This window comes from Bos taurus, chromosome 3, assembly GCF_002263795.3.
Source record: "Bos taurus isolate L1 Dominette 01449 registration number 42190680 breed Hereford chromosome 3, ARS-UCD2.0, whole genome shotgun sequence".
In the NCBI taxonomy this organism is placed as follows: domain Eukaryota; kingdom Metazoa; phylum Chordata; class Mammalia; order Artiodactyla; family Bovidae; genus Bos; species Bos taurus.
Genome location: NC_037330.1, coordinates 23,521,335 through 23,658,074, shown reverse-complemented (window position 1 = coordinate 23,658,074; position 136,740 = coordinate 23,521,335). Strand labels below are relative to the sequence as shown.

The window sequence follows — 136,740 nt, the reverse complement described above, 5'->3', positions numbered from 1 at the left end:
CAGGAGTGGCCAGAAGAGGGAATGGGAGACAAGAAAATGCAGATAGTACATTGGGATGCTTAGTGTGTGAAATGTAGTTTTGTAGGGGGTGTGGGGAGCTGGGAAGGAAGTAGGATCCAAGGAGGATTCTCTGCTTGTAAGAGTTTTATTTGGTTTTTAAGATGAGAGCTCCTTGGGGATGTTTAAATGCTGATGGGAAAGGACTAGGAGACAGAGAGGGTGAAGACAGAGAAGAGAGAAAGGGTAAGGGATTAGGCATTCAACAAATACTTGTTGAATTAACTAATTTCTGTTACGGATCATTGCTGAAGATATTGAGGTTGCAATTAATAAACTGCACATTCCCAGCAAAAATATGCAGAGTCTGAGACCAGACAGAAATGACATTCCTTTCTCCCTCGTCATCAGCCCTCACCCACACTCCTTGTCCTCAGGGGAAGGTAATAGATAATCCGATAAAGGGGGGGAAAGAAGGGCTCCCCAGCTGTTAGAGGATGGATGTCAAGTTCTCCAATTCAATGACAAGTTCCAAAAGCACTCAGCAACTTGAGAAAAGTCTAAGCTTTTAAGACTGTGGGTTTGGATATTATTTTATTAGTAAAGTAAGCAAATATTTTACCCTTGCTTTTTTTTTTTTTTGACTTTACTTTGACATAGACTAGATAACTGTTTTCATCCTCACCTTTCAAAATGGGAAATTGCACCTACATTTTTTAAGCTTTCAAGTATAAGGTGGACCACTATTGTTTTTCTTACCCTTGAGAGGATCCATCTCCCTTTTTTGATAACAGCAACTTTGGGAAAATAATTCCCTTCCCAACCCTTAGTCATTGTGGTTTAGAGAGTGGCAGATCATGGTGGATACAAGATCAACATGTACCAACAGGATAGATTCTGTTGCTGTGCAAGGGATAAGCTAACGGAAGAAGCAGAACTGAGAAAAGATGTGTGGGGGGGGCGGAATACTATCACAAGCAAATCCTTATGCTATTGTTGATTATGCCTGAAGCCAAAATACTCCTAGACTTTTTAGTTATGTGAGCCAAAACATTCTCTTTGGCCTTACGTTATTTTGAATTAAGTCCTGTCTCTTACGGCCAAGAGAGTTCTATAGAGCTAGCTGGTCATGGGGGTATTGTGATGCAGATTCTTAAATGTGCAATTGGCTAAGTTGAGGAAGGGTGACAGTAGAAAGGACCCCTCTGTACAGGGCTGGAGAATTGGAAGTACTTGTGATATGGTAATCAAAAAATTGAGTGAAAGGTGTCAGACCCCAGCATTGCAAGGGTGGAGTTTTAGAGGTCTTGATTGACATATGTCAGGGTTTGCAAAGGTTTGGGCTCCCTGTAGTTTTTATAAATGTTCTAAAGAAACAGACATGCTGATACTGAACCTGAGCCTATGTAGAAGCAATGAGGAAGGAATTACAGTCTGGCTAAAAGATGCTCTTTCTGCTTCTAGCCAGGAAACTTAAATGGTCAAGAATCAGATGTATTGAGCCATGCCAGATTGGAAAAATGAAATTCTCTGTTCCTTCCGAGAGTGACAGCAAAGGCTTGAAGATTACAAAGCAAAAACAAACCTCTGATAATGCAAAGACTGTTTGCAGAGTCTATATCAGACTCCTCCTACTATGCCATTCCTGTCTAAGAAAGGGAAGAAATAATAATAACCCCATTTTAAGTAGGGTGACTATATAATTTATCATCCAAATGGAACAATTTTGAGTGTGAGTAGGGGTGCTATTAATAATTACACTGGAGTGACAGCTCTAAAACAGGTCACCCTAATTAAAGGAGCTATACACTAGAACACAGCCTCGGTTCAAGAGGCCAATCTTTAGTCTTCTTTACCCCCCAGTTCATTGATTCAAATTGCCCCTAGGCAGAGGTCAAGATGGCAGTCATTAAATCTTTAGGCAGCCCTAAAATCTTTCCTTAAAGACTGAGCCCCTCAGGTCAATGTTTAGAGTGCAGCAGAACTCCACACCACTGAACTACATTAGCAAGTGGGAGCTTAAAGTAATGTAGTCCCAAAATGGGGAACTCTCCCAAATTCCCATTGCAGTTGTGGTCACATAGGAAAACAGTCAATAAGAATCTTTCTTGAGAGTTAAAGTGAAAATAGCTAAACTGATCAAAGAACTGTAGATTTGTCTGTAAGAGGCTGTCACCCTTCCCCCACCCCTGTCTCTGCATCCTCAGTTCCAGGGCTGGGTCTGTAACCTAAGCCCGCCAGTCAGCACCTCCCACATCCCAGACCAGCAATGGGGTCAGACTTGGGCATGTGACAGGGAAGCGAAGGTTAAAGACGCCCTCATTCCCTGTTGAAATTGCTAATTGAAAAGACAACACAAACTGGAGATGCTGGAGGGTGTGGCCTGAAAGTGGAGTCAAAACAAAGCAAAGCAGAAAGAGAGAGGAAACAGTGTTTATATGAGGCCTTCAATTCAGTCTTTCCTAATCTATCCCTGTTCTCCTCAGTTACATGAATGACTAAATCCATCCCCCGACACAACATAATGTGATCGAGTTGGATTTCTGCCTGTTTCAAGAGAAGTAATTCTGACTAAACGCGGAGATTCTGACTGCTTCTCAGTGTTTCTCATGGTGGAAATTCTCCGGAAAGAGGCGAGAATGGGACGGGGGAGACTCACAGGGCAACACTATCAATGAAGTGCTCTCAGCAGACCCCCTGATGTTGACAGTACCAGCTCTCTAATCCGATCATCCAGGCTGTATGATAAACCGACTTCCTTCTAGGATGGAAATGACCCAGACACATGGATCAGTCGGTGCCTGACTGTTGGGAGAACTCAGTCATGTTTTCCTCATTCTACTGGCTCTTTTGTTAAAATATATATATATATATATATATATATATATATTTTTTTTTTTTTTTTCAATTCTTACAGTTATTGTTTAGCCTGATTGACTTGTTAGTAGGTTTTTGCCTAGAGTCAGCCCCAACTCCTGTCCTAACCTTTCTGAGGGGAGCTCTCTCTCATCTTAAACCTAAATGTCGCTTCATTATAGAGACCTTCTCTGACCACTCTATCTAAAACCATCTCCCCCTCTTCTTTGTTAGTCTTTTATTCTCCATATTTGAAACATTTTTTCCCTTGTTTTCCCTGTTTCCTTTCTCTCCTGCAAGTAGCCTAAAACTCCATGACAGTAAGCTCTATATCTGTCTTATTCATAGTTTTGTCCCAAGAATCTAGCACAGTACTCAGCTTTTATAGCAGAAAAGATATCTGTGGAGCGCATTTAATAAAGAAATATGTTTTAAGCAACTGAGAAGGAGTATCAGTGTTCACTTGTGGGCAACCTCTCTTGGATACACCTTTTTAAAATGGAAATATAGTTGCTGTTCAATGTTATATGACTTGTAGGTATTCAAGGTAGTGATTTTTAAAGGTTATACTCCATTATAGTCATCACAAAATATTGGTTATATTCCCTGTGTTGTATAATATATCCTTGTAGGCTTATTGTATACATAATAGTTTTCATTTCTTAACCCTGTCTCTATCTTGCCCCTGCCCCCTTTTCCCTCCCTACTGGGTACCACTAGTTCTCTATATCTGTCAGTCAGCTTCTTGTTTGTTGTATTCGCTAATTTGTTATATTTTTGTTTGTTCTTGTTTAATCGAAATATAGTTAATTTACAATCTTGTGCTAATTTCAAGTATACAGCAAAGTGATTCAGTCATATATTTATATGACTGTATCTATATATTCTTTTTCAGATTCTTTTCTAAGTTAATACAAGATACTGAGTATAATTCCCTGTGCCTCACAGTAGGTCCTTGTCGTTTGCCTATTTTATGTGTAGTAGTGTGTAAGTTTGTTGAATTTTAAAATTCCACCTATAAGTGATATCATACAGTTTTTGTCTTTTTCTGACTTATTTCACTAGCGTAATGCCTTAGAAGTCCATCGGATGCACTTCTCTCTCTCTCTTTTTCTGAAATTTATTTTTGGCTGCACAGATGCTTAGTTGTGACACTCAAGCTTAGTGGCTCCGTGGCATGTGGGATATAGTGGCACATGGGATTAGTTTCTCCATGGCTTGCGGGATACAGTTCCACGACCAGGGATGGAACCTGTGTCTCCTGCATTGGAAGGCGAATTCTAAACAACTGGACCACCCAGGAAGTCCCCGTTGAATACACTTTTTTAAAGTAAACTTTTTATTAAACTATTTTGTATAAAAATGACATCAGACTTTTATTAAAGTCTGATGTGTTCAGATATTGAATATCTTAATCCCTGGAAGAGAATTTGGGGGAGGGGAAAGTGGGAATATTTCCCACCTGATCAAAAGCAGTGGAGGGAAGAGCACATTTTACCAGGATTAGCTGGGCCAGGGGCTGGCTTTCAAATAATCTGCCTCCTACACGTGACTCCCCTGTCCCCCAGAGCATGAGCAGAAGACTGTGTTTGTTGTCATTGCTTTGCTGAGCTCCATACAGCCTGGAACCCCTTATCCCTGAAGGATGGGGAGAGAAGTAAAACAAATTCTGAGCCACAGGAAAATAAATAGTAACACAGACTAAGGTATAGTTTTCCATCACCTATGTATGCCAAAAATTAGAAAGATATTTGGTCCACTAATCTTCTAAAATAAGTCTGTATTTGACTGAATGGAGAAAGATATCCTCTCTCTAAGGTTAGAAGCAAAATAAGGACCCCCAATATCACTACTATTCTTCCACTTGGTACTGGAAATCTATGGCAACCCAACAAGAGGAGAAAAATCAAAGGTATAAATATTAAAAACAGAAACAAAACTGTTATTTACAGATATGTGACCATCTACGTGGAACTTGTTGTAAACAATGAATCATCTATTTGCTTAGATTCACAAATTGTCTCTGTTTCACAAATAAGGAAAATGAGTCTCTGAGATAAACTACATTTATCCAAGTTTGCTCAAAAGTACACCTCAGAGACTGAATTTAAGGCCTCATGAGGCGAGAAGGAAGAACAAGAACACTGACAGTGAGACTGTGAAGGGGAGAGCAGTGCCGTTCCATCCATCCATCCATCCGCTCACTCAGTGGTTGGACACTTATTGCGTTAGCGTATATTTTCTCCCTTCTGTGCACACTGCTCGGTTCCAGTAATGCCAAAATGAAAGCTGTGTGTCCTGATAGCAGTCTGGTGGGAAAATGACACCGCATGAGAAGATGGCTGTGCCTGAGCTCACATAGCAAACTGGGGCACAGGAGAAGCTGGGATTCTCAGAGATTGCTTTCCCAGTGCTGACACCAGAACTGAGTCTTAAAGAATACAGGTGGGTGTTCTTTTTTTATTGGAGTACATATATATATGTATATCCCTCATTTTTGGATTTCCCTCCCATTGAGGTCACCTCAGAGCACTGACTAGAGTTCCCTGTGCTCTACAGTAGGTTATACATTAGTATATAGTAGGTTCTCATTGTGATGATTTAGTCACCAAGTTGTGTCTGACTCTTGTACCCTATGGATTTTCCAGACAAGAATACTGGGGTGGGTTGCCATTTCATTCTCCAGGGGAATCTTCCCGACTCCAGGATGGAACCTGGGTCTCCTGTATTGCAGGCGGATTCCTTACTGACTGAGCCACCAGAGAAGCCCTTATTAGTTATCTATTTTATACATAGTATCGATAGTGTATATATGGCAATCCCAGTCTCCCAATCTATTCCACCTTCAGTTCAGTTCAGTTCAGTCGCTCAGTCGTGTCCGACTCTTTGCGACCCCATGAATCGCAGCACGCCAGACCTCCCTGTCCATCACCAACTCCCGGAGTTCACTCAGACTCACGTCTGAGTAATGCCATCCAGCCATCTCATCCTCTGTCGTCCCCTTCTCCTCCTGCCCCCAATCCCTCCCAGCATCAGAGTCTTTTCCAATGAGTCAACTCTTCCCATGAGGTGGCCAAAGTATTGGAGTTTCAGCTTTCGCATCATTCCTTCCAAAGAAATCCCAGGGCTGATCTCCTTCAGAATGGACTGGTTGGATCTCCTTGCAGTCCAAGGGACTCTCAAGAGTCTTCTCCAACACCACAGTTCAAAAGCATCAATTCTTCGGCGCTCAGCCTTCTTCACAGTCCAACTCTCACATCCATACCCTCCCCACTTAATATCCATACCCTTGTCCTCTATGCCTTTTTCTCTATTTCTGCTTTTCAGATAAGTTCCTCTATACCATCTTTCCAGGTTACACATATATGTGTTAGTATACGATATTTATTTTTCTCTGACTTATTTCACTCTGTGTGATAGTCTCTAGGCCCATCCATGTCACTGCAAATGGCACAATTTCATTCTTTTTATGGCCAAGTATTATTCCATTGGATCTTTCACTGGAGATCAAACTAATCAATCCTAAAGGAAATCAACCCTGAATATTCATTGAAAGGATGGATGCTGAAGCTGAAGCTCCAATACTTTGGCCACCTGATGCAAAGAGCCAACTCATTGGAAAAGACCCTGATGCTGGGAGAGATTGAAGGCAGGAGGAGAAGAGGGCTGCAGAGGATGAGGTGCTTAGAGAGTTTCACCAACTCAACGGACACGAACTTGAGCAAACTCCGGGAGACAGTGGAGGACAGGCAAGTCAGGCTTGCTGCAGTTCATGGGATCACAAAAAGTTGGACACCACTTGGCGACTGAACAACAAGTATTCCACTGATGTATGTACACATCTTCAACAGAGGAATGGATATAGAAGTAGCTTTTGTGAGTGAGGAGCTGGACATCAGGTGAGGGAGATGCTGTAGAGTAGGGGATGGGGCAGACGGTCCTGCAGGATGGTGATGACTGAGGCTCAAGAAGTAGGCATAAACCAGGACCTGTATGACACTGTGTGTATGGTAGTCGCTCAGTCATGTCCAACTCTTTGTGACCCCTTGGTCTGTAGCCCACAAGGCTCCTCTGTCCGGGGGATTCTTCAGGCAAGAATACTGGAGTGGGTTGCCATTTCCTTCTCCAGGGGATCTTCCCAACCCAGGGATTGAACCCAGGTCTCCCACATTGCGGGTGGATTCTTTACCATCTGAGCCACTGGGGAAGCCCAAACATGAGCATGATGCATTGGCTGGGAATCAAACCAGGGCTCCTGCATGGGAGGCAAGAATTCTACCACTGAATGATTCTGTAAACTTTGCTAACTAAAGAGTGTGGGCTGTGGATGCAGTACTGAAGTAATGAGACAGATTGAAAAGAAAATGGCTCAGTCCTTATAGGTTGAAGGAGGAAGTGGAGTCACACTGTTTTTTCTTTTACTGTGTCTACACGCAACAGCAGCAGTTATCACCTCCATTGGCATGCCAATTTTCCTATAGTTTACCACTAGTCACAGCTTTTTAAATGATGTGACCAAAAACTTTATCCTAATTTGAATAGTGTTGCTTTAGCATCAGCAGGCTTGAAAGGTACCTCCACCCATTGGGCCTCTCTTTTCTTTGAAGCATTGCGGCTTCATCATTAGGTTTATCAGGTAAGAGGGTCCCCCAGTGTAGTTCCAGTGAAGCAGAAAAGATAATTCCATTTATTAAAAAATTATTTATGAAACATTTGCAGTGCTAGGGTACAGCAGTGAATAAAACATGCTCCCTACTCTTGAGGAGTCTTGTAGGCTCAAGTTGACTGAGCAGATAATAACATTTAACACCAGAATCAGCAAACATTATATGATACTATGCACCAAATCTTGTTCTATATGCTTCCATACATGATTCCTTCAGTCATTTAATATGCTCAACGATGCTATGACAGAGGCTGTTTAAGAGGCAATCCCTGCCCAGCTCAGCCTGCTAGTGGGCTAGGAACCCCAGCAGTAAAGCTCCAGGGTCTGTGTTCTGATCCCCTTTACCTTAATGGCCTGATGACAATCTAGTGTGATAAATAGCCTGATGCAGACATGCTGCATCAGAGCAGCATCCGAAGTGCTACCAAACCAGTCTTAGGGGTCAGAAAACATTTTCTGGTAAAGTTTCAAGATGAGCCTGAAAGGAGGAGTAGGAGTTAGATAAGGTGACAGAGGAAGGGAGAGTTGAAGAAATCTTATATGCAGAAACTCTGAGCTTAGAAACGACTTGGCATTTACTGCAGAGCATCCTGGAAAGTAAAAATGAGGATGAGGGGGTGGGCATGAAGGTAGGGAGGAATAGAAGTAAAATCGGCGTTACCTCACACATTAGGGCTAGAAGAAATCGCATAGACAAGTTTCAGAAAATCTTGAAATTGAATATTATATCCTGGTTAAGGCAGGATGACCACTGTTTATTCAAACCGAAATCAGAGTCATTCTTTGGATTCATGGATTCATTTAGGTAATGTCTTAGACAAGTATTTCTTATTAATTACCTTATTAATTATATGGAGTTTTATATCTAAACATTCATCTTTGTTGAAGTGAATAAAATTACACTAAAATAAGTATAAAATCTGTTACTACTGTCATTGAATGGTCATTCTTATAGTCAGCATTTACTTATTGAGCATCTACTGTGTCGGGCCTAGTGTATGATACCAGAGGACACCACAGTGAGAACGACAGGTCCTTGAACTTTCGCTATGCATATTTCAGCAAATCCTAACAGAGAAACCTGGTGGGCTACAGTCCATGGAATCACAAAACAGTTGGACACGACTCAGTGACACAACAAATATCTTAGAAAGTCTGAAAGCGCGGTTTTCATATTTATAGAACGTATAAGGCTTTTTTGCCCAAACATCTACTTTTAGATAAAGAAACAAGGAAGATTAAGTGATTTACCCAAATTCATATATCTCAGTGTAGTGAGGTGATGAAACTTGACCCTGTACTTCCAAGCCATTACTCTTTTCAGCGATACCTCACCACCTTATATATTCTGAGCCATGCGTTCAAGAGAAGTGGTGCCAAGAAGTTGAGGGGTGCTATAAGTCAGGATTCCCATTGGAGCCCTTCTTTGCCAATCTAACATTTCCCCCTCTCACAAGGTAACAGCCTACCTATAACCAACTTTGTCCAGTTTACAAAAATGTTTTCACATTTTTTATCTCAGGTGAGCTTCAGGGGACCCAATGAGGTAGATTCTGTAGATACAAAAACCCCCATAGAGATGAGGAAATGAGTTTTAGAGTTTTAGCGGCATGAGCACAATCACAAATGAAGAGCCAGAAAGGCAGGGTCAGCTCAAATCCACAGAGGCACTCAAATATCCTGGGAATAAACTTGAGATTCTGTTCCATTTCACTCATGTTTCTACCAACACTCTCCAAACTAGTGATGAAATGTAAACTGGTTCTATTCCCATTCAAGAAGGAAGCTTCCTTGGATAGAAATGTAAAAACATTCTCAGGGCTGCAGATGTATCTTAGCTGAGATTTTCTGTGATCTACACAGGCCTGTTTCTTGGTGTAATCAGAGTCCTGACCTAGTTCCAAGAGGACCTGAAATTGGCAGCTGAATTCTGAAACCAAAAGTATGTGACATTGTGCAGGGAAACAGATTTATATATATATGTTTTAATTCTTTTAATATACTTCACATAAAACTCATCTGGTTGGAAAGGAAAAATGAAGAGAGAACAAAAGCTGTAGAAATGTGGTAAATGTTTTATTGGTGTGAAGCCAATAAATAAGTATTGGAAAGAAAAGCACTTACACACACACACACACACATATATATATATATTCACATTATAGATTATACAAGTGATGCGTGAGTACATTCTTGCTAATGTCTGGAATGCTAATGGAGTTAATTAAATATTTAGATTAAAAATAACAGTCACTTTTCACATACTATGCGACCCTTCCAGTGATTTAAGAAAAATATTTTCTTAGAACCATATCTTGAACAAGTCTGTGTAACTAGACCTGAGTAAGTTTTCTCTGCTCATGGCTAAGTGTGAGTGACTAATGCTTTCCAGTTCTGAATGCTGGAAAAACTGAAACAAAAGACAATTCCAAATAAGTAAAATATTCTGTTATACTTGGTGCAAATAATAAATCCTTCATTTGAGCCTAAAAAGAGAGTTCATTTTCACTGATGGAAATGGGCATCATCTTTTGTCACCCCTCTATTAAATAATATTGATTTAAAGGGACACCACATTACCCAGGCTCTGGATCTGCCCCCTTGAGGCCTCAATTAATTGGCTGAGGCTCTGTTCTTTTATTCTGCAGATGTTTCTTTTTTTTTACTCTAAATTCTTTGCTCCTTCCACTATCATATTTCCAACCTTGTGAATGCTTGTTCTGATAGACTGTACCACGAAAGACTTGTGTTTTATTTTATACTGTTTTCATTGGTTCATGAGATGTTTTGCGCAAATCATTGGTCTGTCTTTGTAGCTAAACTCAAAGCTTCTTGCAGGAGGAATCTCGCTCCACGTCTGTCCTCTCCCTGCCTTCCCACTGAGTGCCCTTGCAGCAGTGTGCACTGGGCTGGTTCACAATCTCCGGAGGGATGTAGAACCTACCTACCTACCTCTTTCTCTTCGACATGACGGAGTGAGACAGGCTTGGACCTGGAACACTTTGCTGCAGAGCTTACACCTGGACAAGTGTCTCCTTGGGAAACAAAATACAAGGAAACTATAAAAGCTAAGTACACACATGTATAACCAGGGCAAATTATCCCAGGTGGATCAGCCGTAAAGAACCCGTCTGCCAATGCAGGAGATGCAAGAGTTGCAGGTTCGATCCCGGGGTGGGGAAGATCCCCTGGAGGAGGGCATGGAAACCCACTCCAGTATTCTTGCCTGAGAATTTCATGGACTGAGGAGCCTGGCGGGCTACAGTCCACAGGGTCGCAAAGAGTGGGATATGACTGATCGACTAAACTTCACGCTTCCATGCTTTCCCGGTGCAGAGCTACATGTTGGCCGGCCTTGGGTGCCTGGGCGCCGAGGGCAGTCCCCCTCCACAGACTCACTAAGCCTCTTCCTGGACCTGATGCCCCAAGTCAACTCTTTTTGGACCTATAGTCAGCACTCCAGCTGCACCAAGTTCCTGGCTTAATTCCTGACTGCTCTCAGCCAGAAATCCTTTCTGGTCCTGGACTTCACCTACATTCTCTTCTTTTGCTAACTTTGTTCCTGTCTCCTGCACTGTATAAGCTTGTTTCTTCTGGCTGCTTCCAAAAACACTTCATCCATTGCCAAAGGGCTTGGTAGTAGTTCTTTTAATCATTAACACCGATAGTTATTTATAGAGATTACTGACACCAGTCCATGAGATGTTTGACTCCAGTCAGGTCCATGCAAATGGAAATTCTATCCAGGATGGTTGTGTCTTGTGTGTTTGGATGGTACCAGCATGTTCTTCTGCCTACAACACGGTCTGTCCAAAGTTTAAGTGATTTCACTTTGAAGAGAAAATAATGCACTTTTTTTTTTCCTGTGAGATTTTATTCATGATCATTTGTTTTGGCCATTGATAAAAAGAAACCAGTTTAACAGCTTCAAAAGGTCAACTGAAAAAGGAACTAGTCAACCTGTGTACTCATTAAAAAATAAAAGGAAGAGTTATGGAGAGTTATTATTACACCTTATATCAAGATTGGTGGGGGCGGGAGGGGTACTTTCTTGGTGGTTCACTGGTTGAGATTCTGCCTTGCAATGCAGGGGGCGTGGGTTTGATCCCTGGTCAGGGATCTAAGATCCCACATGCTGTGGAGCAATGTAAGCCTGCACATTGTAACTACTGAGCCCGTGTGCCACAGCCAGAGAGGCCATGCCATGTACCACAACAAAAGATCCCAGATGATGCAAGTAAGATTCCATGTGCCACAATAAGACCTGGCACAGCTAAATAAATAACTGAATTTTTTTTTAAAGACTGCTAATTTTTTTTTTTTTTTTTGGAGGGGGAGTGGAATGCTGACCAGGTGGTAAATTGGGATTATGCCCTTAGCTACATCTCTGTGACATTTGGGTTTATACATGTGAAAACCAGAATAAGCATTTATCCCAGGCTGGGGTCTCAGGAGATAAATATTATGTGTAGGACTTTAAAAGCAAAGAATCCAGGGGAATGGAATAACTATTCTAAGAATTCAGATGGTTCCAAAGAATGCAGTTTTAACTAGAAACAGAAATAAAACCCCAGGCTCACCAGAAAACACCAGGTGTTTTCAAGGACCTTGTTGAAAAGTTGGCTGACCAAGTAGAAAAGCAAAGAGCCTGGAGCTGTAAAGCCCAAGCTCAGTGACTCAGACCAGATTCAGTGCCCATGCTTAATACCAGGAACTTATCTATCTGTTCACTGCTTACATCAACCCCAAATCCTCATCCTGCAGGAGAGTCTGTTTTTAAATCTGAAAACGCAAGTGTGTCCTGGAACTGATAAACAGCTGAGAAAGTGTAGAGAAGAAAGGAACAGGTGGGCAGGGCTAAGCCGGAGCCCCAGGTTAACACCAAAGTAAAAATGAGTAAGTGGATTCTCCTGGAGGTGGTGGATAAAGGGAACCTGTTGTTAACAGAGAGTTCCCTACGCAAGAGACCTGGAGGCACTATATTAGCAGACCAGCTCAGGCGACTCTTTCCCAACTGTCTCCAGTTTGGAACCACATGCCTGCTATAAATGGTGTTTGGAGAGTGGGGAGGAGATGACAGGTCTGCGTTTCTGCTTCCTATGGCTCTATTAAAATGTAGCTGCTGTGGGTAGGGCATTCATCATCTCCTTTCTTGGTGACCCCGCAAACTGCAGAGGGCTAAAATGACAAATAGATTCAAGGGACTAGATGTGATAGACAGAGTGCCTGAAGAACTATGGATGGAGGTTTGTGACATTGTACAGGAGGCAGGGATCAAGACCATCCCCAAGGAAAAGAAATGCAAAAAGGCAAAATGGTTGTCTGAGGAGGGCTAACAAATAGCTGTGAATAGAAGAGAAGCAAAAGGCAAATGAGAAAAGAAAAGATATACTCATTTGAATGCAGAGTTCCAAAGAATAGCAAGGAGAGATAAGAAAGCCTTCTTTGGTGATCAATGCAAAAAATAGTGAAAAACAATAGAATGGGAAAGTCTAGAGACCTCTTCAAGAAAATCAGAGATACCAAGGGAACATTTCATGCAAAGATGGGCACAATAAAGGGCAGAAATGGTATGGACCTAACAGAAGCAGAAGATATTAAGAAGCTGTGAAAAGAATACACAGAAGAACTATACAAAAAAGATCATCACAACCCAGATAATCACGATGGTATGATCACTGACCTAGAGCCAGACATCCTGGAATGTGAAGTCAAGTGGGCCTTAGGAAGCATCACTATGAACAAAGCTGGTGGACATGATGGAATTCCAGTTGAGCTATTTCAAATCCTAACAGATGATGCTGTGAAAGTGCTGCACTCAATATGCCAGCAAATTTGGAAAACTCAGCAGTGGCCACAGGACTGGAAAAGGTCAGTTTTCATTCTAACCCCAAAGAAAGGCAATGCCAAAGAATCCTCAAACTACCACACAATTGCACTCATCTCACATTCTAGTAAAGTAATGCTCAAAATTCTCCAAGCCAGGCTTCAACAATATGTGAACCATGAACTTTCAGATGTTCAAGCTGGATTTAGAACAGGCAGAGGAACCAGAGATCAAATTGCCAACATCTGTCGGATCATCAACAAAGCAAGTTGCTGCTGCTAAGTCGCTTCAGTCATGTCTGACTCTGTGCGACCCCATAGACGGCAGCCCACCAGACTCCCCCATCTCTGGGATTCTCCAGGCAAGAACACTGAAGTGGGTTGCCATTTCCTCCTCCAATGCATGAAAAGTGAAAGTGAAGTCACTCACTCGTGCCCAACTCTTAGCTACCCCACGGACTGCAGCCTTCCAGGCTCCTCCATCCATGGGAGTTTCCAGGCAAAAGAACTGGAGTGGGGTGCCATTGCCTTCTCCAGAAAAAGCAAGAGAGTTCCAGAAAAACATTGACTTCCGCTTTATTGACTATGCCAAAGCCTTTGACTGTGTGGATCACAACAAACTCTGGAAATTCTTCGAGACATGGGAATACCAGACCACCTGACCTGCCTCTTGAGAAATCGGTATGCAGATCAGGAAGCAACAGTTAGAACTGGACATGGAACAACAGACTGGTTCCAAATCAGGAAAGGAGTACATCAAGGCTGTATATTGTTACCCTGCTTATTTAACTTATATGCATAGTACATCATGCAAAATGCCAGGCTGGATGAAGCACAAGCTGGAATCAAGATTGCCAGGAGAAATATCAATAACCTCAGATATGCAGATGACACCACCCTTATGGAAAAAAGCATAGAAGAACTGAAGAGCCTCTTGATGAAAGTGAAAGAAGAGAGTGAAAAAGTTGGCTTAAAACTCAATATTCAGAAAACTAAGATCATGGCATCTGGTTCCATCACTTTATGGCAAATAGTTGGGGAAAAAGTGGAAACAGTGAGAGACTTTATGTTTTTTGGGCCCCAAAATCACTGCAGATGGTGAGTGCAGCCATGAAGTTAAAAGACACTTGCTCCTTGGAAGAAAAGTTATGACCAACCTAGATAGCATGTTAAAAAGCAGAGACATTACTTTGCTAACAAAGGTCCATCTAGTCAAAGCCATGGTTTTTTCAGTAGTCATGTATCGATGTGAGAGTTGGACTATCAAGAAAGCTGAGCACCAAAGAATTGATGATTTTGAACTATGGTGTTGGAGAAGACTCTTGAGAGTCCCTTGAACTGCAAGGAGATCCAATCAGTCCATCCTAAAGGAAATTAGTCCTGAATATTCATTGGAAGGACTGATGCTGGAGCTGAAACTCCAATACTTTGGCCACACGATGTGATGAACTGACTCATTTGAAGAGACCCTGATGCTGGGAAAGATTGAAGAAGGCAAGAGGAGAAGGGGACAACAGAGAATGAGATGGTTGAATGGCATCACCGACTCAATGAACATGAGTTTGAGTAAACTCTGGGAATTGGTGATGGACAAAGAAGCCTGGCATGCTGCTATCTATGGGGTCGCAAAGAGTTGGACACAATTCAGCGACTGGACTGAACTAAACTGAATTCTGTAGTGTTGTTTGTTGACCTGGTCAGGATGGATGGCTAATGCACAGCAGTAGGGTGAACGGGACCCAGTCAGTCCTAAATGCCGAGATCTGGTGCCCATTTAAGGACAGAGCTTTTGAAAAATAATGGCTGGGAATAATTAAAGAGCTTCATTCATGCAGAGACTCTGCAAAGAGCTTTAAGTGCATCTCGCTTTTCAACTATGGACTGTACCCTGCCAGTGGTCTCCTGCATTGGCAGGCAGACTCTCCCACTAATACCACCTGGGAAACCCCCCTTCATTCCTCACAGCAAACCAATTAGTCATTACTGCTTTCTCTATTGTAAATGTGAGGACACTGAAACTCAGAGGGCTCGGTAATTTGCCCAAGGTCACACAGCCAACAACAAGTAACAGGGTCAGATTTCAAATCCAGGGTCTGATTCCAGACCTCATGCTGCTATTTCCCATATTGTCTTAGGAAAGGCACCAGAAGGGAAACCTAGTCCTGTGATCCTAGATGAAAAAGTAAGGGTTGGCTGCTTATTTCCTTTCCCTAGTTTTCTTCACTTTATCACATTCACACCTCATATTCAGATTCCAATACTGCATTTTAGTGATGTGCTGAGTTGAGTGGAAGAGTGAACAGAATTTATCTCTGTGGAAGAATGTTCATGGATCAATGGGCTTGCCATTACATGTCCCCATGTGAACGATACAGTCTCCCAGGGCGTGGGGTGCATACAGTTCTCACTCTCAGGAGATTTATAACCTCCTTTAGAAGACAAGACAGGCCTATCAAAGCATATCCAAGGGAGCCGATCATATGGGCTAAATCAACAGGACGGAGGACTGCTGTTCACGTTGGAAGAGAGATCACTTTAGAATAGACGGTCAAGGCAGGATTCCTGAAGGATGAGGCAGGATCTCAAGAGGCAGAGAGAGTATTCATTTGGAGTAGTGAAATCATGAAATGGAAATATGGAACGAAGAAGCAAAAGATGTGTTTGGAAACAGTGGAGGCACCAGGTCACTTGAGCGAGGCTGACTGGGAGAGAGGTAGGAGATGAAGCAGGAAAGGCAAGCTGAAATCAGATGGTGCAGATCCTGGAAAACAATGCAAAGTAGTTTGAAATCATGATAATAAATGAGATCCACGGTGGGAAATACCAGGCCTGGGTAGGCACTTGATCACCCACTGGGGTTGCTGTGCAGTAAAAGCAGAAAGAGCAAGTGCATTGGACAGAAGGTCAACTTTGAGTCAAAGTCGAACTCGGTAATTTTCTAACTGTGAATTTGACTAGTGACTGAATTTTTCTGAGTTGCTGTTTATTCATCAGAAATTCCCATCTCACCTGGTTATAAAGCAGGAGTCAGCAAACCTTTTCTGTAATGAACGAGATTGTAAATATTTCAGACTCGGTGGGCCATATGGTCACTGCCATTCTGCAGTGAAGGCACACCGATAACTGGTAAACAAATGAGCATGGCCATGTTCCAGAAGCATTTCATTTACAAAACCAGTCATCCAGACGAATATGACCTTGGGATCATGGTTTTCTCACCCATGTTATAGAGGATTAAGTGAAATAATATCTGTACAACACCTAACATAAGATCAACTTTAAACAACCACTCCTGTCTCTGCCAAAGTGGCTTTTGCCCCTCCCCACCCCGCAAGTGGCTTGCACCCCATTACCACACTCTACTGTAGTTGATACATATGAATATGTTGTTTATCTATCATTCATTTTTCTGCAGTTCTGGCAATAATATTATCCCATTAAAAATAGGCTTCAAAATCAATAGATTTCCTAAGGTATTGTTTGCTAAAGAAAAGCGACTCTTTCTGGTCATAAAATTAAGAGAACTGCGTCCAATTTCTAGACTGAGGAGGCATAAGATGTACCCTCCATTTCCTTGCCACTTAAAGCTAAGAAAAAAGCCTTGGCATTCAACCTGCTGAATTTAGAACAGCTGAGGGAATTTGGAATGAAAGGGGGCCCCCTAATGGAGATTTACAGAACTCAGTTCAATTCTCTGTTTCATCCTCCAGGAAGAACTGACCAAGATGAACATACTTTAGAGCAATACACGTTTTTACAAGCCACCCGCATGTGACCTCTTCTGATCAACACCTGTGTGGTGGGATGATGTTGCTTCCGAGGAAACTGAATAAGAAATGGTTAAGGACTTCACCAAGATCACCCTTCATGTTGTAAACCAATAGAGAAAGAGAACGGACTGGATATTGGGGGTGGACAAAGAGGATACGGCTTAACCAGGGCAAATAGTGGGGCATTTTGCCCACCCTCTGAGTTTTGCCTGTTGCCAACACCAGAGCAAATGGATCTACAGTAGGAAACCATCAACCCATTTCCCTGAAACCTTTCCTGCAGCAAAAGGGTTGTAACTGAGCTTGATAGGCTCTAGGCAAAGGAGTTTTCTAGATGGTAAGCCAAGCTACCCAGCAGGGAAGAACTAATGGTTCTTTCCAAAGCCACTATTTGGAGTCATAGGACGCTTATTTGCAACAGCTTTGCTATCCCCCTCCCCCCTTGCCAATAATTCACTTCCCTAGTTGCTGAGTGAGGTTTGTTGACTATGGGACTAAGTCCATGCATTGCAGAGAGTATACACAACCACTCTGGATCCCTCTGGGAGCCACCTGGGAAAGAAACTGGAAGCCTAGGGTAATAAGTAAACATAATCATTCTTAAAGGAGAAACCGGCTCTCATTCCATACAGTACATGCTCAATAAATTGGACATCTTTTTTTTTTGTTTGTTTTAAAAACTTTATTGTAAAAACAATAAACAACACAAATTCAAAGCAAAATTTGCTTACAAGTCTGTCATTTAATTAAATCAATGTTTTAATTTATGTTACCTTCTAACTCTCATTTATAAACATATCAACTTTAACCTATTTTTGTAAATTTTTATATTACAATAAATGTATATTCCACATTTTATATTTTCATAATTTAAAATTATGTCAAGTACATTTTTCCAATTAGCTACAATTTCACTACTTCCTTATACCTTCCTGCTTTAACACTGTTAAGTCCTGCCACATCTTTGCCCACGATCATACAATATATAGGCACCTATAAACATATAGGTGAATTTTAACAGATATTTTCTGCTTTGCACTACCCAAGTCTCTATCAGATTATGAGGCTGACAGCAAGGAAAATAAGACTACTGTAATTAATATACACTGGAAAATATGGTATTATCTCTGCAAAATACTCTTAGCATCATGAAAGACTTTACATATTAGCATGTAAATTATAACTAGGCTGCTAGGCCTATTTCATTTTGGCATTAATGCTGCCAAAAGCTGATAAAGGGCTCAGTTGGTACCATCTGGAAGCTTGATTTGTGATGTCACAGCTGACACTAGAAGTTAGTTTGAGAAAACTAATTAATTTCTCACATTTCAGATATTAAATTGGACATCTTTGAGCTGTCTGAATAACAGGATTTCCAAGGTAAACGAATAGCAAAGCAAAGATCACGATGGTAGGAAATGTTTAACTTAAGAAACCACATCTAAAACAAGCCAAAGCACAAATCCTAATGAGTTTTACTTGTTCCTTAGAACAGTGGTTCTCAAGTTCACCTCCTACTTATCCCATAAACAAGAAGGCTTCCTGAACTGATGTTGAGCCAAGTCATGAAATTTCCCAGAAAAAAAGGAAGTCATGGGAAATAATGTTCTCGGTCCCATTCAAAATTATTTCTCTCACTTATTCTAAAATCTAGGATCAGAAGAGACGTATTCGTTTAGTAAACATTTAGTATAGTAGTATTTGGGGTGGGGGGAGGACTTTTTTTTGTTTGTTTTGGGAGTTTTTTGCTTGTTTTTTTTTTTTTTGCTGCAATACTTTGACTTCAGACTGTTCTTCATCTTACTGTGTTTAAGGACCACTACCTAAAATCACTACCTAAAGTCAGTTCTGTTCACTGTGTCACCTGAGAATAATGGGCTAGTTAGTATTTAATTATTTGACAGCTTTCATTCTAATGCTGAAGAACCTCCCAACTGAAGGCACTTCAGCCAATCCAACCTGTTTACTTCAAGCTTCAGGGCATTACAGTGAAAATTTTCTCTCCTTGGTTGACACTCATTCTAAAGAACTGAGCCGGAATTCCAGGATCACTTGTGCTGGGTCACCAGGATGTCCAGGCTGTCTGTTGCCAACGTCTTTGGTAATGATCTGTGATTGTTCTCCTCATCTGGCTCACTTCCCTGGGAGTCTTGCTTTTGTGCAAATGATTGGCCTGGAAATGGAAGATTCTTCAGGTCCAGGCTAAGAACTGGATAGACGTGTTTCATGTTGGCCAAGAAGAACTGTTTCCTTCAGATTTAGGTCAGACTCTTCAATGGACTGTGGGTCCAAGGTTTTTGTGTTTTGTAATTCTCAATTTCTCGACTTTATTCTCAAGGTCTAGCCAGTAGATGCCATGTAAACACAAGCAGTGGGCTGGCTCAGTGGTAAAGAATCTGCTTGCCAATGAAGGAGATATGAGTTCTATCCCTGGGTTGGGAAGATCTCCTGGAGAATGAAATGGCAACCCACTGCAGTATTCTTGCCTGGGAAATCCCATGGACAGAGGAGCCTGGTGGACTGTAGTTCATAAGGTCCGCAAAGAGTTGGACATGACTAAATAACAATAACAACAATAAAGATAAGCAACACTGTCCCGTTAATGGTCCCGTGTGTGCACTGAGTGTGTTAGCTTCTCAGCTACCATAGAAGATTTGGGGGAAATTAAACGATGTTCAGCTACTCTAGTGGGGTCAACCGGAGCCAGGTTGGTGGGGTGACCAATCACCTTGGTTTGCCTGGGACTGACTGGGGAGGCCCTGGGGATATGGGCTTTTCAGTGCTAAAACTGGGAAAATCCTAAGCAAACTGGAATGAATTGGCCACCCTACTAGTTAGAAAGAACTTCAACCTTGTTTGTGATTGGAGTTCAGAAATATATAGGATATCTTGTGAACTAGAGAACCCTGAGGGAGGCAGGACAGTAAGGACTTCCAGACTGCCCCCTAGAGAGCAAATGGCCAGGAATGAAGAAGTGTGTCTAGAATGGGACCACCTGAGTTAGCAGGAGCAGCTGTTCTAGGCATCACGTAGAGTAGTTATCTCTACTCTTCCAACCAGTCCTCATCATTCCAAGAGTATCTGTGAGCCCTGAATAGGGTAGGACTGTGGTAGAAATGCTAGAATCATATCTCTAAGGGTTCATAAAGCACAGACGAACTGGACACGTTGATATACTGGCCAGAGAAAAGCAAGCACAGGAGACTGGGAGAGACTCAGATGTCCAGAGAAGGACAGCAGTGGCAAGACCAGGTCTCAGAGATGATCAAATTGATGGCAGACAACAGAGTGGAGGCTCAGAAGGGGCTCTGGTTATATGTGAAGTGGTGGTCTATTTCCCTAATGACTAATGATGTTGAGCATATTTTTATGCACTTATTGGCCACCTGTATATCTTCCTTGGAAGAATGTCTATTCAGATCCTTTGCTCTTTTATGAAAATTGGGTTGTTTTCATTATTGAGTTCTAAGAGTTTCTTTTTTTATATTCTGGATAAATCTCTAGTAAGCTTTATAATTTGCAAATATTATCTTACATTATGTGAACTATCTTTCCATTTTCCTTATGGTATTCTTTGAAGTACAGAAGTGTTTAATTTAAAGAAATATAATTTATCTATGATATGATATTATTATATTAACCATAGTCAAAGCTATAGTTTTGCCAGTAGTCATGTATGGATGTGAGAGTTGGACTATAAAGAAAACTGAGCGCCAGAGAATTGATGCTTTTGAACTGTGGTGTTGGAGAAGACTCTTGAGAGTCCTTTGGACTGCAAGGAAATCCAACCAGTCCATCTTAAAGGAAATCAATCCTGAATACTCAATGGAAAGACTGATGCTGAAGCTGAAGCTCCAATACTTTGGCCACCTGATACAAAGAACTGACTCATTGGAAAAGACTCTGATGGAGGCAAAGATAGAAGGCAGGAGGAGAAGGGGATGACAGAGAATGAGATGGTTGGATGGCATTACCAACTCAATGGACATGAGCTTGAGTAAGTTCTGGGAGTTAGTGAAGGACAGGGAAGCCTGGTGTGCTGCCATCCATGGGGTCACAAAGACTCGAATATGACTGAGTGACTGAACTGACTGAGCTGAATTTATCTATTTTTCTTTCATTGCTTGTGTTTTGAATATTGCATTTAAGAAGGCTTTGCCTTAACCGAGGTCACAAAAATTATATCCATGTTTTTTCCCTAAGAGTTTTATAGACTTTGTTCTTAAATTTACATCCATGGCCGATTTTTTAGTTAATTTTATGAATGAATTGAGGAAGAGTCCAACTTTAGTCTTTTACATGTTGATATCTAGTTGTCCCAAGGCTTCCCTGATAGCTCAGTGGTAAAGAATCTGTCTGCAATGCAGAAGATGTGGGTTCAATCTCTGGGTTGGGAAGATCCCCTGAAGAAAGAAATGGCAGCCCACTCCAGTATGCTTAGCTGGGAAATCCCATGGACAGAGGAGCCTGTCAGGCTGCAGTCCATGGGGTCACAAGAGTCAAACATGACTGGCTAAACAACAACAGTCTAGTCACCCCAGCATCACTTTCTTGAAAAGACTGTTCTTTCCCCCATTGAATTGTCTTGGTTACTGTGGCTTCTACTAAGTTTTGAAATCAGGACGTATAAATCTTTCCATTTTTTTTTCTCCTTTTTCAAGGTTGTTTGGGCTATTTTGGGTGTCTTGCATGTACATATGAATTCTGGAATTCATTTGTCAATTTCTGTTCAATTTTTAGGTATATTGAATAAGTATATCAATGTATGGAGTATTGACATCTTAACAATATCAAGTTCTCTTATCCATGAACATGGGAAATCTTACCATTTATTAGGTCTTAAGTTATGCAGATGACACCACCCTTATGGCAGAAAGTGAAGAGGAACTAAAGAGCCTCTTGATAAAAGTGAAAGAGGAGAGTGAAAAAGTTGGCTTAAAGCTCAGCATTCAGAAAACGAAGATCATGGCATCTGGTCCCATCACTTCATGGCAAATAGCTGGGGAAACAGTGGAAACAGTGTCAGACTTTATTTTTTTGGGCTCCAAAATCACTGCAGATGGTTATTGCAGCCATGAAATTAAAAGACGCTTACTCCTTGGAAGGAAAGTTATGACCAACCTAGATAGCATATTGAAAAGCAAAGACATTACTTTGCCAACAAAGGTCCGTCTAGTCAAGGCTATGGTTTTTCCAGTGTCATGTATGGATTTGGAAGCTGGACTGTGAAGAAAGCTGAGCTCCGAAGAATTGATGCTTTTGAACTGTGGTGTTGGAGAAGACTCTTGAGAGTCCCTTGGACTGCAAGGAGATCCAACCAGTCCATTCTGAAGGAGATCAGCCCTGGGATTTCTTTGGAAGGAATGATGCGAAAGCTGAAACTCCAATACTTTGGCCACCTCATGGGAAGAGTTGACTCATTGGAAAAGACTCTGATGCTGGGAGGGATTGGGGGCAGGAGGAGAAGGGGACGACAGAGATGAGATGGCTGGATGGCATCACCGACTCGATGGACATGAGTTTGAGTGAACTCTGGGAGTTGATGATGGACAGGGAGGCCTGGCATGCTGCAATTCATGGGGTCGCAAAGAGTCGGACACAACTGAGCGACTGAACTGACTGAAGTTCATTCAAAAATATTCTGCAGTTTTCAGAGAACAAAATTTATATGTCTTTTGCTAAATTTATTCCTAGTATTAATTTATAATCTTGCTTTATTAATCTTGGTGCTGTTTTAAATAAACTGTTTTCTTTTTTTTTAGATTTTTCATAAAGTGTATTGAAGGGCAATTTTTATGTAATTCTCAAATCCTGCAATTTGGCATTAATTCCAATAGTTTATTGTTTTTTTTTTTTTTTTTTTAGTAAAGCCCTACTATTTCCTTTATGCAATATCATATCATCTACAGATAGAAATAGTTTTACTTCTTTCTTTTAATTTTGGGTGTATTTCATTTCATTTCTGCCAGATTTCCCTAGCTAGCACCTGCAATACTCATGATCTTAGGAAGAGCTCAGTCAGTCTTCACCATTAAGTGAATGTTAACATTAATGATGTTACCTCTGGGTCTTCCATAGATTCCTTTATCAGGTTGAGGAAGTGCCCTAGCTGTTGAGCCTTTCCATCATGAAAGGGTACTGGATTCTATGAAATCTTCTTTCTGCATCTATTAAAATGACCATATGGATTTTGTACTTTAGTCTATTGATTGTAGTGTAATATATTAATTTTTACATGCTAAATCAGTCATGTATTCCAGGGATAAAAGTCACTTGGTCAAGGTGTATAATTCTTTTCACATGTTGCTGGATTCAACTTGCTAGTATTTTGTTGAGGAATTTGGTGTCAGTGCTCATTAAGGATGCCATCACTTCATGGCAAATGGGGAAAAAATGGAAAGTGACAGATTTTATTTTCTTGGGCTCCAAAATCACTGCGGACTGCCATGAAATTAAAACACATTTGCTCCTTGGAAAGAAAGCTATGACAAAGCATATTAAAAAGCAGAGACATCAGAAAGCCCATGTGGTCAAAGTTATGGTTCTTCCAGTAGTCATGTATGGATGTGAGAGTTGGGCCGTAAAGAAGGCTGAGCACTGAAGAGTTGATGCTTTCAACCGTGGTGCTGGAGAAGACATTTGAGAGTCCCTTGGACTGCAAGGAGCTCAAACCAGTCAATCCTAAAGGAAATCAACCCTGAATATTCATCGGAAGGACTGATGCTGAAGCTGCAGCTGCAGTACTTTTGCCACCTGATGCGAAGAGCCGACTCTTTGGAAAAGACCCTGATGCTGAGAAAGAGTGAAGGCAAAAGGAGAAGGGGGCGACAGAGGATGAGATGGTTAGATATCATCACTGACTAAATGAACATGAATTTGAGCGAACTCCAGGAGGTAGGGGAGGATAGAGGAGCCTGGCATGCTGCAGTCTACGGGGTTGCAAAGAGTCAGATATGACTCAGTGACTGAACAACGACAACTCATAAAGGATACTGGTCTGTAGTTTTATTATGATGTCTTTGCTTTGGGGACCAGGGTAATACTAACCTCAGAGAATGACTTGGAAAGTATTCCCTCCTTTTTTGTTTTTCGGAAGAATTTGGAAGCAATTGGTGTCAATTCTTAGAGAGTATATTATTTGCAGACTGAAAGGAGCAAAATGATTATAAAAAACAAATTTTTTAAAAATAAAAAGAAGATTAAATTGAGGGGAGAATGGCTAAGAGGGTTTGGAAGGCCTTTGCTAGGTCTGACAAAGATCACACTAGCAATCACAGTTCAACCTATTTATGAGCATGAATATGATAATTTTGACCAAAAGTACCAATGAGTCAAATGTGAAAGTACCAATAATCAAGAAATCATGACGAGAGTGCAGTTTTATATCAAGGATGCAAGGACAAAGCACTATTAAAAAGTCTATCAATATCAGCAACAGCTCAAAAAAGAAAACCATACCAATTCAGTTGATGGTAAAATGTCCTTTGATAAAATATCTATTTCTGATAAAGGCTTTTAAAAACTAGTCATTCCACGTGTACTTCAATGTTCATAGCAGCACTGTTTACAATAACCAAGGCATAGAAGCAACCTAGATATCCACTGACAGATGAACAGATAAACAAGTTGTAATACACATATACAATGGAATATTACTTAGCCATAAAATGGAACGAGTTTGAGTCAGTTCTAGTGAAGTGAATGAACCTAGAGCCTGTTATACAGAGTGAAATAAGTCAGAAAGAGAAAAACAAATATCATATATTAGCCCATATATATGGAATCTAGAAAAAAAAAATGGTACTGATAAACCTATTTGCAGAGCAGGAATAGAGGCACAGATGTGAAAAAAGGACTTGTGGACACAATGCGGGGAGGAGAGGGGGCAAATTGAGACGGTAGCACTGACACATATGCACTACCGTGTGTAAAATAGTGAGCAAGAAGCTTCTGTATAGCCCAGGACACTCGGTTTGGTGCTCTGTCATGACCTAGGTGGGTGGCATGCAGGGAGTATGAGGGAGGCTGAACAAGGAGGGGATATGAGTATACTTCTACCCAATTCACATTACTGTACAACAGAAACCAGTGTAACATCGTACAGCAATTATCCTCCAATTAAAAATAAATTAAAAGCAAAACAAAAACCCCTAGTCATTCATAGTTGGTACAACACCAAGAATTAACCTAATGTAAACTATGGACTCTGGATGACAACGATGTACCAGCGTTGGCCTATCCATTGTAACAAACATAACACGCTGGTGTGGGGTGTCCACGTGGGGCAGGGGAGGTGAGCGGGGGAGGCTGTGCATGGGGGGGTAGGGAGTGTATGGGAACTTTCTGTATGTTCTGCTCCATTCTGCTGCGAATTTAACACTCCTTTTAAAAAATTAAGTCTGTTTTTTTAAAAACTGCTCATACAAGAATGCTTCCTTAAAAATGATAAAGAATATGCTTCAGAGCAAGAGAAACAGTATTTAATATGAATCATTGAAAGTCATCTCACTATCTCTAATATTGTTATCATTTGAAAGGTCCTGGTTAATACATTGATATGTCACAAAAATGAGATTGTTATGAAAGAGAACATGAATAATTATGATTTTACAAATGATAACATCTACTAGAACATTTAAAGAAATAAACTGAAAAAAAAATAGTTAAAATTAATAAGAACAGAAAGTACAATGACCAAACCCAAGGTCCATATAATTCAATATCTTCTTTTGATAACAGTAAAGATAATATTCATATTAAATGAGCACATGTTGCAAGGTAGACATCGTACTGACTGCTTTTCATTCACAATGTAATTTAATCTTTTAAAACACCTTTAGTCATTAATTAATAAAGCTTCATAGCAACACTTATGAGCTATGTACTATCATTATCTCTATTCTACAGAAGAGGGAACTGGGGTTTAGGGAAGCAGATTAACTTGCCCAAGGTCACAAAGCTAGTATGAAATGGAACTAGAATTAACTAAGCCTCATTTTATTGTCATTATCATTATTATAGCTATTCTTATCATTGTTGGATTATCATTGCTTGAAAGTGTTGGGAAACAATTTTTCATAGTCTCTCCCATTTCTGCACATCTTGTGGGCAGTGGTACTGGCAGTCTTTGTTTCTGTCTTTTCCAGGCTGTTTGCACAGTGAAGGGCCGTGAGAGCTAGTCTCCATCCAGAGCAAAGGACAGATTTGCTACTGTCCAGTATAATAGAGAGAATATCTCCCTTCAGGAAAAGTGTCCTTTGTAAAAATCTGATTTCCCTAAGCTCCAGATTCTTCTGTGATGCAACTCTCTGCAGATGCAGGGGATCCCTTGCCTTCCTTACCTCACCCAATGGGAATCAGGCCCAGGTAGCTGATAACAAATGCTGCTACTCTGATGATTGCTAATGCTGTGAGAAATAAAGTCCTTTGTCTCTGACCTGGGAATCTCATGTGTTCTGCCAACACCCATAAAACTGCAGTTTAACTTGTTAGTTTGCAAGTAGAGTACAACTGTAGACCCTTCCTGCTTCTGAAGAGACATGCCAGAATGGGCAGACTGATTACTGTAAGATTTTTAAACTTCCCCAATTCCTAGCTTCAAATGAAAGAATAAATAGCTAAGAATCACTAAGAATTTTCAAAACAAAAAAAAGAGAGTAAAGAGGTAGTACTTGCCTCCCCAGAGATTAAGTTACTCATAAAGCTACAATAATGAAAACAACAATTGTGGTTCTGACATAAGAAAAGATAGCCAAATCAGTGAAACAGAAGGAATAGTTCGGAAACAGACTCTATAATGAGGGAGGGACTTCCCTGATGGTCCCGTGGCTACGCTTCCAATACAGGGTGCTGGGGTTCAACCCCTTGTCAGAGAACTAAATCCCACATGCTGCAACCAAGACCTAGGGCAGCTAAATAAATAAATGAATAAAAACAAACAATAGAAAAAATTACCACAATGGAAACATCATAAATCAATCGTGGAAGTTTGAACTACTGAAAAAATTATGGCTCTAAAAAACTGGTTGGACATTTGAGAGGGAAAATCAATTTAGAGATTCACATGATGCATTGGTATACACTTTTGACAGATATGATTTAAGAATGAGGAAACATACTAAGCCATTAGCAAATATAAATGAAGCCTTGGAGGAATCCCATTTCTGGATGGGAAATAACATTTTGAAATATCTTTCAGAATTTTGAAATTGTCATGTCCTTTGACACAGCAATTTTTAACTAAGAGAATGCAAACTTCATCGTTAAGGATCTAAGACCATTGACTATTGGTTATTACTCTGTCCAGAGAAGAGTTGCTAAGTCTAAGTCATTTCAGTTGGAAGAGTGGGAATTCAATAAATGTTTGTGGAATAAGCAAAAGAAAAAATGTTGCAAAAAACTTAAAGGTGTATAAACAAGGATGTCATTGCAGTCCTGGTTGTATAAGTCAGTTGCCAGTAGGCTATTTATACCTTGAGGTTTAAGTGAAATTGACAAGAGAAACTAATCAAACTGTTCACTGCCCACCTCATGATTTCTGTGAGTTTTGGCTGTTTTGTTTTCTCACAGTTACTTCTGTCTCACTGGGAGATCTGGTTCTGTCTGAATCCTTGGTTCCACCTGGGTCTCACCTCTCACAGCTAGTCTCATCTTTTTTATCTGAACAAACTTACACATGGCCGTCAGTCCCCTTTCCCTGATTTTCCAGCTTCTTAAAACAAGATGAAGCTCAACAGCAAAAACACCTCCCAAGGCATTTGAATCTATAGCAACTTTTACAGGGTTCAGATGACAAAAGGGATTTTTATAGCCACACAAATGGACTCATTCAAAACTTAATGTTAGACATTCTTATACATAAAAATCCTTTGGCTACGCTCTCATGAGAAATTTCTCTCTGGCTATATTTCCCCATGGACTCCTGTCCTGATGGTCATTTGGCCTCCTCTCTTCAACTTTGGACTTTGCTCACATCTTATCAGGCTGTATTTCCAGGGCTTGCCTCTCACTTGGGCTGCTCAGGGACAGGAAAAATGCCTCCTTCTGTTTTTCAAAGCAGCTTTTCTTTCTACACCTTCCCCAGCCCCCAGCCTACCTAAAGCTTCAGTAATCAGCCAGACTACTCAAAGGCTTATTAATTTGGCCTCAATCTCTAGTAACAGAAAGGTATGGAGATTTTCATATTTTAGACTTTCTCTCTCTCTTATAAAGAAAAAGGAAGCAGTATATAGATTGTTCAGGCAGTCCAAGCATGGGTTGGAAAAGAATTTCCAGACACAGAGCATTTCAGAAGGAAGTGAGTTTATTAGTAAGAACAAAGAGCAGAGATAAATTGGGCACTGCAAGCCCAATGGGCTGATCTCCTGACAGAACAGGGAAAGCTGACAGGTTTCGTGAGTTAATAGTTTTTTAGCCTCAAGAGAAAGAAAATTCCTGCTGGACAGTCGGCATGAGGTGATTGGTTCGGGCTATAGGGTGTTTACTGGAGCGGGCATCTTTGCTTAGCTGGGAGTCAGGAAGCTTGTTGCCGACTATCAGATGGCTTTTGGCAAGGTTCCAAAGGGGCTCAGTCAGCTTTGGAGGTGACCTTGATTCTGGGCTCCACTTCTGTGGCCTTGGTGCAAGGTCTCACACCTGTGGCCTTGGGGGCAGGACTCAACAGAGATGTTTGCTTGCCTTTTGATATGAATATAACTATCCCATTCCCTTAAAAGGCACAAGTGGGGAATAGCCTGGTGGTCCAGTGCTTAGGATCCTGTACTTCCACTGCAGGGGGCACAGGTTCAACCCCTGGTGGAGTAACCAAGATCCCACAGACTATGAAGCACCACAGAGAAAAAAAAAAGTGGCTACAGACAGTTTTGGTTTCAAATAATTTTTTTTAATCCAACTACATTTGTAATAGTAGGGAAAGTAAAGATGATTCAAATGATCATTAGTAGAAGATACCAGGTTGAATAAATCATGATACAATAAAGAAAGTAATGGATCCAGGTGTTCTGGTTCTGAAACGGAAAAGATGGCCAAGAGGGGTTATTAAGTTAAAGAAGAAAAAACAAGTTGCTTCAGCACTGAGTGCATTTTTGGTTGTCACAACTAGGTGGCTAGGTTACTACTGATGCTGAACACCTGACACTGCCCAGGGCAGTTTTCCAAAGAATTTTCTGGCCCCAAATACCAGCAGTGTCGAGGTTAAGAAATTCTCTTCTAGATGAATATAAGCCACACTTTTATCAGTGGGTATTTCCAAGAGTTGAATTATGTTGGAATTACATCCTTTCTAAATCATTAATTTCTCTGTTTGCATTACTTTTGATAAGCTTATTATAGTCCGAGAAGAGATTTTGAAAAGCTATAAATAGTTGGAAAGGATGGGTACATTTTGAAAAATCAATACATTTGATCAAATTAGGGAGCAGATGAGCAGACTGGGAGAAGGCACGCCCAGCAAGGAGAGGCGTGGCTTGTTCCCAGAGGAAGCCGCCCAGTTGGGTAATGAACTCTGGTAAATTCTCCATCCAGGCCTCCATCCAACTAGGAATTTCCTTGCCAGAGCACACCTCAAGGATGTCCTGTTCTTTCCCGCTGCCTCTCAAGCGCTCTGCCTTCAGGAGATTAGGGTTGGTAGGGCAGGGGACAGTGTGGAACTGGAGTGCTTCTATGTCCAAACGCCACGCCCAGAGTCCTGGGGGTGGGGAAACGGACCAGTTAGAGGCGTGGCAGAACATCAAAGTACATGGGATATGAAAGGCGTAGTGCTATTTGTCTGCCAAGGAGTAAATTTTGGTTTTGTTTTCTGCCACCCCATCCCCTGTAGCTCAGACGGTAAAGAAGCCGCCTGCAATGCAGGAGACCTGGGTTTGATCCCTGGTTCGGGAAGATCTTCTGGTGAAGGGAATGGCAACCCACTCCAGTATTCTTGCCCGGAGAGTCCCATGGACAGAGGGGCCTGGCGGGCTACAATCCATGGGGTCGCAAAGAGTCGGACCTGACTGAGCGACTAACACTACTACTACTACCCCATCTCCATCACATGCTTTACCAGCGTCATTTTGTGAAACTGAAATGTCTTGGGCGCCATCTGGTGGACAGATTTTTATTACCAAGTCACATGTGTCTGCCTTGGCATGAACCTTTTAGTCACAGTATATCAGTGTCTACCGGAGAAGGCAATGGCACCCCACTCCAGTACTTTTGCCTGGAAAATCCCATGGACGTAGGAGCCTGGTAGGCTGCAGGCCATGGGGTCGCTAAGAGTCGGGCACGACTGAGCGACTTCACTTTGACTTTTCACTTTCATGCATTGGAGAAGGAAATGGCAACCCACTCCAGTATTCTTGCCTGGAGAATCCCAGGGACAGAGGAGCCTAGTGGGCTGCCGTCTATGTGGTCGCACAGAGTCGGACACAACTGAAGCGACTTAGCAGCAGCATCAGTGTCTACATTTTAATGTCTTTGGCCTGGGCTGTGGCTTGTTGTCACTGCTTCAGCATCTTGTGCAATTGACAGATTATAAGCCACCAGGAATTGTTGAAAGAGTAAATATTGATCCACTATAAGCTGGGAATGGATATTGATGTCCAACCTGAAGGGATGTTGGGAGGAGCCAGGAATAAGTTTTCCTGGTTGCCAAGGGTGAGAGCAGTGTCTGCGACTGAAAAATAAAACCAACTCTAGGCCAGAGAACTTCTGAAATCCCAAACAGGTTCCCCAGGAACCCATAAGATTCCCCTGGAGCCTGGGCAGTGTTTGAGGGTGGTGGACCCAGGCCTTCTATGGGATGAAACTCCATGAGGTGCACAAGTGCTCTGGTGTGTAACTTAACTAGTCCCCGCACTTTCAGCTCTGCCCTGCTCAATTCCCCAATAACACAGTTCCCTGCCTCCAGAGTGGGCCCCAGGGGGGGCAGACACTTCCTTCCTAATGAGGACTGCTGCTGCTGAGTGGGTCCTGGGTGTACATTGCAGTGTTCTCAGATTTTTTGAAAGAAGTGGAAATCTTAAAGAGCTGGGGAAATAGTAACACCTTAATTTTCCAATATTGGCACACATTTCTTTTAAAACATTCAGTGGGACAAAAAGCACTTGTGTGTCATCAACTAGAGGCTCTCTAGGCTTCTTTCCATTCTTCTGACCCACTAAGCCTCTGACCTCTGCCTACATCAGTGCAGTAGGTGTGGGCTAGTTCTGAAATGAGGTCAACTGATAACCCTGCTGCTGCTGCTGCTAAGTCACTTCAGTCATGTCCCACTCTGTGCGACCCCACAGACGGCAGCCCACCAGGCTCCCCCGTCCCTGGGATTCTCCAGGCAAGAACACTGGAGTGGGTTGCCATTTCCTTCTCCAATGCATGAAAGTGAAAAGTGAAAGTGAAGTCGCTCAGTTGTGTCCGACCCTCAGCGACCCCATGGACTGCAGCCTTCCAGGCTCCTCCTGCAACTCTTTCCAGGCAAGAGTACTGGAGTGGGGTGCCATTGCCTTCTCCGCAGCTGATAACCCTAGCTCACGTGAATCACAGGGTCAGGAATGCACTTTCTTTGAAGTTTCAGGACAGTGAGCTACAGTTTAGGGAAAAGACCAAAGTGCTTCTCTTCAGCTAAAATATCTTCCAGAGCAGCCCCTACAGTCTCCCCCATCCCGTTCCACTAAAATACAGCTGTCTCCTGCACTTCTCTCTGCTAAACATCTCTGCAGCATGTTGCATGTGAACCAGATCAAGCCTCTGCATTCTGATCTTTTCCTCAGGGTGCGGTCTTTCTCCAACTTTCTGTTTTCATTTACTCAGAAGCCTATTATGCTATCAAATTAATTAAACTAATTCAATCAAGCACCATGTGTTAAAGCTAGTGGATGACTTTGCTAGTTGGTCTTTTTTTTTTTTTTAACTTATTTTTTGACACCAGAAACATTTTGTATTGGGCTGTAGCCAATTACCAACGTTGTGATAGTTTCAGGTGAACAGTGAAGGAACTCAGCCATAGCTATACATGTATCCATTCCCCGCAAACCCCACTCCCATCCAGGCTGCCACATAACATTGAGCAGAGTTCCATGCGCCCTACGGTAGGTCCTGGTTGGTTACCCATTTTAAAGACAGCAGTGTGTACATGACCTTCCCAAAGTCCCTAACTATCCCTTCCCCCTGGCAACTGTAAGTTCATTTTCTAAGTCTGTGAGTATCTTTCTGTTTTGTAAGTAAGTTCATTTGTATCATTTCTTTTTAGATTCTGCATATAAAGGATGCCATATGGTATTTTTCCTTCTCTGTCTGACTTCACTCAGTAAGACACTCTCTAGGTCTATCCACATTGTCACAAATGGCATTATTTCATTCTTTTTTAATGGCTGAGTAATATTCCATTGTATATATGTACCACATCTTCTTTATCCATTCTGATGGACATCTAGGTTGCTTCCATGTCTTGGCTACTGTAAGCAGTGCTGCAATGAACATTGAGGGCATATATCTTTTGGGGCCATATTTTTCTCTGGATGTATGCCTAGGAGTTGGATTGCAAGGTCATATGGTAGCTCTATTTTTAGAACTACTTTAAAAGGAACAGGGTTGAATGTAGACCCTGAGACACATAATGCAAATATAATTATAAAGAGATCCAACCAGTCCATTCTGAAGGAGATCAGCCCTGGGATTTCTTTGGAAGGAACGATGTTAAAGCTGAAACTCCAGTACTTTGGCCACCTCATGGGAAGAGTTGACTCATTGGAAAAGACTCTGATGCTGGGAGGGATTGGGGGCAGGAGGAGAAGGGGATGACAGAGATGAGATGGCTGGATGGCATCACTGACTCGATGGACGTGAGTCTGAGTGAACTCCGGGAGTTGGTGATGGACAGGGAGGCCTGGCGTGCTGCGATTCTTGGGGTTGCAAAGAGTCAGACACGACTGAGCGACTGATCTAATCTGATGTAATTATGAGTTTCTATTAAAACAATAATAACAGGAACAGAATCGAAAGTAAAAATTATGTATAAACCTACTGTTTTGCTATGTTTTAATGTATATGTTCTGTTTCATACTTTATTCATACATTTGCCTATTTTTTTTTACAAAGATCATGAAAAACACACAGACACACAAACACAAGCCCACACAGACGAATCATAGGTGATTGTGATGATACACTACAGGTGAGATCACCCCAGGGGTGAACATCAGTCACACAAACAATAATTGGACAATATTTCTCTGATTCCACCCCTACTCAATCTGCAGAAATTCCAGTCCTCAAATCCTTCCTGACTAGTTCTTGAGTCTTTGGGAGCTAATCCTCCCAGCTGTGGTGTGCAATTTCCCCTACTTTTTAGCGTCTCTGTTTGGAAACATCTCCTGTTGCTAATGCTGCCATAGAAATCTGAGAAACCTCAGAAACTGCCGCATCCTCTTCTCATCCTTCTCCCATCAGCCAACTAAGACCAGTTCAGCTCCTTGGTTAGCTTGCTTCTATGCTATTGCCAAGCCCGCTGCGACAGAATCAGATCAGATCAGATTAGATCAGTCGATCAGTCATGTCTGACTCTTTGCAACCCCATGAATTGCAGCATGCCAGGCCTCCCTGTCCATCACCAACTCCTGGAGTTCACTCAGACTCACATCCATCGAGTCAGTGATGCCATCCAGCCATCTCATCTCTGTCGTCCCCTTCTCCTCCTGCCCCCAATCCCTCCCAGCATCAGAGTCTTTTCCAATGAGTCAACTCTTCCCATGAGGTGGCCAAAGTATTGGAGTTTCAGCTTTCGCATCATTCCTTCCAAAGAAATCCCAGGGCTGATCTCCTTCAGAATGGACTGGTTGGATCTCCTTGCAGTCCAAGGGACTCTCAAGAGTCTTCTCCAACACCACAGTTCAAAAGCATCAATTCTTCAACACTCAGCCTTCTTCACAGTCCAACACTCACATCCATACATGACCACAGGAAAAACCATAGCCTTGACTAGACGGGCCTTTGTTGGCAAAGTAATGTCTCTGCTTTTGAATATGCTATCTAGGTTGGTCATAACTTTCCTTCCAAGGAGTAAGTGTCTTTTAATTTCATGGCTGCAGTCACCATCTGTAGTGATTTTGGAGCCCAGAAAAATAAAGTCTGACACTGTTTCCACTGTTTCCCCATCTATTTCCCATGAAGTGGTGGAACCGGATGCCATGATCTTCCTTTTCTGAATGTTGAGCTTTAAGCCAACTTTTTCACTCTCCTCTTTCACTTTCATTAAGAGGCTTTTGAGTTCCTCTTCACTTTCTGCCATAAGAGTGGTGTCATCTGCATATCTGAGGTTATTGATATTTCTCCCGGCGATCTTGATTCCAGCTTGTGTTTCTTCCAGTCCAGCGTTTCTCATAATGTACTCTGCATATCAGAGACACGGGCTAAAAAGCAGCACAAACATGGAAATGTTAGTGCAACTGCCTTGTGGTTTCTACAAGCTTTTCCTTGCAGTCCATTCTTCCTTGAGCACCCATGAGTCTGGAGTTTGAAGGATGGCCAACTAAATGACAGACAGTTCTCTCATCATCGCCTTTTCTATTTTGCTGACTCTGTTCCTGGGCTGAGCGTCTGTGACTTGATTTTCTTCTCTTTATTATGAGGTTTTACTTGATAGGTTCCTACTTAAGAAAATTGTAGTTTCTATAAATCCCCAAACTTCAAGGACCTAACATTGTAATAACTTCTCACTCATATAACCATCCAGTGTGAGGTTCCTAGTTGGCAACATTGATGAGACTCCTTCCCGGGTATTCACTTCGGGGCCAGGGTGATGGGGGCTCTACCATTGTCAACACAGAACTTCCAAGACTTTTCTGGGTACCACCATCAGCAGGCAAAGGAGCAGGAGAGAGACGCTCAAATTACAGTTTCATAAAATAAAATTCACCCACTTTAATGGCATTGTTGGATGAACTTTTGGTAACTGTCCACTGCATGTCCACTGTGGCAATCACCATACAGACATTTTCCACATAAGTTCTCAGTAAGTTCCTGATGCCTCTTTACATCTGATCCCTTCTCCTGACCCTTAGCCCCAGGCAACTTTCTGTCAATATAGATAAATTTTGCCTGTTTTTAAGTTCCTTGTACTTAGTGAAATGGGCTTCCCAGGCAGCTTAGTGGTAAAGAATCCACCTGACAATGCAGGAGATGCAGGTTCAATCCCTGGGTCGGCAAGATCCCCTGGAGAAGGAAATGACAACCCACTCTACTCTTCTTGCCTGGGAAATCCCGTGGAAGAAGGCTGGCGGGCTACAGTGTCACAAAAAGTCAGATATAACTAAGTGATTGAGCATGTACCCACACACTTAATGAAGTATGGTATGTCTTCTTTTGTGTCATACTTCTTTTTCTTGGTATAATTCATGTTGATAATTATATTAGTAGTTCGTTTCTTTCTATTGCTGAGTAAGATTTCATTGTGTGGATATATTACAATTTGATAATCCATTCACTGGTTGATAGACAACTGGATGAGTTCCAGATTTGAGTTATTATGAATAGTTCTTCTGTGACTCGTAGATATCTATCTTGTGTGTATACAGTAAGTCCCCTGCATATGAACCTGCAAGCAGCAAACTTTCAAAGATGTGAACACTTGTGCCCAGCCCCTGTAGGCTAGCTGTTGTATTGGACTTCTGTAATTTTCAAGGTACTGTACTGTAAGATTAAAAATGGTTTCTTTATTTTTTGTGTTTGTTTTTTATGCATGTATTATATGTGTGAAAATATTATGAACCTATTGCAGTACAATACTATAGAATCGATTGTGTTAGTTGGGTACCTAGGTTAACTTTACTGGACTTGCAAATTTGACTTAGGAATATGCTCACAGAATAGAACTTATTCATATGTAGGGACTTGTACATATATTTTCATTCCTCTCATGTAAATATCTAGGAGTTTGATTCCTGGGTCATATAGTAAGTATATGCTTAATTGATACTAAAATGGCTGTACCATCTTGCATTCTCACCAGAAATGGATGAAAGTTCTAGTTGATGCAGGTCCTCCTCAATACTTGGAACTGTTAATATCTTTAATTCCAGCCATTCTAGTGGATATGTAATATAATTTTGGTTTTCACTTACACAATCCTAACAATTACTGATGTTGAGCATATTTTCATGTGTTTATTGGCTGTTTGCATATTTTATTTTGTGAAGTATCTGTTCAGATCTTTTGCTCGTTAAAAAAATCAAGTTGTCTTCTTATTGAGTTATGAGGTCTTTATATATTATGGACCAAGCAAAGAGTATACTAATCATTAGCTAGTACTTTCTAACACCATTAGACAGTTGCTTTTTTGCATTATGTTCAGATTTGATAGTTGTTTCTTTAGGGAGATTGGTCCTGTAGCATCTTACTCTCTTGTTATGGGAAGCAGAAACTATGAAGGAGATTTTAAGGGCCAGAGCCGGAGTTGGCTTTCATCAATTTTGCTTACATTGCTAGAAGTCAATCACGTGATAACAGTCAACTCTAAGAAGGCTGGAAATATGGTTTTTGTGTGTGCCCATAAGGTAGTGTGCCTTGGACAAGAACAGACTTGATAGTTAGCTGTCCGTGTCTGCTGGGGTGGACTTAGAAGAACATGTGAGAGCTGAAGTTCTGGCCCAGGAGCATGGTAAGTCTGTTTCTAGATCCCTTCCACAGTAAATAAGTGTGCAGTACTTACTGTGTGATAGACGAGGAGGCCAATGTTTATTGAGCACATACTATGTGCCAGGCAAATACACTCTCTGTAACTATTTCTTCACCATTGAATGGGCCTAACTTCCTGTGGTGGCCAAAGGAAGACTATCTGTACCTTTCGTTACTTCTGGGGTACCAACCACAGTGTGTTTAATGATGCGTCCCAATCTTGCCAGTCACAGCAGGAACAACATTATGGGTAATGAGGATGCATGCCAAGCCCTCCCTGGTTCCCCTGAGGGAAAGGATCACTGGATAAATAAGGTGTTATTAATATCTCAACAAGCCAGTTTTTCCACTTTCTGGATAATTATTCATGGATGTCTGTTGACCCTCAGGGGTTGGGATAAGATTCCAATTACAGGCTGTTCCTTTGCTCCCCGCTGTGTTTCTGCACCAAAATCATCACTCTCTGCAGCATTTCATGCCAGAGCAGTTTGCAGAACCATTTCTGATCTTTCAGTGAATCTCCTGCCTCCATACATGGTTTTGCCAGATTTACTTGTAATTGTGACTCATGCAAATGGGTTGGAGATATTGCCTATGTTATCATCATCTCTCTGTCTAAAGCATCTAGACACAAAATATATATTCTTTAAAAAAAAAATCTCTTATTATTTTTGACTGTGCTTGATCTTTGTTGCTGCGTGGGCTTTTCTCCAGTTGTGGCAAGCAGGGGCTGTTCTCCAGTTGCAGGGTTCTCATTGCTGTGGCCTCTCTTGTTCTCCTGTTGTAGAGCATGGGCTCAAGGTCTTGCAGGCTTTGGCAGTTGTAGATCCCAGGCTCTAGAGCACAGGGTCAATAGTTGCGATGCACAGGCTTAGTTACTCTGATGCATGCAGGATCCTCCTGGATCAGGGATTGAACTTGTGTCTCCTGCATTGGAGGGTGGATTCTTTACCACTGAGCCTCCAGGGAAGCTCTATATATTCTAATGATAATAGCGAGCAGTTGGTGGTCACTGTAGCTCACAAACTGCTTCTATATAAATAGGATAACTAATAACTATGGAGTCATTATTCATCACTACTCCCTCACATTCTACACTCTGATACTACTGATCTCTTTGCAGTTTCCCTCTACACAAGGTGTGATTTATTTACTAGATAGATTGCTCTAGGAATCTTCCAATGTTTAGCTCAGTGTCCCTGGTATTGGGAGCTGCTTCTGCCCAGCCCCCCAGCTCAGACAACCTAGCTGATTTCTTAGAGGATATGAGAACACCTGCATTAGCACTTTCCACACTGCTCAGTAATAGTGCCACTGATTTACCTGACTGGGTGGCCCACACATTGTGAGCTCTTCAAGGATATAGCATCTTTTTAATTTGCATAGTTCCTGTCATACTTTAATTGAAGCATGAATAAATACATACATAAATGAATAAATCAATATTTGTATTATTTGCATCAACTGTTTTGTTTGTTTGAATTGTATTTGAGGTACTTTTCATAACCTTGTGCAGACAGGCAAAGCAAGAAGAAACTGGAGTGAAAAAAAGATTAGTACATTTAGAGGCTTCAAGGAAAACAGGTTTAAGGAAATGGTTATAGAATAGTAGAAAGACAGAAAATGGTTATCTTTGTACACATTTGCCTTTTTAAAAATCAAACATATTCAAAACAGTAGTGACTAATTTCTTATCTCTAAATAGTAATAACAAGTAACAGTTGTTTAGAATGTATATTTTCAAAACATTTACACAATTATTTTTTCCAGGACACATTCACAATTCTATTTTTCATATGAGCTACATAGGGAAATGATTAATCAAAGTTCCTATAGCTACTATACGACCAAACTGAATGTCTATTAGCTCAGGTCTTTAACTCAATATGAGGTCACTGGGACAGCTTCTGATTATTGGACTGAAAATTTTTACTTTATCTGCCTGTCTAATTTCCCAAGAGTTTGCCTTCTGGGGAATACAGACACATGCTGTTTATCTGCATATACTGTACATTGCCTAATAACTGGTTATACAGATTGTTTAGCAAATTCCTAAAGAAGATAAAATCATGGGCTTGATTCTAGAATTCACAGTTAACTTGTCTTTCTTCGCCCCTCTCTTAAGAGCCTGAGTCCTGTGTCAATCACTAAATTTAAAACCTCTGGATGAAAAAATAGCCTTTTGTTGCAGTGAAAAGGAAAAAAGAAGAATGAGTTTTTTTCTTTCCCTTTCCTGAAAACAAAGCAGATAAAGAGAACTGTGAGCAGATCTGAACATTCCTAGCTTTTTTTTTTTTTTTAACTTTAACTGGTCCTAACACTACTGCTGCTGCTAAGTCGCTTCAGTCGTGTCTGACTCTGTGCGACCCCATAGATGGCAGCCCACCAGGCTGCCCCGTCCCTGGGATTCTCCAGGCAATAACACTGGAGTGGGTTGCCATTTCCTTCTCCAATGCATGAAAGTGAAAAGTGAAAGTGAAGTCGCTCAGTTGTATCTGACTCTTAGCGACCCCATGGACTGCAGCCTACCAGGCTCCTCCATCCATGGGATTTTCCAGGCAAGAGTACTGGAGTGGGGTGCCATTGCCTTCTCCGGGTCCTAACACCACATGTCTGTAACTAAGTTTGCTTTTCTGTCCCCTAACTCTGCAGGAGCTACATTTTACACCTAGTCTCCTTTGACTCTTTGCATGCTAAGTTGCTTTAGTCGTGTCCAACTCTGCAATCCTGTGGACTGTAGCCTGCCAGGCTCCCCTGTCCATGGGATTCTCCAGGCAAGAATACTGGAGTGGGTCCATGGTCTTGCAAAGAGTGGGACACAACTGAGCAACTACCGCACGCACACACATCTTTTGACTCTATGCTAAACACTTCCTGCCCCTTGGTAGTTCTTTTACAGATCAGAAAGATAGTTTTTTACAGATAGAAAGGTAGTTTTTTTATAGATCAGAAAGAGGGCTGCAGAGCCACTGAACTGCCAGACTCAATTACTGGATATTATACTAATGCCAGCTTATGACTGTTTTTGACAAGATCCTAACACCTTTGTTCCTCATCACCGACTCCTGGCTGCAAGCCCTCGTCTTATGTAAGCCCCTAGACTCCTCACCGAGCACAGCTATCTAACGCAGGGTCAATAGCTGTGGCGCACAGGCTTAGTTGTTTTGCAGTATCTTTCCAGACCTGGGAAGTGGGATCTTTCCAGACCAGGGATTGAACCCATGTCTCCTACATTGGCAGGCAGATTCTTTACCACTGAGCCACCAGGGAAGCCCCCTTTGTCTTCGTTTTGAAAGATGTTTTTGCTGGTCTTAGAATTCTAGGTGGATAGATTTTTTTTTTTTTTCCTCTTCAGTACTTTAAAGAGATTGTTTTAAATAATTTCTTCTGTCTTGCATTAATGAAAGATCTGCCATAATTCTTACCTTTGTTTCTCTATATTTAACATTATGTGTTCCCCCCCCCCGCCTGCTTTTAAGATTTTTTTTCAACTTTTTGTGATAGTTGGTATAATTTTCTTCCTACATCTTGTGCTTGGAATTCAATGAGCTTCTGAATGTGTTGATTTATAATTTTCATCAAACTGAGAAAATTTTTTGCCCATTGTTACTTCAAATATCTTTTCTCTCCACCCCCGACCCCTTCCGTCTCCTTTGGGACTCCCATAACATTTATATTAGGCCGCTTGAAGTTTTCCAACTTTTCATTGCTAATTTTTTCCTAGCCCTATTATTCTATGTAGTATTTAATTCTGGGAAGTTTATATTGAAAAGTCTTCAAATTTACCCTTTTCTTTTTCTTCTATAATGTCTAATCTGCAGTTAATTCCATCCTGTGACTTTCCATCATGCACACTGTAGCTTCCATCTTGAGAACTTGAATTTGACTCTTTTTTATACTATCCATGTCTATACTTCACATGTTCAATCCTTCCTTTAGTTGTTTGAATATATGGAACAAATTTATCACACTGACTTTTCTATTCTTGTCTATTCATACCATCATCTGCGCTAAGTTCTGGGTTGCTGCCGTTGGCTGGCTTTTCTCCTTGTTAAGAGTCACATGTTCTTGTTTCTTTGCTTGGTCACTTTTATTGAATTCTGAACATGGCAAATTTTACCTTCTTGCATGCTGGCTATTATTGTCCGTCTACATATATTCTTAAGTTGTTCTGGGACGTGGTTAACTGGGAACAGTTTGCTCCTTTCAGGTATTTCTCTTAAGCTTTGTCAGGCAAGACCAAAACAATACTTAGTCTAAGGGCTAATTTTTTCCTACTATTGAAGCAAGAAATAGGGAGCTTGCCCTCTGGAAGAAGAATAAAATTAGGAAAAGAAAGAACGATTAATGCCTTGTTGACTGTCAGTGTCTACTGCGTAAATGGAGACTGAATTTGTAACACGTCTTTGTTGTTGCTCAGTCGCTCAGTCACGTCCGACTCTTTGTGACCCCATGGACTGCAGCACACCGGGCTTCCCGGTCGCTCACCAGCTCCTGGAGCTTGCTCAAACTCAGTCCAATGAGTTGGTGATGCCATCCAGCCATCTCATCCTCTGTCGTCCCCTTCTCCTCCTGCCTTCAATCCTTCCCAGCATCAGGGTCTCTTCTAATGAGTTGGCTCTTCACATCAGGTGGCCAAAGTACTGAAGGTTCAGTTTCACCATCAGTCCTTCCTGTGAGTATTCAGGATTGATTTCCTTTAGGATGGACTGGATGGACCTCCTTGCAGTCCAAGGGACTCTCAAGAGTCTTCTCCAACACCACAGTTCGAAAGCATCAATTCTTGTCTTATCCATATGTATTTGATTCTGAAATCTCCTGTGCTCTGAGCTGTAACAGTAAGGACTGTTGCACTTGAGGTATATGTTGAGGAAGACTGACACTGGAGCCCCAGTTTGGGAGTGGGAGAAATGCTTAAGTTTTGGAGGGTGCTATGGACTAAATGCTTATGTCCCCACAAGATTTGTGTGGTAATTAGATCAATGCTTGTCACTTCTACCAGAAGTAACTTCCATGAAAGCTAGGACCCTACAACTGCCTGATTTGTTGTAGTGACTCACTTAAACAGTGTGTGGAAAGAATGAATGAGGACGGGGGCAGTGCACCCCTCCTGCCTCCCACCTCTGTCACCTGAGTGCACTGGAGCTGCATGCATTCCCCTGTGACTCAGGATCACCTCCCTTAAATACCTTTTTCAGAATTTGCCTATAGAGCCACACTCCATTGGTTCAAAATCCATATTTTTGAACTGGTTGGGGGATAGTCAGCCTTTTGCCCTTCATTTCCTGTCTCTTTTATCTCTGGCTTCAGGCACCCTTAATCAGCTAACCACTCCAGGAAATAGATGCTTGAGGAAGGGAAAAACAGGAGAGTTTTCCTGTCCTATCCATCCTGTCTCATTTTAGGCTTAAAGAGGACTACCCAATGTCTATGTTTGTTGATTTTATGTAAATTCTCTTATTAATTAGAAGTGGGGCTATGGGAGGAGTTCATTAATCTTCCATCTACCCTTCCTTAGTGGTTCAGACAGTAAAGAAACTGCTTGTAATGCAAGAGACCTGAGTTCAATTCCTGAGTTGAGAAGATCCCCTGCAGAAGGATGGCAACCCACTGCAGTATTCTTGCCTGAAAAATTCCATGGACTAAGGACTGGGGCATGCTACAAGGCCATGGGGTTGAAAAAAGCTGAATACAACTGAGTGACAAACACTTTCACTTTTTCCCACTACCCTTCCTAGCTTCTAAAATTTATTTTTGTTTCAGTGCTACTTAATCTCTCCGTTCAGTTCAGTTCAGTCACTCAGTCGTGTCCGACTCTTTGTGACCCTGTGGATTGCTGCGCGCCAGGCCTCTCTGCCCATCACCAACTCCCAGAGCTTACTCAAACTCATGTCCATCGAGTCAGTATTGCCATCCAACCATCTCATCCTCTGTTGTCCCCTTCTCCTGCTGTCTTCAATCTGTCCCAGCATCAGGGTCTTTTCCAATGAGTCAGTTCTTCCCATCAGGTGGCCAAAGTATTGGAGCCTCAGCTTCAGCATCAATTCTTCCAATGAATATTCTGGACTGATTTCCTTTAGGATGGACTGGTTGGATCTCCTTGCAGTCCAAGGGACTCTCAAGAATCTTCTCCAACACCACAATTCAAAAGCATCAATTCTTTGGTGCTCAGCTTTCTTTATAGTCCAACTCTCACATCCATACTTGACTATTGGAAAAACCATAGCTTTGACTAGACAAACCTTTGTTGGCAAAGTAATGTTTCTGCTTTTTAGTATGCTGTCTAGATTGGTCATAACTTTTCTTCCAAGGAGCAAGCCTCTTTTAATTTCATTGCTGCATTACCATCTGCAGTGATTTTGGAGCCCCCCAAAATAAAGTCTCTTACTGTTTCCATTGTTTCCCCATCTATTTGCCATGAAGTGATGGGACAAGATGCCATGATCTTAGTTTTCTGAATGTTGAATTTTAAGCCAGCTTTTTCACTCTCTTCTTTCACTTTCATCAAGAGGCTTTTTAGTTCTTCTTTGCTTTCTGCCATAAGGGTGGTATCATCTGCATATCTGAGGTTATTGATATTTCTCCCAGCAATCTTGATTCCAGCTTATGCTTCATCCAGCCCAGAGTTTCTCACGATGTACTCTGCATATAAGTTAAATAAACAGGGTGACAATATACAGCCTTGACTTACTCCTTACCCTATTTGGAACCAGTCTGTTGTTCCATGTCCAGTTCTAACTGTTGCTTCTTGACCTGCATACAGATTTCTCAGGAGGCAGATAAGGTGGTCTGATTTTTCCATTTCTTTAAGAATTTTCCACAGGTTGTTGTGATCCACACAGTCAAAGGCTTTGGCATAGTCAATAAAGCAGAAATAGATGTTTTTCTGGAACTCTCTTGCTTATTCAGTGATCCAGTGGATTTGGCAATTTGATCTCTGGTTCCTCTGCCTTGTCTAAAACCAGCTTGAACATCTGGAAGTTCATGGTTCACATATTGTTGAAACCTGGCTTGGAGAATTTTGAGCATTACTTTATAAGCCTGTGAGATGAGTGCAATTGTGTGGTAGTTTGAGCATTCTTTTGCATTGCCTTTCTTAAGGATTGGAATGAAAACTGACCTTTTCCAGTCCTGTGGCTACTGCTGAGTTTTCCAAATTTGCTGGCATATTGAGTGCAGGACTTTCACAGCATCATCTTTCAGGATTTGAAAGAGCTCAACTGGAATTCCATCACCTCCACTAGCTTTGTTTGTAGTGATGCTTTCTAAGGCCCACTTGACTTCACATTCCAGGATGTCTGGCTCTAGGTGAGTGATCACACCATCATGATTATCTGGGTCATGTAGATCTTTTTTGTATAGTTCTTCTGTGTATTGTTGCTAGCTTTTAAAAATATCTTCTGCTTCTGTTAGGTCCATACCATTTCTGTCCTTTATTGAGCCCATCTTTACATGAAATGTTCTCTTGGTATCTCTAATTTTCTTGAAGAGATCACTAGTCTTTCCCATTCTGTTGTTTTCCTCTTTTTTTGCATTGATCACTGAGGAAGGCCTTCTTATCTCTCCTCACTATTCTTTGCATTCAAATGGGTATATCTTTCCTTTTCTTCTTTGCCTTTCACTTTTCTTTTCTCAGCTATTTGTAAGTCCTCCTCAGACAACGATTTTGACTTTTTGCATTTCTTTTTCTTGGGGATGGTCTTGATCACTGCCTCCTGTACAATGTCACGAACCCCTGTCCATAGTTATTCAGACACTCTGTCTATCAGATCTAATCCCTTGAATCTATTTGTCACTTCCACAGTATAATCATAAGGGATTTGATTTAGGTCATACCTGAATGGACTAGTGTTTTCCCCTACTTTCTTCAATTTAAGTCTGACTTTGGCAATAAGGAGTTCATGATCTGAGCCACAGTCAGCTCCCAGTCTTGTTTTTGCTGACTGTATAGAGCTTCTCCATCTTTGGCTGCAAAGAATATAATCAGTCTGATTTTGGTGTTGACCATCTGGTGATGTCCATGTGTAGAATCTTCTCTTGTGCTGTTGGAAGAGGGTGTTTGCTATGACCCGTGCATTCTCTTGTCAAAAGTCTGTTAGCCTTTGCCCTGCTTCATTCTGTACTCCAAGGCCAAATTTGCCTGTTACTCCAGGCCTGTTACTACTTTTGCATTCCAGTTCCCTAAACTGAAAAGGACATCATTTTGGGGTGTTAGTTCTAGAAGGTCTTGTAGGTCTTCATAGAACTGTTCCACTTCAGCATCTTCAGCATTACTAGTTGTGGCATAGACTTGGATTACTCTGATATTGAATGGTTTGCCTTGGAAATGAACAAAGATCATGCTGTCATTTTTGAGATTGCACCCAAGTACTGCATTTTGGACTCTTTTGTTGACTGTGGGTGCTACTCCATTTCTTCTAAGGAATTCTTGCTCACAGTAGTAGATATAATGCTCATCTGAGTTAAATTCATCCATTCCTATCCATTTTAGTTCGCTGATTCCTAAAATGTCGATGTTCACTCTTGCCATCTCCTGTTTGACCACTTCCAATTTACCCTGAGTCATGGATCTAACATTCCAGGTTCCTATGCAATATTGTTCTTTACAGCATCGGGCTTTACTTCCATCACCCGTCACATCCACAACTGAGTGTTTTTGCTCTGGCACCATCTCTTCATTCATTCTGGAGTTATTTCTCCATTGATCTCCAGTAGCACATTGGGCACCTACCTACCTGGGGAGTTCATCTTTCAGTGTCCTATCTTTTTGCCTTTTTATACTGTTCATGGGGTTCTCAAGGCAAGAATACTGAAGTGGTTTGCCATTTCCTTCTCTGGTGGACCACGTCTTGTCAGAACTCTCCACCATGACATGTCCGTCTTGAGTGGCATGGCTCATAGTTTCATTGAGTAAGGCAAAGCTGTGATCCATGTGATCAGTCTGATCAGTTTTCTGTGACTGTAGTTTTCATTCTGTTTGCCCTCTGATGTATAAGGATAAGAGACTTATTGAAGCTTTCTGATGGGAGAGACTGACTGAGGGGGAAACTGGGTCTTGTTATGATGGGCCGGGCCACGCTCAGTAAATCTTTAATCGGCTTTTCTGTTGATGGGTGGGGCTGTGTTCCCTTCCAGTTGTTTGACCTGAAGCCAAACTATGGTGGAGATAATGAACGTAATGGCGACCTTCTTCAAAAGTTCTTGTGCATGCACTGCCCCACTCAATGCCGCTGACCCTGCAGCAGGTCTCTGCCGGAGACTCCTAGACACTCAGGGGCACGTCTGGGTCAGTCTCTTGTGGGTTCGCTGCTCCTTTCTCCTGAGTCCTGTGTTGCAGCCTGGTGGAACAGAGACCAGAACCTGCCCCATGACTTGGGGGTGTGGCAAACTGTGCCCTCGTGATTGTCCTAGTAAGCATGCTGAACGGGACATTCTTGTGTCAGGATGTGCTCTCCGCTCCGCTTCACTGCCTACCTTTGGGTCCTCTCCATGGAAACAAAGCAAGATATTCCTGACCAACAGCAGAGCCTGTGCTAATCAAACTCCCCAGTATGGCTATTCCCTAATGATCTCATGTGACTTCTGCCAATAAAAGTGCAGGCTGAAAGGGGCCATTTTGTCTTCCTGCCATGGAGAGCAGGAGGGCTCCCTGACTCCTCACTTGCCAAATTATATGTGTTTGTCTTTTCATTACGCGCTCGCCCCCGTTTCAGGTCTTTCTCACCCGCTTGTGCTGGACGCGGCAGTCCTGGTGTGCACAAGGTTTTGTTTGTGCCCTCCAAGAGCCCTTTACTTTTACCCAATTAACTGGTTTCTTTTTCCACATCTAACCTACCCCAGAACCCTCCCCAAATGTATGCACAACTCTTTTCCAAGATGGATACCAGCCCAGAGGCCTATGGCATCACATATTAGCATTACATGTTACCGGGTGGTGCCTAGCAACTAAGCAACAACATCATGCCAAGTCACTTCAGTCATGTCCAACTCTTTGCAACCCCATGGACTATAGCCTGCCAGGCTCCTCAGTCCATGGGATTCTCCAGGCAAGAATACTATAGTGGGTTGCCATGTCCTCCTCCAGGACATCTTCCCGATCCAGGGATCAAACTCCTGTCTCTTGCATCTCCTGCATTGGCAACTGGGTTTTTTACCACTAGTGCCACCTAGGAAGCCCCCAAACAGCAACAACCACCTTTCCTTTTTGACCTCCAAGTAGCCTTTCTGCACGTGTGAAATGTCTCCCTTGCCTCAAGGATGAGAGATACATGACCTCCTGATCGTTTATGCAAACAAGGTTTAGTCCCTTTTTGTTTCTGCCATGATTGCTATCTTAAGGTGTTCACAGGACACAAGGCCAGGATATTTACCATTTCAGGAGGCCAGTTGTAAATGTCTAGCCTAGGGTCCTTCTATCTCCTGTCTCACATCCACCCCTCAGATAACCCAGGGTCATCTCCCCACCTCAAACGCCTTAACCTAATCACATCTGCAAAGTTCCTTGTGCCATATAGGGTGACATATTCACAGGTTCTGGTCATTAGGATGTGGACATCTTGTGTGTGTGTGTGTGTGTGTGTGTGTGTGTGTGTTTGTGTTAGTCTCTCAGTCGCGTCCAATTCTTTGGGACCTCATGGACTGTAACCCGCCAGGCTCTTCTGTCCATGGAATTCTCCAGGCAAGAATACTGGAGTAGGTTGCCATTCCCTTCTCCAGGGGATCTTCCTGACCCAAGAATCAAATCCAGGTCATTGTAGGGAAACCCTGGTGGGGGAACATCTTGGAGGACCATTATTCTGCAACCACTCTCATTTCTTAGTAGATACAAATATGTTGGACAACTTTTCAGGCAGCACAGAATCCCTGATTTCTCGCTGTTGTCAATAGCTATAACATTCAAGCCTTTTGTGCTGTTGTTTCTAAATTGAATATAGTATTCTAGAAATGGAAGGACCTTTAATTTCACTTTGAAAGATTTAAGGACAGCACAATTAGAAATTTAACTAGCGATTTAAAGAAAAGTTATAATTTTGACTTTATTATCTATTGTCTTGTGACTTTCAGCAAGTCATCTTTACTTCTCTAAATTATAAAGTTGGGGTAAAAATAGCAATGTGTCTCAGATTTATCATTTATTTGTAAAATGAGAATAGTGAATGCCTACTCTGTAGAGTTGCTGTGAGGACTTACTGAATTATACATATCTAGCACTTTCATGCTTTGGAGAAGGAAATGGCAACCCACTTCAGTGTTCTTGCCTGGAGAATCCCAGGGACGGGGAAGCCTGGTGGGCTGCCGTCTATGGGGTTGCACAGAGTCGGACACGACTGAAGCGACTTAGCAGCAGCAGCACTTAAAAATGATCAGTAAATATTTGTATCATTATTATGACCATTTTACATTTTATTGTCATATCTAATCTATGTAAAATATGGGTTTCTAATGTTAAAGAGAAAACCACAGGCCCAAAATGGCATCGCTTGTGCTAAAGGCCATGATTCCAAACCTAGACTTGATATGTGACTTAATAGCAGTTTCGACCTTCCCCAGAACTGTAATCTTAATCAGCCAGTTTGGGACCAGTTTCTGGTCAGCACTGATGAGGTAATGTGTCCTGTAGGCCCTCTCCGTCTCCCTCTCCCACCCCAAGAAGAGACAATTCATGTGATACAGATTAATACTGGTCCCCAAAAGATGTCCTGGCCTAAAATCTTTCTTTTCTTCTGCTAATGACTTCCTTGCTGCTCTCTTTTCTCTTTTCCTTCTGCAACCCTCAGGAAAGTCTTTTTAGTTGTTAGACGGGATACTGCTCATTCTTGAATCCTTGAAGCCACTTAGATCTTCAATTTTACTTGGTTGAATATTTTTTTAACATTAACAAAAGGCTCATGGGATCCTGTAAGGCCCATTAATAAGCTTCAAGAGCTCACGAGTCCTCAAAACCATCTACACAATTTAGAAGGTGAGAGGGTTTGTGGCTTTCATTGGATTCTTACAGCGTTCAGTGACTTAAATAAATTTCAAGACACTGAGGCTGAAGGTAAGGAAGGGAGAGCCTGAGATGGCACGAGGAAGCCTTCTGATGACTAGACTCCCAAAGTAGTAGCTCAGGGTCCATTCTTGGGTCAAAAGTTTTAAAAATTTGATTTTCTCAGAGCCCCTCGTATTGATCAGTTTCAGAGACTCTCACTCGCCTAACTCATAAGAGACCAGAGAACAAATCGGAAAGTTCCCGTGTTGGTAAACAGGAGGATTGCTTGTCTAGTGACTGCCACAAGAGAACACACTGTTCCCCTGCTCCTGTCACTCAGAGCGTTCCCCTGGTGACAGACACCCCTCACAAAACAGGTGTTTAAGTTTCTGCCTGTTTCTCCTTCTGCCACAGGACTCAAAGATGATGGGATCTGGTGAGAAAGAGATCCCACCCTGTGGTCGCTTACTGGCATCTGGGTATCTGGAATATAAAATACTCTGAAGAGTGGTAAGAAAAAGAGGTCTTCACTGGTCACTAAGAAGGTAAAGAAGAATGCTAAGAAAAAGAGTCGTGTAATCAGCAGGGTATTTTTATATAGACTGTGATTCTATCGGATGAATTCTCTCTGTACCACAAAAGGGTTCACCTTGCTAATGACCATCACATGCCTGTGGTCACACGCATTCTTTTCTTCTTTTTCTGCTGGAACAGTGCTGGGTAAAAGCCAAGACTTGACTCGCATCACCCTTTTGAAGGTGCAGACCAGCCTTTCTATTAATACATTCTTTTTGCAGAAAAATTATAATCCAGTTGATCATATTATGAGTTTTCTCCCCTTAACATTCAATTGTATTTGGATGAAATAGTATTCTTCTTCCCTTCATTTGATCTGGTGGTTCCCCCAAATCCTATTTCAGGCATTTACCTTCTCTCAGGATGGTTTACTTTCTCAAGTGATTAAATTCATGTTAGTCAGTGACTCTTATCAGTTTCACCATCAGAGACTTGCCTTTTCAAGTTCTGAGTGTACCTTACTGAGTGGCTTCATGTGCCAAACAAGGGACCCATTCTTCTAATCATTATCATCCTTATATTTATTGTTATCTTCATCATTATCATCAAAACAACACTGTAAAAGAGGACTCTTTTGTGTGTTAAAGTACAGTGATCATTTTAAAACTTAGGTAATACTTGCCTCTTCTTATATCTAACCTTTCAATGGCTTCCCATCCTAGTTAGAATAAAATGTAAACTCCTTTCCATGGTGTTGCTAGCCTGTCCCCCAGTCTTCACAACTCTTCTTTGGGTTCAGCACCCTGAATTTTCCCTTGGGGACCCACTTTTCTTACACTATTAGTGTACACTTCAGATGGAAAAAATCTTTTCCTCCAATCTGAAGTGCGTGCTTTCTCTCAGACTGTCCAGTCAGCATGTTCTTTCTGCAGGCCACAGAGAATGGTTCAAGGACAGATACATGTCCCAGATTTGCCCAATGAGGATCAGGTCTGAATATTTTGCAACAATCATTGGATGACTAGTGCAATCTTTTAGGATGCTAAAGTGCTAGAATATACAGCTGAATCTTCTGTTCATTATTTTATGACATTTATGTCACATCTTTGGCATAGTCAATAAAGCAGAAATAGATGTTTTCCTGGAATTCTCTTGCTTTTTCAATGATCCAGCGGATGTTGGCAATTTGATCTTTGGTTCCTCTGCCTTGTCTAAAACCAGCTTGAACATCTGGAAGTTCATGGTTCACATATTGTTGAAGCCTGGCTTGGAGAATTTTGAGCATTACTTTATGAGCCTGTGAGATGAGTGCAATTGTGTGGTAGTTTGAGCATTCTTTGGCATTGCCTTTCTTAAGGATTGGAATGAAAACTGACCTCTTCCAGTCCTGTGGCTACTGCTGAGTTTTCCAAATTTGCTGGCATATTGAGTGCAGCACTTTCACAGCATCATCTTTTAGGCTTTGAAATAACTCCACTGGAATTCCGTCACCTCCCCTAGCTTTTTTTGTAGTGATGCTTTCTAAGGCCCATTTGACTTCACATTCCAGGATGTCTGGCTCTAGGTGAGTGATCATACTATCATGATTATCTGGGTCGTGAAAATCTTTTATTCTACAGTTCTTCTGTGTATTCTTGCCACCTCTTCTTAATATCTTTTGCTTCTGTTAGGTCCATTCCATTTTGTCCTTTAACGAGCCCATCTTTGCATGAAATGTTCCCTTGGTATCTCTAATTTTCTTGAAGAGATCTCTAGTCTTTCTCATTCTATTGTTTTCCTCTATTTCTTTGCACTGATCACTGAGGAAGGCTTTCTTCTCTCTCCTTGCTATTCTTTGGAACTCTGCATTCAAATGGGTATATCTTTCCTTTTCTTCTTTGCCTTTCACTTTTCTTTTCTCAGCTATTTGTAAGACCTCCTCAGACAGCCATTTTGCTTTTTTGCATTTCTTTTTCTTGGGGATGGTCTTACTCCCTGTCTCCTGTACAATGTCACAAACCTCCGTTCATAGTTCATTAGGCACTCTGTCTATGAGATCTAGTCCCTTAAATCTATTTCTCATTTCCACTGTATATCATTAAAGATTTGATTTAGGTCATACCTGAATGGACTAGTGGTTTTCCCTACTTTCTTCAATTTAAGTCTGAATTTGGCAATAAGGAATTCATTATACGAGCTACAGTCAGCTTCCAGTCTTGTCTTTGCTGACTGTATAGAGCTTCTCCATCTTTGGCTGCAAAGAATATAATCAATCTGATTTCGGTGTTGACCAACTGGTGATGTCCATGTGTAGAGTCTTCTCTTGTGCTGTTGGAAGAGAGTGTTTGCTATGACCAGTGCATTCTCTTGGTAGAACTCTATTCGCCTTTATCCTGCTTCATTCTGTACTCCAAGGCCAAATTTGCCTGTTACTCCAGGTGTTTCTTGACTTCTTACTTTTGCATTCCAGTCTCCTATAATGAAAAGGACATCTTTTCGGGGTGTTAATTCTAGAAGTTCTTGTAGGTCTTCATAGAACTGTTCAACTTCAGCATTTTCGGCATTACTGACTGGGGCATAGACTTGGATTACCGTGATATCGAATGGTTTGCCTTGGAAACGAACAGAGATCATTCTGTCATTTTTGAGATTGCACCCAAGTACTACATTTTGAACTCTTTTGTTGACTATGATAGTTCCTTCATTTCTTCTAAGGGATTCTTGCCCACAGTAGTAGATATAATGGTCAGCTTAGTTAAATTCACCCATTCCAGTCCATTTCAATTCGCTGATTCCTAAAATGTCGATGTTCACTCTTGCCATCTCCTGTTTGACCACTTCCGATTTGCCTTGATTCATGGATATAACATTCCAGGTTCCTATGCAATATTGCTCTTTACAGCATCGGACCTTGCTTCCATCACCAGTCATGTCCACAACTGGGTGTTGTTTTTGCTTTGGCTCCATCTCTTCATTCTTTCTGGAGTTATTTCTCCACTGGTCTCCAGGAGCATATTGGGCACCTACCCACCTGGGGAGTTCATCTTTCAGTGTCCTATCTTTTTGCCTTTTCATACTGTTCATGGGGTTCTCAAGCCAGGAATACAGACCACCTGACCTGTTTCTTGAGAAATCTATACGAAGGTCAAGAAGCAACAGTTAGAACTGGACATGGAACAACAGACTGGTTCCAAATAGGAAAAGGAGTACGTCAAGGCTGTATATTGTCACCCTGCTTATTTAACTTATATGCAGAGTACATCATGAGAAACACTAGGCTTGAGGAAGCATGAGCTGGAGTCAAGATTGCTGGGAGAAATATCAATAACCTCAGATGTGCAGATGACACCACCCTTATGGACTTCCCTGGTGGCTCAGACGGTAAAGCGTCTGTTTACAATGTGGGAGACCCGGGTTCGAGCCCAGGGTTGGGAAGATCTCCTGGAGAAGGAAATGGCAATCCACTCCAGTACTATTGCCTGGAAAATCCCATGGACAGAGGAGCCTGGTAGGCTACAGTCTATAGGGTCGCAAAGAGTAGGAAACGACTGAGTGACTTCACTTTCACTTTATGGCAGAAAGTGAAGAAGGACTAAAGAGCCTCTTGATGAAATTGAAAGAAGAGAGTGAAAAAGTTGGCTTAAAGCTCAACATTCAGAAAACTAAGATCATGGCATTGTGTCCCATCACTTCATGGGAAATAGACAGGGAAACAGTGGAAATGGTGGCTGACTTTATTTTTTCAGGCTCCAAAATCAATGCAGATGGTGACTTCTGCCATGAAATAAAAAGATGCTTACTCCTTGGAAGAAAAGTTATGACCAACCTAGATAGCATGTTCAAAAGCGGAGACATTACTTTGCCAACAAAGGTCTGTCTAGCCAAGGCTATGGTTTTTCCAGTAGTCATGTATGGATGTGAGAGTTGGACTGTGAAGAAGGCTGAGCGCCGAAGAATTGATGCTTTTGAACTGTGGTGTTGGAGAAGACTCTTGAGAGTCCCTTGAACTGCAAGGAGATCCAACCAGTCCATCCTAAAGGAAATCAGTCCTGAATATTCATTGGAAGGACTGACGTTGAAGCTGAAACTCCAATACTTTGGCCACCTCGTGCGAAGAGCTGACTCATTGGAAAAGACCCTGATGCTGGGAAAGATTGAAGGCAGGAAGAGAAGGGGACAACAGAGGATGAGATGGTTGGATGGCATCACCAACTCATTGGGCACAAGTTTGAGTAATCTCTGGGAGCTGGTGATGGACAGGGAGGCCTGGTGTGCTGCAGTCCATGGGGTCACAAAGAGTTGGACACGACTGAGCGACTGAACTTAACTGATGTCACATCTTGGGTTTCCTAGGTGGCACTAGTGGTAAAGAACTTGCCTGCCTATGCAGGAGTTGAAAGAGACACAGGTTCAGTCCTTGGGTAGGGAAGATCCCCTGGAGGAAGGCATGGCAACACACTCCAGTATTCCTGCCTGGAGAATCCCATGGACAGAGAAACCTGGTGGGCTATAGTCCATAGGGTTGCAAAGAGTCAGACATGACTGAAGCAGCTTAGCAGGCAAGCATATGCCACATCTTGCCTTTCTAGAAATGAAGCAAACTCAGAGGAAAACAGAGATAGGAGAGAGATACAGATTGCCATTTGAGCTCATTTCTGTCCAGACTTGATCTTTTCAGACACTTGAGTGATCCCTTTTCCTTTGGGATAGTTTAAATGCTGTTCTTCACATCCATAAATGTGAATGGTCAAAGTGAAAGTGCAAGTCGCTCAGTCGTGTCCAACTCTTTGTGACCCCATAGACTATACAGTCCATGGAATTCTCCAGGCCAGAATACTGGAGTGGGTAATCTTTCCCTTCTCTAGGGGCTCTTCCCAACCCAGGAATCGAAGCCAGGTCTCCCTCACTATAGGCAGATTCTTTACCAGCTGAGGCACAAGGGAATCCCAAGAATGCTGAAAATCCAGTCTATTCCCATGGTTTGAGTGGTCTGTTCCCTGATAACTTCCCCATCTCTTCTAGGGCCACATTCCCTCTTGATCTCTCTACATGACAGGTTTTTGGAACTTCTGTCAGTTTCGAGAAAAAGCCATGCTCTTTTCTACCCAAGCGACTTTGTTCTTACTGTTTCCTTTCCTCCAGAGTTCTCCAGGGCTCTTTCTCCACTTTCAGATCTCAAGTTCAGCACCGTCTCCGCAGAGGCTTTCCTCACTGTCCAGTACAGATGAAACACACAGCACATGTGCTCACTCACTGGCTGTGAGTTCCCTGAGGGCAGTGGCCTCACATGACTTGTTTAGCATGGTTATCGCATGCCTGGCACACAGTAAGTGTTATTGAAATACTGGTGGGCCAGTTCCTTGACTTGTTCTGCTTTCCCTGCTGCCTAGAACTCCCCCTCCTTATTGCTTTGCATGATTGACATCTTTTTTACAGTGCATTTTATTTTACTATTATAAATATATATTTATTTGGCTGCACCCAGTCTTAGTAGCTGCATGCAGGATTTTTAGTTGCAGTATGGGGGATCTGGTTCCCTGACCAGGGATGGAACTCAGGCCTCCCTGCACTGGGAGTCTGGAGACTTAGCCACCAGACTACTAGCGAAAGTGAAAGTTAAGTTGCTCAGTCGTGTCCGACTCTTTGCGACCCCATGGATGGTAGCCTACCAGGCTCCATGACCCATGGGATTTTCCAGGCAAGAATACTGGAGTAGGCTGCCATTTCCTTCTCCAGGGGATCTTCCCAACACAAGGTTCGAACCCGGGTTTCCTGCATTGCAGACAGACGCTTTACCATCTGAGCCACTAGGGAAGGACTACTAGGGATGCCCAATAATTGACTTATTTTAGTCTTACCTCAAATATCATCTTCTTCGAAAGCCTTCCCTGATCATAGACAGGGAAATAGACAGGGAAATAGATGTCCCCTTATCACAACCCTCTATCACATCACTGTTTTTATTCTTCATTAAACTTAACCCTAAGATTATCTTTTTAAATCTTTCATTTATTTACTTACTCATTTTCATTCTCCAACTAGAACACAAGCTCCATGAGGGCAGAGGTTGTGTTTGTCCCATTCAAAGCTTCATTTCCAGCACCTTCAGCAGTGCCAGGCTCACAAGCTCCCAATAAACATATATTAACTGACTGAATGAATGAAAGCCACGCACTACAGCTGGCAGTTATCTGTGGGCTCTTCGCAACAACCTTGTTAATCTTCACGACAACCTTATGAAGTAAACACTATCCCACTGTTAGTCTCATATTATAGAGAAGAAAACTAAGTCTTACAGAGGCAATGCAATTTGCCCAAGGTCGCATTATCAGTGATTTGAGAAGCTGGAATTCAAATCCAGTTGTGCGTGTTTTGCAGATGACAATTCATCCTCTACCACTAAAAATGTCTGTTTTATTATTCATGATGTGAGTTTGGAGATCAAATGGGATTCCTACTTCTCCCACCTCCCCCCTTGCCCTGGACCTTACCCTCCTCAGGAAGAGCGGCTGGGCAGCTGCAGCTCTGCACCCTCAGGCGCGTGGGGTGGGGCCTGCCCTGGGGGGTTCATCACGTACCAGGAAGCAGCAGAGTGCACGTTATCTGTGGGTTTTCTACTCTAAAAGAGACAGCCAAGAAGTGGCTGGCCTGACTCACACCAGGACCTTTCCCCCAAATTCACGAATCTGATCAGACACTTCCCAAGGGGCAAGTGTCAGGGGTGGGGAGGGTATGAGGTGTCTGGAGAGAAAGGCAGAACTATTTTCCTAATACTTCCAAGAGAACCAAAGTTTTTGTTCAACACAGAGAGAGGGAAAACAATTGCCCTTCTCCAGCCCTCTGAAGAGACTTAACACGCACAGCCCCCTGTTATAAAAGAAAAACCTCCAACCTACAATGGAAGTTGGAGATGGGGTGAGGGGTGAGGGGTGGAGGTAGGTGGGGTGGGTAGGAATATTATCTAGCAAGAATACACAGAAGAACTGTAGAAAAAAGATCTTCATGACCCAGATAATCATGATGGTGTGATCACTCACCTAGAGCCAGACATCCTGGAATGTGAAGTCAAGTCGGCCTTAGGAAGCATCACTATGAACAAAGCTAGTGGAGGTGATGGAATACCAGTTGAGCTATTTCAAATCCTAAAAGATGATGCTGTGAAAGTGCTGCACTCAATCAATATGCCAGCAAATTTGGAAAACTCAGCAGTGGCCACAGGACTGGAAGAGGTCAGTTTTCATTCCAATCCTTAAGAAAGGCAATGCCAAAGAATGCTCAAACTACCACACAATTGCACTCATCTCACACACTAGTAAAGTAATGCTCAAAATTCTCCAAGCCAGGCTTCAACAATACATGAACCATAAACCTCCAGATGTTCAAGCTGGTTTTAGAAAAGGCAGAGGAACCAGAGATCAAATTGTCAACATCCACTGGATCATTGAAAAAGCAAGAGAGTTCCAGAAAAACATTTACTTCTGCTTTATTGACTATGCCAAAGCCTTTGACTGTGTGGATCACAATAAACTGTGGAAAATTCTGAAAGAAATGGGAATATCAGACCACCTGACCTGCCTCTTGAGAAATCTGTATGCAGGTCAGGAAGCAACAGTTAGAACTGGAAGTGGAGCAACAGACTGGTTCCAAATAGGGAAAGGAGTATGTCAAGGCTATATATTGTCACCCTGCTTATTTAACTTATATGCAGAGTACATCATGAGAAACGCTGGGCTGGATGAAGCACAAGCTGGAATCAAGATTGCTGGACCTCAGATATGCAGATGACACCACCCTTATGGCAGAAAGTGAAGAAGAACTAAAGAGCCTCTTGATAAATGTGAAAGAGGAGAGTGAAAAAGTTGGCTTAAAGCTCAACATTCAGAAAACTAAGATCATGGCATCCAGTCCCATAACTTCATGGCAAATAGATGGGGAAATAGTGGAAACAGTGGCAGACTTTATATTTTGAGGCTCCAAAATCCCTGCAGATGGTGACTGCAGCCATAAAATTAAAAGATACTTACTCCTTGGAAGAAAAGTTATGACCAACCTGGACAACATACTAAAAAGGAGAGACATTACTTTGCCAACAAAAGTCCACCTAATCAAAGCTATGGTTTTTCCAGTGGTCATGTATGGATGTGAGAGTTGGACTATAAAGAAAGCTGAGCACCAAAGAATTGATGCTTTTGAACTGTGGTGTTGGAGAAGACTCTTGAGAGTCCTTTGGACTGCAAGGAGATCCAACCAGTCCATCCTAAAGGAGTCGGTCCTGAGTGTTCACTGGAAGGACTGATGTTTGAAGCTGAAACTCCAATACTTTGGCCACCTGATGCGAAGAACTGACTCACTGGAAAAGACCCTGATGCTGGGAAAGATTGAAGGCGGGAGGAGAAGATGACAACAGAGGATGAGATGGTTGGATGGCATCACCGACTCAATGGACATGAGTTTGGGTGTACTCCGGGAGTTGGTGATGGATAGGAAGGCCTGGCGTGCTGCAGTCCACAGAATTGCAGAGTCGGACGCGACTGAGCGACTGAACTGAACTGAACTAACAGTATCAAGGCTCTGGAGAAGGAAGTGGCAACCCATTCCAGTATTCCTGTCTGGAGAATCCCATGGACAGAGGAGCCTGGCAGGCTACTGTCCATGGGGTCGCAAAGAGTCAGACATGATTGAATGACTAAGCACATCAAGGCTCAGCTCAGCCAGCTAATGTAACAATGTGTGTGCGTACGTGTGCGTATGTGTGTTAAGTTGTTTCGGTTGTGTTTGACTCTCTTGCAACCCCATGGACTGTAGCCCTTCAGACTCCTCTGTCCATGGGATTCCTTATGCAATAATTACTGGAGTGGGTTGTCGTTTCCTTCTCCAGGGGATCTTCCTGACCCAGGGATCAAACCCCCATTTCTTATGTCTCCTGCATTGGCAAGTGAGTTCTTTACCACTAGCGCCATCTGGGAAGCCCAATATAACTATATCACTTCTAAAAATTGGCTCAGCACCTCTGTTCTACCTTTTGAGTCAAATTGAAACCTCTTCTCTGGACAAGACTTTTCACTGCTGGCTCCTCTATAGTCTTATCTGCTCCTCTGGCACCTCCACAGCCAATACCCCTGGAGTAGCCATTGTGAACATCTTATAATTCTTCACTTCTCTGGGTTTTTGTAAATGTTATTTTTTTTCCTCTACATGGCAGCTTCCTATTCTATATATACTATATGCTTTCAAGATTAGGTGACTGACCATGAGCAGTTTGAAGGCAGAATAAGTTGTACTCATCTCTGTATCCTTGGACCTCTTCGAGTGCCTGCCTTCAGTGAGCATCAAAGTGTCAGCTCAAAGGCAACCTTTCTAGAATTTTTCCTGCTGCCCCTAGTTTGTGCTGGGAGGTCTCCTTCTTGCTGTTAAAGCACTTCAGCATATTTATGTTTATTCTTTGAATGCTATACTTTGTGTTGTTTTTCTTCTTTTTTAAAATTTATTTTTTAATTGGAGGATAATTGCTTTACAATGTTATGTTGGTTTCTGCTGTACAACATGAATTAGCTATGAGTATACTCATATCACCTCCCTTTTAAGCCTCCCTCCCAATGCCCCGTGTCCCACTCCTCTAGGTCATCACAGGGCTTCCCACCAGCTATCTGTTTTACACAAGGTACTGTATATATGTCGATGCTACGCTCTTAATTCATCCCACCCTCTCTTTCCTCCGCTATGTGTAAATCCATTCTCTATATGTCTGTGTTGTTTTTCTTGTTTTTTCAGGTGAAAGGGGTGTGACTGGTACATCACTGCACCCTAGTGTTAAGCCATGGTACCTGGCACATAGTAGGTGCTTGATAAGTTAAATTTGAACGCAATGTCTTCTGAATCTCCAACATGGAAATCTCTGTGCCAGGCACTATTCAGTTCAGTTCAGTCTCTCAGTTGTGTCTGACTCTTTTCGACCCCATGAATTGCAGCATGCCAGGCCTCCCTGTCCATCACCAACTCCTGGAGTTCACTCAGACTCACGTCTATTGAGTCAGTGATGCCATCCAGCCATCTCATCCTCTGTCGTCCCCTTCTCCTCTTGCCCCCAATCCCTCCCAGCATCAGAGTCTTTTCTAATGAGTCAGCTCTTCGCATGAGGTGGCCAAAGTACTGGAGTTTCAGCTTCAGCATCATTCCTTCCAAAGAAATCCCAGGGCTGATCTCCTTCAGAATGGACTGGTTGGATCTCCTTGCAGTCCAAGGGACTCTCAAGAGTCTTCTCCCACATCACAGTTCAAAAGCATCAATTCTTTGGTGCTCAGCTTTCTTTATAGCCCAACTCTTACATCCATACATGACTACTGGAAAAACCATAGCCTTGACTAGATGGACCTTTGTTGGCAAAGTAATGTCTCTGCTTTTGAATATGCTATCCAGGTTGGTCATAACTTTCCTTCCAAGGAGTAAGCGTCTTTTAATTTCATGGCAGAAGTCACCATCTGCAGTGATTTTGGAGCCCCCCAAAATAAAGTCTGACACTGTTTCCACTGTTTCCCCATCTATTTCCCATGAAGTGAAGGACCAGATGCCATGATCTTAGTCTAGAGGGACATAAAGTTGTGTCTCTGATCCTAGGGGGAGAATGAGACATGAAATGTTCACATATATGTTGTCCAAGGTACTATGAGATAACTTGAAGACAATGCCAAAGAAAATTTAAAAGAGGAACAAGTTTCTGACTTGTTTATGGTAAAAATTATTACACACCCTCCTTTCTAACTGGAACTGAACACATCTGTTGACTACTTTCTTAATGGGCTTAGAAGTACCTTTTGTGTGTCCAGTGTGAAAGTAGGTGGGTCATAAATACTAAAGCAAGAAAATAATGCCCAGGTGACAGGTGTGGAAGGGCCTCTGGTTTTGAGTTCAACAGCATCTGAGAAGTTTGACTTGGGGTCAAGGGTTGGGGTTACCCTTCAGATACAGTGGGCTTTAGATTCTACACTGAATGGAAGCAGAGGGTGAGTCCAGGAAACAGTTGAGTTAAAGAGGTAGCCAAAATGGGTGCTTCCCAAATTGCTTTGTTAGCCTCTTGGGCCAGTTCCACTGTCTGCTCCCCAGGCCTCCAGGGTTGCTGGACACCTCCTGAGAGGAAGAGAAATGAAATACTCAGGAGTGCTGGGATGCGGGAGCAAGAAATCATCCAAACCAGCAAACAGGATAGCCAAATTATCTTCTTTCCTATTGGAAGCATTTGGTCTAACTTCTGATTTGTGCCTAGGAATCATCTGTCCACAGCTTCATTACATGAGAGTGTTGACACTGAATAGTTCTATAGGATAAGGCTCTTGCACCCGAGCATTGTGAATAGCGTAGGACAACAGAACACAAAGGTTAAGTGGGCTGGATATAATGAATTCTAATTCGTCTGTGAGGGTCCCTGACTCTGTTTCTGATCCTGCTACTGATGCTAAGTCACTTCAGTCGTGTCTGACTCTGTGCGACCCCATAGATGGCAGCCCACCAGGTTCCCCCGTCCCTGGGGTTCTCCAGGCAAGAACACTGGAGTGGGTTGCCATTTCCTTCTCCAATGCATGAAAGTGAAAAGTGAAAGTGAAGTCGCTCAGTAAGTGTCTGACTCTTGGTGACCCCATGGACTGTAGCCTACCAGGCTCCTCCATCCATGGGATTTTCCAGGCAAGAGTACTGGAATGGGTTGCCATTGCCCTCTCCGGTTTCTGATTCTAGGTGGCCTTAAAAAAATCCAAAATAGGATTTTCCAGTATTCTGTAAGATAGGGCATGGAAGAGCATGTTTGTTGTAGGGTTTAAACATAAAGGAGATAAGGGCTGGAAGTGCCTCCTTGGTCAATATATAAATTAGGCCAGACTGACATCTCATTTTCTTCTTTTTCTTCTTCTTTCTTTTTAAAGTAATTAGAGAGGAAGTAGTGGAAGAGGAGAATATTGAACAAATATTTTGACTAGTCCAAATGGACCAGTCCCTTGTTCTTTTTCAAATTTACAATTTTCATTGCATCATTCATTTGGAATTAATCATGGTTTTGTGAGGTTTCAGAAACAGTTCCCTATTGCTTTTTATTATTTAACTTTCCACATCTGTGTCTTTGGTACTCTCGGATGTTAGCCAACCAGAGGAAAGGGGCTATGTCCTTTTGAAATTCGAGCCCCTTCAGCATCCAGCGCCTTGCCTTGCACATAGTGGGTGCGTTAATAAGTGCTTGTTGAAGAGCTAGGTCCTTAAGAGGAAAGTGAAGAGGAAATATTTCTCTCGTGATGAGAGCGAATATTTCTCAACTTATTTCAGATATGAATCAGCTACTCAGCAAAAACATGCTTCTGTCTGCTCACCACTTAATAGAGAAATGCTTTGGTTGAGATTGAGAGACTGTCTCGAGGATAATAAAGTGGGAGGAGATCTGAAGACCCAGAACCACCACGAGGGGGCGGAGTCACAGAGAGTTGGAGAGTTTCTGTCCAATCGCGAATCCTGCCCAGTTACTGAAGCCCGCCAGTCGAAGCAGCCGCGTGTCGCTTTAGGTGTTTCTGCCCAGGAAAAGCTGCAGATTCCAAGGCCGACTCCAGCAATGGCCTTTGCAAATCTACGGAAAGTGCTTATCAGTGATAGCCTGGACCCTTGCTGCCGGAAGATCCTGCAAGACGGAGGGCTGCAGGTGGTGGAGAAGCAGAACCTGAGCAAAGAGGAGCTGATAGCCGAGCTGCAGGTTAGGCGAGCGTGAGAAAGACAAGGGCTGTGTGGCATCCTCCGTGGACAGTGGTTGACACACTCGGCCCAGCGCGCCCCACCCTCACCTCCTACCTGGTGGTCAGTCTTGGGGGTCTCCCGAGTTTGGGGGCTGGGGAAGGTGGAGGGAGAAAGAGGGAGGAACCAACGTCTACAAGCTGCAGGATGCAGACTTTCCGTTCAGTTTGCAACGGCGTGTTTCACGTTGGAACGTTTCCCGCCAACATTGCAAAGTGCAGGCTGCGCGCGGGATGCCAGCGCGGCTTCCCAGGGCCTTTGCGCGCAGTGGCCCTGGCAGCCCGGGGCCTTCTCTCCCGCCTCGTGCGGGGGTGCCGGGGGGAGGGGCGCCAAAGTGGCTTCCCTTCTTGGAACTCAGGGACCGGAGTTCCCTTCAGGGAACTCAGGCCCAGCCCTGGCTCGCCCAGCCAAGTCCTGCCTTCCCTGGGGGACGCTGGCGGAATCCAGCCTGTCGCGTGGCTGCTCCAGCAAGCTCCCCTAGAAGCCGCAGGGAAAGCGGCGGGACTGGGGCAGCAAACGCCATACCCGCCTTTAGTCTGATGCAAGACTACGAAGAGTTTTCACCGCCCCTCGGCCGCCTGGGAGCGCTTGGAGGAAGGAGGGGCGGGTGATGGGGGGCGCCAGAGATCCCCGCGCCAGCCGCGCGGCCGTGACCGCGGCTCCGGCGGTCTCCGCCAGCGGTTTCAGCGGATGGCCTCAACTTTGTCCTCGGCGCGGCAACGTATGGCCACATCCGTGGAGAATCCGATCCCGAACGCTCCCAGGAAACGTGTATTTCTTAGCAAATCTTTCTCAGGAGCGTATCACCGCTTGTCGTGTTATATAATTAGGACGGTCTACTTCGGATCTTTCTTCACCTTGTTTGTAAAATCTCTGCGAGATTTGGTAGCCTCGTCTAAGCTTATAACATTCATTTTGGGAACTCTTCACTCCCGTTACCGCACTTCTTACTTCTGGACTGCGCCCAGCGCCCAGGTGTCTCCCTCCCACCCGTCCGGAAGTATTTTCCCTTGCCCCCCAACTCCCACACCCGGCCTTGTAGCCTCCTACCAACTTCAGCCAGACTCAGCGCAGATCCACCCCTCCATCTTTCACTCCTCGAGAGGCCCTTAAATCAAACCACGGGGGTGGCCGCTGTTGCTCTAGCGGTGAGGCAATCCCACGGTCTTCCTAACTGTCTTTATATCTCCTGCTGGGTTTCTCCTTGGAACCCTTGTTGGCTCCGGCCCCATGGTACTGTATCCAGCCCCTGTCCTGTACTCAGACTCTAAGTTTGACTGGTTCCTATCTTCCAGAAGCTTGTCAGCTGGTTAGGGAGCCTGGTTAATAGACTGTGAAGCTAGTGACCAGATAACACAGTACTTGAGTGCTAAATGAGACCATCAGAAGCCTAAGCCTCTGCCTGCTCCACTGCTGCTCAAGTGGGGAGGAGAGGGTGATCAGCCTTGACTTGGTGGGGGCCAAGGACTCAGGAGCGGATCCTTGGAGCACCCTCGGCGTGAATGCGAGACAGGCACTTCACTTGTCACCTCCTCGTTTGTGCAGATGGCAGCAGTGACTTTGGCTCTGGGCAATGGCCAGAAGGCAGTGTAGTGGTCTCTAGATCCTCACCTCCACCAGACCACCGGGCTGGGAAGTGTGGATGGGACTCGGGGGCTTTCCGGCTTTCTTGTGGAAATGAAAATCCTGTACCCCTGGGGTAGGGTGGGATGAGGGAGTGGTAAGTGAGTGGAACTGACAAGAATGGGAGCCCTTGGTCACTAGTTGCAGGGTTCAAGGATGTTGGGACGTTGACTGGGAATCGGGGGCTGGGACTTAGAGGATGTTTTAAAGGCACTGCAAACTCCTGGCAGGAAGAGAGGTGTTTGTTGGCTACATTGTTGAGGGATTTGGGCATGCCCAGTTTTCATGTCTGTCTTTGTAAAAAAACAGTTTGGAATCCAGGTTAGTCTCCTTAGGCCAGTAAAGGACTCCTATCCAAGCTACCTCTTGTTATTCTGAGTGGAGAGGTATCTGGGTTAGCGGCCCCTGGCCTCCCCCGTTTAAACCTTTTTCATACGGAAAGAAACTGGAGCAGGTCGCCAGAACCACGCCTGGCCTCCCTTCACACTCCTTGGTATTCTGGGCAGGCACGGTTTGTTCTCTCTCGCTCCGTGGTCAGGAAGTACAATCATTCCCCAGAACCATGCTTTTCAGACTTGAAGCAAGTCACAGCTCATTAGTGGGCATTGAAGTCCGTTTAATGGGTCGTGATTAGCATTAAAAAGAAAAAAAGTAAATATCAGAGAGCAATACAGATAGGCTAAATGTGTTTGGTACTGTGGGTCTTACTCAAAAGTTTGGAAAACACTGGCTTGAAATAATAAAGCTTCTTGTTGGAACTCAACAAAACTCTTATTTAGACTGTGTACCCCTCTTCTATCATCTTATACAAATCTAATAATAAATATTAAGTCTTACCACGTATCAGTGGTTTTAGACTTTGACCATGACCCACAATAGGAAATTTACTTTACACCCTAATTCAGTATACACACACATATGTGTACACACATACACTCAAGTTTCATGAAAGAACACCCATACTATATGTGCTGTGTTCTGATATTTTCTTCTGTTTCATTAAATAACAATGCTGGTCAGAGTCCACTAAACGCAGGCTGGTAATGCATTTAACTTTCTGAGGCACCTTTGTATCTTTATCTCTGAATTTTAAGAAAGGAAAAGAAGGGAATAAATTTCCATGCAAGAGTCCATGTTTTGAAAGGCTCTTTTAAAATAGCACGTTTCCAGCCTTTACAGTAGGATTTGGTTGGCAAAGGTTACAGAGCCATCTACTTAATGAGGATCACATATACTGTGCCAAACAGTGCCTACCTGCATTCTCTGTAGCCAGGGGAACATAACCTGGAGACTTTCTTTGGCATCCCCTATTACATAAGTCAGCGCATGCTTGTGTATTTGGTTGTTCAGTTGTGAGGCAGGAGCAATGCTGAAATCACCCCAAGGCGAAGCCTGTCCTTCTTGGGAAAGGAAGCGTGTGTGAACTTGAGGAGCATGAATGGGTTTCCACTGCTGAGTTGGCATAGTTTGTCTGGAACAGCCATAAATCCAGCAGAACAGGGTCCTGCTGTTTTCCAGCTCTGAGGCCACTGAGGGGCTGGGAGTAGGAAGGCAAACCAAGTGTGGTGAAAGCCTATTCCAGCCAGCTGTCATATACGGATACAGCACACACAGAGCAGAGAACAGCAGACAGCAGAGTGGGTGTGGTGTTGAGATTCCTGTCGTAGGAGCGCCAGAGAGGACCTTGGGATGCTGCAGAAGAAAATTATAACCACAGCAAACTTCTGAGAGGATGTGGGCTGCAGTTTTCAGAAGTAGAGGAGAGCTGGGGAGAGCAGGGAGCCACGTGTCAGAGGGATGGCAGGGTCCTGAGAGGGGGGCGGTGCCTGGGAGTGCAGACTCTCAGTAAATGTGTGCAGATTGACTGAATCCTAACTTTTTTTTGAGGGGGGGGGGTGGCCACCACGTGTGGCTTGTGGGATCTTAGTTCCTTGACCAGCTGTTGAACCTTACCACTTGGCCTTGCAAGTTTGTGAACTCTGGCCACAAGCTATGTCCAGATCGTGTGGGACCAGTGTCTGCTGAATGAAAGTCTGCAAAGGCAGATTCTCACTTGGGATGGGCGAGTTCTGCTTGTACATCTCAGCTGGTCTGACTGGAGGCTCTCCTGACCTCGTGGCTTCAGAGAAAGCTGGGGCACACCCTTGAGTGAAACAGAGACTGTAGGATAAATCTCCATAAGGGAGATCCTTCCACGGAGGCTCTGCTTGTTAAAAACTCTGTGCTGTTTCTGTGCTTGTCCTTGGAGTCTGCAGCGATGGGGTGGACTCCTGGGGAGTCTGTATGCTCTTCTGCAACCAGTCTGCCCTGTGGGAAGATTCCCAGGGTTTGGTGAGGGGCTGGCAGCTTGGAGAGAGTATTCAAGGAGCATTCTATTTCAGAACCACAGACACGAAAGGGTGTGAAGTGCTGGTGAAGGGTCCTCGATGCAGCTCTCTCTGGTCTGGCAGAGCTCCAGCCAGTGAGCATGCATGAAACATTCACACCTCCAGAGAAGTAGTTTTTCAGCCTTTTCTAAAGAATCATCCCAGTGTTGAGAAGCCCTCCAAGTCTAAGTAGACTGCAGAGTAAGCTTCTTTTCTCCTCTCCCCTCTGTGGAGGGAAAAGAACCCTCTGTTCTCCCTGCATTTAACTTGTCCAAACTTGTTCCTAGGCTCTGGACTTGTGCAAGTAAACACGAGTGGGCCCTTACCCTAGAAGCCAGATGCCAATAGCCCCTCTTTGTCTTTGGAATCCATGTGGTGGGAAGGGAAGAGAGAAGGTTCTCATGGGATCCAGCTGGGTGCCCCACTGGGGAAGTGCAGGGCGAGTTACAGGTTTCAGATCAGTTGTCTATTCCAATGCTCTTGTGTTACTGGAGGAGACCGGGGTGGGGGTGACATAACTTGGCACAGTGACCCCGCATGTCGTTGGCAGCACAGGGCCTAGAGCCCCAGCCTCCTGGTTCCCAGCTTGCTGCTTATGCAGACGCCCTTGCAGCTTGCTCATCAACCAAGCCTGGGACAGCCAGAGTTGGGCAGAGTGTGCATTTGCTCTCCTGCTCCATTTCCTGGGCCTTCTCGATGCATATTGGCACAGCATCCTTATTCTGCAGAAGATACTATCAGATGCTGGGCAAGCCTAAGGACGATTGTCCCCGGGTCTGGCTTAGCACAGGTAAAATGGCTGTGATGAACCCAAAAAGTCTGATTTTTCACATAGATTTAGTTTTAGTCTAATAGTGCCTGGTTTTCTGAGCAGCTGTGAACCAGCTTAATTGTTTTCTCCCCTTCCCTCTACTGTGGTTTCTATTTTAGGAAATGTTTTTCTTTTAATAATTTGCCTTTTATTAACTTCACTTAGTCATTCAGCCAACCAACATTTATTGAGTGCCTTCTGTGTACCAGGCATAGGGGCTCACAAAGTAGACTCTGATCCCACCTCACCTCTTCAGTAGCTCCGTGTCTGATGAAGAAAGTGATGTCCCTTGAGCTGGGCCAGATATCGTGCCAGGGGTTGTACCTGTCCTGTCTCATTTCCTCCTCACACACCTGAGGAGGCCGAAGCTCAGAGTCTTAGCTTGTCAGGGCTGGAGCTTGGATTTGAACCCAAGCCTGACTGTTGGCAAAGGCTCTCAGAGGGGTGTGCGCATACACACGCCTTCCTTTGCTTGAACGTATCCAGCGTCAGCCAGCCTGCAGGGACTCCCACCTTGGACAGAGAGGCTGTACAAAGACCAACTCTGTGGATCCAGGTGTTTCTTTTTCTGCCTCAGGACTGTGAAGGCCTTATTGTCCGCTCGGCCACCAAGGTGACCTCTGACATCATCAACGCGGCAGAGAAGCTGCAGGTGGTGGGCAGGGCTGGCACGGGCGTGGACAACGTGGATCTGGAGGCCGCAACCAGAAAGGGCATCCTGGTCATGAAGTAAGTCGTGGAGGTAGGGGAGTGAGTGTGGAGACTGACCACGTGGAGGGAGGAGATGCCTGTAGAGTCAGAAGGGGGTCCAGGAGGCTGCCTGCTCCAGGCTGAGAGCAGATGGGGTGGGGGCAGATCAGAGCGGGTGACAGGAAGCCAGGTGTTCTTAGAAAGACAGACTCTAAGAGTCCTTTTATCTTGATTTTTTTAATTTTTAAAAATAGAGTCTCTTGACCTTTTTGCTCCTTATAACCTTCATTTCCAGAGAAGAAAAGACCCAATAGAGGGCATAAAGGGTAAACATGTGTTAATATTCTAAAAATAATAAGGAAAATCTTTTGAGAAACGAAAAATAGTTTCATGGGTTTTATCTCTATCTTCCTTTCTGCAAGATGGGTAGAATCAACATTGCCCTTTGATTTATCATGTGAGGAAGATTTCTCAGTGCAAAACTTGTGGAGAAATAGGAGGAGAAGCCTAACAGGAGAAGATAAAAGTATTAGCTTTGTTCCTAATAAAAGCCAGGTTGGGAAACTTGATAAAAGTCTGTGGTCAAAGGGCCACCCTCTGCCTCTGTCACAGGTACAGATGTGTGACGCTAACACCACAGTGTAAATTAGCTGTACTCCAATAAAATAAAAGCTTGATGGCGTGGAGCAGCAGAGATTTGTGCCTTTTGTAGGCAGGTCGGTCCTGAAATAAGAGGAGTCAGATAAGGGCTGAGCCACACACGTTTCTCCCCATCTAATGAGATGCTTCTCTGCCTCTGGAGAAGTAAGTCTGGGTAGAGAGAGGCCAGGTGTGTTTCTCGAATGGGGGTCCCTCTGCAGGAAAACATAAAGCCGGGGCAAAAGGGTTTTCTTCCAACTTTGGGTTTAGGGCAGGAGCACCTCACAGAACTCAGGGCTGGTGGCATGGGGTTGGGGGTTTGCATTAAGAACAAGTACACTCAAAATGTTGGAGAGAATGTAGAAAGAAGGGAACACTTACACACTGTTGGTGGGGATGTAAATTGGTGTAGCCACAGTGGACAGCAATATGGATCTTCCTCAAAAAAATAAAAATAGGCCTACCACATGACCCAGCAATCTCATTCCTAGGTATATTGGGAAAAAAATGCTAATTTGAAAAGATGCATGTACCCCAGTGCTCATAGCAGCATTATTTCAGTTGTCAAGATGCAGAAACAACATAAATGTCCATGGACAGATGAATGGATAAAGAAGTTGTGACACACACACACACACAAACACACACAATGCAATGCTGTTGTTTAGTCTCTAAGTCGTATCTAACTGTTTGTGACCCCATGGACTGTAGCCCACCAGGCTCCTGTGTCCATGGGATTCTCTAGGCAAGCATACTGGAGTGGGTTGCCACTTCTTACTCCAGGGGATCTTCCCAACCCAGGGATTGAACCCATGTCTTCTGCATTGGCAGGTGGATTCTCTACCACTGAGCCATTCTGGGAAGCCCATATAATAGAATATTGGCCATAAAAAGAATGAAATTTTGCCATTTGTAGCAGCCTGGATGGTTTTGGAGGGCATTAGGAAATAAAAAGAGAAAGACAAGTACTGTGTGATATCACATGTAAGGAATCTGAAACATATAGCAAACTAGTGAATATAACAGAAAAGAAACAGACTCACTGATACAGAGAACAGTCTAGTGGCTACCAGTGGGAGGGAGGGGCAACATAGGGGTATGGAGTTAAGATGTACAAACTATTAGGTATAAAATAAGCTACAAGCATATATTGTACAACATGGAGAATAGCAACAGTATTTTATAATAGGTATAAGTGGAGTGTAAACTTGAAAAATTGTAAATCACTATATTGTACACGTTTAACTTATATAATATTGTGTATCAGCTATACTTCAATTTTTAAAAATCTAAAGAAATGACCCATAAAGCTAAACAAGAGAAATAAAGAACTGGTAAGCTCATGGAGCAGGAGAGCAAGCTCGGGGTGCACTGGAGGCTTTCCACAGGGACAGAAGTGGGAATCCTGGTCTGGCTAACAGATGACCCCCCTCTTTTTCAATGCACAGTACCCCCAATGGGAACAGCCTCAGTGCTGCAGAGCTCACCTGTGGAATGATCATGTGTCTCGCCAGGTAAGTGAATCCCTAACCTCTGAGGAGAGTTCCTCTCTGCGGTCTGTCGGTTATTATGACTCCCTAAGCAAACTGACCCAGAGAAACTTAGAAACACTTCAGCCTGGTGATGTGCAGGCTGCTAAAAACCTTCAAGGCTGTCAGGCCTCGACTGATCACTCATTATCCTGGTTCTCACGTTCATTACCTGGGAGCAGGCCCATTGAGAAAATAAATACGTGGGTGATCTTCTCTTTCTCCTTACTCACTTCCACTCTCCACACACATTCCCTGCACCGGTCACAGTGGTAGGTGTCCACACACACATGAAGCCTTCTCGGATCTCGAAGCCTCACAAATGCTGTTTCTGCTGCCTGGATATCTGTCCCTGCCATTTCTTTCTTTAACTCTTAAAACTGTTCTTCAAGGTTAAGCTCGAGTGTTAATTCATCCAAAAAGCTCTCTCTAGATTCCCCAGCCAGGCCGATTCTCCTGGGGCTTACCTCTGTCACTGTCCTTGCAGATCTATATGTAAGAGAATGGAATAGAAAGCTTCCCTGGGATCCCTGGGACCAAGACCTGTGGGTTCATAACACAAGAGATCTCAAAGGGTCAAATCTCTTAAAGAGAGGGGACAGCCTAGGGACCAATGAATATTGCACAGATGTACACAGTTGACTGTCTGAGCTCCTGCTGTTGAACAGGTAGTGGGTCATTGGGAAGGACAAGGAGCCAGTGGACAGGCAGAAAGATGTTTTGGGTCCCTTCGCAGGTCCATGGATCCTTAAACCAGGGAACCCAGGCAGCCAGGACTCCTTACTTCTCTACTCAGGGGGTCTGAAACCTTCTGGGCCTGAGAAATGATTCTTTCCCCTTCTCAAGACCTGGAAGAGGGTCTGAGGGCACTCACCTTTGCTCTAACTCTCCCTAAGATTTCTACCTGAGATCGTAGGTCTTCACTGATACTGACCTGTCAGTGAAGATGAGAGGAGATTGGAAAAAGGGAGGAATAGGGAGAATTGCCCAGCAGAAGGGACCCGGTCCAGAAGGGGTCCCTGCATTGGCTGTTTGGATCTCCCAGAACATCTAGAGAAGTATTGAGGCCTGATGCCCTGGTGTCACGTGTGCTATTAAATTCAGTGGTGTTTGTTTGTTTGTGTTTTTGAGGGATGAGGGAAGGAAAGTGCAGCTTTCTAATTCTCTCACATTTTTTTTTTTTGGAGGTGATGTTCCCTTGGGAGTCAGGAATAGTTTTCCTCTTATTCCACGACCAGCTTTACTTAAAGGAGTTGGCAAAGTGGTGTGATTCAGGTTCCCAACCACTCATCATAACCTCAGTCATCAAAGATGCATCAAAACTAATAAGGGAGCACGCTGTGAGAAGGAATCACCGGTCTCATAACTCACTGTGCGCTGGTTTAATCAGTCTGCTTTCCCAGCCAGGCAGCAGTAGAAGGGGTTGGGGTGCGGTGGACAGAGAAGTTGAGACACTGGGCAATGTGGGTGGAGAGCAGGCCGGGATGGGCCTTGCGCTGGGGGACTTCGACTAGATGCCTGGTCCTGAGGAGCTGGAGAAGAACAAGGACATGGAAAGGCAGTGAGGAGAATGCAACAAAGGTAGACGTCACTGTTCCGCCTGTTTTCCTTCCTCTTGTTAAGTCAGGTCGGCCTCCATTTAATTCTCAGGAGATCTTCTGCCCACATGTGGCCCTGCTCACACTGGCTTGCTGAGGACCCCACAGTGTTAAAACCTGAGACCATGGCCAGCTGGGTGGAGCACCCAGAGAGGGGTGTGGGTGTTTCCTGTACCCAGAGAGGGGTGTGGGGGTTTCCTGTACCCAGAGGGCGGGTGTGGGGGTTTCCTCTACCCAGAGGGCGGGTGTGGGGGTTTCCTCTACCCAGAGGGCAGGTGTGGGGGTTTCCTGTACCCTGTGGTGCCACAGGCATACCTCAGATGGCACCATGCAGCCAGGTGGGCAGAGGTCGGGAGGCGAGAGGACAGAGGAGGCAGATGGCGGCTCTGTCTCACTCGGGCAGGTTTGATCAGTCTGGCTTTGCTTCTTCGAGGCGAGTCATTGTCCTCAGTGAAGTGAGGACTTTGTCCTTCTTGCAGTGGGGCCTGATGGGCCAGAGTCGTGAGATGGGGCTTCTTCCGTGAGCTTTGTTGAGTTTGCCCGTGAGTTCACAGGGCTGAGACAGCAGGGCAGGTTCTCTGTGAACCTCATCCTCAGATGGAATCTGTGCCTAGTAACGTGTAGACAGGAAAGAAAGCTTTGTATCAGAACTCAGGGAAGTGGAAATAAGGGAACGGTTATCTTGGAATCTCTGTTTTCTCTCTCGCACATGCAGACACGCACACACCGCTGAATTTTATGGCTGGCAGGAAAGCCGGCATTGAAATACTTAGGAGGCTGACTGGTGGGGATGCCTTCCTTGTCTTTGAATTCATTCTGCTACTTCTGGCTGAGTGATGCTGGGCAAGGTGTTTAACCCCCAGTGCCTGCAATCTGCCCCCAACTCTCCCGCCCACCCCCGCCATGCAGTTATTGTGAGCATCAGATGAGCTGATATTTAAACATTGCTCCTTATCTCCTCCTTTCTCACTTCTGGAAGAGCCTGGAGGACCATGATCCACATAACATATTTTGCCTCTGATCACATCCTTTCTCACATCACCCTAATTTCCTGTGTCCCCTCTGGAAAACACATGGAGAATCAGACCTCCATGTTGGCTGATAGGAGGGGATAGGCTGTGGAGTGTGTGGGGTGTGTGTGTGTGTGTGTGTGTGGTGAGACAGGAGGTGCTACGGTTGTTGGAAGTGTCCAGACTATAGTACCTGCTCACCCCAGTGTAGTCTAACTCTCAAGGGAGAATAAGTATTCAACTATCCCCTGATATAGTGGAAGATGTCGCAAGTTGTAGCTCTGAATGAAATAAGAAAATGGAAATCTTTGTGCTTCTGGAACATTTGGTGTTGTTAAAATCCCCCAATATACCATTTCATTATCTCTACAAATGCTGGAGGATTAGCTTTTGCCTTTTACATGTCCGGAGTCACTGAGGCCAGTATTGAAGCAACTGAGATGGACTCAGAACCTCCTGCCCGACATTTGGCTGGAAACAATCCAGGGCTCCAGGCCAGGTCTTGTCAAGGGATCCTCCTGCTACACTCCTTTGTCCATCCTCGGTATTTCTGAACCTGAGCCCCCAGACCTAGCTTGAGCTTGTCTTCATCAGGGGATGCCCGGCAGAGGCAGTGGCCATGCAGCCTTCACACTGCGCCTCCTTCCTGGGCTGGTGGGGTCTGGGTGGGCCTGCTGAATGTGTCTGTCCTTGCAGGCAGATTCCTCAGGCGGCGGCATCTATGAAGGATGGCAAGTGGGAGCGGAAGAAGGTAAGCGGCTGGCCTTGCCTCGCCCTGCCTGGCTCGGTGTCCACGGTCTACTGCAGGTGCTGACTTCAGCTTCTTTCCCTGTTTGCAGTTCATGGGAACCGAGCTGAATGGAAAGGTCCTAGGAATTCTTGGCTTGGGCAGAATCGGGAGAGAAGTGGCCACCCGGATGCAGTCCTTTGGGATGAAGGTAAGAGGTCACTAGACCTCTTTGATGTGGGGCTTCCTGTGGCAGTTTTGGAAGAGGCAGCTTTGCTTGAGAGAAGCTGAAGGCTTTGTCCTAGGAAAATCTGATGCCCCCTTTAGAGCCCCTGAGTAAATGGGTGGTAAAGCCAGGGAGGGAGGGGACATGGGCCCACCGACCTAGACCCTTGAACTCAGCATCTGGGAATACTTGGTGGAGATCCTTCAGCTCTGGGATGAGTAATTGCCCTGAGTCCCCGTGAAGCAGAGTGGAGTCTTATCCTGCCTGTCCTTCCCTCCCCTTCTGTGAGGGCCTTCTTGTTTTGCTGCTTCTGTCTCCTGTGATAATTCAGAAAGCAGGAGCAAATTTGTAACCCTGCAGCAGAGCCATTGCTGTCCCGTCTTCTAGCTCCCCTCCACAGTCCAGAAGAGGTTGAAAGGTGCTTGCCTATACACTGTGAGGGACTTCCCTGGTGGCTCAGACGGTAAAGAATCTGCCTGCAATGCCAGAGACCCGGGTTCAATCCCTGGGGCAGGAAGATCCCCTGGAGAAGGGAATGGCAACCTGCTCCAGGATTCTTGCCTGAAAAATCACATGGATAGACGAGCCTGGCAGGCTACAGTCCAGGGGGGTCACAAAGAGTTGGACATGACTGAGCAACTCACACTTCCACTTTCATACACTGTGAAAAGATCATAGAGCTCGCAGTGGCTGGGAAAACTCACACATTTCTCAGGAATCTTCCCTGACCCCACCGCCCACCAAGGCTCTGTCTTAGCCTGTGCTTGGAGCTCAGTAGTTCTTCTGGTTGAGCGAGGGTTTTCATCAGAAGCAGTGCTGCTCCCCAACCCCAACCCCAGGGACCCATCCAGAAGACCGTGCCAAGAGAGAGGAAACACACCAGGTGCCCATGTGGGCAAGAGAGGTGTGGCAGCTGGGTGGGCTGGTGGGCATCTCCATGTGTACTGTGGCTGTGGAGAGAGGGACTGTGGGTTCAAACTATAGCCAGGAGACATTAAGGAAGATGGTTTTGAAAATCAGATTATTTCCGGTCTAGACACATTTACATAAAGCTGTATGGAATTTTTGCTTTTTTCCCTTGCTCCTTCCTTTCTGTATGTCCGTCTCACTTTGCATTAGGAGAGACCTTATAGATTAACCCTTAATTTTATATCCACCTCTGAATTTTGTAAGTTTTTGCTAAGGGCTCATAGCAAATGGATGGTGAACAAGGACCAGCTGGGCATCCCTTTGTACCACAATCTCCATCTTCTCTACTCACCATATCGACTGAAGTCAGCCAGACATCTCTGCTAAGCTTTAGCACCAGGAGGGAGAGGTACCTTTTTCTGGCTCCCTGTGAGAGGGGGCATGGCCCAGCAGGATCCATTGATCATGGAAGCGGACCAAAGCCATGTCCTTTGTGCAAGCCACAGGGAGCACTCTCTCCTTTTTGCTTGTTTGTGAGGGCTCAGGGTAAAGGTTCAGCTCCTGGAAAATTCTGATCATCTAAAAGCAGGGGTCAGGGGTTCAGTAAAACTCAGGGAGGGCACGTGTAGCCGAACACGTGAGTGCTTCACTGATGACGTGGTGACTTGGGATGGTTGCCAGACCCAGCGGTCATTCTGTCACGTGCGCGGCCCTCCCGTAGGCACCACAGTGCCCTGGGCTTTTCTGGCTCGGCCACACTCATTGTCAAGGACGTGAGACTTTTGTGGTGACTTAAGCCAGGCAAAAAAACCCTACCCTGTTCCCTGAATAATTTAAGTGATTGATAAGCTTGTCCATTCTTTCGGCATGCACGTGTGCTCAGTCACTCAGTTGCATTGGACTGTTTCTGACTCCATGGACTGTAGCTCACCAGACTCCTCTGTCCATGGGACTTCTCAGGCAAGAATACTGGAGTGGGTTGCCATTTCCTCCTCCATGGGATCTTCCCTACCCAGGGACAGAACCCCACCTTGGCAGACGGATTCTTTACCACTGAACCACCTGCGAAGCCATCTTGTTTCCTGAATAATTAAGTGATTGGTAAGCTTGTCTGTTCCTTTGGCAGCACTCAGCTACTTAACCGCAGCCCCGGCTGCTTCCCAGAGGCACAGAGGGATACAGGACCTTGAGCATCAGCAGCAGACGTGACTGACAGGGCTCAGCTCAGAGATGTCTGGACCCTGCATATGAGTGCTCACCTGTGTCTCTGGGCATAGCACATACCACATGCCCACATGCTCTGTCCCCAGCATGGTTTTGAGGGTATGGGTACCTTTTTTGTGTTGCAACATATATCTGCTTCACTGGGGGGTTCTTCTGTGCAGATGTCTCTGGAGGGTCACTAGACTGTTTTGCTTCTGGTCCATGTTCTTTGTAAACCTGAAACACACCTTGGAATGTACCCCCACCCCACATACACCCCAGCCCCTCCAGAGCAGCCTGGCTGTGGTGCTTTCCCACTGGCCCAAAGTGGCCTCTTTTTGTAGTCAGCTGCTCATTTTGATCCAGCTCCCTAACAGCTTCCTGGGTCTGACACATTTTGAATCATATCTCAGTGCAGAGAAATCACTGACCTGCATCATCTGAACCTTGGTTGATGTTTGAGCAGTTGTGGAGAGCAAGATTTTCTAAAGGCCAAGGAAGGAAGATTCTTGAACAAATTGCTGAAGAGATGATTTATCAGCATCCAGGCAGGATGAGTGTTTACTAAACACAAGCTGTTTCAAATAGTCTTGGTCTCTCTTTGGAAATCAGTGGTAAACTGGTAATATCATGGGACACCCTAGATGTATATGTCTTGACTATTTAAAATTATAATCATGTAATAAGTGAATGCATTCTCATAAAAATTGAAATTTAGGTAAAGGTCTCCTAGATGACCATCCCAATCCGAGTTTCCTCAGGTAACATCCATTTGATATATGTCATCTTGGACTTTTTCTATGTGTTTACATGGAATACAGGTTTCTGGGATACAGGTACAGTTCTGTATCTGTAGAGGAGTTTTAGCCTAGAGACAGTAGACTGTTGTGCATGTTTTTAAGATAAAAACATATGTCTTGGAATAAATAGATTTACTGTATTTTTAAACCGTTGCATGGAATTCCTTTGAAGGGATAAATTGCTTTTATTTGGCAATTACCTCAACGATGAGCATTTAGAATGTGGACTTTAGCAAGCATTGGTGACGTCTTTCATGATATCTTTGAGGTTGAGATGGAGATCATGAGCTTGATGCTGAGGATTTAGTAACTGGCTGAAGGATGTATTCATCTCGGTCTGCAGGGGGACTGGTTCAGGATGGTGCAGGGCTCTGCCTTGCTCCCTGTGCTCATCAACAGCCTGGATGATGTGTCATTTGTCGATGACAGGAAGCAGAGGGAAGTAATTAATACTTAAAAGTTCAGACTTAGGTCCTAAGAGGCATAGGAAGTCTAGAATGGTTGGGCATCCTAATAGGAAATTTAATTGGAATACGTGTCAGTGCCCCACATATGAGCCCCCAGAGCAAGTAGGCTTGGGTGTAGAGGTGGTTTATAAAGGCTTTTCCAGAACAGGAGGCCTTTAGTTGACAACATTGCAGTGTGATTAATTGTGACATGGTTGATAGAACAGCTTCTGTGACTCTTGGCAGCATTGAAAGAAGATGACTTTCAGAACAAGGGGGTGACATTCTTCATGCTCCGTACCGATCAATTCCTGTTGTGAGTATTTGAGCAGTCCAAGACCCCATGTTCTGCAAGACTGTGAAACTTGGGAGATGATAGAGTGACAGCAGCGGAGCCCACACATCTGTGCTTCCTGAGAAAGGGTGGAGGCACTGGGATCTCTGAGTTCATCAAGATGTGGGAGTCACAGGCGAGGCCTTGAAATGGCCAAAGGGAAGTCATATAGCCAAGTCACACTCTCGGAGAAGTAGATCCAGGAAGGAGCACTAGAGTGCAGGCTGGAGAGGCAGCGTTACAGACAGAGCTGGCCTCAGTGGAATAAGTGGTCTCAGGAGAGAGTGAGTCCCCATCACTGCAGATACACTTGCAAGACCAGATAACTCCCTGGCCAGCAAGTGAAGAGGGGATGTGAACAGACACAGATGCCCTTTGAGCCCTCACATCTCTGAGTGTACATCACCCCAGTGGGCTACCAGTTTCTTTAAACTGTGAAATGGCCCTGGCCATGAGTTCACCGTGTGATCATCGGTAATGGTGCCAAATTTTTAAGGACTGGGTTTGTTACAGTAACTTGGGAGAACAACCTAAAGACATAACGATGGGACTTCCCTTGAGGTCCAGTGGTTAAGAGTTCACCTTTCAGGGGTTGCAGGTTCCATCCCTGGTTGGGAAGCTAAGATCCCACATGCCTTTTGGCCAAAGAACCAAAACTGAAAACAGAAGTAGTATTGTAACAAACTCAATAAAGGCTTTAAAAATGTTCCACATCAAAAAGGTCTTTTTTAAAAAAGGACACAGAGTGGACCAGGCGGCATGGGGGACCCTGAGTTGTTCTGGTTGGGCCAGCTGAAGCAGAACAGTAAAGCCTGTAGATGTTATTTTTATTATCCTCTTCTCTCCTAGCACTGGGGTCTTATCCTGTTCCTGATCAGTCACCAGGCTGTTAACCACTAATCAGGCTGGTGTGTGTGTGCTCAGTCACATCCGACTCTGTGCCACCCCATGGACCGTAGCCCGCCAGTCTCCTCTGTCCACGGGATTCTCCAGGCAAGAATGCTGGAGTGGGTTGCCATGCCCTCCTCAAGCTAATCTTCCTGACCCAGGGATCAAACCCGCATCTCTATGTCTCCTGCATTGGCGGGCAGGTTTTTACCACTAGTGCCACCTGGGAAACCCAGCTAGGCTGTTAATAGGATGACTGTTATCTGACCCTCTCTAGGGTATCAGGATTTAAGACCTGACCCCATCATGCCACAGGAGCTGTAAGGAGAGACCTTCTTGTGCTCAGATGCTGGGGGGTGGACCATCCCTTTTCCTCCTTCCCTTTGTGACTGTCTTGTCACTTAGGGAAAGGGGAGCTTAGCCAGGTGGCTTCCTAACAGCACGTGGTGTATGAGTGGGGATGGGTGAGGGAAGAGCCTAGAAGGAGCCTTGGAGGCCCTTAGAGCAGCTGCTGACATGCTTGAGCCATAGGTACAGGTGTGGGTTTCTGGATAAATCTGGCAGCCTGCAGCCGCTGGTGTTCTGAGTCACTTGAGTCTTAACACGCTAATATTCTTGTCCTAAGTAATGTTTCTGGATAACAGATTATAACTCTGGAGGCTCAACTCATTCAAACTGGCCTGTCCCCTGGGATGGCTTAACAGGCCCCAGCCAATCAGGAGCTGAGCCTTGTACTTTCTTACCAGGTTTTCTGTGAGGAGCAGACTAGCATCTCTTAACAGTTTCTTTGTAGCCAGTATTGTGATGAGTCTGACGTTAGCCCAAAGGGAGGGATGTTTAACTCGAGGCTCCAGTTGTCATCAATTCCTTTGGGTCTTGCCAATATTTACTGAACTAGTTAGACAAGGCTGTGGATTGAAGGCAGGAGGAGAAGAGGATGACAGAGGATGAGATGGTTGGATGGCATCACCAACTTGATGGACATGAGTTTGAGCAAGCTCTGGGAGTTGGTGATGGACAGGGAAGCCTGGCGTGCTGCAGTCCATAGGGTCACAGAGAGTTGGACACGACTGGGCAACTGAACTGAACTGAATATTTACTGAGATCTGCTGTGTTAGATATCATGCCTACAATGACCCTCTGGAGTTGATATTATTATCCCAGTTTACAGATAAGTAAACTGAGGCCCAGGAAGGTTATGTGAAATGCTCAAGATAATAAGACGAGTAAGGGGTGGAGTCCAGCTCAGACTCCTCTTGGGTCCCAGTCCGGTGCTCTTTGCCCAGCACCGCCGCCACCGCCGTCCTTCCTGCTGGTTCCTGTTGGTACATCAGTCCCTGCGCCATGTTCCTGTGCTCAGTCATTCACACAGCAGGCAGCTCGCATCTCAGTCTGGTACCTGAAATTCTTTCTGCCCCAGAGCAGTGGTTTTCAGATTCTTCCCAGAGCCTCAAGTTTAGACACATAGTAAGGACGTCAAAGGGCTTCCCCGGTGGCTCAGTGGTAAAGAATCTGCCTGTAATGCAGGAGACACAGGATTGATCCTTGGGTTTGGAAGATCCCCTGGAGAAGGGCATGGCAACCCACTCCAGTATTCTTGCCTGGAGAATCCCATGGACAGAGGAGCCTGGGGGCTACAGTCCATGGGCTCACAAAGAGTCGGACACGACTGAGCAACTTAGCATGCACACGTGCACTCAAGGACATGGAGTGTGGGCCCAGGGAGAGAGCAGATGGTGGGGCTTCTGGGCCTTCACCTCTATGGTTTTGAATTGATCTGGTTTTATATTATTATTATTTTTGACTGTGCTGGGTTTCGTTGCTGTGCAGGGGTTTTCTCTAGTTGCCATGCACAGACTTCTCATGCTAGTGGCTTCTCATACAGAGCTCTAGGCTCTCAGGCTTCAGTCGTTGCAGCCCGTGGGCTCAGTAGTTGTAGCTCATGGGCTTAGTTGCCCCATGGCATGTGGGATCTTCCCAGACCAGGGATTGAACCTGTGTCCCCAGCATTGGCAGGCGGATTCTTAACCTCTGGACCACCAGGGAGGTCCTGATATGGTTTTATATTGAGTTTGTGTTTAAGATTTCATTGTGTGGTTCGGGGGGAGAGTGCCAATGCTAAACTCAAAGATTGGCTCTGGGATAGAGAGAGGCACGTGACCATTAGGCTCCTCTGTTGGAGCCCTTTTATACCTTGAAAGCCTCCCTGATCTCCTCCATCCACAGGCAGCCAGAGGGACCCGGAGCAGTATGACTGGTCTTCCAAGGCTGCCTTCTATGACAGCAGCTAGGAGGTCACCTGGGAGCACCACTTGAAAAGCTAGGGTTCCTGTGTTGCCCCAACATCAGGACTCTGTCCTGGGGCTGGAGTTGGGGTGGGGAATCCCTTTATGCAAATCCCCAAGACTCCTCTCTAGGAATAGATGGTATGAACCCGGAATTGCCTGACATCCATACATTTGACACCTGACCTTTCTTGGACACATCGGAACCCGACTCGGGGTTGGTCTCCTGGGCCTCATGTCACCCTTTTTACCTCCCGGAACATGTCTCCTGGCCCTTAGTTGAGTTCAGCCCCTGTCTCTGCCCTGGGTATCTTGAGTGAACAATGAGAACAGGGTAAAATTCTTCCCCTGCAATTGTCTGCAGATGAAGGAGGTTCTGTCTGTCTATGAAAGAAAGCTGAGTCAGGGCCTGCTGACAGCCTGGCAGATGCTTATCTCCCCTGCACCACCACCCCCACCCTTTAGCCCCAGGCACCTGCAGCAGGGACACTGGGATAGACTCAGCCTGCAGGAGCCTTCCTCGACAGCCCTGCGCGGATTCTTGGCTCCTGAGAGCCCAGAGGCAATAGGGTTGTATGAACTTGCTCCCTTAGGTTTGGCTGTGTGACTTCTGTTGGTATCCCCATCCTCCCCATGTTCTGCATGAAGAAAAAAAAAAAGTATATCTGGATTAGAGATGAATGGGACATTGTTCCAGCCAGCCTCAGAGCCAGTGGACAAAGAAGACTTGTGAGAACCAGGGCAGGGTCCTCTCCCCTCCCCTGGATGTTTCATTCTCCCCACGAGAAAATAAGAGTTTACCTCTGTGGAATGGCCATGAGCTTACCATCCTGTAAGGGCGTGGGGAGGGGGGCAGCCTCTTTCCCCTATACCTCCACGAGGGTTGGAGTGGGACCCACTTGGCTTGTTTGGTGCCACAGAGCTGACGATGAATGAAAAATGTGGTTCCAAAAGCCACATCTCATTCATAACTGTTTTTTGTTTTTTCTCTAGGAAGGCTGACTTGATCTAGTAATCTTCTGTGCCATGATTTTCTAAAATAACTTTTATATTTCCCCTAGCTTCAAAAGAAATTCATGATCAGTGGGGGAAACCTGAAAGAGTTTAGGAAAGCATAAAGGAGAAAAAAAGTTAATTCTACTACCTAGAGGTAACCACTGTTGAAATGTTAGGCTTTGTGTTCTTTCTGTTTGTGTTTGGTTTCATCCTGGGCCAACTCTGAATGTTTTCTCAGGGAGTTTTCTTTTCATGGAACATTGAATTGTTGAAAGCCAGAGGAGGGGTCACTTTGAAATTTTCCACCTGTTCCTTTTCTTAAAGTTGAGGATCCAGGTCTGGAGGCACTGACTTGCACCTGGACACACAGTTGACCGCACTTGAGGCTAGACTCAGGCCCATCTCCTGGTTCAGAGTCCTTATCTTGGGTCCTGCAGACCTGCACAGCTCAGCCAACTGTCCTGCCTTCTTGAGCATTTCAGTACCTTTGAGATTCTTATGACTTCTACACCTCTTCCCCATCAGGTCACTGTGGCTGACATGGGCCAGGCCCAGGGAGAGAGCCCGGGGCAGGCCTCCTGGGTAGACCAGGCAGGAAGTGGTTAGGTCTTTGCTATTTCTAGAGAAAAATGCGTCTTACCTAGTTGCACATCCCTCCCAGCTGCTTGTGCTGCCTTGGCAACCTTCAAAGCATCGCCCCTACTGAGAGGTGTGTGGCTGGTAGCCAGGATTCTTTCTGATGTAAGAAGAGATGTTTCCATCTCATTTTATCCCTGTTTTCTCAGGTGGGGGCTGTGGGCCTCCCCGCTCCACCCCTGATTAGCAGGTTGGAATTAGGAGCGTGGACCCTGGATCCAGAATACTTGTGTCCCAATTCTACCACTTGCTACCTTTATGACCTTGGTTAAATCATTTAATGGGCTTCCCAAGTGGCTCAGTGGTAAAGAATCCACCTGCCAGTGCAGGAGATGCAGGTTCAATCCCTGGATTGGGAAGATCCCCTGGAGAAGAAAATGGCAACCCACTCCAGTATTCTTGCCTGGAGAATGCCATGGACAGAGGAGCCTAGTGGGCTGCAGTCTACAGGACCACAAAGAGTCAGACACAACTTAGCAACTGAGCATGCAAATCATTTAACCTCTGTCTTAGTTTCTTCATATGTGAAATAGGGAAGTAATAGTATCTAACTCATCAAGTATGAGATGCATGTTGTCATTTGTTGTTTAGTTGCTAAATTGTGTTCACCAGTTTCCTCTGTCCATGGGATTTCCCAGGCAGGCATACTGGAGTGGATTGCCATTGTTTTCTCCAGGGGATCTTCCTGATTCAGGGATCAAACCCTTGTCTCCTGCATTGGCAGGTGGATTCTTTGCCAGTGAGCCACCAGGGAAGCCCCGTGAGGCACCTAGTTAATGCAAAGGGTGTTTGCCATCATCAGCTATGAGTCTGTGCCTTTTCTTCCTTCTCGTGAGCGTTGTCTTCTCTAGCATTCCCTCTTCCCATCAATATGTGATGACCTTTGGCTGATTTCATGGGGTCAATGAAGTTTACACCCCAAGTTTCCTGTCTGCCCTCATCTCCCAGGAGCCAACCTTCCCTCTTTCTCTGAAGCCTCAGGGACGTACCTCTGCTTTGGGGGCTGCCCTCTCCCCACCAGCTCAGACCGCGGTTCTTTCTGGATCCTCTCAACCCACGGTGCCTCTAAGTCTCACTTTCCTCCTCTTGATGTCCTTCCCCTCCCCAGTCAAGCCTGCCTTGTTGAAAGGATCTGCCTTTAGTCGTTTATACCTCTGCCTGATTAGTCACCCAGTTACACCTTCCAAGACGAGATACACTTTAAGCCTTGTGAAAAGAACCTTGGAGAGACAGGACCGTACTCTGCCCACCTGGTATCAGCATTGGTGTTTCACCCCCTTCCCCGGTGCTGAGTCTGTCTTGTTGATAGCCCTCTGGGCACCACCACCACCCTTCTCCTTTACCTCTTCCTAGCTCCGTTGAAGTAGGCGGCGTGCCTGCCCATCTTCTGGCCCCTGGGGCCTCCAGCTGCAGCCAGCTTCTCCCCTCCTTTCCCTCGTGCCCTCTGACCGCGTCACTGCTCCCCACAGCATCGTCCTTTCTCACGGGGGCTCCCCACTTTCAAAGGGTGTCTGAGCTGCACTGGTTCAGCCACATACCTGCTGCTCCAGAGCTTGGAGGTGGGTGAACCTCCCTTTGAATTCTGACCCTGCCTGCTCCAGCATGGATGCCCCACTTCCTTCAGATCTCAAGTAGGAAGAATAATAGTACCAACCCCCTTGAATTCCCGTGAGAGATAAATGGGTATTGTGGTAGTTGTTCAGTTGTGTCTGACTCTTTGCAGTCCCATGGACTCCGCCAGGCTCCTCTGTCCATGGACTTCTCCAGGCAAGAATACTGGAGTGGGTTGCCAGTCCCTTCTCCAGGGGATCGTCCCACCCCAGGGATTGAACTCCAGTCTCTGGCATTGCAGGCAGATTCTTTACTGTCTGAGCCACCAGGGAGGGAAGGCTTAACAGTAGTACTCAGTTTAGAGTCAGTGCTCCATAAACGGTAGCCATGATTAATAATACCAGTACTGATAACTAATAGTTACACTTACCCTCTGCCTCTCACACGTCCCCAGACCATAGGCTACGACCCCATCATCTCGCCAGAGGTCTCGGCCTCCTTCGGTGTGCAGCAGCTGCCCCTGGAGCAGATCTGGCCTCTCTGTGACTTTATCACTGTGCACACACCTCTCCTGCCCTCCACCACAGGTAGGTGTGTGGGTTGAGCACAGAAGCCACCAACCAGGTAAGGGTGGGCCCTCAGTCTGGGCCTTCTGCCCACACTGGGGACCAGCTATGGTGGGAAGGTGGCATCCAGATCCTGTGAGCATGGAGCACGGTGATGCTTTGTTACACGGCCCAGCATCAGACCGAGGAGGGGTGAACTGGCTGGCAATGCACAGGGTCTGGGTGAACTGGGTCAACATGTAGGATCAGTGACCCTGTGGATACTTCCTTGGACCACCACCTGAAGCACTAACATCTCAGGGACATTTGAGATGTTTCTCAACTCAACTGAGTCTGGTCCAAATTCGTCACTAGGACTCCTGGCCCAGAGCATCTGAGAAGGGAGCAGTGAGACCAGAGAGGTTGTAGTCCCCCAGGAAGGAGGCGTGTGGGGAAGAGCCCGTGGTGGGGATGGCAGGGCCTCCGGAGCCAGAGCAAGTGGTTCCCGACACCATTGCTGCAAGACAGCGACTCCTTCCCTCCCAGGCCTGCTGAACGACAGCACCTTTGCCCAGTGCAAGAAGGGGGTGTGCGTGGTGAACTGTGCTCGAGGAGGGATCGTGGACGAAGGTGCCCTGCTCCGGGCCCTGCAGTCGGGTCAGTGTGCTGGCGCTGCACTGGACGTGTTCACGGAGGTAAGTGCCTGCTCGGCGTAGGGGGCGGAGGGGAGGTGGGAACAAAGGGCCTTGGGCTGGAAGCCCAGCTGAGCAAAGGCCTTGGCTTACTGTCTCTAGTGGGAGAAATTATGTTGCCAAAAATAACACCTCTGTGTCAGGAGGCAGGTAGTATTAACCCATCTTACAGATAGGGAAACTGAGGCTCAGAGAGATGGAGATGTGCCCAAAGCACATGAGTAGTAAGTGATGGAGCTGAGATTGGAATCCAGTCTACGACTCTGTCTGTTCTGCTGTGATGGAACATTCATGAGGAAGCGGATTATTACTGAGTCCACTGACCACCGGGCAAAACAGAAGTAGGAGTTGGCATTGCTCCTGCCCTCTCCCCCTCCAGTTTCTGAGGCAGTCCATAGCACCCCACCCAGAGATGTCTCTTTCTGGTCAGGAACCACCCCGGGACCGGGCCTTGGTGAACCATGAGAATGTCATCAGCTGCCCCCACCTGGGCGCCAGCACCAAGGAGGCTCAGAGTCGCTGCGGGGAGGAGATCGCCCTCCAGTTTGTGGACATGGTGAAGGGGAAGGCCCTGGCGGGGGTTGTAAGTATGCCTTGTGGGGCTGGGCCCAGAAGGAGAAGTCAGAGGAGGCCATGTTTTAGCTGGGAATGGGGACAGCGGGGCTGAGCAGTGACCAGATTCAGCCCTGGGAGCCCAAGATAAGGGACTGCACTTGACAACGGCCGGCAGTGCTCTGGGTGGGGCGGCAGGAGCTGCCCTGCAGTTTAGCCTCGAGAGCTGAGGCCTGGCACCCTGGAGCCGGCTTAGCTTGTTCTGTTGCAGGCTTGCTGCTGAGACACTGTTTTTTGTTTCCCCCTGCGCCATGCCTCTGGAGAAAGGCTCCTTTGTTCTCTGCAGGCCTTGGGAGTGAAGGAGTGAGGCTGGCGTGATGGCGGGGTGCCCAAGGTTGGGTGAGTGGGGAGGGGGACGGACCGAAGAGAAAGCCTTTCATAACCTCCACTTAGAATCCTGAGCAGGGGCCACCCTGCCCCCGCAGCCTTCATCACCCCTGCTAAGGAACTCTCCACGCTCACTGGCCCCTTAATTTCCCCAAATCGTGACTTCTTGACTGTGCTCTCAATGTGCCCTTCCTGGTCCTCTTTAAGGTTTCAAAGGATAAAAAAAAACAAACAAACCCAGAGCAGGATGTAAGCTTTTCTGCAGCTCATGTGGCTCTACCCCAAATACTTAACCAATAATGAATGGAGGGGGCAGGGCTGGAGGGTGGTCCCTGACCTTCCTGGCTGACCTTCAGCATAGGGCTTTTCGCTTCTGAGGACAGAGTTATGGCGGGAGAGACACAGAGTGCTTTGTTCAGCCCTTGTTTGGGAGCCCAACTCTCCAGGCCACCGTGACCGCTACATGCTGAGAAAGTAAGGGACCCATGAAATGTCCCCTTCTTACTTATGTGGTCAGATCTCAGTCAGATCATTAAACTTAGTCTCAAATTAGGAACAAATGCCTGTTTTACCCTGCAGTGGCTCGGGTACCACAGGCATTTGTAAGAAAGACCTCCTTGTCACCCCGGAAGCCCCAGTGTCCCTCATTCTTTACTGGGTCCTCTCCAGTTCCTTTCTGCTGTGACCTGAGGCACAGACTAGCTTGAGGATCAGGTTGGCACCCGAATGCCTTGGCTCTTCCTGGAGCCTCCTGCTCGTCTTCTAGAGAAGATAGATGCCCCTTTTGACTCGGCAGACCTCTGGTGAGCAGCGCTCTGGCCTGCGTGGGGAAGGAACCAGGTGTGGCGCATACCTTGGGGCTTCTCCGGTAAACGCTTTCCCCCTGCCCTCTGCAGTTCTGCCCCCACAGCCGTCACCTGGCCCTTCAGTTCTCCTCTTGCAGTTCTGGGACTCACTGCCCTTTCTTTCTGTGCACTTCAGAGAGGATCAAAGGGGAGCCAGCCGTGGGGCGCCATCACACCCGGGACCCCATCACACAGCAGGGTCTGCTGGGGAGTCCTGCCTCCTCAGCTGTTTCCATCATTAGGGCTCCATCTTCTTTCATTCTCTGCCAGTTTTCTCTGTGGAAACAGGAATAGAAAGATCTACGTTTTCCTTTCATTACATCTGCTTGATTGATTTGCATCCAACCCCAGGATTCTAATTAAATCCTTCTTAGATGATTCTCTTTACAGGTTGCCTCAGTGTAAGTGGCCAGATACTTAATTCAGAGACATCTTGAGCCACAAGACGAAATAGACATTTTGACCCTGAACATGCTGCTTTGTTGTCAGCGGGGGGTCCAGCTGGCCAGACCCTAGACTTCACAGCATTGGAGGATTATGTGGCTTCTGCCTCTTTGCAACTGCCCAGCAGGCCTGTGTGGACTTCACAGGAGTCCACATTTGAGGAGTGATAGGATCATCAAAAGTGTATGAATTCAGGGAATTCCCTGGTGGTCCAGTAGTTAGGACTCAGTGCTTTCACTACTGTGGCCTGGGTTCAGTCCCTGGTTGGGGAACTGGGATCCCACACGCTGTGTGGTATGGCAAAAAAAAAAAAAGTGTCTAAATCCCACCTTACAAATTGTGGTATTTAGACAGAGTGTTTTGTGACAGTGTAAAAACACACTTAAAATCAAAATATAAAATAAAAATGTTGAGCATCTTTTCATGTGTTTGTTAGCCATCTGTATGTCTTCTTTGGAGAAATGTCTATTTAGTTCTTTGGCCCATTTTTTGATTGGGTCATTTATTTTTCTGGAGTTGAGCTGTAGGAGTTGCTTGTATATTTTTGAGATTAGTTGTTTGTCCGTTGCTTCATTTGCTATTATTTTCTCCCATTCTGAAGGCTGCCTTTTCACCTTGCTAATAGTTTCCTTTGTTGTGCAGAAGCTTTTAAGTTTAATTAGGTCCCATTTGTTTATTTTTGCTTTTATTTCCAATATTCTGGGAGGTGGGTCATAGAGGATCCTGCTGTGATGTATGTCGGAGAGTGTTTTGCCTATGTTCTCCTCTAGGAGTTTTATAGTTTCTGGTCTTATGTTGAGATCTTTAATCCATTTTGAGTTTATTTTTGTGTAAGGTGTTAGAAAGTGTTCTAGTTTCATTCTTTTACAAGTGGTTGACCAGTTTTCCCAGCACCACTTGTTAAAGAGATTGTCTTTTCTCCATTGTATATTCTTGCCTCCTTTGTCAAAGATAAGGTGTCCATATGTGCGTGGATTTATCTCTGGGCTTTCTTTTTTGTTCCATTGATCAATATTTCTGTCTTTGTGCCAGTACCATACTGTCTTGATAACTATGGCTTTGTAATAGAGCCTGAAGTAGGTAGGTTGATTCCTCCAGTTCCATCAACATCACTCATTATCAGAGAAATGCAAATCAAAACCACTATGAGGTACCATTTCACTCCAGTCAGAATGGCTGCGATCCAAAAGTCTACTAGCAATAAATGCTGGAGAGGGTGTGGAGAAAAGGGAACCCTCTTACACTGTTGGTGGGAATGCAAACTAGTACAGCCACTATGGAGAACAGTGTGGAGATTCCTTAAAAAACTGGAAATAGAACTGCCTTATGATCCAGCAATCCCACTGCTGGGCATACACACTGAGGAAACCAGAAGGGAAAGAGACACGTGTACCCCAATGTTCATTGCAACACTGTTTATAATAGCCAGGACATGGAAGCAACCTAGATGTCCATCAGCAGATGAATGGATAAGAAAGCTGTGGTACATATACACAATGGAGTATTACTCAGCCATTAAAAAGAATATATTTGAATCAGTTCTAATGAGGTGGATGAAACTGGAGCCTATTACACAGTGAAGTAAGCCAGAAGGAAAAACACCAATACAGTATACTAACGCATATATATGGAATTTAGAAAGATGGTAACAATAACCCTGTGTACGAGACAGCAAAAGAGACACTGATGTATAGATCAGTCTTATGGACTCTGTGGGAGAGGGAGAGGGTGGGGAGATTTGGGAGAATGGCATTGAAACATGTATAATATCATGTATGAAACGAGTTGCCAGTCCAGGTTTGATGTACGATACGGGATGCTTTGGGCTGGTGCACTGGGATGACCCAGAGGGATGGTATGGGGAGGGAGGAGGGAGGAGGGTTCAGGATGGGGAACACAGGTATACCTGTGGCGGATTCATTTCGATATTTGGCAAAACTAATACAATATTGTAAAGTTTAAAAATAAAATTTAAAAAACACACACACACAAAAAACAAGTATATACATTTAAAAAAAAAATAAAAGAAAATAAAAATGAAGGCAGATAGGAAAGCCATTCCAGAGAGACCCACTACTCTAGGTCTAAGTGATGTGTGACTCTCCACATGCTTTACGTCAAAGACCCATCTTCCTTCCTTTGCACAGGAAAATCAAATCTCTGGTGGAGTTGGGGAGGGGTGGCGGCACATTCAGAGAAGAGGGAGATGTCCCTTCCCTCTCTTCCCTGCTCCCCTCTTGGCAGTTTGAAGTCGGGGAGCCTTTTGTGCTTAGGGGAGCCAATAGGGGGAGCCAGGGAGCTGTGCCGTTTTCTGGCTGTATAGCACTCCTCAGCGACAGGAACAAGCTGTCATCTTGTGGGTGGCTGATGAAGGTTATCACCCCAAGACACCCAAAAACCAGGCTGGCCCCCTGCTGCCTGCTCTCCATGTGGAGCTGAGGCTTGGCCTTAAGACCTTGTCTGGGAGCCGATTCGGGCAGGGGTGCCCTGTCCCTCCCCACCCTGACCTCAGTCCTGCTCCCCTCTCTCTGCAGGTAAATGCCCAGGCCCTTGCCAGCATCTTCTGTCCACACACCAAGCCTTGGGTCAGTCTGGCTAAAGCTCTTGGGGCGCTGATGCAGGCCTGGGCTGGGTCTCCCAAAGGGGCCATCCAGGTGGTGACACAGGGTGAGTTGGGGACTCTGCAGAGGGAGGGCAGAGAGGGCTGTGGACTCCTGCAGTCCCAGCGGGTGTGTCTGCTGCAGGCCACAGACCAGGGAGGGGCTCGGAGACACCCCCGTTTTTGTGACCCCGTGTCTCACATTCCATTTGAGTATGGCCGCTTGCTACCAGGTGAGGGCAGAAAGGGAGGGGCACACAGTCATTGGGAAGTCTGCTTAATTTTCCTAAGTCCTGTTATGCCGTATTCTTAAAAATGTGCACGTTTGGGATGCGAGAGGGACCTCCACAAGGTTCGGAGTTTCCTGTGGGAGGCGGTAGGATGGATGGAGGGAGTCCGGGGGAAGCGACAGAACCTTTATTCTGGTTTTGACCCAGTTGCTTACCTGCCCTGGGACTTCCCCTTCTCTGAGCCATGGGTTCTTCACCCGTGAAGTGAAAGCTGAGGTGGGTGTGTCAGACAAGGCAGGTGCTGGGGGTATTTTGTGCTCTGGAACATTCTAAGGTGGGCTCTCCGGCAGGCTGACGTCCTCAGGGGCTCAGCTGGGGAGTGGGTCCCCTGTACTCTGCAGAGGCCTGTCCTCCCACTGACTGTTGGACATCTGCTCACTTGCGGAAAGGCTGGAGTGGTGGGGTGGTGGTGCGGTAGACCGCTAGCATTGCCAATACCTGGAAGGAGCAGAGCCAGGGAGGTTGGCTCAGGTGCTTCGGTTGCCCCTTTCTGCTTCCACTTCCTGAGACCAGCAAGGGTGAAATGCCAAGTAGGGGTGAGGGTACAGGCAGACCCAGGTGGCCAGGCCGGGGACAGTGGAGTTGGGCTGGGTTCTGGAGAGGAGTTTCTTAGAGTGGTGTAGAGCCTCCCTGGTGTGGACCCCCAGTATGTCCCCCACCCCTGGCTGCCTCTCCATCCCCCAGAACTGCCCAGCAGCCTGGGCTTGGGCCTCCCCTGGGCAGTGAGGAGCCGTGTGACCCAGGGCTCAGGGCCAGGGTGCACTGCCCGCTCCCGTGTTGCTCAACACACAGCACCCTGACGGCAACTTCTCTCCATCCCCAGGATCATCCCTGAAGAACTCCGGGAGCTGCCTGGCCCCTGCCGTCATCATCGGCCTCCTGAAGGACGCGTCCCAGCAGTCGAATGTGAACCTGGTGAACGCCATGCTGCTGGTGAAAGAGGCCGGCCTCGATGTGCGCACCCTCCCCGCCCCTCCCCTCCATCCCCTCCCCTCCACCCCTCAGCACTGCCTTTCTCCCCTGTGTTCAGAGCTCCTTGCAGCTCTGCTCACTGATGGGGACTCCCCAGGGCATGAGTCCTGCCGGTGACAGTGCCTCCCTGTGGGAGACAGCCATGACCTCCCCCCCGCCGGCCCCCGAGCATCAGCATGAGAACTGACACTGTGAAGGTGCTGTGTGCATAACTGCTCTGTGAGCGAGAGGGCCAGCAGGACCCCCACTTCACAGCCAAGAAGGAGATCTCAGAGCCCGGCTGGGAGCTGGGAGGTGGCCCCGCATCAGCCTCTGACTCTCCATCCAGCACTCCTTTACCACCCCACCCAGGGTCTGGGCTAGTCTGCAAACTCCGGGAGCTCGCCACACATCCTCTTATCCTCTGCAGCCCCTCAGGGGCTTCCCTGTGGTGTCTTCCCTTCTGGTTCCATCTTAAGATCAAAGTCTGTGTTTCTCAGCCAGCGCGAGCTGGCTGAGGCAGTGGGCAGTGAGCTCCCATGGCCCCCTTCCTCTCCTTCGCCTGCTCTCTGACATCCTGGGTTGGCCACTGCTTCTGTGCAGGGAGCAGGAAGTCAGCACCAGAGGGATCAGGCTGGACTGCCTCTGGTGGCTGGGCTGCTTGTCCAGCCCTTCTTCAGGGATGATCCTGGGGACAGAGAGAAGTCTGCCTCCCTCCCTCTGCCTTCTCCTCCCACCCTCCCCTCCAAGCCTTTACCTGTATCGGGTAGATCTCTTCGCCCTCCTTCAGGGAGGAAGCTCATACTCAGGGGCGCCAGGCTTGCCCATCTGCCCTCTCCCCTGACCCTGAATTGCTAAGTGTGGCGGCCAGGCTGATGCCCTACAGATTGGCATTTAGGCCAAGGGAGGGAGTGGGCGTCACTGTGCCTCTTTGCCTCCTCTCTGCAGGTGACCACCTCCCACAACCCTGCCACACCAGGGAAGCAGGACTTTGGGGAATGCCTGCTGACCGTGGCCCTGGCAGGTGCCCCCTACCAGGCTGTGGGCTTGGTCCAGGGCACCAAGCCTGTGCTGCAGGCGCTCAACGGAGCTGTCTTCAGACCAGAAGTGCCTCTCCACCCTGGCCAGCCGCTGCTCATGTTCCGGGCTCAGGCCTCCAACCCTGCGATGCTGCCGACCATGATTGGTGAGGAGGGCCTGTGGGGCTGGCCAGTGCCCTGGAGGCAGGGACGGCTGTGTGTGTGTGGGGAGGGCTCTGTCCTGGGATTGCAGTCTGTGGATTTCTGCCTCCTTCAGCCCCTCTTCATGCCTGTAGGCATCACTGGATCTGCAGCAGTTTCCAGAACATGTGGGGCTGGATGTGGAATTGCGAGATTAACTGCCTTATCTGAGGTTGCAGAGCCATGCGGCAAGGGTGGGACCCCAGAGCCCCTGTTACTAGCCAGGTGCTCACCAGGTTAAGGACTCAGTTTGAGACGGCCTATAGAAGTGTATCCTGGAGTTCAGAGCCACTGAGTTGCAGGTTTCCTGATGGCAGGGCTGGGTGGTGGTCAGCCTGATCCAACAAAGCCTGTCTGAGCATCCCCTCCAGCAGTCGTGGGCATCTTGGACTTGCCTCAGGCCCCTGGCACCACCTGCTCGGGGTCCTGGGGCACTTCCAAGTATGACAGAGAATGAGTGTCCACAGGCCTCAGGGGGCCTGATATCAATGTCCTTGCCAGATGCCAAGAGGAACTTTTCCCCTGCTTTTCTCCCTTGCTAATGGTCTGGATAAAACTGCCAGCCAGCAAGTCCAGCTGGTGGCTTTTGCTCTTTGTGGCTAATCTTCCCTCCCCTGCCTTGCCTGATGGTCAGGGTGTTCCTGAAGCTACTGGAATAGTGAGGGAGCTGACCAGAGCCCTTTGTTCCCTCTGTCTCAGCTCTTCAGTTCTGAGACCACCACCCCTGTTGCAATACTGATGTCAGAAATCAAGGCTTGTGAGCCCACTCCCAGCCTCCTGCTTCTCCTTCCCCTGTGCCTGGTGCTAACCAGGGGTTTCTTCTACTTCCAGGCCTCCTTGCAGAGGCAGGGGTGCAGCTGCTGTCCTACCAGAGCTCCGTGGTGTCAGATGGGGAGACCTGGCACGTCATGAGTATCTCCTCCCTACTCCCCAGCCTGGCACCCTGGAAGCCGCACGTGACCGAGGCTTTCCAGTTCTGCTTCTAACCTTGGGCTCTCCCGTCCTAGCCTCGTGGGATTTTCTGAAGAAACATATTCCCTGGGAGAGGAGATCCACATTTCTGGGGCTGACACTGCTTGTGTCTCCTCTGACTCCTATCTTCCTGTGGTACAGCAATCACCTCCCAATAAAGAGCCTACCCTCTACTCTCTGGGCAGTTTTGTGTTGTCATTACCTGGAAGAGCCACCGGAGGGCATCCGCGGGCAGCCGTGGGGCTGGGCTTTGGCTGCAGGTGAGTAGGAGACATAAAGGGAGACCCATAAAGAGAGATCTAGATGGGTGGACTACATGTCTGTGTGGGGGTGCTCTGAAGAGGACCCTTTCCCTGTGTCTCAAGTTTTTAAGAGACATTTTTATAGGAACAAACCTCAAGGATTTGAGCAAGTGCCTGTGCTATTTTTGGAGAAGGAAATGGCAACCCACTCCAGTATTCTTGCCTGGAGAATTCCACGGATGGAGGAGCCTGGTGGGCTGCAGTCCATGGGGTCGCAAAGTCAGACAGGGCTGAGCGACTAACACGCACACACTGTGCTATTTTAGACTCCCCCTTCCACCTGGGAACATAGCTGCGCACTGATGAATGTAATTCACCAAACATGCACGGCATTGTGTGCCAGGCACTGGGCTAGGTGTTCTGCCTAGGGGGAGGTTTATTAGAGCTCAGACTGCTTCTGTAGACATCTCCCTCTGCTGGGGGACAGAGCATACATGTCACTGGAAGCAGTGAGGAAAGAGCCACAACAGGTGTGTGTGAATTCTGTTGAGACCAGAGGAGAAAGTCATTTGAGTTGAGGGTGGTGGCTCCCAGGAGATGTTTGGAAAGGTTTCATAAGAGGAAGAAAGTGTGAGTAAAGGCATGGGGCCTGAGGATATTTGGCAAATTCACAAAGCCAGTTGCGTATAGTGTGTGTGTGCATGCATGCTCAGTTGCTTCAGTCATTCCATCTCTTCACAACCCTATGGACCATAATCTGCCAGGCTCCTCTGTCCATGGGATTCTCCAGGCAAGAATACTGGAGTGGATTGCCATGCCCTCCTCCAGGGGATCTTCCTGACCCAAGGGTCGAACCCACGTCCCTCGTGTTTCCTGCTTTGGCAGGTGGGTTCTTTACCACTAGCACAACTGGGAAGCCCCAGTTTAGTATTGGATAGACAGTATATAACATGATTTTAAGATTTTCATTAAACATGTCAGAATAGTACTCCTGTGCCTGAAGGGTTTCACCTCTTGAGGGTTGTTTTCCCTCTGTCGGTAGGGGATTGTCTATTCCCACCTCACACCCAGTAGCACCGGTTTTGGAGGCTTCCTCAGGCCGAGAAGGCCCGATACAGGGTAACTGATCGCCACTGGCAGCAGCAAACCCATTCCTGTGGCCTCAGTGCTATGACTAAACCGAAGGTCCATAGAAATTCCGCCTGTAGCCACTCCCTGTGCTGACATCTGCCAGGACCTCATAACATGTGTCAGGGCCTTGCACACCTGGGAGGGGATGGACTGGGACGTGAACAGCAAAGTGGCTTGGAGCTGCTCTGAGCTTGAGCACAGTGTGTCACTCCCCTAAGCCTTTGTTCCCTCATCAGTAAGAGGGACAGTGAGACCTCTCAGGATTGAATGGATAACAAGTGATTTGTGGGAAGTGCCTAAGGTACTTGGTAAACATTGGTTCCTTCATCCGTAGGCCTTTCTTTCAGAGCAGATGAGCAGGTCTCACTCAGGGCTCTTACATGGAATCCTGTGCACCAAAGGGCCCTCCCTTCACCCTAGTAGTAATGTTTTGCCAGATCTAGACATGGTTGCCCTGACATCAGACAATGCATTCCCTCCGAATGGAAAGAGATCTTGCACAATGTGGGATCTGGTTGTTGGGGGTTGGAGGGTGGGGTGCCACCGGAGCCCACCACTAGCTAGAAAGGTGGGCTGAGATTGATGAAGTTAAACTTAGTTAAAAGTAAAGTTGAGCTCAGAAGCTTCTCTTGGTGGCTCAGTGGTAAAGAGTCCGCCTGCCAATGCAGGAAACACAGGTTCGATCCCTGATTCAGGAGGACCCCCACGTGCCAGCACTGCAAGTATTGAGTCCGTGCTCTAGAGCCTGGGTACCACAAGTCTTGAGCCCATGTGCTACAGCTACTGAAGCCTGCATGGCCTGGAGCCTGTGCTCTGCAACAAGAGAAGCCACTGCAGTGAGAAGCCCTCATACCGCAACTAGAGAGCAGCCCCTGGTCGCCGCAGCTGGAGAAAGCTCGTGCACAGAAATAAAAGCCTAGCACAGCCAAAAAAAAAAGTCGAACTCAACTTTCAGCTTCCCAAACTCCTCTAGACAAACCAGATTTTGTGCTCTAAGGTCAGAGCAACCCAAAGTAATTTAGAATTACTCAAGTAATTTAGGAACCCAAAATTACTTGAACAGCCCCCAGTGTCTTCCGCGACATGAGTGGCCAGTGAAGGCATGGGACACATTCACTGCATCACTTTGTCCACATAAATGCTCCTAAATTTAAAAAAGCAAATGTGTTTAAGATCCAGCTGGTGCTGGCTACTCCTTCATGTTAGTCTGTGGTTCGTGGTGTCTCCACACCACCTAACCTTAGCGTGGAATTCCTTCTTGTGTACCTTGGCTGGTAAGCAAGGGTTTGCTTCCCGTGGTGGAGACAAAACAAATACTGGGACAGGAGAGAACTGGCTTCGGAACGCTGACTCCTAGAATTTTGGGGTTTAGAAATGTGTGCATGTGTGTCTAATATGTCCCCTGAGGACAGGAAGTTGCCTCATGGTCAGTAGACTGGCTCACTGTCCACATCCATTTTTTTTTTAATTAATTCACTTTATTTTTTGACCGTGCTGGGTCTTTGTTGCCATGCGCAGGCTTTCTCTAGTTGCAGCAAGTGGGGTCCAAGCGTGGGCTTCTCCTTGTGACTTTTCTTGTGGAGCACAGCCTCTTGGGCGTGTGGCCTTCAGGAGCTGCGGTGCATGGGCTTAGCTGCCCCGTGGCATGTAGGATTCTCCCGGACCAAGGACTGAACCCGAGTCCCCTGCATTGGCAGGCGGACTCTTAACCACTGGGCCGGCCACCAAGGAAGTCCTCCACATCTGTTTTAATACGATATGTAGGTATTCTTGATTGAGATGTATGAAACAGGCCACAATACCCTTCTCTAGTCATCACTCCATCCTCTTTCCTGCTCTAGGTTGTCCTGGGTGACTTTTTTTGCCCACATAGGGAAGTTCTTTATCTGCATGAGAGTAAATGACCTGAAGGTGAAACACTACTGTGTTTAAAATAGATAACCAACAGAGGACTAACCACTGTATAGCACAGGCAACTCTGCTTAATATTCTGTAATAACCTAAATGGGAAAAGAATTTGGAAAAGAAAAGATACATGTGTATGTATAACCGAATCACTTCGTTGTACCCCTGACACTAACGCAACACTGTTAATCATCTATGCCCCAACATATATATATATATTTGAGAACTCAGGGGAATATGGGCTTTTCTCTCATGACTACAGACACTACTGCAGGGATCTTAGCAAAGGTGTACACTGTCCTGCCTGGGGTGCCAACTAGACCGAGGGCCCCCAAACAGCTTGTTGAGGAGCAGGCAAAGGTTTGGGGCAGGGGTGGGGGTTGGTAGCCAAGGGGGGGTTGTGGGTGGCAACTGCAGCTTGTGTAATAGGGCAGGAGTTCAGGGAGCACCTGGAGAGGGACTGGGAAGGGAGTCAGCTGATGAAGGCATGGTGATCACGCTGGGGTTTATCTTGGATTTTCTGGCACCTACTGTGAAAAGAACAACAGGCAGAGAAGTCCAAGGGGTAGAGGGGCGTGGGAGGAGCAACTCCTTCCCATGTGCTCAGTGTCCCGTGAACCCTACAGCTTCCTTCCCATCCCCAGCCTTCCACACCCCACCCCCCAGCCCCAGAAACCATCTTCTCTCCTCCACAGTGCCCCTTTCTCGCTGGGATGGTGGAGGAGACTCTTTACAAGGAAATAACTTGATGCCTCCCATTCCCCTTCTCAGTTCCATCCCCTCAGTCCCAAGCCATTGCTATTTTACAAAAAGATTCTAGATGAAGCAGTGTCCCAACTCAAGGGAGACAAAAGATCCTCTAATGGAAAAATTTCCTGCTAGGTATTGAAATTTTTTTTTTTTTCTTGGCTGGAGGAGCCAAAAATATAACCTATTAACCTCTGACCTGTGTTTATTTGTGCAGAAAACACTGTCAAGGCATGAGACCAAGGGACTTTGATCTTCAGCTCCTAAAGTCAACTTTGGCCCTTGTCTTCTTGTCTGCTGGCTCTGTGAGGTCCCTTTATTTATTTGGCTGTGCTGGGTCTCAGTAGGGGCAGAGGGATTTTCCGTCTCTGTTGCAGCATGGCCTGGTAACTCTCAGTTGCAGCAGGTGGGATCTAGTTCCCTGACCAGGGATTGAGCCCGGGCCCCATATATTGAGAGCATGGAGTTTTTTGGCTGCTGGATTACCAGGGAAGTCCCTGGTAAGGTGTCTTTAGATTAGGTAAGGAAGCTGGGAGTGGAGGTTGTGTTTCAGCCTGCACCTGTCAGCAAGTGAAATTGAAAGGGCGAGAGGGAGGGTGTGAGGTGAGTGCTCAGCAAGCTCACCGCTGTGGGGGTGCGTGTGGAGAGTGGGGCCTCAGAGTCTGGAGTCATGACAGCTGCTGCACTGTTTGAGTCCTAGTTTCCAAGAAACACAGGAGGCATTCTCTGCTTCTTTGCTTTTTAATTGTTATTTTCACTTAGTACCAAACATGGAATTTAGAAATTCACAGAAAACCCTAAGAAACAAAGACATACCAGCATGGAAATGTAGTAATAACAATAATGACAAAGCTATAACAAACGAGAGGCGAGTTATCTGGATCTTGAAGGAGACAATGGACCCGCCACACTTTCGGTCTGTGATTCAAGGCTGAGTCTCTCCTCTGTCCCGCCACCTCTTCAGAAAGGGCTCTGCAAGCCCATGACAGTGATTGCAGCAGGGAAAGGCAGAAGGACCCATTCAGGATGGCCCCTCATTCTATGGGGCCAGTGTTTACAAGGCTGCTGTGTCCAGTGCAATCTATTTACCAGCTAAGAGTGGGGGCTTTATACAGTTGAAAGAGGGCAGACGTTCTGTAGCACTTTTCCCAGGAAACTCTCCACATATCTGTAAAGTTTAAAGAAACAAAAGAAGGACATCAACCATGAGTCTCACCCTGGGCAATCCCATTCCCACATCTGCTCCTTGCCCAAGGCGGGCTCCCCTAAACTGCATCCCTAGGTCTGGGTGTTCCACTGCCCCTTGTGGAATGGAGTATTTCCTCCCACATCAATAAGCAAGGATGTCACAGTCATCAGCGACTCCAGCCTTCCAGGGCACTCAAGAAGGAGAATGCCTGGCAGACACCAGGGGAAGCCTACAGGGAGCCCTGAGGCACTCAGGATGTGAAAACACAGGATACAGGCCCCAGATATCCGAGATGCATATGAAAGCAGTGATCTCAGTAAGCCCGGACTCTTACATCTTCCCATACACAGAAACAATAGAATGGGAAAGACCAGAGATCTCTCCAAAATAATTAGAGATACCAAGGGAACATTTCATGCAAAGATGGGCACAATAAAGGACAGAAATGGTATGGACCTAACAAGCAGAAGATATTAAGAAAAGGTGGCAAGAATACACAGAAGAACTATATAAAAAAGATCTTAATGACTCAGATAACCACAATGGTGTGATCACTCACCTAGAGCCAGACATCCTGGAGTCCGAAGTCAAATGGGCCTTAGGAAGCATCACTACAAACAAAGCTAGTGGAGGTGATGGAGTTCCAGTTGAGCTATTTCAAATCCTGAAAGATGATGCTGTGAAATTGAGGCACTCAATATGCCAGCAAATTTGGAAAACAGCAGTGGCCACAGGACTGAAAAGAGTCAGTTTCATCCTGATCCCAAAGAAAGGCAATGCCAAAGAATCCTCAAACTACTGCACAATTGCACTCATCTCACATGCTAGCAAAGTAATGCTCAAAATTCTCCAAGCAAGGCTTCAACAGTATGAGAACCAAGAACTTGCAGATGTTGAAGCTGAATTTAGAAAAGGCAGAGGAACCAGAGATCAAATTGCCAACATCCGTTGGATCATGGAAAAAGCAAGAGAGTTCCAGAAAAGCATCTATTTCTGCTTTATTGACTATGCCAAAGCCTTTGACTGTGTGGATCACAATAAACTGGAAAATTCTGAAAGAGATGGGAATAGCAGACCACCTGATCTGCCTCTTGAGAAATCTGTATGCAGGTCAGGAAGCAACAATTAGAACTGGACATGGAACAACAGACTGGTTCCAAATAGGGAAAGGAGTACATCAAGGCTGTATATTGTCACCCTGCTTATTTAACTTATATGTTGAGTACATCATGCAAAATACTGGGCTGGATGAAGCACAAGCTGGAATCAAGATTGCAGGGAGAAATATCAGGAACCTCAGATATGCAGATGACACCACCCTTATGGCAGAAAGTGAAGAGGAACTAATGAGCTTCTTGATGGAAGTGAAAGAAGAGAGTGAAAAAGTTGGCTTAAAACTTGACATTCAAAAAACGAAGATTATGGCATCTGGTCCCATCACTTCATGGTAAATAGATGTGGAAACAATGGAAACAATAAGCGACTTTATTTTCTTGGGTTCCAAAATCACTGCAGATGGTGACTGCAGCCATGAAATTAAAAGTCGCTTGCTCCTTGGAAGAAAAGCTATGACCAACCTAGACAGCATATTAAAAAGTAGAGACATTACTTTGCTAACAAAGGTCAGTATCATCAAAGCTATGGTTTTTTCCAGTAGTCACATGTGGATATGAGCGTTGGACCATAAAGAAGGCTGAGCACCAAAGGATTGATGCTTTTAAACTGTGGTGTTGGAGAGGACTCCGGAGAGTCCCTTGGACAGCAAGGAGATCAAACCAGTCAATCCTAAAGGAAATCAGTCCTGAATATTCATTGGAAGGACTGATGCTGAAGCTCCAATACTTTGGCCACCCGATGCAAAGAGCTGACTCATTAGAAAAGACCCTGATTCTGGGAAAGACTGAAGGCAGGAGGAGAAGGGGACAACAGAGGATGAGATGGTTGGATGGCATCACCGACACAATGGACATGAATTTGAGCAAGCTCTGGGAGATGGTGAAAGACAGGGATGCCTGGCATACTGCAGTCCATGGGTTGCAAAAAAGTAGGACACTACTGAGCAGCTGAACAGCAACAACAACAATGCATAGAAAAGTGCTAAATTCCTTAACTTGGGGTATCTAGTTTCTTTTAACAATAATCTCTTGATGTTCCGGCTGTTGCCCTTTGTTTTAAAACACATCTACATAATCTGGCTCTTCTCTCACCTCCACAGAGTGGTTCCCTCAGCTTTACTTGAGATGCTGTCTCCTTCACTTGAAGTCCCCCAAATTCCCACTGAATAAAATGTAACACTCAACTTTTAGGTTGTAGCTATTTTTTAAGTCAACACCCTCTAGCAACAAACCTAGATACCTGAGTGCCCTGAGCCCAATGCCCCAGGAGCCAAGGTTGCAAGATGGGCAGGGTCCCCACGACATGTCATGTCTGTGAAGGGAGAGCAGACTGGGCAGTGCAGAGCCAGAGCTCCACAGAGCATCATGCTGACATAAAATCTGTGTTTCAGCTAACATCTCATGGTGTAGGCTCATTGTTCCTGTGAGACGAGGATGAGCCCCAGCTTTTCTCTTCATAGATGCAATGCTGCCTGTGGGCCGGGCTTCCCTGACAGCTCAGTTGGTAAAGAATCTGCCTGCAATGCAGGAGACCCCGGTTCGATCCCTGGGTTGGGAAGATCCACTGGAGAAGGGATAGGCTACCCACTCCAGTATTCTTGGGCTTCCCTTGTGGCTCAGCTGGTAAAGAATCTTCCTGCAATGCAGGAGACCTGGGTTGGGAAGATCCCCTGGAAAAGGGAAAGGCTACCCGCTCCAGTATTCTGGCCTGGACAATTCCATGGACTGTACAGTCCATGGGGTCGCAAAGAGTCAGACACGACTGAGCAGCTTTCACAACCTTGTGGACCAGGAGACAGAGGGAACCTGATTTGGAAAGTCTCCCTTGAAAACTCCCAATTGTCTCTCTCTTTCTCCCCTCTCTCTCTGTTTTTGTTGACTGAACTAGCTTGATATAGTTAATGACTCCCTCTTTGCCACTGACTTGCCCTTAAGAATCATAGTACAAACATACAACAGAGAGGCAAACAGTTGACTCCCAGCTAGGGCCAAAGTCTGAAGAGTCTGCTTGTGGAGCCTGCTGCCTGGCCTGTCGGCCCCTTTGCCCACCCTGCCTCGCCCGTAACATCTTAGGCCACACTTGAACTGCCCCACAGAGGCCGGAATGCTGGCAGTGGTTGGGAATGAACAGAGGACACGCCTTATCTGCAGTTCCCTTTTTTATCTGGGTATCTCATTTACTTGGGACTTCCTTCTCTTTCCCTGCTCCCTACCCTGACCTTGGCAAGCCTTTTTAGTCTTCCCCCTTCATATCCCAAAGTAGGGGGAAAAATTTAAAAACCAGAAAAACATTTTGCACAAAAGAAATTGCTTCTTGCTCTTCCATTCTGCTTATCTTACCAGTTTGGAAGATAAACTGAAGGCAGATTCCTGGGTAGGTGAACTACAGGATTCTAATTCCCACTCTTTGATTTTCCTTTAAAATGTACCATAAAGAATTCTCTTAGTTCTCTTCCTGACTCAATTCTCCTCCATCAAACTCTTCTCTCCTCACACCCCTCCCCACTTTCCCCCAAATCTCACTGCTTCCCCCCAGAAGAAATCGCACGAAGGAGGGATTGCTCACAGCCCTTTAGCCTAAGGCTCTCTCCAGCTGGCTCTTCCAGAATCCCCAGCATCTGTTACCTTATGAACCTGTCTCCAACACACTGGTGTGTGCCTTCTCTGATGCTATTCACCTTTGTTAGTGACTTGCTCCTTTGGGACATTACTTTGCCAACAAAGGTCCGTTTAGTCAAGGCTATGGTTTTTCCAGTAGTCATATATGGATGCAAGAGTTGGACTGTGAAGAAAGCTGAGCGCCAAAGAATTGATGCTTTTGAACTGTGGTGTTGGAGAAGACTCTTGAGAGTCCCTTGGACTGCATGGAGATCCAACCATTCCATTCTAAAGGAGATCAGCCCTGGGTGTTCCTTGGAAGGAATGATGCTAAAGCTGAAACTCCAGTACTTTGGCCACCTCATGCGAAGAGTTGACTCATTGGAAAAGACTCTGATGCTGGGAGGGATTGGGGGCAGGAGGAAAAGGGGACGACAGAGGATGAGATGGCTGGATGGCATCACCGACTCGATGGACGTGAGTCTGAGTGAACTCCGGGAGTTGGTGATGGACAGGGAGGCCTGGCATGCTGCGGTTCATGGGGTCGCAAAGAGCAGGACACGACTGAGCGACTGAACTGAGCTGAACTGAACTGCCCCTTTGGAGTACTGAGTTCCACAGTTTCAGGTTCACAGCCCGCTTCCCTTTACAGATGCTAATTTTGTTTCTATCAAGCTTCTAATTCTGCCAACCTTCATATCAGGAGGAGATCAGATAAACAAGTTGACTCTTTTTTCAGATTCAAGATTTAAGGACATGCCCCTCCCCCAGCGTTTGCCTTTTGTAGGCACAGAGCCCCGAGAGTTGTACTTGGTCATCATGGTGCAAAGTCCCCACCTCTGGTCATTTTGAAAGCTACTGATAAATGGAATGTTGCCTGTCATATGAGTAAACAAAGGATGTCACAGTGTCAGAGACTGCAGCCCTCTAATGTGAGCCCTGAGGAAACTTGGGAAATCTTGTGATATCTAGCCCTAGATAGCTGAGGTGTATATCAAAGGAATGATTTCAGTGAGCCCATACTCTTGCATCTTCCCATATGCTGAAAAGCCAGAAAAGTCGGAAAAGTGCCAAGTTCCTTAACTTGGGATATCTGGTTTCCTTCAATTAGCAATAATCTTTTGAAGTTCAGACTACCTACCTTTCGTTAAAAAATTTCTATATAACCTGGTGCCCCACCCCTCATTGCCTCCCAGCAGCTCTCTCAGTTACTTGAGATGCTGACTCCCGGACTTGAAGTCTTACAAATTCCCACCAAATAAAACATAACTCTCAACATTTAGGTTGTGAATATATTTTTTTAAAACTCTCTGGCTTTTATGCTCTCAGAATTCCATCTGTTATATAACACAGGGGACTCAGCTAGACGCTCTGTGATGACCTAGATGGGTGGAATCGGGGTGGCAGGTGGGAGGGAGGTCTAAGAGGGAGGGGATATATGTATTGATAGAGCTGATTCACTTTGTTATACAGCAGAAACTAGCACAACATTGTAAAGCAATTACACTCCCAATAAAAATACAGAAGAGTGAAAAAGAAAGAATTGTATTTGTTGAAGAAAAACTTTAAACCACTAACACTCGAAAATTTCACTCACCACCTTTAAACGGGACGCCGGGCGTACTTCCTGCGATACAGCTCATCCACTCGCTCCAGGTACCAAGTGCCTGGGAAAAGGCTGTTCTTATCACCAGGTGGTGAGAAATTCACTGTGGAACCAGAAGGGAGGCAGTATTCACAAAGGGCTCTATGGGGCTGAGGAAGAGAAAATGGTAACTAGAGCTTCATGTGGCGCTCTCCTGATTGTGCTGTAAGGGGTGGTGAGGTCGCCTTGTCTACACCCAGCAGAACTCTGGGCTAGCAGAAGAACCAGAAGCGGCTGTCCTGTGGCTAATACCTAAGACTTGTTGACTAGAAACTTTATTATAGGATATGCCGCTTTCCTACAGTAAACAGGCCCTTCTTCCATTGAAATCGTCATCATGTCCTTCTACCGAAGGCACCGAGCTTGAGGGGCACCCCAGAGCATCCTGTTTTCTAATAGACACTTCCTTCCTAGCCCTGAGTTTTCCAATTCTGATTCTCTGTAGTATTTCAGAGCTTTGTCCATTAACATTCATTTCAGAGGCCTTATTTTTATTTTAATTGTTTTCTTTTTTGGTCTAACATGTCCCCGGTTCCAGATAAAAACTGACTAATTACTAAGTTTATGGGGTTTTTTGGAACATTCTCAGTTCCATAACTTCAGTCTTCTTTTCAGTGCAAATCATGGGTCCCAAGTTTTGCTTGAAAAAATATGGTTACCCTGGTTTTAAAATCACCATTTGGTTTCTCCAGTCTTAAATTTAGCTTTGGTTTACTTTTCCTTTGTTGCTTTTTGGGGGCAGTATTTTGTTTTATATTTGGTAAGGAAAGGGGGCAATTGGAAGGAAATGGTAGTATTTGCCAATAACATCATTAATTAATTAATTCATTAATCTCTGGCAATCCTGCAAAGTGTATGATTTTAGAAAGGAAGCAACTCAGAAAAGTTCAATAATTTCCTCAAAAATAGAGGGCAAGTGTCACAGGTCAGTTTAGACTTGGATTTCTGGCTCCAAAGTCTGGGTGTTTTCAACCATTGCTTAGATACCATCAATATTTTCAAAGCCCATACACCTGGCTTCCCTGGGACTTCATTGTCCAGTATGTATCCTGTTTTGGGTGGCTATCTATATTTTGTACTGGGAAGCCACATGCTGCCTCCTACCTCTTCCCAACTCTGCCTTCTGCTTCCCCACTCAGTCTGTCCCCCTATGCACCAAACAACCCTTTTCCCCAATCATATATCATAGAAATCATCACTCTCACGTGCTATATTTTAGACTTCTGATGAATTCCTGACACTCAGCTACTGGCATAGAAGCTGAGAAAAATTGCCTTCTCCTCTCTTTCCACCTTTTTTTTTCTTACTCTTGTGGTAGTATTGTTCTCTTTGGTTCATTATTTCTGTGAACTCCTCAGGAGACACACGCTTCCGGGAGGCAAGACGTTTCTGCAGGTCTGATGTACTGGATACCAGCTTCTCCAGTGGGGAGCCTGGGAAGCAAAAGCAAGACCCGTAAACTTACATCATTGTCATCACTGCTACCAATCACGAGTCCAGTATACAGTCAGCTCCTTGGGAGCTGATGCTCCAAGGAAAAGTGCTCAGTGTATGGCTTAGAATGTTAAGAAATGATCAAGATCATCAAACACAGCATTAGCAAAACTAAGGCAGACCTTCATTTAGTCAAGGTGTATCCCATTTAGTATTTTGATGTACGCCCTTGATTACATCCATCATAAAATAATCAGCACATGTTTACTGGATATCTCAAACCCATCAACTTCTCTTTAACCAGTTGTAATCAAACCATGACTACCTCTTGCCTAGACTATTTGTTGAAACAAACTAACTGGTTTCCCCATATTCACCTTTGTTCCTCAACAGTCTAGTCTCTAATCAGTAGCCAGGGAAGTTCTTCGAATACATAAAATAGACAAACTTATTCCATTGCTTAAATCCCTTTAGGGCTTTCCTTTGTTCTTGGTCACAACATAATTCTGTCAAGATGGGAGCTTTAGTAGTGGTGAAGCAGAAAATGGTTTTTTTTACCAGATGAAACTGGCCAGAAGTGCCTGAACAAAAGACTGGACTCACCTGGAGAAGCATCCTGGGACACCCGGAAAGAAAAGAAACTTGCTGCCAAACCAGAGCCATAAGAGAAGGCACCGATCCTGGAGCCAGCCAAGTCTTGGGCAGAGTGACTGCAGGGAGAGAGATCAAAGCCCAGAAAAACACATCAGCGTTATGTTCTGCTCTGCAAATAAACCACCGATCTAGTCAGCCCCTTGCAACTAGAAATGGGCTCTGGGCACTCTGCACAAAGAGGGAGTTTTGGAAGATCCTAGGAGTGGGCCCAAAAGGAAGAAAACTGGCCAACAGGAGAACAGCTAAAATCCAAGATACTGAAGTCACAGTGAGCACAACAGAATTTCTGGAATATAAAAGGAACTTTTCCCTACCTGTGAAGACAAGACGAATTCAGTGAACTCTGAAGTTACCTCCAAGTAGGGGTCAGACCACTGGATTCACCTCAAGGCTCCCATGTTGACTGGCAATGCTTCAGCAGTTGTAAATTTTTAAATTATCTCCTTGTTAGTAATAATCTGAACAAGTCCAATCATACATGTATATATTTTTTCTTATGTTATATACATGTACTATATTATAAGTATTTCCTTATAAACTCCACAAAATTGAATAGCTATAAAAATAAAAACTAACACTGGGGCACCTGCTGAGCTTTTACTGTTTTAATTGCTTTTGACATTTAACATTCATCAAAATTTTAGATGGTAGGTATTGTTATTACACAAATTTTATAGTTGGGAAAAATGAGGACCGTAATAGTCATTTTTCCAAGGTCAAAGTTAGTAAGTGGTAAAGAGATTTGAACATAAATTGTGGGTTCGAAAACTAGACTCTCTTAATCACAATGCTTTACTGAGTACAGACATTTTAAATGGATGAAATAAAAATATGCATAAAAATTCTCCTATTTTCTTGATGTATCCAAATAGATACTGCACGCCTGCTGGCATGACACATGCATTTCAGTTTGGAAAAAGCGTTAGTCGTGTCCGATGTATTGCAAACCCAAGGACTCTAGCCTCCCAGGCTGTTCTGTCCGTGGAGTTCTCCAGGCAAAGATACTGGAGTGAGTAGACATCCCCTTCTCCAGGGGATTCTTCCCTCCCCAGAGATCACACCTGGGTCTCATGCATTGCAGGCAGATTCTTTACCATCTGAGCCACCAGGGAACCGCTGTTTAATACTGATGGTCGATCTACCTACACATACACCTTTGAAATACATTTCTTTCATTTTCCTTCCTTCCTTCTTTTTCTTTTTGAAAAAATTATGTATGAGTAAAGGAATGAAACTTGGTTGACCCTTCAGACCAGAGGCCAGATTTAAGAGGAGGTAGGGACAGATGCAGTACTCACTGGGCCAGAAGTGAGGCCAGGCATCCATATAGGGATGAGGTGTACATATTCCCGTTGTACGTGGAGAGGTAGAGGGAGTTCTTGGTTTTCTTATTGAACATGTTCAGAGAGGCTTTTAGAAATGCTTTATCTACATCCTTATTGGTGTAGGTGTCTTCCAGCTTTAGTCCCCTGTGAGGCAGCCAAAGAAACAGGCCATGTGAGAAGCCACATGAAGGAAGAAGGCAGCAAGCAGAAAGTATAACCGCTACTGGAGAGAAGACTTTGGAACACATGTTTTTATTATAGAATGTTCGGAAATACAGAAAATATAGAGGAAGCGTCACTAATAGTCTTGCCGCTCAGAGAGAAAGCATCAGTCATAGTTTTCTTATGGAATCCATTCCAACTTTTATAGTCTGTTGAAAAATAAAACCATGCTATCCATTCTGTTTAGCATGCTTTCTTAACTCATTTTCTCTATATCATGAAATCATCTCCTTTAGCATTATTTTTAAAGACTGCAGAATAGACCGTGATAGGATGTACCCCTCTTTAACCAAACTCCCCATTTCTATCCTCATTAGCTGAAGCAGTGAATAGCTACATGTTATTTTTTTTTTCATGAAACAAACATTTTTTCTCCATTAAAAACTTTTTTATACAATTTTAAAAAGTTATTGTCCATTTACAGTTATCACAAAATGTTGGCTATATTCCCCATGTTGAACAATACATCCTTGTAGCCTATTTTATATCATTGTATATCTATTGGAGTGTACTACTGATATCTGTCTGTGCTCAGGCACTCAGTTGTGTCTGACTCTTTGTGACCCCATGGACTGTAGCCCGCCAGGCTCCTCTGTCCATGGGGATTCTCCAGGCAAGAACACTGGAATGGGTTGCCATGCCCTCCTCCAGGGGATCTTCTGACCCAGGGATGGAACCTGCATCTCTGGTGTCTCCTGCATTTCAGGCAGATTCTTTACTGCTGAACCACCAGGAAGGCCCGATATCTAGCTGATGGAGTAGTGATCCACTGTATATCTAAACCACATCTTCAATCGTTCATCTATTGATGGACACGGGTTGCTTCCACATCTTGGCAATTGTCAATAATACTGATCTGAACATCAGAGTGCAGGTATCTTTTAAAAAAATTTTTTTTTCCAAATGTATACCCAGGAGTGAAATTTCTGGGTCATGTGGTAGGTTTTTTTTTTTTTTTTTTTTTTTTTTGAGAAATAACTACATGTTCTTTTAAACAGGTGAAATTACTGAGCCAAAGTTATAAACATCTTTAAGGCTTTTGATTCGTGTTTCCCTATTACTTCCCCAAATCCGTCCACTATTGCTCATTTTCTCATAGCCTTAGGTCTGGGTATTCAAATTTTTTAAAGGCTATGTAAAGAAAACATTGGGCTTCCATCCTAGTTCAGTTGGTAAAGAATCTGCCTGAAATGCAGGAGACCCAGGTTCAATCCCTGGGTTGGAAAGATCCCCTGGAGAAAGAAATGGCGACCCACTCCAGTATTCTTGCCTGGAGAATCCCCAGAGACAGAGGTGCCTGATGGGCCATAGTCCATGGTGTTGCAAAGAGTCAGACACACTGAATGACTAAGCATGCACATAAAGAAAACATTGTTTATATGCATTACTAATGGGCATGCACATTTAAAAATATGCATATGTGCATTTCTTCCCTGAGGAAATTTCTTGTCTATATCTTCTATTTAGTGGGTTTATCTTATTACTGATGAAACTTTCATATATTAAAAATATTAGCCTATTATTTTTGGTATATGTTAAAATTTTTTCCATGGGGCAAGTCTTAGAAGTAGTGTTTGTACTAACTTTGCTGTTTTGGTTAGTTAATAGCAGGGTTAGCAGTAGTAGTTAGAAATGGGGACAGATGTTGGTAGAATACTCTAAAACTTGAAATGAGAAGATACCAAGAAGAAAGGGAAAGATTCCCTTCCCAGTGAGATCTGTTTGTGTTGGTTTCTTTTTTTCTAAATGCCTTGGAGTATTGCATCAATAAACAGCATTCTCCCTGCTTTATTGACATCCAAGGAGGGGGAGTATGCTGGACTATCCCTTTTTCATAGATGAGGGGGTGGAGGCAACAAGTTAGACATTCTTTAAGGCAATGGCAAGTGAGAATGAGACCAGGCCTTCCCCAAGTTGCCATCCTGCACTGTGATTATTTGCTTCTAGGTGTTTCTGTACAGACTGTGATATCCTCTAGGCAGGGAGCATGGAGTCACACCCACTTTTATGTCCCTAGAGTTTCATATGATGCCTGACACACAGTTGATATTCACAACATGTTTATTGCCCAAATGATTTAGGTACACTCCCTTTCCCTTTTTCTTATTCTCTGAAACTTTTTAGTCACCTGATTGACAGATGCCAGCAGGGTCCCTCTGCTCTCTGAGATACAAGGTGAGGTCCTTATGTAGACAATAACCCAGTAACCCACAGGAGGACTTGATGTCATTTCTACTATGTTAGAGGATTGTTGTTTTTACCTCACAGGAGTGACTAGTCGTCCAGGTTCAAGGCATGAGGAAGCCCCTTCGTTCTCACCCCTCATGAGCCTCTAGGCTCCTCCTGAAGAGGACTCACCTGAAGGCCTCCAAGCCCTTGTAGATGCCAGTCTGTGTGTCACCACTGGCCAACAGGAAGTCATTGAACATCAGGCGGGCCAGGGATTTCTGGACTAACTTGCAGAAAGGCGTGTGAAAAATCATATACTGCACATCATCGAGAGTGAAAGGCCGATCGATGCCAGCTGGAAGAAGAAGTATGAAAGCAAGGATGCCGTGTGTGCTAAGGCCTCCCAGAGAACGAGCTCCTACCTTCAGTGAACACACAGTTTGTTCATTTTACAAGCATTTTACTAAGCACTTTCCCAGGTGGTGCTAGTAGTAAAGAACCTGCCTGCTAACATGGAGATGTAAGAGATGTGGGTTCAATCCCTCGGTCGGGAAGATCCCCTGGAGGAGGGCTCAGCAACCCACTCCAGTATTCTTGCCTGGAGAATCCCCATGGACAGAGGAGCCTGGCAGGCTACAGTCCACAGGGTTGCAAAGATTTGGACAGGACTGAAGTGACTTTGCATGCACACTACTCATAAAATAGGAAAAGAAATAAATGTTTTCTTCCTTTCTGCCATTGCCAACTTCTGTGACAGATAATTCCTCAAATCAACCTCATATTGTATTATTTTCTCTATTTTCCAGAGGAGAAAACAGGGTCTCCAAAATACGAAGCTAAGTTACATGTTCGAGGTCACTCAGCTTGAAAACAGCTGATTTTGGCTTTAGGTTCCAGTGTCTCTGTCTCTACACTCCAGACCTTCTTTCACTCCAAAGGGAAAAGCAGTGTGCTCTCTGCCCTTAGGAAGTTAACAATTTGGTGCTGAGATTCAAAGCAGCGTTGATCAAATTCCATATGAGAATGAGGGGTAAAATTAAAATGTCATGAGTTCAGAGGGTGCCAGAGCAATTGTAGTGGTTTAATTGCTAAGTCATGTCCAACTCTTTGGGACCCCATGGACTGTAGCCCGCCAGGCTCAGCTGTCCATGGGATTTCCCAGGACAGAATACTGGAGTGGGTTGCCATTTCCTTTTCCAGGGAATCTTCCTGACCCACCGGTTAAGTCTCCTGCATTGCAGGTGGACTCTTTACCGTCTGAACTACCAATTAGCCAGTAGAAATTTTACAATGGGTGGGCAGAGGCTGAGAGGTCTAAGTTGACTCCTTTCTCATGGGGGCAAACTGCATCCCACCCAGCGCAGTGGAAAGGGCCAAGATGCTTTAGGCCACCCCTAGAGCATCCGTGCTCTGATGCTTCAGCACATGCCTTTTCCCACGCTGAAACCTGCCTTTTTCAGACCCAGCTAGGCATAGCCAAATAGGTAAGAACCCTTTGTATTTATTTATTTTTTAAGGTAGGTAAGTTTCTCGGTATTTTTAAAATAAGATTTGTTTCTTATCTGATTATGAAATCGGCACATATTTTTTAGCAGGAAACTTCAGAAACTAAAGGTGAAAATAAAATTAACTTGCAAAGCTACCATGCAGAGAAAGAGATTTACTGATAACACTTAAGTATATTGAAAATATAGGTAAGAATTTTCAACATCAATCAGACTTTAAAAGGTGGCAAACTATAAACTGAGTCAAATCACTCCTGACTTCAACAGAAATGAATCCTAGCATCCACAAGACATGGTCACTCTGACTCACACACTACCTTCCTGGGTGGCTGACACCTACAAGCTTCAGCTATGGCTTAGGGTTGTTTACTTTCTTTCACTCAGTTCAAGTTAAAGGCAATTTCATATTTGACTTTGGATGACTTCCAAAGGGACTTCAGCCTAGACCCAGGAAAGCATGTAAGTAGAAGATATGAAATAATTCTCTTGAGATCATTTGCAAAGGAGAAAAGAGTCCTTGTCTTAAGAGTTTAGGACACACTCTCAGCCTCATGTAAGTAGTGTCCGTGACTTCGGCCCTCTGAGCCCCATACCTTGCTTCCACTGTTTCTCGATCTTTTGACGGTAGAATGCATAGCATTTGTCCAGGGCCCGTAAGTAGCACTGGATGGAGAGCTTCCCATCCACCAGTGGGTACTCTGAAGTCACATCTGGTTTGTAGAAGTCGTACACATTCTCCATGTGGGTTCCTCTAAGCCCTGGTGAGGCACACAGAGGGATTCAGAAACTGCACAGTGCAGCCCACATTGAGCAGAGAGGGTGGGAAATCCCTGTACAAGCAACCCCCTGGTCTTTATCTATCTCATGCCCTAAGCCCAAGGCCTACTGATTATCCCTCAGGTGTTCAAAGGGAGTTAATTAGATGAATGTCTTTTTATAAGTGAGATGTATATTTCTATTTCCACACCTATATGGGCTTAAAGAAATCTGGAACAGACTCCAAAAGTCTCAAAGGAAAGCTCTTACTTTATATCCAACTATTTTCTTTTATTTTCAGTGGTCAGTTTAGCTCCCAAAGGGTCCTTGTCAGCAGCACAAATGCCATTCAATCCAAACACCATTATCCTGATGTGTGATGGTATAGATGAAGCCACCTTGCTGATCCTTCTCTTCCCTTTCTCCCTGCCCTCTGCTCCCCAGTCTAGTCTTTTGAAGGCAAGCAGTTTCATCCTCAAGTCCATACTTCAGCCCTGAATATTCCAGTTGGAATTAAGAGCTAAGCATTTGGCCATGCCATGCAGTCCCCGGGTACCGTGCTTACTGTACAGTGTACTACGAACCTCTCTCGAGGACCAGAGGGGCCTCAGGCCCAACCAGCATTGCCACAGCTCCAGCCCCGCCTGTGGGGCGAGCGTTACCACTGGGGTAGACTGCGATGTCCCCACAGACCACCAGTGCATAGCGACCTGTAAAGAGAAAAGAAATAATTATTATTACTGCCAAATCTCCAGTAGAGTGAAAGTCTCCTCTATGCCAGGCACAATTTTAGGTCCTGGCAATACATCACTGAACCAAAATAAAAATTCCTACCCACGTGAAACTTACACTCTAGTGAAGTGTAAATGACATTGCATTGGAAATGCAATGTCAAAACTCAGTGTTCTCTGACTCAAGCTGTAAAAATTCCTCATGTATTCAACAAAAAATTCATAAATCAGCACTTTTTAGGTTTGTACTCTTTGTAGTGCTATAGTGGAAATTCTTTCCAAATCACAGAAGGCCAAAGGATGGGAAGGAAACTAATATTTGAAATCCTAGACACCAGTTATCTTCAAACAATCCTTTAAACAATCCATTGAGTCAGGTAATGTCCACATTTGTAGAGGACGACATTGCCTTCCAGAGAATTTAGGTAATTTGTCTAAGGTCACCCATTTAGTGAATATGGAATTTTGTATTCAAACTCAGTTCTGACTGGATCCTAAACAAGGTGCTTTGAAAAATCGAATACCACTTTCTTTGTGAGAAGAATTAATGTTCAGAAGGCAATGGCACCGCACTCCAGTAGTCTTGCCTGGAAAATCCCATGGACAGAGGAGCCTGGTGGGCTGCAGTCCATGGGGTCGCTGGGAGTTGGACACGATTGAGTGACTTCACTTTCACTTTTTACTTTCATGCATGGGAGAAGGAAATGACAACACACTCCAGTGTTCTTGCCTGGAGAATCCCAGGGACGGAGGAGCCTGGTGGGCTGCCCTCTGTGGGGTCGCACAGAGTCGGACACGACTGAAGCGACTTAGTAGCAGCAGCAGCAACCACGTTTAATGTAGATGATCAATGAAACTACTTCTATAATGGGCAGATGATTATTCAATAAATAATTGTTGTCTTGAGTATTAGTTGTTACTTCTTCATTTAGTACTGCTTGCTCCTAAACGTGGGTATGTGGAAAAGACACGGCAGTACTTTAGTATTCTTCCTAACCTGTCAGAAACAGGTATCTCCTCTTTATAGACAAGGGAATTGGGGCCCAGAGAACTTAAGTCACTCGCCTAAAGTCACACAGCTAATAGATGATGGGATAAGGATTTAGTCAGAATTCCAACCCACATTTGCTGAAACCCAAGAATTTTCTGTTAAGACTGTTTAACCACGCCAACAAAACAGTATTTTTTCTCCCCAATTTTATATATATGAATATAAAAATAATACATAAAAGTATAAGATAAATATATAATAAACAAACATAATATATATAAACAAAATTTATATGTTATATAAAATTTGGAAACTCTAGAAGAGTATTTATTAATACAAGCCATTAAGGAAGAGACCAGTGAATTTGATTATCTAAAAATGAAAACCTTCTATCAGAAATACAAAAGACAAACTGGTGATGTATTTATAATACAGCCAACAAAAAATTATTTTCCTTCATAGATAAATGTCTCATCAGAAAGGTATATAATAGGAAAATGGCCAATAAACATCATAAAAATATCAAAATTCTCTTATAATAAAAGGAAAATCAGTGATACTATACTTTACTTATTAAGCTGACAAAGATTAGAAAGTTTGAAGTTAGTACATTCCAAAAATATATTAGTACTTTTTGAAGAGCAATTTGGCACATTCTATCAAACTTTTTAATTAAACGATCCTGCAATTCCATTTCTAGGAATCTATTCTTACAACATATAGTTATGAGCATGCAAAGCTACTGTCTTAAATATTAACACTTTTTATAATAATTGCAAAAAATATACAACAATTTAAATATCCATCTATATGGGACTAAGATTTGGTGTACCCATCAATAGAATTTATAATGTCTTTTAAAAGAATGAGGTAGACCTTATGTGTATCTAGAGATATCTATAGAATAACCTCTAAGACATAGTAAAGATGAGGAATAATGTGTGCAATGTTAAAAAATGAATAGATAAGTATAGGCTTACAGGTACATACATAGAAAATTCCTGAAAGAATCCATGGAAACTATGAGGATTAAATTCTGGAAACTGGTAATGGGGTAGCAAAATAAATTTTTTCTTTACTTTGAACCCTTTTGTCTATCTATGTACACACACACATATATACATATATGCTGTAGGTTTCATTTACCTTCATAATAAAAGGCAAGGAAAAATGAGGTCTCTCAGGTAGTTCAAGCCAGTACCACTCTTTCCTTCCCTCATACCCTGCTGTCTCTTTGGAGTGGTTCAAAACTTCTTGGTGCACTCCAGAACCACCTGCTTCCTTTGAAAGGTCCCAGGTGGATGGTTGGCCATTTCAGAAGCAGAAATCACATCTACACTGGCCTTGTCTGGTCTTGGAGGTTGCCATTAGGCTCAAACTTAAATATGCTTTTGGTGAAAGTACAGACTAACAATTCACTTCATAATGTTTGTTTAATATTTTTCCCAAGAAGATAACAGATTAAAGAAGGATGCATTTGCAGCTCTCTCCTGTGGAATACACAACCATTCAGCAGAATCTATTCATTTGAAATGACATGCTTAAAGCTGATAATGCCCCCAAATATAGGCTCTGATTCTTCACTAAAGGCTGGTGAGTGTCCCTTTAATTTGTATTCTCTAACCTAATGCTTGGTTTGACAGATTGGTGGTGTTGGTAGTGGGGTTGCTGGAGAAGTAATAATACAAATACCAAGCAAGAGCACTATAAGGACAGATTTGAGGATGTAGAGTCTGGAACATCGCAAATCAATGGAACTATTAATGGTGAGGCCATGCAGGGCAATCGGAAAAACACTAAATGGGTGTGTGGAATTGTACTGCCTTGCTGCACGGACAGAGAAAAATCCTTAAACTCTTCTTGGCCTCTATGTGGAGTACTGGATTAGATAATCTCTAAGGTCCCCACCAACATCAAGATTTCATAATTAATTTTTAAATTAATGCTTATTATGGTTTCTAAAGTTTTAAGTTCTAGTTTCCAACTTAGTAAATGGAGGGCCTTGTCTGTCCAGGAACTGTTTTCTCACATCTCCATTAATACCGTGTTTAATCCTATCAGCCCTGGAAAGCAGGTAGGCAAATAAAAACTTCGAGTCTCGCAGAGGTTAAGGGACTTGTCATTAGTTACTGATAAAGCTAGGTTTCTAATTCTCCTAGGAACCAGGTGAGGGAGAGAGGGTAGAAATACCCTGTGTCATAGTCTATCCTGTGATTCTTTGGGTCTATTTTTACCAGGGTGCTTTCTCCTTAACACCTACACTTGTTTAAATCTTTTAACATCACCAATCTCTTTGTCTCTTAGAGACTTAAGAGAAACCTTAAAGAAACAGGAACACTGAAGTGGGAAATACACTGAATTTGGTTTGGTTTCTTGTTCCCGCCACACACAACATGTAAATTATTAGATTCTCCATTTTTTTTATCCATAAAACAGGTATGATATCCACTTTCTAGGGTGTGATGAAGACTCAGTGAATAGCTATGTGAACATGCTCCCTGAGTAACTGTAAGAAACCATCCAAGTCTGAGGGGTTGATGTCACTGTGGTTGTTGGATGATCACAACAGCTGTGTGTGTGATGTATCCTTTCTTTGGTGGATGAACCTACCCGGGGAACAGAAAAGCAAAACTGAGGCTTCAGCATCTACCCCAGCTCGCTTCTTACATAAGGCCTCTGGCAGTACATACCATCCCAGGAGCTGGATTCCATCCAGTTGGCAGCATTGAAGAGGGAGGCAGTGCCACCGTAGCAGGCATTGGTGGTATCTATGCCCTCAATGTCAGTGTTGCCTGAATCCTGGAAGAGCTCCATAAGCACTGTTTTGACAGCCTTGGACTTATCGATGATGGTCTCAGTGCCCACTTCCAGGCGGCCCACAGAGTCCCAGGGGAGCTGCGTGCGCTCCATCAGCTGTTGCACCACCGTCAGGCACAGGGAGTTGACATCCTCCTGGACTGAGCAGAAGCCCATCTGGGTCTGGCCCAAGCCCACGGTGTACCTCCCTGCCTCCACTTTGTTAAACTTCTCCAGCTCTGTTTGGTCCACATATTGGGCTGGAAAGTAGACCTCCATGGCAAGAATACCCACATCCTTTGGCCAAGTATCTGTTTTGGCCAAGGGGACAGCCGGAACTGTAGAAAAACTGTAACAGAGAAAACAATCAAAATTCCATGAATGGTCTCTAGCTAGTTTCCTTAAAAGACAATACAGCAATCATTTCATTCATTTTTAAAAATATGTTTTGAAGATATGAGATAGATACAAATTTAGGATTGTTCTATTTTTAGCAGATGAATACAAATTTAGAATTTCTGTATTTTTCTGTTTAATTTACCCTTTTATCCTTGGTAACTGTCCCTTTGGTATTTTTATGGCTAAATACATGTGGAACAAGCAAAGGCTGTGGGAATATAGAAGGCTGACAGGCAAATTCTATTTTTTCTTTTTAATTTTTGCCTATACCCTGTGGCATGTGGGACCTTAATGCCCCGACCAGGAATCAAACTCACACCCTCTGCCTTGGAAAGCAGAGTCTTAACCACTGAACCCCCAGGGAAGTTCCAAGGGCAATTCTAAATGGAAACAGAGAAAAAGTGGAGAAAGGGTCAGTAAGGAGGGAAGAGATAAACTTTCTTTCCTGGACCCGCCACCCCTTTTCAATCTGGATTCCTAATCCGCCTGGAGATCTGCAATTTCTCTTTCTAGCTAGCAGTAAAGAACACACCAAGCACATCTTCCATTGTTTCATATAAAAGTACCTGAAAGCTGGTTACTTTAGAAATATTCTTAATTTTCCAGATGTTGAAAGCAAGGCAAACATTGGTGAAGTGTTATGCCCAGGGTAACTTCTTAGTCTCTCATGTGTTAGAAATATTCTGCCCTGGGTCTTCCCTTGTGGCTCAGTGGATAAGAATCCACTTGCCAATGCAGGGAACATGGGTTCGGTCCTTGCTCCGGGAGTATCCTTCCTGCTGCCCAGCAACTAAGCCAGTGCCTAACTACTGAGCTTGTGCTCTAGAGCCCAGGAATGGAAGTTACTGAGCCCACAGGCTGCGACTATTGAAGCTCCAGTGCCCTGGAGCCTGTGCTCCGCAACAAGAGAAGCCACCGCAATCAGAACCTTGCTCACTGCAGAGAAGAATAGACCCCACTCACCACAACTAAAGGAAGCCTGAGAGCAGCAATGAAGACCCAGTGCCGCCAATAAATGCATGAATCTTTTTTTTTTTTTAAGAAATATTCTGTCCTTTCAGTCCTGAGTGCCGCCAGATTCCTTTGACTTGCATCTGGCTACAGAATTCCTGATGGTGGAAGTGATACGACGGCTCTGCAGGCTCATCAGTTTAGCTCTATGCCACAGAAATTGTAGTTCAGATGGAATGTATCCATCCATCATCCTTAGGACTCAGGGCTTCTCTTAACGCCAGTTTTTCTGTAACACAGGTCATTTTGAAGGACTGCTGGGAGGCAAAAAGTGGATCATGTGATCACAAGATAGTGAGTCTAAGTGATAAATGCTTATTCCTATCAGACAAGGGAAGATCGAAGTTTAGTTCTCTGCCCTATTTATTTGGTGCCACTCAAATAAGTGGAGTCTATACTCTCAAATGTTTGTGGAGGAGCTCCCAGTACTAGGAACTAATAGCTAGCCAGATCTCAGTCCTGTGCTTGACTGGATTTCCCCTCATCCTCATTCTCTCTATGTCTTCTCTAAGCTCACTCCATTCCTCTCCCCAGTGAGAAATCTCAAGTATCAAGGAAAGTTTCCAAGAATAAGTCTCTTGGTAACTTTTGTAACTGTCTTTGTAGGAGATTATTACTTGGAAATAGATTCCAGAGCCTTGAAGAAAAGATGTAGATGTTTCCAGAAACATAAGAGTACAGGAGTTAAGAGTATGCATCTAATCATGTACTTTCTGTAAATGATAATACATATATATATGCATTAATATACAATATTTGTTGTTCTCTTTCTGATTTAATTCACTCTGTATAACAGACTACAGGTCCATCCACGTCTCTACAATGACCTTATTTCATTCCTTTTAGCTGCTGAGTAAAGACCCTGATGCTGGGAAAGATTGAGGGCAGGAGGAGAAGGGGATGACAGGATGAGATGGCTGGATGGCATCACCGACTCAATGGACATGAGCTGGGTAGGCTCCGGGAGTTGGTGACAGACAGGGAGGCCTGGCGTGCTGCAGTTCATGGGGTTGCAGAGTCGGACACGACTGAGTGACTCAACTGAACTGAACTGAATATTTATAGAGAATGGGCTTGTGGACACAGCAGAGGGTCAGGGGAAGGAAGGTTGAGACGAACTGGGAGATTAGGATCGACACATACACTACCATATGTATAATAGCTAGCTAGTGGGAATGTGCTGTTTAGCACAGGGAGCTCAGCTCTGCACTCTGTGATGACCTAGAGGGGTGGGATGGAGCGGGGTGAGAAAGAGGCTCAAGAGGGAGGATATATATGTATACATATAGCTGATTCACTTCATTGTACAGCTGAAACTTACTCAACATTGTAAAGCAATTACAGTCCAATAAAAAAGAATACTATAAAGACACAAACATAGAGAACAATATATGGATACCAAGGAGGAAAAGAGGCATGGGATGAGTTGGGAGATTGGGATTGACACCATTGAAACTATATATAAAATAGATAACTAATGAGAGCCTACTGTATACCATGGGAAACTCCACTCAATACTCTATGGTGATCTAAATGGGAAGGAAATCCAAAAAAGAGAGTATACATGTATGTGTATAGCCAATTCACTTTGTTGTACAACAAAAACTAACACAGCATAACAACTATACGCCAATAAAATTTTTTTTAAATAAATAATTAGAAAGCAAACAATAGCTTTGTTTAGTCTAAAACTGGTTTTGTTCTGGTGTTGCTTGGTTCAAGAACATGCACCAAACTTCTTTTTCTTTATTCCCTCTCGCTTCTTTTGTGTCTCAAAATTAGTTATTACATGCTAGACACTGTGCCATGGAGGGCTGTGGGGGTGGAGGGAATGGGAAGAAAGAAGGTCAAGGTTCTTGGGAGCCTCCTCAACCAGTGGGAGGAATGAGATAAGCACATACATACTATGTAACCCAGCTGAGAGTCAGAATGTGCTAAAGGTCACAGAAAAACCCACAGGAGTTCAAAGGAAGCAGAGATCTGTGTGTGGGAGGATCAGGAATGGTTTCAAGGAAGGGACTAGATCTGAAGTCAACCTTGATGCGTGAGTCGAGTTTCTGCTGATGAAGAATTGGCAGGGGGGCTACAGAGGCAGTGCCATAGCAGGTGGTGATTGACCAGGTGAGGATACCTGGAGCAGAGAGTGAAGGGGAGCAGGGGGATAACACAGGAGAAAAGCAGGTGGGGAGCCATGAAGTGGAGGGCACAGTTCTCCCTTAATTTTAAAGGTGGTGAAGCCCTCCGGGTTATGGAGCAGTCCTTCTGGTAGATTTAGAGCCGATGCAGGTTGGGTTAGAGGGAACAGACACACAGAGAAAAGGAGAGCCATAAGGAGCACTCTTAATACCCATCAGGCCATGGAAAATGGGTTGAACCATGCGTACACTAAAAGGGAAATGTGAACCCTGATTCCAAGTGTTTGAACCCAGCAGGTCAGAACTGGGGCAGGCTGCTGAGGACTGAGGTCTGTCTCCTGGAGGGCAGCCAATGATTGCTTATTGAAACAAGCAAATATACGTCAATCCCTTCCTCACAAATGCAAAACCAGGTTAAATTCTGGGACGTTTGGCCTGTATGCAGGGGGTGGAGGAGAGCATGGAGGAAGGCGGGGAGTCATGAAGAAAATAAAAAGTCTAGGGAGTGTCACCTCCTACCAGACACATCCACACACCCAGGTTCCCTTAGTACCCAGCGAGGGAAGACCCTGGACCAAAGGTGTTTTTCTAAACATTCATGGAGGGCTTTCCTTGTGGAACTAGTGGTAAAGAGCCCACCTGCCAATGCAAGAGATGTAAGAGACACGGGTTCGATCCCTGGGTTGGGAAGATCCCCCGGAGGAGGGCTTGGCAACCTACTGCAGTTTTCTTGCCTGGAAAATCCCATGGACGGAGGAGCCTGGTGTGCTTTAGTTCATAGGGTCACAAACAGCCAGACATGACTGAAGCTACTTAGCATGCACACACGGCAACTTCCCTGGTGGTCCGGTGGTTAAGAATCTGCCTCCCAATTCAGGGGACACATGTGGTCCAGGAGGATTCCGCATGCCATGGAGCAAATAAGCCCGTGTGCCACAGCTACTGAGCTTTGTGCTGCAAATACTGAAGCCTGTGTACGTAGAGCCCATGCTCCACCAGAAAAGAAGCACCACGATGAAAAGCCCACTCACCGAAACTAGAGTAGACTCCGCTCACCACAACTAGAGAAAGCCCACACCCAGCAATGAAGACCCAGTGCAGTCAACAAGAAAAAGACGCAGTGCGGCAATAAATAAATGAGTAAATAAATATTACAAATCTATCCAAGGAACTTGATGTAGGGATGGGAGGTAAGAAAAGGCTAGTCCTAAAGTACAGTGGATACTTTAGGCACCCTAGGGTGCTAGTGGTTGCTGTGTGACATCAATGCTGGGAGACTGCGAGTACTTGGGCCAAACTGGGAGAATGTTTACCAAGGAAAAGAGTGTGTGTGTGCTCCTGGGCACAAGCTCACTGCACACACACAGGCAAACTCTGATCTTTTACACTCATGTTCCCCTTTCCTTAAATCAGAGAGCGGAGAAACACCTTCTTATCCTCAGTCCATTCTGAATCTGGCTGCAGTGACTTGCAGCAGCTGGTTTTACTAACACTGCAGTTGAAACAGCATCCTGAAGGTCTCAGCAGGGCTTGGGTGAAAGGTGAAAACAGTGCCAGAGAGGAGGATGCCGTGGGCCCTGGCACTGATATTTCTACTGCTTTGTGCCTCTAGGGGAGTAAAACGTGTTGCTGACATCAGCAGGGGCAGAGGTTTGATATCCTGAAATTCTGTAAACAGACCTGGGTTGTCTGTTTAGAAATGAGGTAACTGAGACCTTGAGAGGTTAACTTGTTTATCTAAGGCTGTGCCCAAGACTTGTCAACTTTTGACTGGGATTCTAATGAGCCCTCATGCCTCTCTTTTACTGGTTCCTCACCGCTTCTCCAAGAGTAACCCGTGCAGTCCTGGGGACCAGTGAGGCTCACCTGGGGTGGGCTGCTGGGAGAAGGCGGGCAGGCAGGAGGGAAGCTTCTTGCATCACTCTCTTCACTTGCAACACCTGCCTCACTGGAGTCAACAGCCGCTGCATTTTCGGAGGAGTGAGCAGAAAGCCAGCAATTCACAGTCCTCGGGGGAGATGCCCAGTGGTGTTGGTTTGGGCTTTATAGATCCCGGAGACTCCTGCCTCCGGAAGCCCTGCCCCTGCTTATCGAGGCTCCATGGCTTCTAGAACTAGGCAAAAGGTCTCATTTAGAATATGGGTGAGTCAAAGAAAAACACCATCTCTCCAACATGTACATAGCTGCCCTGCTTCTGGGCATGTGTGGGAAAGGGTGGCACTGACCCCACCTTTTCTTGGGCTCTTGCGGCAGTCTTGGTTATGCTCAGCCACCTCAGGAGGCCATGGTGCTCCTTGTAACACATCCTAGGGTACCCCCACCTGGTCTGCCTCGAACCCTTGTCTGAATTACTCTCACTTGGCAGTCCAGGAAGCTCTAGTGACCTGTTATTATTGTGATGGCCAAATATTTCGTTCAGGTTTTTCTGTAAGATGTTATGGAAACCCCAAATGGACTTTTTGGTCAACCCAATCTTTAAAAGTAAAAAAATTCATTCACTTACTTATTTTTTGGTGGCACTGGGTATTCATTGCTGCTGGTGGGCTTTCTCTAGCTGTGGTGAACAGGGGCTACTCTTTGTTGCGGTGCGTGGGCTTCTCATTGCTGTGGCTTCTCTTGTTGCAGATAATGGGCTCTAAAGGTACACAGGCTTCAGTAGTTGTGGCAAGCAGGCTCCACAGCATGTGGAATTTTCCCAGACCAGGGATCAAACCCATGTCCCCTGCATTAGCAGGCGGATTCTTATTCTCTGTACCACCAGGGAAGTCCCAACCCAGTATTTTAATGTATTGAAATAAAAAGAAAAATCTTTCAGAATCAAAGAGAATGAATCTTTTCACAGAAGCCCTTTAAGTAGTTGACAGTAGGTCCTGGCACACAGGCAAAGGGCTATTAGAGAGGATATGGAGCCTGCTCTACGGCTCCTATTTTCAGTCACTTTATCATAGCTCTATACAGTTTCCAAGTACAGTGCAGTAAGTGCTGCCATAAAAGAACCAGAGCCCTGAAGAGATGATTGTCATTTGAAACACGGTATCTCTTGAAGAGGAAAGGTCTACTTTAGTGGTGAGGCTAGTGACCTGTGGACAGGTGATGTGGCTTTCTCAAAGACCTACAGCTAGTGAATAGCAGGCTGGGGACTTAATCATGTCATTTCACTCCAGATTTGACTCTTTCCATGTTTGTCTTCTACTTTGCAATAAAAAGGTTCCTTTCATCTGATCTTCCAATGAGTCTCTGCCTCTCCACTCTTCTCTCATGGCCCCGATATTCCTCTGTCATTTGTAAGAATCATGCACTCACTCATCACTTTGCTCAGTTAATCCCTCTGTGTAATATGACTCTGTGGAGGGCAGAGAGAGGAGCCAGAGTGGTTTTTGCTTCAGGGAAGACAGGCAACTTCATTTCCCTGAAGACAGAGACCTGCCAGGTACCCCCAGAAGCCCAAGTCTCCTAGGTCTTCTGTCATCTTTAGATTCTTGCCTCCATGCATCTTGGTGTTTTACTGCTCTAATGCAACCTCCCACTTTGCTCTGTCACCCCATGTCCTTCCACTGAGCCATTGGCAAAGTTCTATCACCCACTGAAAATTCCTTATTGCTGATCTTTTTTTTTTTCCCCTGAAAATGCCCTTTGCTTCTTTCTTGGTCTCAGACCACAGCTCTCACATGGTAGTTGCATTCTTTGCTTTCCACCATATGCGCCCCACCCTGGCCACCAGTACTGTAGGTACTGCAGTGCTTGCAATAGGCATAGAAGGTCATGGCAACCCACTTCAGTATTCTTGCCTGGAGAATCCCATAGAGAGAGGAGCCTGGAGGGCTACAGTCCGTAGGGTTGCAAAGAGTTGGATTGCAGGTCTATGTCTGCAGGTCTATTTCTGTTTTGTATATAAATTCATGTACATCATTTGTTAAATTTCACATATAAGTAACAACCTACTTAGTATGATGATCTCTAGTATGAATTTCTATACTCGTACGACTGAAGCAACATAGCATAGCATAACCTTTTGCTTTTCAGTGATGCTGCCAAAGTATTTTTCCTCTCTTTCCTCTCAACAGTCCCATTCTCTACAAGCACATATCATCAGTCTGGGGCACTCAGTGCCTTTTGTTCTTGCAGTCAATCATCAGTCTTGTTCCATTGCTCTTGTTCATGAATACAGGAGCACAGCGATCGTTGCCTTCCTTTCCACCCTCAATCCTCAGCATTCTTGGAGATGTCAATCTCTACATAGATAATTCATTCACACTGGCTTCTCACTTAAGTCCCCACTCCCATGATTTTGTCTTCCATTTGACCCCAGCCTCCCACTCCACACACACACTCTTTTTATTATTAATATTATTGAGGTATAGTTGAATTACAATGCTGTGTAGACATGCATTGGGGGTAGAAAGATTGCTGCACCCATCTACAGTGCTGGCATTCAGCCACACGGGCACAACGTCCAAACTTGCTAGCTCGGCATCCTCTTCATCATCTGGGCCTGCTGTGTTTCCAGCAGTTTCAGTGATGTGACCCATTCACCAATCCACTAGCTGGAAGACCTTGTGCCTCTCTGAACCACAGTTTCCCTGGTTTGTGGACCTTGACTCTTTCTCTTTTCTACAGCGCTTGCCTGACAGACACCTTGCGTGTAAGGCAAACTTAAGTGGTTGCTCTTCCCGCCACCATTTCTCCGGTCATCCACCCCTTTAGCCTAAAACACTCCCTTCTCCTTGCTATTGACTTATAGCATAGTGTTTTCAGATTCTTTTTCCTTACAGGTTATTACAAACTATCCAGTATAGTTCCCTGTTCTGTACAGCAGGTCTTTGTTGGATATTTGTTTTATATAAGGTAGTGTATGTATCCTAAAGGAGGGCATGGCAACCCACTCCAGTATTCTTTTTTGGAGAATCCCATGGACAAAGGAGCCTGGTGGGCTAGAGTCCATGGGGTCACAAAGAGTTAGATTGCAGGTCTATTTCTGTTTTGAATATAAATTCATGTATATTGTTTGTTAAATTTTACATGTAAGTTACAGCCTACTTGGTATGATGATCTCTAGTATGAGTTTCTATACTCATACTCTGGACCTTGTAGTACCATATCTATCCACCTTCATAGTTTTCATTTCATGCAGCCCAACTCTAACAACCTCTGTCTTCCCAGCTCACTTTCAATGTACCCTCACTTTTTTCTTCCATTGGACCCACCATTGACTCCTCCACTTCTCACTTTTTAGCATCCTCATGGGCCTCTTTTCTCAGCTAAGATTACTGTTGATGCATTACTGCAAACAGTCCCTTGCACACATCTTGCCTTTAGTCTTTCTGACAAGCTGACCCTGCAAACCTTCAACTTTGGTTAAACCCACTCTTGGTCTACTCTATGCCTGCATCTGAGCAGCTAACCAAGGCTGAAAAATACAGTGTAGTGTTGACTGGTTAGGTTTACTTTTACAACCACACATTTGAAATGGATGTTCAGCATAGACTGGCAATTCTACTACATTTACCTAGCTCATTTGCTCTCCCAGTTCCAAAAGACCAGTTACACCTCCTCTTCTGTTTCAGTCCATCACCTCTGCTCACTTTCAGCTGATTACTTTGATTCATATTTCATTGTTTTGTTGTTGTTCAGCCACTAAGTAGTGTCCAATTCTTTGTGACTCCATGGAGATATATATATATATATATATATATATATATATATATATATATATATATGCCAGGCTTCCCCATCCTTCACGATCTCCCAGACTTCGCTTAAATTCATGTCCACTGAGTTAGTGATGCTATCTAACCATCTTATCCTCTGCTGTCCCCTTCTCCTCTTGCCCTCAATCTTTCCTAGCATCAGGGTCTTTTCCAATGAGTTGGCTGTTTGTATCACATGGCCAAAGTATTACAGTTTCAGCTTCAGCATCAATTCTTCCAATGAATCAGTTCAGTTCAGTTCAGTCACTTAGTCATGTCCAACTCTTTGCAACCCCATGGACTGCAGCATGCCAGGCCTCCCTGTCCATCACCAAAGCTCAGAGTTTACTCAAACTCATGTCCCTTGAGTCAGTGATGCCATCCAACCATCTCATCCTCTGTCATCCCCTTCTCTTCCTGCCTTCAATCTTTCCCAGCATCAGGGTCGTTTCAAATGAGTTAGTTTTTCGCATCAGGTGGCCAAAGTACTGGAGTTTCAGCTTCAGCATCAGTCCTTCCAATGAATATTCAGGACTGATTTCCTTTAGGATGGGCTGCTTGGATCTCCTTGCAGTGCAAGGGACTCTCAAGAGTCTTCTCCAACACTACAATTCAAAAACATCAATTCTTTGGTACTCAGCCTTCTTTATGGTCCAACTCTTACATCCATACAAGACTACTGGAAAATGCATAGCTTTGAGTACATGAAACTTGGTCAGCATTTTCATTTCACTGAGACAATAGAAACAATCAGAAGAGAAGCACTCCATCTTTTACTAAAAAATTCAGCAAACTGCCTGCCTTTATACCCCAGACTCTACCTTCCTGCAGTTCCTACCCCAGACTCTACCTTCCTGCAGTTCCTATCTAGAGGAACAATCCCTGCTCTAATTTAAATCTGACATCACCACTTGTGTACTGATGGCACTCCCTCTGCTCTGCATGAATGGTGGTCCTGCAGTCGTCCTCTCTTCTTTCTGGTTATTTCTCCATTCTACTTAACTGCTCTTGTCAGTGCACAATCCCATCTTTAAAAACTCCCTTTTGATCCTATATATCTTACCAAATGTACCATCACATCTATATCTCTATGCTCCCCTCTATGGCAAAAGCCATTAAAATATTGTCTGTTCTCAGTGTTTCACATTCTTACTTCTCACTCAGTCCTTAACTGATCCATTTAGGCTTTTGCCTCACGTGTTCCATTGAAATTCCTTTTGTCGGGGTCATCAGTGACTTCTATCTTGGCAAACCAATGGTTGGTCCTGAACCTTCAGCTTTCTAGACTCTTAGGAGCACATAGCGTGTCTTCTAACTGTGTCTTTCTTGAAATACTTTTTTCATTTGGCTTATAGAACCTGATAATCCCAGGCTTTTCCTCCAAATCACTGGCCTCTCCTCATAGCTGCCCCTCCTCTTTCTTAAATGTAGAGTGCTCCAGATTGTTCCCACACACTCCTTAATTCACTGAGAAAATAGATGGAACTGACTAAGAACATTAGGGTCTTAGGCCAAAACACCCAAATATTCACATAGAATTATGGATATATAACAGACCATTTTGATAAAAATTGAAGACCAAAACAAACTAGTTAATCCAGTAAAATTTTATTTAGCATATATAAGAGATTAAGCACTGGCAATCTAGGTGGATGGATCAGCTTTGTTTCTCTCTCTCTTTTAAATTGACGTGTACTAAGCAATTACTCCCCTGCAGGAGGAAATGGAAACCCACTCCAGTATTCCTGCCCGGGTGAATTCCCCGGACAGAGGAGTTTGGTGGGCTACAGTCCATGGGGTCACAAAGAGTTGAACATGACTGAGTGACTGAGCATACACAAGTAATTACTCTGTGCCAGGTAGTATGCTAAGCACCTTTTGCATGTTTTCTCTTTTAATTCTTGCAACTGAGATGGGTACAATTATTCCACTCATTTTACAGATGAGCAAACTGAGGTTTTCTAAATTATTATACAATTATTATAAAATTATAATATATAACAAAATTATAATATACAAATATACATATAATAAATTATAATATATAAAATTATTATATAATTCTAAATTTAATTATATAGCCATCTGTGTCTCAAGACCTTGTGAGTGACTGAAATTGGCTTTGAATCTAGGATCTCTGGATCTATGCATGATTTGCACCAATCTTCCACCATTTTTGACCTGAAAAATGGCAAAGGCAATGATGCAAAATTAAATCTAATATTAAGTTGTTTCTTTGGAAAGAGGGAAACTTGTTGGTTGAAGAAGTACCAACAAGGAATATATTGAGGAATACATTATGTAATGTGTAAACTGGAGGAAATAATATCATAACACCATTAGGTGATAGCTTTTCATAGTGGATAGAATTTTGTTGACTAAGTAATTGTAGTCAAGCTCAATAAACAAAATGATTTTTCTATGAATTATCCAAAGTGCTGAAGGAAGGAGAGTACAACATCCAGCTGTTAAAGAAGTCACCTCTCAAACACTTACATAAGCTCACATTTTGATATTTTCTAAATGAGAACATTTTAATTCTTGCTTTGAGACTTTGAGATCCTTCAACTCCCAGAATGCAGCTCTTTAGCTGGATGGTTGATGAAAGATAGAGAGTTGATTAATCAAAAATGTGTCAGGTGCTAGATAAACATTAAGAATCAGAAATATTGATTATTATGGATTAAAAAGTTTAGACATCTAGGGTGAACCTTGCATAAACAGTGTTTGTTTTTAAAACAGTTCTGCCAAGAAAGTTGACTTAGGAGAGAAAAACTATGAACAAAATTCCTGGGCATCTAGATTTACCATCTTTATCTACACCTGCCTCTTCTACCTCAAAAACTCATAGTCCTTATTTCAACAAATGCACAGAAAATGTGTTTTTCTGTGATTCCAAGTTTCCTATGGCTGATAAGTTGAAGTGGACCCTCAGTCACGCAGATTACTCTATATCTCAATGTGAAGGAAAGGAGTTTTCACAGAAAGAGACCCACAGACTTAGAAAACTAACTCATGGTTGCTGGGGGTGTGGCAGGGGGCAGGGTAGAGGACTTTGGGAAGGTCATGTGCACATTGCTGTATTTAAAACAGATAACCAGCAAAAACTTATTGTATAGCACATGGAATTCTGCTCAATGTTATATGCCAACCTAGATGGGAGGGGGTTTGGGGGAAGATGAATACATGTATATGTATGGCTGAGTCCCTTCATTGTTAACCTGAAACTATCACAACATTGCTAATTGGCTATACCCCAGTGCAAAATGTTTTTGGTGTTAAAAAAATCAAAAAAAAAGAAAAAAATGAGAGAAAGGTTTGACTTAAAAAAAGAAAAAAGAAAAGGAGTTCTCAGATTTCTAGGCATCTGAAAGTATGTAGGAGTTATTTCTACAGAAAGGGTAGATCTAGGCACAAACCTTATGTTTAGGGAGATAAACTTTGTTTATTTGATAATAATACTATTTCAACCCAAGCATATCTAATACTTCATCAGTTTTGAAATGTTCTCACATGCAATCTGTACTTACACCAGTTCTAATAAGTTGATGTAGGCATGAAGCTTCCAGAGATGAAATGACATTGCTTATGGGTGTGTGACTAGTTCATGGCAATGTCTAGGAGCACTATTTTTGCTGTATCTCCAGATTGAGGACTCTTTCATCACATCTTCACGTGGATTCTGCAATGAAAGGGAAGGAGTATCAGTGTTGCTTATGATTCTATTACTGGTTAACTAACCTCTCTTTGCCAGGTCTTGCCTTCTGGGATTACCTGGGGTAACATTCAGACCTTTGATTCTAAAGCTCCCAGAGTTTTGTGAGAGAGGACTAGTAAGTGTCATAGATCTATTCCTATCTATCGAATTAGGTGAGAGGTCTGGAGAAAAGTAGGGGAAAGGGCTTGGAGCCTGATGATATTTCTCAGAAGAAAAGCATTGAGCACTGGTGTTTGTTGTTTACCTGAGTTACACCGTTCCAGGAGCAAACCTAGCAAGATGATATACAGTCTCAGGAGGGAAAGATTCAATATTTGCACAGGAAAGGCACACAGTAGTGATGATAGAGTTTCCCATGAGTCTCAGCGAGCAAACCCCGGCATCATCTGTCATCCCTTCTTTGGCCTTTATTGTCCAGCCTTCATTATCTCAGCCATTTAAACAGTCTGAAAAAAAAGCAAACTACATTTCCACAACCATTTTGTGTCAGTACCAAATATGTCACAAAATAACTGATTTGCATAAGTAATATCCTTTTCTTTTTTTTTTTTGAGCTCTCAAAATTTTGTTGTTAGATAATTATCATGTATTTGTCTTAATTATCATAATTTATATTTGCATAACATTTTATCAAACCCCAATTTTTTCTGCTTGGCCACATGGTAAATTGTCATAGGCTGTTGAATGCCTCTTCCTAAATCCACTTGGAAAACACTAGAAAAAAATGGGTAAAGCATAAATTTGAAGAACAATTTAGAATGAAAGCTGTGAGAAATCCCTGAGGAGTCTGAAGGATGCCCTGGATCAAGGGATGTGGGAGAGAGGCGGGGATGAAGTTGGATAAGGTTTGGAGCTTGGAGGGGAAGGATGGCTGAAAGCCGCAAGGGGAGGAGGAAGACTGAAAAAGCTTTACCTGGTGCCTTGTTCATGAAAAGAGCTGCAGACTGACCAAGCATACACTGACAACTATTCTAACAAACCTTCATTCTCAAACCGCTAACTGGTGACCCAGCACTATTTTCTCCAGGTGCTGTAGTTTCCTGGCAGTTTAATTGTGCAGGCTTGGTCAGAAGAGTCTCCTGGTGAAGTAGCAGCAAACGAGATAGTCATCAATGTTTCTGCAAAGTCTGGGGCTCACTTGAGATGTGCCCTGAGGAACACAAAGTAAGGCCAGATTTTCACTGTTTCCCCAACACACAGTGCTGGAGACTACCCATCAACCCCAGGAGCATGAACTCATATGCCAAATTAAAGATGCCTTGAGGTCTATAAAAGAAAGCTAGTGCACTGAACAGAATGTTCGAAACAGACAGACCAAGAATTTAAAATGATCATCCTACATGCCCTTAAGAAGGAGAAGGAAGATTTTGTTATATAGGTCACTGATAAGAATCACAGTGAAGAGTTCATATATAACTAACTCCACATAATGCTGAAATAAAGACTATATAGATGAGAAATATTACAGGATAGATTTTTAAAAATAGTAGGAATAATCAATTGAGAAACTCTCAAAAAAGCCCAGTAAGAAAGAGCAAAATGAGAAAATATTGTTTTAAAAAAAGCTAAGAGATTGGAAGACTAGATATAAAATTATCAATATTTGAATAATGGGAATACCCAAAGGAAAAACATTAGAAGAAATAGTAGAGATACATTTTCCACTTTTAAAGAAAGAAGACACATCTCAGTCTGAAAAAAACTTATTGAGGAACAAGCAAAAGAGTCAAGGAGAAAATGGATCCAGAGTACATATAGACAAAGGGGACATTCTAAAAACTTCTAGAAAGAAAGATCACTTGAAAAGGAACAAAACTCAAGTGACTTGAGTTTTGCACTTCTTAAGAAGTGGTTGCACTTCTTAATAGCAACACTGGATTCAAGATAGTGAAGCAATATGTTTAAATAATTACAGAGGTGACACAACAAGTCGTCATTCAAATGTAGGGCGTAACAAGTCTGTTCTCAGGTACTCAGAGACCCATGATGAAAACAAAGTTGGAAGAAGCAGCAAATGAAAAGAGAAATAAATTCAGGAAGACGTAGCACTAACTACAGAAAAAAGTGGCATTGATCTAATACTTTGGTAAATGTATAATTGTTTATGGACAAGCTCAAAGTAAAGAAAATGAGAAAGCAAAACTATAACAACCTTAATAAAAAAGCCTAGTTATATCTACATGACAGGGGAGTGGGGTGGAAAAGACCGAAGGAACAAGAGATCTGTCTTTAGAGCAAAGAATATAACAAAATTCACAAGGGTTAAACTTAATTAAAAACCATAAAGTATCTGATGGGAATAAAAAATGATTTGACATTACACCACTTACAAAAGATAGCTGTTAATCACAATGGCACACAAAAGTTGAAAATGAATGGTTGGAATAAAACATACTACACAAATATAAATGAAGAGAAAGCTGAGGTAGCAATATTAATATTTAACAAATTGGGAGAGGCTAGATTATTTAATGGTTAATGTACACGTGGAAATCCAGAGTGTTATGAAATGGTTAGAAACCACAAATAGCAAGATGGATGCATCTTAAATGCAATGCTAAAGTCAAGCAAAGTAGCATTTATGTATACCTATTTTATAAAAATAGATAAGAGAAATGGCTGTGAAGGCAGGATGGGTGAGACAGCTGAGAGTGGAATAACGGTAAAACCACAAATCCCATCTCTATGGCTACCAGATCTTATAGTGCAGAGGTATTCACGTAGACTTTGGGACCAGGCCGATCTGGATTTGAATCTTAACTTTTCTGCATCCTACTTGAACAACCTGAAATATCATTTAGCCTTTCTTAGCATCATTTTCTTATCAATTTCTTCACTTGTAAGGGGTGGACAATAGTAGTTCCAGTGTCATTGGTTTGTGGTGATGGTTAAATGCATGTAAGGCACTGAACACAGTAGTTGTTTAATAAATGAATATTGTTGTTATTATCCTTATGTCTTGGGAAAAGGGTGAGAAAATGAACCAGTATCTACAGGCTGAAAAGGATCAGTAGATATCGCTGGGCTTCCTCTCATTGCCCACGACCACGTTTCTTCCTACCAAAGAACCCGTGCATTTCATTTGGTGCATTCTGACTGGGCCTTGGAAAGTCAAGGGAATTTCTGCTGGGTGAATGCTGTTAACCTTTCAAGAGATGACAGGAAGAATGACTAGAAGGGATTTGGCAAAAAGTTTAAAGAAGGAACTTGGAAACCTCCAACATTGTTGGGTCCAGGATGGACAACATCCAACTAGAATAATTATACCTGCAGGTCATTTTTTACCATAACTTGATGAGGTAAAGGATTTCCTCTGCATAGTGATTGGGTTAGTCTGGCTTTTAGCTGACCTGCAAGCCCAGGATAAAAGGGAAGAATGAATTTCCTCTCATGCCCGTTGGAAACTTCCTCCCTTCATTTTGAAATCAGTTCATGTTTGGTCATGAGGAGATAGGATCTAGATGGAAGGTCAGGTAGTTAAGCCATTCAACAGAGTAAATGGCTCAGAAAAACGAAAAGCTTTGCTCATGTGGTAGAGCCAAGGACTCCTACTCTTGTGAAAACCCTGATGCCTGAAAATTATCAAATATCTGGAATTCTTATTATAAATGTCTAGACAGGAAATGTGATTTTTTTTTCCCCACAAAGGAAGTTTCTTTGATTATTCTCTCTTAGTATGAAGACAAAACTCATTTCTGAAAAATACTAGTAAGCAAACAAAATATATTCCATCAAAACTGTGGTTAATGCCTTCATGTGTATCCTTATGGGTGGTTTCTGAACAGATATATTATAGGTGAAAAAATATAGCATCAATAGAGAAAACTCTAAGCACCTCCAATTGGTAATGGGTGAGTGAATACACTTCAAATGTCCCCCCCACCCCCCATTCCCATACTGGTTTTCTTTTATTCTAATTTAAAATAAAACAACACTATTATGTTGTTTATGATGTACTCCCCAAAGAAATGGTCTCATATTTTCCTTCCCATCCGTCTCATCTACACAAGGTCCCCGATCCTCTCAGAGACTGACTGACTGACTGACACCAAACACCACCCACACCATTCATCACAGCTAATGGTGGCCTCTCTCCTCAACTTCTAGAATTGTCTACTCTAGGCAGAACCATAGTTCTCGGTACCCCCTAGACCCAGTGGATTGATTTCAGACTCCAGAGCTCTTCAAACAGTACCATCTTTTTTAGTTTTTTTTAACAACCTCATCACCTCTGAAAGCATCTACTGTTTTAATTAATGAAGTATATTACTTTTATTTTTGGCTATGCTAGGCCTTCATTGCTTCACAGGCTTTTCTCTAGTTGCAGCGAGCAGCCTTCTCGTTTCGGTGGCTTCTCTTGTTGCGGAGCATGGGCTCTAGGGCTGGCAGGCTTCGGTGGTTGCAGCATGTGGGCTCAGTGATTACAGCTCCCGGGCTCTAGAGCACAGGCTCAACAGTTGTAGTGCACGGGCTTAGTTGCTCCTCAGCATGTGGATCTTCCCGGACTAGGGATCGAACCTGTGTCTCCTGCATTGGCAGGTGGATTCCTTACCACTGAGCCACCAGGGAAGCCCAAACAGTACCATCTTGCTCAGGCCTCCTGTGGAGCTGCTGACACAATATGGAATGGAAGGATGATTAAACTCTCTCACTTATTACCATATCAGGAATGAAAGGATTAATTTAATCCTTTAATGTAACTGTTAACTGGATTAACAGTTACAAATCAAATGCTGCTATGTAAAAATCAATATACAAAGAACTCTTTCCTAATGTGAAGTAAGATCTGCTACTTTCTTGAGGAAATAATTTGTGATGGAAGGAAGAGAGAAAACAAAGAAAGAAGGAAGGGAGGAAAGAAAGAAGGAATGAAGGAGTGAAGAAAATGAAAAAGGACAGGAAGGTATAAAATCCTGGATTTGGCTCCTCGTGTACTATTTACTCACTAGGAGACCTCAGTCAAAATATTTAATATCCCAACTTTTAATTTTCTCATATATGAAATTGGAATAATAATTTTAAGTACTTTATGGCTTGGTGTGAGGATTAAATAACTTGTAAGTATTTAATACTTGGGAAGTACTCAATAAATTTAAGTAATTGTGATGGCTAATTTTATGTGTCAACTTGGCTGGCCCACAACATACACAGATATTTGGCTAAACATTATTCTGAATGTTTCAGTGAGTGTATTTTTGAATGAGTTTAACATATAAATTGATAGACTGAATAACACAAATTGCTCTTCCTAATGTGGATGTGACTCATTCAATCAACTGAAAATCTGAGTACAACAATATATATATATATATATATATATATATATATGTATGTATATATATATATATTGAGTATATATATATTGAGTAGAACTATATATATATACAATTCTATTTTTTGGAGAATTGTGACTAATAGAGTAAGTAATATTATATTTTAAAAGTTATAGCTCACATGCCTTTCCACAATGTTCAAGGTAACAGTACTTCTTTCTCTGGTTCAATCTTGTGGAAAACTATGTTATTTACCAAGTGAGGAACTGATGTTAAACCTGAGAGGATATTTTCTGACCATGAGTCCTGGAATCTTCTTTACTGAATGAGAAAGTTCCAGAAAACTAGCTGTCCATCAGAAGATTAAAGGTTTCAAACTTAGTTGAGAAGATGAAAGGTTCAAACTTTGTTTTATTTTATTACTTTGGCGTCTAATGAGTTAAACATGTCCAGGAAGCTGGAGGAACTTCAGAGTCTGTGAGAAGCAGGTAAAAGTTCATCAAACTCAAAGCGGGAAGCTTGGTTTAGTAGCAGAGAAGGATCTTCTATGAAAGCTTTTGCTGAGACTGATCAGCAGCCCTCCAGCTCATGCCCCAAGGAGGCCTTTAGGGGTTTCATGGAAGGAGAGTGACAGATCTGGGTCCAATTCAGTTTCACAAAGTAGATTTCAGTCATTTGAACCCAGACAACTTAAAAACTAGAGCGAATCTTGGACGTCATCTAACTTGTAGATTCTGGGAATATAGTGGTAGCATTGTCTTTGAATTTCTGAATCCCTGCATAAAACAGGTAGGGAAAAACCAAAATCTCATAAATATTTGCAACAAAGCTAAGTGACAGCAAATTGCTGTGACCCCAAATTCAAGTGGATTAGGATAAACGAACAGTCATAAAACCTGCGGTGCCATCTGTGAGGGAGAAAGCAGTGGTCAGCAATGCCTGTCTGAGAAATCTGAGAACAAGAGAACCTCGGAACAGCCAATGAGAAAGTGCCAGAGAGCAAGCAGACCAATTCAGGAGTCCTAGCTCAAATGGGAGTGGTTCTGCCCACCCCAAGCCCAGTGAGTGCAAGCTCCAATTCCCAGTTCACCAGTAAGATCCCAGGAGCCAGAGCAGCATAGCCAGGAGTGTGCTGGTAACTGTTTAACAACACACTTTGTGGTGTTTGCTGATTTCCATGGTATAAATGGGCTTCCCAGGTGGCCCAGTGGTAAAGAACCCACCTGCCAATGCAGGAGACTCAGGTTCAATGCCTGGATCAGGAAGAGCCCCTCAAGTAGGAAATGGCAACCCACCCCAGTATTCTTGCCTGGAAAATCCCATGGACAGTGGAGCCTGGCGGGCTACAGCCCACAGGGCTGCAAAGGGTCAGCTCATGACTTAGCACACACACAGAGTATAAATACTTCCACCATGGCCAACTGCGAGCCACTAACATGAGTATAAAGTTGGGAAGAGATGAGCATAGGTGATTCTTGCAAAGTGGGGACTGGATGTGAACTCTGGGAAGAACCAGGGCTCTTTACCAGGATTTAAAGGACATTGAATAGAAACTCCTGGGAGTGGAATCAAAACTGAGTAGGAGAAGAACAACAGCCACAAAGGAAAGAGGAGGCCGAGGTAAATACTGGGGAGTGGAACAGAGCCAGGAAATCCCAGGGAGCCAGCTGCTGTACTTCTAAACATGGCCAGAAAACAAAAGAAGAGAGAGCTCTGTAAAGTTGGAAAATCTACACTGAGCCACACTACCTTTTAAAAGTTCAGGAAAACAATGTCACATAAAAATGAGCAAAAGGCACATACTGAGGTAAAATCTAATGCAAAGTTATTATAAGAAGTCATTTAACTCCATGATTCCCAAACCCACTGCACATGGTAGTGTGCAGAGAATCACTGGGGGAAGAAAACAAAAACAAAACCAGAAAACATTCTTTCTGGGCCGTTTCTTCTACATAGGAGGGCACACTCCTGACTACCTACAACAAGTTAGACTGGCCTAACCAGTGATGTTCACAACACAGTGGTTCCTCAGTATCCATACAGATTGCTTCCAGGAACCCCATGAATACCAAAATCTTATATACAAAATGGCAGATCCCTTATATAAAATGGTTTGTGTGTGTGTGTTAGTCATGTCCGACTCTTCGAGCCCATGGACTGTAGCTTGCCAGGCTTCTCTGTCCACGGAATTCTCCAGGCAAGAATAATTTCCTTCTCCAGGGGATCTTCCCAAGCCAGAGATCAAACCTGGGTCTCCTGCATTCAGGTAGATTCTTTATTGTCTGAGCCACCAGAGAAACCCATAAAATGGCATAGTGTTTATATATAACTTACGCAATCCTCTTACATACTTTAAATCATCTCTGGATTACTTATAATACCTAATAAAATGTAAATGCTATGTCAGTAGCTGTAAATACAACGTAAATGCTACATATAAGTTTTCCAGAGCTTGGGAAATTCAAGTTTTGATGTTTGGAACTTTCTGGAATTTGGGGGGAATATTTCTGATTCAAATTTGGTTGAATTTGTGTCTGTAGAGCTTGTGGATGTGGAGGACCATCAGTAGCTGTCTCCACTGTTTGCTTCTACGCAGCTGACAACTACCTAC

The 136,740-nt window shown here is 44.3% G+C and overlaps 2 protein-coding genes across 3 annotated transcripts; one reads left to right on the top strand and one right to left on the bottom strand.

The window, feature by feature from the left end:
• Positions 1 to 61,731: 61,731 nt before the first annotated feature.
• PHGDH (phosphoglycerate dehydrogenase) lies at positions 61,732 to 92,923 on the top strand. Its single transcript, NM_001035017.1, is given in 12 exon segments — positions 61,732 to 61,949; positions 67,365 to 67,516; positions 69,565 to 69,630; positions 72,950 to 73,004; positions 73,093 to 73,191; positions 83,709 to 83,841; positions 84,346 to 84,494; positions 84,922 to 85,074; positions 89,254 to 89,386; positions 90,432 to 90,562; positions 91,508 to 91,745; positions 92,611 to 92,923. Coding segments are annotated over 12 exon segments (1,602 nt in total). The 5' UTR covers positions 61,732 to 61,811; the 3' UTR covers positions 92,766 to 92,923.
• A 4,575-nt stretch (positions 92,924 to 97,498) lies between these two features.
• HMGCS2 (3-hydroxy-3-methylglutaryl-CoA synthase 2) lies at positions 97,499 to 121,471 on the bottom strand. 2 transcript variants are annotated; one of them, XM_010803104.4, is made up of 10 exons: positions 121,318 to 121,471; positions 115,801 to 116,255; positions 111,973 to 112,098; positions 111,226 to 111,390; positions 109,317 to 109,482; positions 106,710 to 106,880; positions 105,361 to 105,467; positions 104,631 to 104,756; positions 103,279 to 103,387; positions 97,499 to 97,944 (listed from the first exon to the last, which is right to left on the bottom strand). In XM_010803104.4, exons 1-9 carry the CDS (start codon positions 121,419 to 121,421, stop codon positions 103,281 to 103,283), a joined length of 1,527 nt encoding a protein of 508 aa, XP_010801406.1. In that variant the 5' UTR covers positions 121,422 to 121,471; the 3' UTR covers positions 97,499 to 97,944; positions 103,279 to 103,280.
• Between the last annotated feature and the right edge of the window lie 15,269 nt (positions 121,472 to 136,740).

Excerpts from the sequence above, each read along its gene's own strand:
- HMGCS2 (XM_010803104.4), bottom strand. The coding sequence starts at position 121,421 with ATGCAGCGGCTGTTGACTCCAGTGAGGCAGGTGTTGCAAGTGAAGAGA. Across the intron at positions 111,391-111,972 it reads CCCTCTGGTCCTCGAGAGAG|GGCTTAGAGGAACCCACATG; the intron begins GTTCGTAGTACA and ends GTGCCTCACCAG. Across the intron at positions 105,468-106,709 it reads CTGGCCTCACTTCTGGCCCA|TCACTCTGCCCAAGACTTGG; the intron begins GTGAGTACTGCA and ends CTCTCCCTGCAG.